Source organism: Lissotriton vulgaris, unplaced genomic scaffold, assembly GCF_964263255.1.
Source record: "Lissotriton vulgaris unplaced genomic scaffold, aLisVul1.2 SCAFFOLD_1877, whole genome shotgun sequence".
Lineage (NCBI taxonomy): Eukaryota > Metazoa > Chordata > Amphibia > Caudata > Salamandridae > Lissotriton > Lissotriton vulgaris.
In genome coordinates, this window is record NW_028241517.1 from 306,941 (window position 1) to 451,119 (window position 144,179).

The following is a 144,179-nucleotide window of genomic DNA, read 5'->3' on the forward strand; positions in this document are numbered from 1 at the left end:
AGGTTTCCTTCCGTTCTGGGGGCCTATGGCCAATAGTAGAAACATACGTCAACTAACACGGGTAGTTGAATCTACTATTACCGAAACTGCTGGTGCCCTTAGCAACTTGACAGCTGAGCTTCAGGCGGATCGACTCATGACGTTGCAGAACCGTATGGTTCTAGATGTAATACTTGCAGACCGAGGTGGGGTATGCAGAATGATCCAATCGAGCTGCTGTGTCTTTATTCCCAATAATGCTCCAACCGTTTATGAGGCGATCTCTAAGCTACACAAGATTTCCGACTCTATTCATGTAGACAAGGGAAACTGGTCCTTCATGGAGTGGTTTTGGACTCTGATATCAGCGTGGGGATGGAAGGTTCTGATGGTCATTGGTGTCATCCTAGTATTCCTGTTCTCGTGTTGCCTGATTATCCAGTGTGGTCCCGCTCTGTGTAGTCTTTGTGCTGCAACCTGCTTTAGAAAACCACCTGCGTTTGGAGAAAAGGCGCGAGAAAGGATGATGATACAACAGCATGTCACTGACCTGATGAGCATAGAACTAGATTCTGACATAGACTGAGTAATTGCCTATGTAAGGGCAAAAGGAGGGGCTGAGGTTCCGTGACGATTTGAACCCGTGTTTTCAACATTGTCGTAAAGACATAATTTTGGTATCAGTGAACCGCAAATGGTCCATTTAGCATATCCTGGTGTTTTCGCTGTGCTACGAGCAAGAGTACTCCCGTTACAAACACATTTCTGATCTACCCATGGCATCCATCTTAGATCATGGCAGCCATTTTGTGTTTCTTGCCCTCACATAGACAATGGACACGCAATGACCTCTGATTTCTTCATTTCGATTAAGGACACGTAAGCTTAGCCGGAGATTCACCTCTCTAGTGACACGTGCACCTTAGATCAGAACACGCTGTGGCTACGTGACTCGACAAAGGCTGCCTCCTCTGCCTAAGGCCAGTCCTGCTATACTGGTTCTCGTGTTCGTTGGCCTGATCATGATTAGGCGGCCGAAGCAGGTAACCTTGCCCATTTACAACCCACAAACATCTCTTATCCTGCTTTTCTATCTCCTACACCTGGCCCTGTTTCTTTCTTTCTGGACCTTTATTAGGGGGAGGTAACGAAATTTACGATGAGGCGGTCCGGCTCTTGAATGAAATGTTGACACGGGATTGTGATGGAATAGTGGGAACCCCTCTTCGTAATGTTTGACACCAGATATTATCGACGATTCCTGTGCAACGCCAAATATTTATTGTTTAGGACACAAAGGTTTGGGAATGTACCAGCATGTAAAGAATTTGCCTGAAGGCCAATATTTAGTATATAAGGAGCAACCCTTCTTGTACAAATCGAACAGGCTCCTGGTTACTGCCCGTGTGTAGTTTCTGTGACTTCTGTGTCCCTGCAGTAATAAACCTTTGGTCTTTGACGCCACCATCGAGAAGCCCGTGTTTCTGTTTATTTGTGCACCGAGACAGGTAGAACTCCGGGGTCTTCGGGTGTTATCCCTGACACCTCTGGACGGAACCAAAAAAAAGTCCAGAACTCCACCCTATTAATGTGCAAGAGGTAGGTTGCAAATTGCGACCTACTACTATTGGCTACATTCATAGGCATGGTGGCCTGCTGCGGTCGGCAGCGCGCCATGCCTGTGAGTGCTTTTAAATAAAGCAATCTTTTTTAAATGCAAACGGAAAGTTAAAAAATTAGATCGCACAGGCATTTTGTGGGAGGAGGCATGGTCCAATGGACCTCTACCTACGTCTGAAACCGTTTTTGTTTACGTTTGGTCCTTGGGGACACCTTCCCGTTTGGGAATGGCTCACAACCTCCTGGCAGGATGTGGTAAAATATTAAGGATTTGCAAGCGGATTTCGGTCAAAAAACATTAACTCGCTCCTGCCAAATACTGATTAGGGGGCCGATTTGCTAACAAGTGACGCAACGCAGCAAAACAACTTACTGACAGGGAGAGGGCAGGCATGTATCATGTGCACTAAGATATGGCCCATTCTTGCTCTGTCCCTGCTCTGGCGTGCTGATTGCCAACACCGGCATTCTTACGCCATGGTACACGTGTGCCAGCACAACGGCCAGCATTGTTTATGTACAGGAAAGGACACCTTGTGTTGACTTGTGGCGCTTTGTGTGGAGAAGCGTAGCTCAATGGTTAGAGCGGCAGACCCTGATGCAGAGGTCTGGCCCGGGTTCAATTCCCGCCTTGGCGGCTCTTGGACTCAATCTCCCCGGACCTGATAATTCTCGCCTCGGCGCCTAGTCTAATCATGGGTCGCACTCTGTGACTCTGGGCAATAGCTTGCTTAATTTCCACAATGGCCCCAGCAGCGCTCGGATGCCTGGCTTCACCTTGGGGGTGCCCAGGAGTGGACATCTCACAGGAAAGCCAGGAAGTTTTCCACAGCGGTATGAATACAGCGCTACGAGACCTCTGGGTAGAAGGCGCTATATACAAAATATAAATACAAACACACATTGTGTGATTTTGTAAATCTGGGCCTCGGTATCTATTCTTATACACAAATTGCGATTCGGCAATGTGCTTCCGAATTGCAGTTTTGGTTTTGAGGATACACAACTGCCATTTTGGGATTGCAAAGGATCCGATTTTACGAATCAGAGCTTTTCCGACTACAAAATGGTTTTGGTCATGACAGCCTAAATGTGACATGCATTGTGGAACGAGACAAAAGATGCTGGCGGTCAGATGCAGAATGTAAAATCTAAGATCTAAATGAGGCATACACTTTAGATTGAGTGAAATAATGCTATGTGCTGAATGTGAACTTTCAAAACGGGTGTGGCATGCATTGCAGAATGCAAACTCTATTGGGAGAATTCTGTGCAACAAATGTGAACTCGAACAAAATATTTGATACAAGGTAGAGAATGAGATGATATGGTGGAATACTTTGTATTTCATTGTATTGCCCAATTTATTGAGATGTAAGAACTAAATATAGCCACAACATGGAATTAGAGAGCCAGTGCTAGGATAGTATTTATTGATCAGAATATATATATATATATATATATATATATATATATATATATATATATATAATATTCCTTCACTTTAGTGAGCAAAGGCGGCTTGCTAGTAAATTAAGAGGCACACTCGGAGTTGAAATACAAAGCTTCAGATGCTTTATTTGGAGCTCAGTTTCCTCTCCCCTCCATATCGACAGACGCGTTTCGCCTTGCGGCTTTTTCAATGTCGATTGTCCCTTTGTGTTACAACCATTTTAAACCCTCCCTTCACTTCCATAGTCATGGAAACAAATGATGGACATTATATCAACCAACTAGACATCAGTTTAGCGGAGGAGAGCAGACCACTCAAATTCGGCAAGATGTTCCTTTTATTTTTTTGTTGCCAAGTCTTAACAGATGACGTGTTTCGGGAGTGAAAAGCCCTTGATCACATAACGGCCACAGCAAACATTTCTCTTTTTTAAATGCTAGTTTGTGCACTCCCACCAGCACCATGTGATTAGGTCAGGTGACCATCAACAGTGAGAAAATACTCAATCCATTCGGCATATACTATCATTTATCGATATACTTTTACATAAGTAGATCAATACGTGAAATTAATATAGCAGCCACATTATAGATCTTTAGCATCACAGTATAAATACAGATATTAAATAAATAAAGCTGCGATATTTACAATCTCTAAAATCCCTATATAAATACAGGTAGTAGCTTTGGTCCTACCCACAAAGCATAGAACATGACACAATGTGTAAATCAAACATATATATTGTCACTGTACTCTATTTAAATACAGAGTTCGATGAGCTGCCTATAAATGTATCAATACAGAAAATCCAATAACACGTATTTATTCATTATAAAGAACATCGAGATGTTCTGTATATGTCTAAACCATGTACAAATTGTAGCAAAGATTAATAAGTTACAGTGCAAAAAAAAGTGCAAATTATCTGTGCAAATGGCTATTGTAAAGTGCAAACCGTATGATAAATAACATCTATTAATCAATATGTTCAACAACAATGAATCCTCATGTATTGGATAAAATATTGTTAAAAATATATAAATAGGGATGCATGTCGTTAAAACGCATGCTTTTTCCACGCATGCCTTTACAACGCAGGTTTTACAACGCAAGTTGTTACAACGACTTGCGTTGAGGGGCGCTGGATAGTGAATAGTTTAATTTACTATTCCAACTCCAGTCCCCGTGGATAGTAGGGAAGGTTTTGGATAGTAAGTTAAACTATTCCCTATCCTACAGCGCCCTACAGCGCAAGTCGTTGTAACGACTTGCGTTGTAATTCCTGCGTTGTAAAGGTACTGCGTGGAAAAAGTTTCGTTGTAAAGGATGTTTCCGTATAAATAGTGTTTTAAAACCTTATCATTCCGGTAAAATCAGTACAAAAAGGAGGTAAAATATATAACAAAAAAACCTCTGATTTGATTATTTACATGTTCTATACTTTTAGAACTATATGGAAACTTTTGCCAATAAGAATTCATCTTAATCTCAAATGTGTATTCTCCTTTTCATTACTATTCATTTGTTATGATATTAGGGAACCTATATATCATGCGGAGAAATACAACATATCCACCAATGCCAGCAATTCAGTAATCTGCATTATTTATTCAGATGTCAGAAATAAAAACCCTAATTCATAGATAAATGCCTGGGAACCTAAATATTTACAAACAATTATGCAATTCTTTCGTATTATTTAACCAATTAGGCTATATATATATATATATATATATATATATATATATATATATATCAACAAAATGCGTCAGGGATTGATATCAGCTGGGGCTACTAGCGTGATTTGGTGCAATAAAGAATTGTATTCATCCTCGCGGAGTGGCGTTTCCTTTGCCCTGGAGCACTTTCTTGAACAAATTAAAGTGGCAGGCTCCCTGCCGCAGGAAATGCATCGTCTGGAAGTTAAAACCAGGTCTGCGAGGCTGTGAAAGGTTGCAGCCGGTCGGCGCGATGGAGTACCAAAACTAAAATCACGTGAACAGCCCAGGAGCCCACTGGAGGGCTAACAATAATGAATAAAACAATGGGGTGTTATAAAAACGGTGTGGCAAAGGAAACGGACCCTACTGGAAGGGAATTAATTTTGGACTACAAATCCCGTCATACAGCTTATTGAGAAGCAGATGCAATGTGGGTAAAGAGATCTTAAAGTGACTTCCGGGACTTTGCCTGTGTTTCCCCTTGTCCCTATGAATAAGTTGCAGGAGCAACGAAACGCGTCAGGGATTGATATCAGCCGGGGCTACTAGCGTGATTTGGTGCAATAAAGAATTGTATTCATCCTCGCGGAGTGGCGTTTCCTTTGCCCTGGAGCACTTTCTTGAACATATATATATTTCCGGAAATGAAATCCGCTGGAACCGAATCAGACGAGCCCACAGATCGATAAAGCAGGTAAAGTTTTAATTTTGGCAGCTATATATACACAGTGCCTCTTCTGCCATATATAAATACACACACACACGCACCGCACTCAAACCCCTCCCCTCCACACCCTCACCCTCCATATTTTTGTGCTTTTATTGTACAAAATGCAGTGGTACAAAAGCCAGTATGCCACAGGGGGGAAAAAACTTTTATTTAAACCTACAAATTTAAACAGTAGAATATTTGGAGTACCAAAAAGACTATTTTGAGGCACTTCTTGACTAGTCAATACTAAAGAGCAAGGAATGGAGTCGAAAACATATACCAATTGAGGCCCGTGCAGCTTAATCATCCTTCTGGTTTTGAAATACATACACACCACTCCAACTTTGCTTGTGATGAAGAACTCTCTTGCGCCCCCTATGCAGCAGAGGTTGCTGTAAATTAAAAGTATTTTTAGGTCTCGCGACCTATCGATGCGCGCAAGCGCATCGAGCGGAGCGAGAATTCATGTGGGCAAAACACAAGTCAAACCAAGGGCTTTCAGCCCCGCGGTTTTCTTGCAGTTCACGTGTACATGCACGCGCATCGCATGCAAGCCCAGCCTCTCGCATTCCCAGGCTCTCTCGCCCCCATCCGGCATCAGGCACTCCTCCCACACCTCACGGACATCTGTTCAGCACGTGCATCGCATGCAAGCCCAGCCTCTCGCATTCCCAGGCTCTCCCGCCCCATCCGGCATCAGGCACTCCTCCCACACCTCACGGACATCTGTTCAGCACGTGCATCGCATGCAAGCCCAGCCTCTCGCATTCCCAGGCTCTCCCGCCCCCATCCGGCATCAGGCTTCTCCTCCCCTAGTAGCACTCCTCCCACACCAGCAACTCCCCCCTCCCACACCAGCACCTCCCCTCTCTCTCCCCGCAAACACAGCCTTGCCCTAGCAGCACTCCTCCCACACCAGCACCTCCCCCCTCCCTCACCAGCACATCCCCTCTATCTCCCCGCAAACTATTGCATCTCCGTGTTCTCTTTTCATGGACTCTCGATTTTATTTCTTGCTCCTGTACATTCCTTTACTCTACTTTTCGTCTGCTGAGTGAACTCTTGCATTTTCTTCCCCTCTGAGGTTGGCGTACTTTGGGTAAAGGCTGCTCCAAGCCCTCTCTCCGCGGGCTGAGAGGTAATTGTTGGCATTCAGTTTTCACTGAGCTCTGCGCTCTGGTTCACAAGCTTTCCGGGTCAGATAACCATGTTAACGGAAGCCGGGGTGATTTGTTTCCAGCGCGAGAGCAAATGTGCAAAGATTTTACATTTCGTTGCTTGAAACATCGCGCCTCGCATCCAATTACAAGATAACACGGATGTTTTAATCTGATACAGTAACTGTCTTGCCTGTCAGGCAGATCATAAAGCGTTTTTTTTTTTGCAAAGTAATTGTGACAATTTAAACAGCTTTGCTGTGAAAAGGCTGACTAGCTAGTAAGTGGATGTAGGTCTTAACACACAAACTAAAATGCCTACCACTAATAATACTATTATTGCTGCTTGACTACAGTGATGCACCGAAATGTTTATAAAAATAAAACGCACCCACATTTAATGAACCAGTGCATAACACTGACCCGGTCTACCTTGGGATGAAGCCTAACCCTATCCCTGAGACAAATGTGCATTAACCTTAAGACCATCAGTAACCTTAAGGCCTAAGCCTAATATCAACAATGGCTTTAAAAATAAATCTAGTTGTGCTTTACTCCTTCCAATCAAGGTGCGGACAAAATGTCGCCAGTGAGTCTTAACAAAGGATTTGTGCAAACTAAAAACGGCAATGGATTAATTGAATGTTGTGCACGATCTTCAGTGGATGAAGGCGAAAGGAGAGCCGCACGTCTACTGTGTGTATGCTAGGTGAAGGAACATGGAACGCACGTGCACCTCAACTTCATGATCAATGAGTGATTGCAGCAGAACACATGAACAGCTCTCTCTGAAAGACTAAATGAAGTCTTGAATCAAAATAATGCTATTCGTACACCTTGACCTGAACTAGCACTGTCGATATACAGTCATGAGGTCAGATTGGCCCTCAAAGGGTGCTGGAAAGCGAGCAGTTGGGAGGCAGACGCCATCTAATCGTGCAAGATATGAATCCAATCTATCCATACTTTTGTTGGTAAAGTAAAATATTTGACCACGCATTTGGGGTAGTTCAATCTCTCCTTTCACCTAGCACCTTCTCCTCACACCCAAAGACCCTTGAAAATCAGTTTTGTTTCTCACCAGCCAAACTGATATTTTTGCCCCAGAAAGTAAAAAATGCATAAATAATCTTTGCCTTTACTTTATACCCTGCTATTGTAATATTTAAATCCTATATGTTTACGACTCTTGTAAAAAATATTTCACAGAAAGCTTAAAGGTGACACCTTTTGTAGCTGCGGTTACAACCCCAGAGTCTGTGTTTGTGATTGACGCTTCAATTTGCATGAGGCGTGCCGATATCTTAGAGATGTTGTCGGATGGTAACATTTCACGACCTTCTCTGTTTGGCAGTTATTTATTTCCTCCATCCCACAAACCGGCAAATAAATGGGAGAAAATATAGTGTTACTCAAGCGGATTTTGGAGCAGTTTTTGGGAAGTGCACGAGGCGTGCACGAGCTTGCCTGAGCTTCTGCTCTTCAAAGGCTCCCATTTGCTCCTGCCTCCCCACTCACTGCTTCACACTTCACTCGCTTCCCTCACGTCTTTCACACCCCTCCTCCCTTATCACTCTTAATTACATCTGTATCCACACATGCTCTGGTTACTCCACCCCTAATTATTCACTTCACTTGCGAGTCAGGCCGTGACTCGCATTCTGGCCGTCTGCCTGTTGCCTCCTCCTCCCTCCCACTCCCTTTTCCTCTCCCAGCAGCTTGTTTTTTAGGGCTCGCCCCATTCTTTCAGCCCCCTCCCGCCTCCCCACACAATATGCCCACCATGTGTATTTATTTATTCATTTCGTTTTTTCTTAAAATGAATAAGTTGCATATTCCACCCAAATATGTTTCAGGGCGCAGAAAAGTGTGATTAAGTACAATGGGTAAAACTCAACCACGCAACGCCACTCACCCACGCAACGCCACTCACACACGCAACGCCACTCACACACGCAACACCACTCACACACGCAACGCCACTCACACACGCAACGCCACTCACCCACGCAACAACTCTCACACATGCAACGCCACTCATCCACGCAACGCTGCTCACTCAAAGCAACACCACTCACACACGCAACGCAACTCACTCACGCAACGCCACTCACACATGCAACGCAACTCACCCACGCAACAACACTCACACATGCAACGCCACTCACCCACGCAACGCCACTCACTCAAAGCAACACCACTCACTCATGCAACGCCACTCACCCACGCAATGCCACTCACCCACGCAACTCACACACGCAACGCCACTCACACACGCAACGCCACTCACACACGCACTGTGCAGTGCACAATAGGTCTCGCAGTAAGAAAGTTGGAGCTATTGGTTTTGTAAATGACAAAGCCCTTTATGTTTTTAAAATGAAAACAAAAATAAAAGGCATTGTTATTTGCAATTGTAATAGCTCCAACTTTCCTACTGCGAGACCTATTGGCAACGCCAGTGCTTGTTTTGTTTGCTTCCACTTCTACAGTGAGCTTGCACCAATGCTCACTCCATGTCCCAAGCAAAATATTCCCCAAAAGCTTCCTAATAGTTGGTTTTTTAATCCAACATTGCACATGTATTCAACTTGCACCTCGCAAGGATCTGCAGAGCAGGTTCTGAAACAGCACAGCAGACCCACAGCGAGCAGTCTCTGACCCACTCTACCGACTGATCTGTATGGACAAAAAGGATATATTTATCGGTATGAGAGGAGAAAAAATAAGACATGAAAATAAAGTGAAGTAAGTAGACATAGGGATACCATTGAATTATTTTTTTTATTATTTACTAGGTCAAGAATGTGGACAGCCTTGGTAGTTCTGTGGAACATGGCTCATCTCTGATTGCAAGTTATTTTTAAACCTTTTTCCCTGCAAAGTGAGTAAGGACTTTTCACTCTTCCTGTCTATTTAGCCCTTTTAATCCACAACAGATGCCTTCCTTCAGTAATGATTGCCACTGAAAATCAAGAGAGATTCCAGTGGAATGTTCCCTGATGGGGGAAGGCGGACATTTTAGGCCAGCGAGCATTGCATGCGCCATTAACTGGAACTGTGGTAATAATGGCCGGTAAAGGCGGAGTGACAGTCCATCTGGCCAATGTCAGAAGGGTCGGGCTGCATTTTAGGCCTTGAGGCTCCGCCCCTGATGGTTCTGGACATCTTCGCTGCCAGAGCCACATTCCTTCTCATTAGAACATTAAATGTGCAAATCTGTTTTTTAGGCTGGGATATGCCCTATTGCGTCTGCAAAACCCACTCACTCAAACAAGTCCATAAAAACCAGATGTATAAACCCTTTTTGAATTATTTCTGGTCGCATTTGTTATTACAGAATATTTCATGATTTCTTTCCACTCACAAAAACCATAACAAGTGAAAAAAGTATCCCTTTATTATATACCAAAGCAGCAGATCTTGGGGTGTCCATTATACGCACTTAGGTTGAGTACCGCAGCTCCATTCTACCCCTTAACACATAGAGAAGAGTCCCAGAGCACCGCCTAACGAGGCGCGAGGCCCAGACACACCCTACTTTTCCAGGTAATGAGGGGTCCTACACCATGCATTCCACTCAGCGGCTAAAGCTCTGTGCCCTCCACAATGTCTTGATCATTTGAACCAGCGCCTGAGGAAGTAAACGCCCAGAACAAAAATCCACTAATCAAATATTTAATTGTACAAAGTATTGATTTAAGGCAAACAGGTTTTGAATAATGATGGAGTATAGCATACGTCGCCCACAACAAAAGTTACTAGTGCAACCAGGTCCTTCGCCCTTGTTGGAATGGAAAATGTTTTAGGTCAATCTCCTTATGCATTGTACGATATAAGTTAGCATTCGCGGCACCATTTTGTATTCAGTCGCCATTTTGTACCATGATCGAAACTAAGCTTCTATCTCAAACTGTCTGCCTCAACAGAAAGCAGCCTCAGTTGTTTTTTTTCATTTCTCAAAGGTTGAGCCTCGCTGTACTAATGAATGCACTGTTCTTGTTAGAGCATATCTTTCCCGCTAGATAGAGGCCTGCTCCCACTTGTCCAGTGATGGGCACAGGCAGAACGACCTTGGCACAGAGATAGTGTGTGCCCGGTCTCAGGAGCAAAACTTATCTTTCTGTGTGTCCTTTGTTCACCAGCTACTAACTGGAAGATTCCAGTCTGGGCCTGTCTTTAGGGGTGCTGGAAATATATAGGTTGTATTATTTACCATGCTGGCGGGGGTCAGTCCCTCTGCAGCAATCTAAGGAGGCTGGTCAGACCGGACTCCGCTCGAGCGCATACTAATAAATACCTTTTGTTTGTATTTTCTACTGTCTGACCGACTCTTCATTTGTATGGAAGGCCGAGAGGTGGTCGGGAGAGACCCGGGTGACCCTAATCGGTTCACTTTCTTCACCCCCTCCACACCAACCAGGAGCAAGGAGGCAAACCGCGCACATACATTTTGAAGATATTGCGTACTAAAAGAGATAAAATGTGAAAGTGTTTATTAAATTATGTCAGTTCGGGAGCCACATAGCCTTTGTAGCAAGATGAAGCCCACCGTCCTAATTCCTTCAGTTGACCTAAGCTAAAGCCTATATTGGCTGCCGCGACAATGCGGAATGAAGAGAAACATTTCTTGGCTCAAGCCCTGCTGTGGATTGGTCAACAATGCGAACGAACAATCAAAGAGAGCCCTGCCATCATCATGAAACAAAACAGCCAAAGAAGAAACTCGCGGATGCGCAGCCATATACTCTTATAGGCGAGCAGCTGGGACATCATCGACCCAAGAGCCTCACGTAGGCTGATGAGAGCCCCTCCCACGCTGGCAAGACTTCAAAGGGAAAAGTTTGATTGACACAAACATCTTGTCAATGTGTACATTGGACAACAGAAGCCTTCCATCACAGCCAGATTTAGATCTTCCCAACAGATCGCCTACCTGAAGGGTTCTGTAAATGCTCCATCAGATAATTTTTATTTATAACTTGATTTGTAAATGTAAGGCTGTTGCGCCAGAATATTGTGTAACTTATTCATTTCTAATGGTACCAAGAGTCCCTCCTTTTCCCGGCAAACCTTGACCACCCACTCAAGGCTCGCTTGATTGAAAACTTGCTAAATTATCCTGCCCCAGCATGCCTGGCAAGGAACCTGATCGAGTGAGGCGAGTCCTCATATAGTTGATCCCCCCCTCCACCCGCATCCCCCAAACTTGATTATTTGTTTTCAGGAAAATATGTAATCTCGCCCCTTCCTCAGCAGGGAATTTCGACAAGCCCAAAAGGCCCACTCATATCTGCTGCACGTTTTGGAGCTAGGAAAGCGGTAATCAATTCTGGCGAAGCGCGGCAGCAAGTTTCCATAGCTCTTTGGGAATTTAATCCTGCTTTCAGCTGCCTTGGGGGGGGGGGGTTATGTCTTCTGAATTCCTGCAACTCAGAGCGAGATAAAGCATCAGCAACAGGATTTAGAATCCCCAGTAAAGTCTTCACTCGAAACAAGCCATGGTCTCAGAGGAGTTACTATATCAACTGTTTCAATAAACTCAAAACATATTTGCAAGATGGCTTTTGCGTGATGATTGCTTCCACCACTGCCATGTTATCTGACCAAAAAATTATACTTGTCTCGAAACTGCGTAGACCATATAGAGACAGCAACAAAAGTGGGAAAGAGTTGACAAATTTGATAATTCTTACAAAACCAGATTCAAACCACAGTTTGGGTTTCAGAGCCATATTGATTTCTGAGTGGTAGAAACAGAAACAACTCAAACTACCCGCAGAGTCTGCCTTCGATCCCATCACTTCCTTGGAGACAGACGGAACAGATCAGGCAGCAGATTTGTTACATTTCTGTAGGGGATGTGGCAGATTTTCAAATAGTATCCGATCTCAGTGGACAATCCGGAGTGACAATGCTTCTGTTTAAGCCCATCATGGACCGTGCAATAGACATCTAACTAAAGCGGTTGCCCACTTGCTAAACGATTGGGCCCACATGAACAAAAAGTCAACAAGGTTGTGGATCACATTGATTACACCTGTGGTGGAAGAAAAAAATAAATTACTGTGGGATTGTGTTGAATTTTCCAAAATATGCACAGGAAGCTTCAGAACCCATTGGCATACATTTAGCAAGTGATAATTACCTGGATGGACTGGAATGAACGGGAAGTTAATTTCTCCATATTTGGTTTTACCAGCAGAGGTCTCTGGCCCGGCCGCCTTAGGTTTAATAGCACTTGGTCCAAGGATGGATGGAGGGCAGAATAAGTGTGGGTCAATGGCCTCTTTGATAGAGGTGCCCCTTGAGGCTGAAAGATTATAAATGTATTGAATCTGGTCAGGTTCATTCAAAGGTACCAATGGAGAACAGACACATTTATCCAAGGGAGGGACCATGAAGGGGCCACCTATCCTGGACAGTGACAATTGTTTTGGATTTTTCCTTGACCTACCTCTGGGCAGGTAAATTGTGCTTACCGATTGTTATATTTCATTTGTGTATCCTTCCCCAAAGCTGGTGTTCTGGATCCTTCTGCAAAACCAGAAAACAATTCCTTTGTAGCTCCAAGATCATGTTAAAGTTAAATCCCTGGTAATAAGCCTTTCATTTCTTCTGGCGACGGGACATCTTCACTTGCTAGACTTGGAAGACTCTCTGATCTTTTCTTTCACTCTCTTTGCACATTTTAACTCGGGTTGTGATGGGAGGCCGCAAAAGGAACAAATATGTTTAGACTAACTTCTGCCTGGTGGTTGGTTGCAGGCCTTTCTGTTAAAGAACAAGCAAGCACCTATCTTTCCCAAGGGTTGGTTGTGGTGAAAAGAATGCTAGTTGTGACTTCAGCTCTGACCCGGAACTAAACAGCTACCTCTGTCTGATCTCACCTATCGGAGGCATCTACTTTTGCACAATTAAAATCCTAGTCATAATCCAGCCACGCAGTACCTCCATAATGGTACTGTGCCTTTAAATTCTCATTTTCATAATACACCAATTCGACTGCTAGTTCTGGTTTCTTGTCTAACAGCACTGCATGAAGAATCACGTGAAACTCAACTACCATCTTAGTTTTTCTCTCCTTTTTGCATTCTTTTACTTCAAGCTCGTTCCTCGACTTCGAGCACCCTTCTTTTGCCCTAGTCAAGCAGAACATTTCCACAAACTTGCCCTTCCAAGTGTTTTCCTTCGTTTCTGTGGAGACATGCACACTTAATTTCCCAGGTTTACACAAAATAGATTCCGATTCCAGCAGGCTTTTGGCGTGGTTGCATCCGCACCTTGTTGTTCAGGTACTTACTTCTAGTCCTGAAGCCTTCCGGTCTGAGGGCCAGATGTGTCTCACTTCAGCACCTCATTACCGCTTTCTGGCCCACACCTTCCTTACTAAAGCAGTTGGCATTGCACTAGGGTAGGACTTGAACCGGTTGTCACTTTTTGGACAGTATCTGGTGGGGATATAGGATTCTGCTGACCAGTACCTAACTGGGCTCATGACAATACTCAGTCACTAGTTGTACTAATGAGTTGTGGGGCGTCTGCCATATGTGTTAATAAAGTGGCCACTCTGCTCAGTGGAGTGGGTGTGTTTATGGTCTATGGTGAACTGCTACTCATGACATGGGTTACTGGGGTGACCCCCGCATATTTCACCAATGAGCGGTCTCTGGCACACGCAGAGTTGAGCTCAGCTGCCCGACTGGCTGAGTTAGTCGACTCTGGTACATCCTTATTGGCCTCAACTCTTCTATTCAGCCACATGCTAGAGCGGATTCATGGATTATTTTGCTAATTTCCTTCAATACTCTTGTAGTGTCAGTTCCTGCATTATGTGGCCAGCACAGAGACGGATCAACCGCCAAACTTACCACGTTTGATCCTCAGAACCCGGAGTCGAAAGAGCAGCAGAACTGCTAACACCGGGAAGGTTCGTACAACTGAGAGATGGACAAGTCAAGTCAAGTCAGAGAATTTGTATAGCGCACTACCTACCCAGAAGGTCTCAAGGCGCTTAGAGAGGGGAGGAGGATTACTTGTCAAATATCCACGTTTTAAGTTGCTTTCTGAATGCTAGGTGGTTCTGGGTGAGGCGCAGGTAAGCGGGGAGTGAGTTCCATATCTTAGCAGCCAGGTATGAGAAGGATCTGCCTCCCATGGTGGTCTTGTTGATGCGAGGTACAGTGGCGAGGGCTTGGCTAGAAGAGCGAAGTTGGCGGGGGGGGTGTAGAAGGACAGACGTGAGTTGAGGCATTCTGGTCCGGTGTCGTAGAGTGATTTGTGTGCGTGGGTTAGCAGTCGGAAAGTGATTCTCTTATTGACGGGTAGCCAGTGGAGGTCTTTCAGGTGACCAGAGATGTGTTCGTTGCGCGGGATGTCTAATATGATCCTGGCTGAGGCGTTTTGGATTCGTTGGAGTTTCTTCTGGAGTTTTGCGGTAGTACCTGCGTAGAGTGTGTTTCCGTAATCCAGTCGGCTCGTGACTAGAGCATGGGTGACTGTTTTCCTTGTTTCGGTGGGGATCCAGCGAAATGTTTTTCTGAGCATGCGAAGAATGTTGAAGCAGGATGAAGATACGGCGCTGACTTGTCTGTTCATTGAGAGTGAAGAATCCAGGATGACGCCTAGGTTCCGTGCGTGGTCTGTCGGGATGGGTGCTTTTCCAAGGGCTTCCGGCCACCAAGAGTCGTCCCATGCAGAGGGGGATGTACCTAAGATGAGGACTTCTGTTTTGTCTGAGTTCAGTTTCAGACGGCTTTGTTTCATCCATTCGGCAACTTCTTTCATTCCTTCGTGTAGGTTAGTTTTGGCGGTGCTGGGGTCATTGGTGAGTGATAGGATCAGTTGAGTGTCATCCGCGTAGGAGATGATGTTGAGGTTGTGTTGGCGGGCGATGGCCGCGAGGGGGCTCATGTACACGTTGAAGAGGGTGGGGCTGAGTGAAGATCCTTGTGGTACGCCGCAGATGACTTCAGTGGCCTCTGACTTGAATGGTGGGAGGCGGACTCTCTGGGTTCTTCCGGTGAGGAACGAGATGATCCATTCCAGTGCTTTGCCTTGTATTCCGATGTTATTGAGGCGTTGTAACAGGGTGCTGTGGCAGACTGTGTCGAAGGCTGCAGAGAGGTCGAGGAGGATGAGGGCGACTGTGTCTCCATTGTCCAATAGAGTTCGAATGTCGTCAGTTGCTGCGATGAGGGCGGTCTCAGTGCTGTGTTTTGCTCGGAAGCCAGATTGTGAGGAGTCGAGGGATTTGTTGGCTTCGAGGAAAGCGGCGAGTTGGTTGTTCACGGCTTTCTCGATGACTTTGGCCGGGAATGGAAGGAGCGAGATGGGGCGGTAGTTTTTGAGTTCGGTGGTGTCCGCTGTGGGTTTTTTCAGAAGGGCGGTGAGTTCAGCGTGTTTCCAGCTTTCCGGGAAGGTGGCGGAGTTGAAGGAGCAGTTGATGACGTCTCGGAGGTGCGGTGCAATGACGGTGTCTGCTTTGTTGAAGATGTGATGAGGACATGGGTCTGTGGGGGATCCTGAGTGGATGGAATTCATCAGGCGGATTGTGTCCTCAGTGGAGATTGGGTTCCAGTCGTTGAGGGTGTTCACGGGGGGAGGATGTTCAGCCAATGGTTGGGTGGGTTGGTCTCTGGGTTGGTTGTCGAAGCTGTTGTGGATGTCTGCAATCTTGTTGTGGAAGAATGAGGCTAGGGAGTCGCAGAGGGCTTGAGAGGGGGTGATGTCGTTGGAGTTGGCCGAGGGGTTGGAAAATTCCTTGACGATGTTGAAGAGTTCCTTGCTGTTGTGGGCGTTGTTGTCAAGTCGATCCTTGAATGCTGTTTTCTTGGCCTTTCGGATTAGTTGGTGGTGAGTGCGGGTGGCGTTTTTGAAGGCGTCCTTGGTGCTAGTGGTTGGGTCTTTTTTCCAGGCCTTTTCAAGGGAGCGGCAGAGTTTCTTGGACTTCTTAAGATCGTCGTTGAACCATGAGGCCTTCTTGCTGCCCGGTTTACTTTGACGTTTTTTCAATGGTGCTAAGGTGTCGGCGGTGTTGGATAGCCATAGGGTGAGGTTGGCGGCGGCTTCGTTTGCGTTAGAGGAGTGGGCTGGGGTGTTTAGAAGGAGCGATGCGGAGACCTGGTCGGTGGTGATCTTGTTCCAGTTTCTTTGCAGAGTTGGTTGGAGGTGGTTGGTGGGTTTCGGCTTGTTGTAGGTGAAGTGAACGCAGCTGTGGTCAGTCCAGAGGAGAGCTGTGGTGTGGCTGAAGGAGACATGATTGCTGGAGGTGAAGATGGGGTCGAGTGTGTGACCTGCGATGTGGGTGGGGGAAGTGACTAGTTGTTTAAGTCCGAGGTTGGCGAGGTTGTCCAGGAGGGTGGTGGTGTTGCGGTCGTTGATCTTTTCGAGGTGAAAGTTGAGGTCTCCCAGAAGGATGTAGTCTTTGGAGGGGAGCGCGTGTGGAGTGATGAGGTCTGTGATGTCTTCACTGAATTTTGCGCGGGGTCCTGGTGGTCTGTAGAGGAGGGTGCCTCTGAGTGTGGTCTTGGGGTCGATGTGGATTTGGAAGTGGAGGTGTTCGGAGTTGGCGAGGTTGGTGTCAGAGCTGGTTGATATGCGGATTGATTTCTTATGGACGATAGCGATGCCTCCTCCTGTGTGGCTGGTACGGTCCTTGCGTGTGATCTTATAGTCTTCAGGGATGGCAATGGTGATGTCTGGGGCGGAGGACGCGTTCATCCATGTTTCCGTTAGGAAGGCGACGTCAGGAGAGATGGTGTCTAGTAGGTTCCAAAGGTCAATGGCGTGCCTGTGGACCGAGCGGGTGTTGAGAAGGATGCATTGTAGGTGGTTGGGGTCGGGAATCTGTGGAATGGTCGTAGCGGAGATGTTGTCGGTGCCGCTGAATTTGCAGGAGTAGCAGGAGAAAGGTCCATGGGTGTGTCCAGGGGCGGCTTGGACGCAGTTGGGGGCGCGACCGGGGTTAAGGGCTAGGAGGGTGGCGGCATCGTAGGTAATGCGGGAGGGCTACGCGGCGCGAGGGGCAGGGGGTCTGGCGCTAGGCGAGGTCCAGGCGCGGACGGGCGTAGACGGGCTTACCTTTGGCGCACCTTCGGCGCGGGTTGGGCGCGGTCGCTGCGCGTGGACGCTGCGCGCGGGAAGAACTGTCATATAAGGAGGGTGGAGGGGGAGGGGCGAGGGCTGCTCAGCTGGGAGGCGGGGCGGGTGTCCTCCGACCACAACAAACAACAAAATGGCAGCGGAGCGCTGGTGGATACGCGCGAGCACAGCCAAAGTTATAAACAAAGCAGATCAAAAGCGGCAATGCAAGTTATTACAAGCACAAAGCGCTAAGTGAGGCAGAATGCTGGAAATGGCAATGAGGCGCTGCACAACGATACCAGGTGTCGTCAGGACGCTGGGGAGCGACCACTCGACGACACCTCAAATTAGTCTTATATACAGCTCTTCGGACTAGGCATTGCGAATCGAAAATTGACACATTTCCTGACCGAAATCCAATGAAGAACAGACATAAAGTTGCTTATAGGAGTATTGATTAGACGACAAACCACAGCCATTTGAGCGGTCTGAAGCTTGGTAGGTAAATTTTCAGGCAGGCTCAGAAGGATAGCATCATCGTGGTCCAAGAGAGAAGATAAAGTAGCCTGGACCACCATCCGTGATCCATCTGGTGGCAGATAGATAGAATCCGATTCACTGTGTAAAGGAGACCAAATGAAGCTGATACCATCTGATTCATAGGCATACGATGAGCAGCAAATACTGGCCCCTAAGCATTTCACTTTAGCCACAGACTAGGGTAGAATACCAACCAGCTGAGGCCCAGATAGAGGGCTCCTCCTATCCAAGTAGGACCTTCTCCGATTCCAATTTCTGAGAACCGCTATCCATCCATAAGGAACAAGACTTGAAAATGCGTACCTTTGTGGGGTATTCCCATCCAGTATGATCCGAAGTTGTTTATTGTCTGCGTTAGTGATGAAGTAGGGAGGGTAAAAATGATCAAGGCTGCCAGAGGAGCAGCAACTATTTTGAAGAAAGTGGGGCACAAAGGCGACTTATCAGGTACACCGATTCACATCCAACAAAAACTTAGACAAGTCTTTAATGTCTTCCTGAAGGGGAGAAGTTTGTGTATTGTGAGCGCCAAATACAAATCTAAAAGGCGGGAGGGAAGGCCAGAAACCTTTCTGTCAAATCAATCAATCAGGAATTATAAAGCGCGGTTAATCACCCGGTAGGGAATCCAGGCGCACAAAGGATTTGAGACAGTCAAAGGCTAGATATTCCTACATAGGTTATGGAGGTTTTAGTGCGAAACCCCTGGGCATGCGTGGTATCACAGGCCACCAAGAGATACAGAGAGATCAAAGCAGAGGTGCCTTCTAGACAGTGCTTAATAAAAATAAAACAAGCATTTACAATGCAATGGTTTTGCCTTTGTTAAAGTTAGAGCTATTGGCATTGCTCTTGACATTTTTATTTATGTTTTTTTTAACATAAATAAATGGCATTGTCATTTACAATGCCACTAGCTTTATCTCGCAAATGACACACACAAACACCCACAGAGAGCCCCCCCATACACACACAGAGCCCCCCCAAACACACACCCACACAAAGCCCCCCACGCCACACAGCCACACAAAGCCCCCCACACACACAGCCACACAAAGCCCCCCAAGTATAAGGTACTTAAAATTAGTAATTTTGTCAAAATGACACGTCATGTGTAAGATTATAATGTGTTATTACGCATGCTCCGTGTGTGCGCCTGGTATTGTTTGGCATTAAGATGTGATACAAAGTGACGCTCGGTTAGTACGTCTTACTTTGTTTTAAGTCCATGTGATTTTTACTGTCCTCCCCGATGCCCCTTCACTGCATTTTGCCCTCTTTGAGAAAGAAAGAGGCCCAGAGAGAGAGAGATAGAGGTCCACCGAGAGCGAGAGAGAGAGAGAGACCCACCGAGAGAGAGAGAGAGAGGGACCCACCGATAGAGAGAGACCCACCGAGAGAGAGAGAGAGAGAGAGAGACCCACCGAGAGAGAGAGAGAGAGAGAGAGAGAGAGAGAGGCCCACCGAGAGAGAGAGAGAGAGAGAGAGGGAGAGAGAGAGACCCACCGAGAGAGAGAGAGAGAGAGAGAGAGAGAGAGAGAGAGAGAGAGAGAGAGACCCACCGAGAGAGAGAGAGACCCACCGAGAGAGAGAGAGAGAGAGAGAGACCCACCGAGAGAGAGAGGGAGAGAGAGAGAGAGAGAGGGAGAGAGAGAGAGAGAGAGAGAGAGACCCAGCGAGAGAGAGAAGCCCACCGAGAGAGAGAGAGAGGCCCACCAAGAGAGAGAAAGGGAGAGAGGCCCACCGAGAGAGAGAGAGAGACCCACCGAGAGAGAGAGAGAGAGAGACCCACCGAGAGAGAGAGAGACCCAGCGAGAGAGAGAGAGGGAGAGAGAGAGAGACCCAGCGAGAGAGAGAGGCCCACCGAGAGAGGCCCACCAAGAGAGATAGAAAGAGAGAGGCCCACCGAGAGAGGAAGGGAGTGAGTGAGTCAGACCACAGGAAAGAGGCCCCCGTATAGCACACACTAGAGTGCACATTACAGGGCGCAGAAGATAGTTGGACTGCACACTCTGGAGCGGCGCAGACGGGGAGCGACGGGAAACAAGGCTTGCAAAACCGCAGGAAGGAGCCCACAACATGAGAGAGTGACGGGGAATAAAAGAAGAAATCTGGAACAACAGAACGAGTTTAGAACAATGGACTAGTGCAGAAGTGACATCAGCAGTGTGTGCGCAACCCGCAGGGAGCGTCCGCCGAGGGCCCGGCCACACTCGAGGCATGACGGCGCAGCTACACAGCGGCCCAGTGTGTGTGTGTGTGTGTGAGGTGGGGTGTGAGGGTCGGGGGGGACTCAGGGACAGAGCGCGTGGACATCTCTGGGCACCCGACGGGCTATGCGCTGCCTAGTGTGTGTGTGTGTGTGTGTGAGGGGGGGGGGGGGGCGCTAGCTACAGCACAGAATGTGTGCATGGACAACTCTGGGCCTGGGTACACGACTTATTACACGCAGTACAGTGTGTGTGTGTGTGTGTGTGTGTGTGTGCGTGTGTGTGGGGGGGGGGGGGGAGGGCGCTAGCTACAGCACAGAATGTGTGCATGGACAACTCTGGCCCTGGGTACACGACTTATTACACGCAGTACAGTGTGTCTGTGTGTTGGGGGGGGGGGGCTCGTGAGCCACAGCAAAGATTGGGTGCAACCGACAACATCGCCGGGGTAAACAATGGGTTATCCACGGCACAGCGTTGGTGTGTGTATGTGGAGCATTATCAATGCGTTGCACAGAAAGAATGTATGGGCAAGAACATTACTGGTGTACACAACTCGTTCGCAGCACAATTAACCACATCCTACTCGGCTGCGTGTGTGCACACAAAACACGAACGCCGTTTTATTAATGGTAATACTAAACTACATGGGTCCTACATTAGCTTTGTAAGTGTAAAACTGCCGTACATATTTGATTTTCAAATACTGCTTTACTAACTCGCTTTCTATTTGTAAGTACATCACAACTATTCAACACGTTCATTTTTTCGATTCCCCGTACACAATTTATATTTAAAACTTCATAAAACTGGCATCTTTCTCATGGTATTTGTCAAACTAATGATGCGACAACAATCTCGTCTTTCTCTCCTACACTGATAACTTTAACAATGAATGTCAGGAAGCGAAAAAAACAAATATGGCGTAGTCGTTGATAGGGCTTGCAATTTATGGTTTTACTTTCCATTAAAACATGCTTTTTCAAGTTTCACTAATAACTCTAGCCCTATTGGGCTAATCTATACAGAATGCAAAAAGTTTTAATTTTTAATTAAAATCAGTTTTGGGAATTTTTATTCACGGACACTGCAACACTTAACTTGAGATAAGGACGTTGCCCAATTTTGGTTTTATGTACATTAGTTTAACTTGCATAGACGTTTTTCCATAAGACAACGATTGTAAACAAATGCATATTTGCAGTAGAATGTCAAGCAATATCTGAGCTGTCCATCTGATTGGGTGCAAAGAGCTAAATATGTTTGTCCATCTAGACCAGAAGCTACGTCCACAATTTATGCGAGGTCGTGCTGAGGACTCTAGGAAAACACACAAGCTCGAGGGCGCAGGTACATGCAAGAGTGTGAAACTGTCCTGTAAAATGTGCCATTCTGTACATTAACTGTCCTTTAAAATGTGCCATTCTGTACATCCACGTGTCGGCCGCCATTGTGAACTATGGTGCTCACTTTTAAACGCGCGTTCCTACATGTGCTATCCAGAAACCATTATGTGGTCCGCCGGCATTTCTTTTATTATTTCGATAAAGAGGCTTCTGGGAGTAATGCCTGGGCCCGGCCCGGGCGTGGGCAGAGGATCCGTGCACTTCTGCTCACTCACAGGACACATCAGATGCCCCGCGGCAGCTGTGCCCATAGCTAGCCCGTTGCGTGGCGTCCTACCCTCCGGTCAAGGCGGGCTGTGCCCTCTAGCAGCGCTCGCGGCCATTCTCTGCCAGGCAGGAATCCGTCCGAGGGTAGCGGCAAAAGCACACAGTATTAAAGGACACTTTTAGTGAAGATGCATGGTGACGTCTCTCTTTAAAAAAATAATATTACCATATATTATATAAGTAGAAACCTCCTGAAAAAACTTTGGTTGATGGGACGTTAACATAATGATTCAAAACCAAAAAGTCCAGCAATGTGGCTGTTGTGTTTAGCTGTGCAAGTTTAACTATGAGTGCATTGCTTGTGAATAGAAGAACATCGCAGATGACATTGAAAATGGCGGCTTTGATAACATAACGGACATTAGATTATCAGTGATTTAAACAAACATACAGCCCATGCCGGGCATGCACAGTGCAGAGCCAACGACGAGAGCTTGTGTGTGCCGCCTACTTCCTTTCATGCACAAGTGTAGAGAATGTACAATCATTGGCCAGAGGCTTGAAGGGCATGGTGACAGGCGATGCCCTGGTGTGTAGTGTTCACTAGCATGGTGCCAGGCCATGCCATCTGTGTCATATACCTCTGTGCATAGTGTTCACTAGCATGGTGACAGACCATGCCCTGCGTGCCATATATACCTCGGTGCGGGCGGGAAAGGCGAGCACGCCCACGAGAGCAGGAAGGCGGGTGCCGGATCAATGCCGGACCAGATTCGGGGGCGTTCCCGAGGGCTTTTGGCTGACGTAGTGTGACGTCGCCAAAAGCCAAAAATTCTCGGAAACGCCCCCGAATCTGCTCCGGGATTGACGGACAGAGCCGTCTCCCAATGGCTAGCCTCCATTTATGGAGCTAGCCAATGGGAGACTGGGGCGGATACCCGACTGCACACACAACTCATAAGGTTTTTTGGCGCATGCACACTACGTGCGCATCGCCAGTCAAAACCTAAAAAGTAATGTGTCCGGGGCACATTCATCGATCAGAAGCAGCTGGCACCACTCACTGCCCCTGTCAGTGCTGCAAATGCCAGTACCAATGGCCTCTAGTCACACTAATAATATCATTAGGCCATATTGCATTCATAAACTGAATTGCTCTGCTGAAAATAGGCAGACAGCGCCCCCATGTGGTGGACTGTCACAAAAAAGTGCCAGAGTTAAGAATTGAGTGCCAATGCCCGAGTACAGGCAAACACTGGCACAAATAAAACCCTCTTATGGATACAAGCCAATTCTGACAAAATCTGGTTTGAACATGCTAGAGAGGATTCATTTCCTCCAATACTCTTGTAGTGTCAGTTCCTGCATTAGGTGGCCGGCACGTTTGATCCTCAGAACCCTGAGTCGAAAGAGCAGCAGAGCAGAACTGCTAGCACCGGGAAGGTTCGTACAACTGAGAGATGGACGACACCTCGAATCAGTCTTCTATACAGCACTTCGGACTAGGCATTGTGATTCCAAAATGAACACATTTCCTGACCGAAATCCAATGAAGAATAGACATAAAGGTGCTTATAGGAGCACGAGGCAGAGTATTGAGGAGACGACAAACCACAGCCATTTGAGCGGTCTGAAGCTTGGTAGGCAAATTTTCAGGATCCAGATTTGGAGCCCTGGGGTACTAGCTCATTGTATCCCTCCTTTTTCGCGAGTATGTAGAGATTTTTTTTTTTTAGTAAAAAAAGATGCATTCGAGTCTAATATTGCCCCAATAACCTCTTCAGCTTGCAATGCATAACTTAGGTGGCAGGCAATTATCTCATAATAATGCCCTCTTGAACATTTATTAATGCTATATGGTATTTGCCATCCCTTGCTCGCATGAGGCTCATATTTTTCCTACATGAGATCTGGTTCAGGCAGGCCAGGATAAGAGACATTGCAGAAACCAGGATCTACGCCCGCAGTCACTGGCCCACTCTCTAGACAGGACTGGTTATAAACAGAAGAACACATTTGGACGCCTCTGACAGGAGACCGAAATAAGACAAACAAGCAGAGGCAGGAAGCTGAGCAAGCGTGGAAAATTGTACAATTACTCTGGGCTTGATTTTCACTGAGTTGCATTGCTTGGCCACAGGAACAGCGCATTCTTGGGTCATGGGCGTGCAGCAGAGTAAGACCCGTTTCCCATCAGAGGCAGATTCTTGTAGAAAACGTTTTTCCTTTAACTTACTCCCACCTCCAACCCCAATGGGAAGCATATTTTCTGTGGCAAAGTCAGAGAGTCTGTTTTCTTCATAACAAAAATCACCCCTTGCGGATAATGCCTGCACCATATTCTGGCTTTAGGTCCTCTGTGCTGGAGAGATCTATAATGCCCCATAGGGACCACACTGCTCCAGGACTTTTGGCGGGAATTTTGCCCCGGTTTGAACTTCCAAGCTCAAAAGAAGACCCTCTAGAAAGCACAGCACTTATGGCACACAGATTGAACAGCACCACCAGTCACATGTAAGTGTACTTATAAAATGTTTGTTTTTTGAGCTTTATTTTTCAAAGCCACGGATGACAAAAAGGCTGGCCGGACATTTTAATATTATATTCCCAGGAAAACTGATCTAAAGTACAAAGCTTTTGCTCTAGGTATAATTTACTTTTCCCCAGGAAGAAGATGTCAAGGTAACACATGCATAAGTTAAACTTTATTAAGAAAGGTGTAGCTACAAGCCCGTGTGGATGTGATTTGCTCATGCGTGCATCATTTACACACACGTACCCTACATCATACTCCGCGCCATTGCCAGGGCTAGGTCACAAGAGCGCTCAGCGAAAGTGGGGCACACAGGCCCAAATGGAACTTAGTTTTCACTACCAAGTGCAATATAAGCCTTACATTTTATAGTACTTGTAAGTTACACCAGAGAAACACATGTGCTGGCGATGCACCAAGTAGTCAACTCTGTTTAAAAGAAGGGAGAGGGAAACACATATGCGATGGAAGATAATTAGAACTGAAAAGAAAAAAAATTCAAACATAAACATCAAAAATATTTTACGACCAGCAGAGACTTTTCAGCAGTGTGTAAAAATGCATACATAGGGTTTGGAAAATTGGCTTAAGTGTTATTTATTAATTGTCTGCTTATTTGGAGGAACAACCTAATAAAGAAAAGTATTTAAAAAAAGTTATTTATTCACTCTTGCTACACGTTTACTTCTATTTCTTCAGAATGGTGTAAGCTATACCGGTTTGAGCGAGAAAGTTCCATTAGTGATCAAGGAAGGCGTAAGGTTCACCAGGGTAAATGCAACACAAAACCTCTGGAACATATAAGTTACCCCTGTTTGCATAAATAGAACCATGAGATGACCTGTCCAGACAGTTACGACCAGGATGACCGACAGACATGCATGCAGACAGCATTCCCTCAGCAATACCAAGGCGAACGTTTTTCCTGATGACACCATTTTCTGGAAGTAATTTACCTGCTGTATATCTTGGAGTGTGCCATGTTTTATTTATATCAGAGTCAACTCAGAGTAGGCCTTAGATTGAACTGCGTTTACAAATATGAAGATGTGGTGTTATACGTTTTTCAATTTAGATTTGTATGACTATAGAATGATCAGTACACTGATGCATTCTTCTGTGCAAAATACAAATAAAAAATAAATTAACTAAAAGGATACATTCAGTGCTGTCACTGTGAACTACAACATAAAAAGATACAAATTAATTGCGTGCACAAAAAGAAATAAGCAAATGTATTAGTAACTCTGCTTCGTGCAACACATTCACGCGTGCGACAAGTTTGTCGCAACACGATAAAGGCATCCATCGGGCCTCACGTACATCACCAAAAGGGTTGCCAGAAAGCCCACGTGATAAACCAACACGTTACTCGAACCATTGTGCTTGGTTGACAAAGTCCTACCTGACCCCTGAAAAGCGCTTTGGTTTTTATAAAGGGTATGAGGAGCTACAAAACACAGTATCGCACATTTCTTGGGAGACTCCCCAAGGGAGAGACTATTAGAAAGGAAGACATATTAATATTAATACTCACCTGTAGTTTTAAAAGGACAGTTTGCATTATTCCACAAAAACGATATTTCAAATACACATTTTTCGGGATTAATTTATTAGAAGTATTTTATAGCGCCAACATGACCAGTAGGGGGGTGCTTTGCAGACCAGCTTCGCACAGGTCAACAGTTTCGCATCTCTTCTGCGTTGCCAAGAGATAGACCCCCCCTCCCCGTTTCCGAGGAGCAAACAAGCCAAACATTGTCTTCTGTCGAGTTTCTGACGTCAATAGCACACAGCAGGCTGACATATGCATAGGCCCCTTAATCTGAAATGAATTAACTGTGCAGGCATTCCCACTCCTCCCTTACTGAATTCAGGAAAGGGAAATCCATTGAGAACAGTCTTCATGTAGAAGTACAAAATAGTGCAGCCTCTGGGATTTTTATTTGACTGTTTAACTGAGTACTCGAGGGACAGAAAACTAATAATTCCAGCAAGGTCGGCCCAGCCTTTCATTACTCCAAGCATTCTCAGATGCCAGCAGCCTGGTACATACTTGGTACAGAATTAGGTTCATGCCAGGAAAGCTCGCTGTTTGCATCTGTTGTCTGCTCCAACTTTACCGGCTCGCAACCCTTGGCTTCAAGCCAAGGAACACGCCCCAGGGAATACAAGATGCAAGTACTTTGCATTGAGAAAGAAGGAAATAAACATCAAAAGGACAAGGAGCCATCATTTAGTAGGATAAACAGACCACAGGCAGGCCAAGCATATGACCAGGGGGACGAGATCTAGGCCAGATTGTTAAAATATCACGAAAAACTCACATTTAATGACTTTAAATAGAAGTCATTTACATATTCGGATTATACTCACTATACTAATTCGCCACTAACACTGTACGGGTTCCAGAGTAGCGTGCTATTCGCCGAAAAAAGCACTTCAACCCCCTCCCATCAGGGGTAGCAAGCGCTATATGAATGCAAACCTTTTCCCTTCTCTATCCCTCCACTATCCTTCTCAATCCAAATAACTGACTAACATATCCTCCACTCAAATTACTTTAATATTTTCACTATACTAATTCACCACTAATCCTTTCTGGGTTCCGAAGTAGCGTGCTACTCACCGAAAAAGCGCTTCAAAACCCTATCAGGGGTAGCAAGCCTATATAAATGCAATAACAATACAAAATACTGTAAATTAGGTCCTCCTTTGAAGAAGAAGAAAAAAAGGCCAAGCCTTTCAGTCTCTAGAGCAAAGGTACTCGCATCCCAGCCTAGGAGCATTTTGTTTTCAGGGGTGCTCTCCAAGACACAACTGCAAGTCATGCAGATTTTTGTGCGGGCATACCCCATGACTGGAAATGTTTGCGGCCAGTATCCCATCTTATACATTCTTCTATTACAAGTTAATCCCACAGAACAGAAAGCAATTGTGTAGACCTCGTTTTACCAGGTTAAATTCCTTCCATAATTCTTGCCTTAGAAGGGAGTCGAGCGGGTACCAGGCTCGGTTGCACTTGTATCCAAAATCGTACCAACTACACCAGCCAGTTTCCGGCAAGGAAAATTGGTTCCGGTGCCAAAGGACTTAGGGAAATTCGGGTACAACAACATCAGGTCAGTCATGACTTGGAAGAGTGGTATTGAACACAAGGTACTCCACAACACCGGACCAGTATACCTTAACAGACGACTCACCTTCTACACCCCAAACCGTCAACTCCGCTCAGCCGACCTCGCACTCACTACCGTCCCCCGCATCCGAAGAGCGACCACTGGCGGCAGATCATTCTCCTACCTCGCTGCAAAAACCTGGAACACCCTCCCATCCACCTGAATCAGACCCAGGACCTACTTACCTTCTGGAGGCTACTCAAGACCTGGCTGTTCGAGCAGTAGTGGCACCCCAAGCTCCTTGACACCCTCACGGGTGAGTAGTGCGCTCTATAAGAACAAGTTACTTACCTTCGGTAACGATATATCTGTAAGAAACATTAGTTAGTGTTAGATTCCTTACCTTAGAATATCCCCAGGCGTCAGTCTGGATCCGGAAACTTTTGCGTAGCAGTACCCCTGCGCGTCGGTAGGCGTCGTCTGCAGGCGTCCCCTGCGGCTCCGCGTCCGTCGTCGGGCACCGTGATGACATCGCTGGAGTATATAGACGCCGCCTCCGCGCGCTGACGTCAGTTCTTTGTACACAGCTTTTCCGCGCCAGAAAACGCAGAGCCATGAGAGAACCAACACTGGTGCCATTTGAAACTAGGGCCCTGAAAGGGATATCCTTAACCCTAGGTATCAGTTCGCAGAACGGGGAGGATGGGTGGGTTCGGTAAGGAATCTAACACTAACTAATGTTTCTTACAGATATATCGTTACCGAAGGTAAGTAACTTGTTCATCTGAAAGAAACACGTTAGTGTTAAATTCCTTACCTTAGAATAGATACCCCAGCAATACCAACCCCGGTGGTGGGTCTGCGAACCAATACATTCCTACACCAGAAAGTCCTGGAGGACAGAACGGCCAAAGAAGCCATCCCTCCGGACTTGACTGTCCAGGCAGTAGTGCCTCGCAAAGGTGTGCAGCGAGGCCCACGTAGCCGCCTGGCAAATGTCCTGCAAAGGGACTCCCCGGCCCAGGGCAGTAGTAGCCGCCGTGGCCCGAGTGGAATGGGCCCTCAGCCCAACAGGAGGCTCCTTCCGAGCCAAAGAGTAGCACGCTTTAATGCACAGAACGACCCACCGAGAGATGGTTCGTTTACACACCGCCCGTCCCTTCTTCGCACCCACATAGCCAACAAACAGTTGGTCATCCACCCGGAACTGGCGTGTGCGATCCATATAAAATGAAAGCGCACGTTTTGGGTCCAGACGATGTAGTTGAGCTTATATGTAGTTGAGCTTATATAGCGCACAGCTACCCGCAGTGGGTGTCCCGGCGCTTGCTTAGGGAACCCGTCCTGATATTCCCCTGTGTGATAGCCCCAGCAGGTATCCACAAGGTGAAAGTCAGGCATCCCGCCGCGAGGGGCCGTTGTGGAGATTAAGCAAGCTATTGCCCAGAGTCACAGAGTGTGAACCCGTGAGTCGAGAAGGCACCGGAGCGAGAATTATCGAGTCTGTGAAATTTTTAGCCCAAGACCCGCCGAGGCGGGGAATTGAACCCTGGTCCAGGACCGATCTCAGCTTCCGGGTCTGCCGCCTCTAACCCCTGAGCCACACTTCTCCACGATGGAGCCGCTCTTCATCCTTTGAGGGATGCGGAGGCGGGAAGAAGGAGGGGAGGGTGATGGACTGCCCGATGTGAAAAGCAGAAACTACTTTGGGCAGGAAAGAAGGCCTAGTCCTGAGAACCACCTTGTCAGGATGAATGGACAGGAAAGGAGGTTGGACAGAAAGAGCCTGGAGCTCACTCACTCTCCTGGCAGAGGTGATGGCAACCAGGAAAGCAGTCTTCAAAGTCAGGAGACGGAGAGGACAAGAATGAAGGGGCTCAAAGGGAGCACACATCAAAAAGGTCAGAACCAGGTTCAAGTCCCACTGAGGCATCACAAACGGAACAGGTGGATACATGTGTGTGATGCCCTTCAAGAATCTCATTACAATTGGGGACTTGAACAAAGAAGGCTGATCAGGAAGCCGTAGAAAGGCTGAAAGGGCCGAAAGGTAGCCCTTGATAGTGCCCAGAGCAGAGCCCTGCTGGGCAAGAGAGAGAAGAAACAGAAGAACCTCAAAAAGAGGATCCACAGCCTTTGCTGTGCACCATGCCACAAATCTGTTCCACCGACAGGCGTATACCGACTTCGTGGAGGGACGTCTGGCTGCCAGAATTACATCACAGACTTCAGGAGGCAAGTCAAATGGCCTCAACTGCCGCCGCTAAATCTCCAAGCATGGAGGTGGAGACTGGACAGGTTCGGGTGGAGGACCGTCCCCTGCTGCTGCGACAGAAGGTCCTCCTGAAGGGGCAGGCGGATCGGGGGACCGACTGACATGCTGAGTAGCTCGGGATACCAGTACCTTCGAGCCCAGTCCGGAGCCACAAGGATAACTTGGGCCCGGTCGCGCCTGATCTTCTTCAGCACTCTGGGCAGAAGTGGTATAGGCGGAAAGGCGTATAACAGACCGCAACTCCACTCGCGCCGAAAGGCGTCGCCGTGCGAGTGCCGTCTTGGAAACTCCAACGCGCAGAACTGATGACATTGCGCGTTCTCTTCTGTGGCGAATAGATCTAACCAAGGCTCTCCCCATTGCAGAAAGAGGCCTTGCGCCACGTCCGAGTTCAGACGCCATTCGTGATCCATCGAGCACCGACGGCTGAGTTCGTCCGCCCTGGCGTTCAGAGAACCTGCCAGGTGTTGAACCGTCAAAGCCACGCCCTGACGTTCCAGCCACTGCCAGAGGCGCAGAGCCTCCTGGCAAAGGGTCCACGACCCCACTCCGCCCTGTTTGTTGCAGTACCACATGGCGGTGGTGTTGACGGTGAACACTTGCACTACACTCCCGTTGACAAAGGGGAGGAATGCCTTCAGTGCTAGACGAATCGCCCGTAGCTCCAACAGGTTGATATGGAGCCGGGACTCCGCCGGAGACCAGATGCCTCTGATCTCTGCCTCTCCCAAGTGGCCACCCCAGCCCTGGAGGGACGCGCCCGTCACGACCACGTGCTCCGGTTGGGGAAGGGAGAGGGATCTGCCACTGACCCAATCGCGGTCCGTAAGCCACCACTGCAGTTGTCTCGCAGTGCCCTCCGAGATCAAGACGTGGTCGGACAAGTTGCCCTGATGCTGGGCCCACTGAAACTTCAGGTCCCACTGCAGAGCCCGCATCTGCCACCGGGCGTGATGCACCAGAAGGATGCAGGAAGCCATCAGTCCCAGCAGCCGCAGCGTCAATCTGACCGAAACCCGGGATAGCGGCTGAAAGATGGGAATCAAAGCCTGAATATCCCGGACCCGCCGTTCCGGAGGATAAACCCGAAACTGCGCCGAGTCCAGAACCGCTCCGATGAAAAGGAGCTTTTGAGAGGGACACAGGTGTGATTTCGGCACATTGATGGAGAACCCCAGGTCGTGCAAGAGGTCTGCCGTCATCTGAAGGTGGTGGACGACTGTCTGGGGCGAGCCCGCCTTCAACAACCAGTCGTCTAGGTAGGGGAAGACTGAAACCCCTAACCTGCGCAGATGGGCTGCGACCACCGCCATCACCTTTGTGAACACCCGTGGGGCGCTGGTGAGGCCGAAGGGTAGCACGATAAACTGAAAGTGCTCCTGGCCTACCGTGAACCGCAGGTAACGCCGGTGGGCCGGCAGGACGGGGATGTGAAAATAGGCATCCTGCAAGTCCAACGCTACCATCCAGTCTTGCGGGTCTAGAGCAGCCAAGACCTGAGCTAACGTCAACATCTTGAACTTCTCCTTCCGGAGGAAGCCGTTGACGTTCCTTAGATCCAAGATAGGACGTAGGCCCCCTTTGTCCTTCTTGGGTACCAGAAAGTAGTGGGAATAGCAACCACGTCCTACTTCTGGCCCAGGAACGCGCTCGATGGCCCCCTTGGCCAAGAGGGCCGTAACTTCCTCCTGCAGAAGCGACAAGTGGTCCCCCGACACACGGTGGTTCTGTGGTGGCATGGCTGGAGGAGTGGTCTCGAAGGGGAGGGAGTAGCCCCTTCGGACGAGTTGCAGCACCCACCTGTCCGACGTAATTGTGCGCCAGTGAGCGTGGTGATGGCGAACCCTGCCACCCACTGGCGTCACATGGGGCCGAAAGCACGGACTAGGAGGATTTGGAGACAGATGCTGCGGGGGGAGGTGTAGCCTGACCCCGCCGTTGACCCCGACCGCGGCCACGGCGGTTTCCACTGCCGCCACCGCGTTCAAAGGATTGTTGCGGCGCGTGGCTGGCAGCACGTGTGGGGACGCCCCTTCCTTGGCCACGAAAGGTGCGAAACGAACCCGTTTGCTGGCGCTGGGTCGAGAGACCCAAGGACTTGGCCGTGACCCTGGAGTCCTTGAAGCGTTCCAGCGCGTGGTCCGCCTTGTCACCAAACAGGCGACAGCCATCGAACGGCATGTCCATCAAGGCATTCTGGACATCTGCCGAAAAGTTGGCGGATCTCAGCCAGGCGTGGCGACAAATCGCCACCGTCGTGGACATCGCTCTGCCTAGCGAGTCGGTCGTATCAAGACCACACCGTATAGAATACTTAGCTGCGTCTCGGCCCTCAGCCACAGCCTTGCCGACTTTTGCCCTCACCTCCATGGGGCATTCTGGCAGCAGTTCCGCAACCGTATCCCACACAGAGTGGGTGTAGCGGCCCAAGAGGCAAGCGGTGTTGCAAGACCGCAGTCCCAGACTCAGGGACGAGAAGACCTTCTTGCCATACTGGTCATACCTCTTGGATTCCCGATCGGGCGGGGCCGACGGGAATGCGGTCTGGGAGGTAGAGGCCTGGATCACCAGACTCTCGGGGGTGGGATGGGTGGACAGGAATTTGGGGTCGTCCGGACAAGGACGGTGGCGTCTGGCCACGTTCCGATCAACAGGCGAACCTGAAGCGGGCCTGGACCACGTGCCCAACAGAACGTCTGACAAGGCTTCGTTAAACGGCAGCAGTGGCTCCTGTGGGCATGACTGCGGTTTGAAGACCTCAGTGAGGATGTTAGGCCTCACGGCCGCGACGGGGAGCTCAAGGTGTAAGGCCTTGGCAGCCCTCATCAGCAACACTGAATATGCAGCTCCCTCCTCCGACGCCACGGAAGGAGGAGAGACAAAACCAGGGTTAGGAGAGTCGTCCAGACCACTGGCATCCCCCAAATCACCTGTCCAGTCCGGGTCATACTGGCACTCTCGTGACAGAGGGTCCTCGGACTCCTCCCAACCTTCTCCGTACTCTTCATCATCTCCATACTCTGAGTCAACGATATAGACCGGCTCCTCGGGGTTCACAGGCCCCATCGGCGTCGAGCCCGGTGTCGAGCGACGTCGGTCCGACTCCGCGTCCGGATTCGGGGAAGGTATGGGGACGACGCCGCCCGGAGCCGGCCGAAGCCGGCACAGGAGAACCGGTGCCGCGCGGGGACGGCGTCGGGGGTAACCCCAATGGAATCGGCGCCGGCCCGGCCGGAGGGCCAGCCGGCGTCGACCCCGAAGGCCCCTGCGGCGCCGGGGTCGGAGCCGTCGGCGGCACCGGGGCCGGAGCACCCGATGGCGTCGAGTCCGGGACACCCGACCCGCTAGGGCCCCCAGACGGTACTGGGCCCAAAGGCGCCGTAGGCCCCGTCGGACAACTGAGCGCCCTCATGGCCATGAGGAACGCCTCAATCTCCTCAGGCGTCGCACCGTGCCCAGGGACCGGAGGGTATGGGGCAGGCCGCGCCGGCGACTCTCGCGGAGCCGCGGGGTTGAGGTCACCCGAACCCCCGGCCGCGTCGCGCGAGCGTCGGGGGTACGATGACGACGCCCGACTGCTTGTGTTTCTTACCTGAAGAGCCTGACGAATGGTGACGACTTCCGGAGCGCTCGGCGCGGCTCCGCGACAGCTCCCTCGAACGCTCCCTGGACCTCCGGCCGGACCGGGACCGCTACCGACGCGGGGCCGACACCCGGAGCTCAAGCAGCTTGCGGGACCGCTCCCGTCTAGCCTTGTTAGTGAGCGCCCGGCAGTCGACGCAGGCGTCCACGTCGTGGTCGGGGCCCAGGCACCGGAGACAGAGTCGGTGATGGTCCGTGACCGACATCGTGCGGTCACAACCGTCACAATTCTTGAAACCGGGCATCCTACCAGGCACCAAAAAGAGATTAGAAGTTATAACAAAGTAGGTCATAAGACCGGAGTACTGCTCTTCGGATCTGCGCTTGCTGGCGCGGAAAAAAGAACTGACGTCAGCGCGCGGAGGCGGCGTCTATATACTCCAGCGACGTCATCACGGCGCACGACGCCGACGACGGACGCAGAGCCACAGGGGACGCCTGCAGACGACGCCTACCGACGCGCAGGGGTACTGCTACGCAAAAGTTTCCGGATCCAGACTGACGCCTGGGGATATTCTAAGGTAAGGAATCTAACACTAACGTGTTTCTTTCAGATATGCTCTGATTGATTGATCGCTCCCAGGGTCTTTCCCTTCCCTTTTTAATTCAATTATTCTCATCCTTACAATGTGGATCCAACCCCATCTTCCCACTAAACAAATGAAGCACCTACTGGAGGTACCCGACCTGTGGAAGCAAGATAACTTGTGGCCGCTAAACTGAGCCACTTCAACAAACTACACAGCAGGCTCACGCAAGGAACCATCTCCGTCCCAACTCCACACCGCTGCTTGACTAGATACATGGAGAAAACTGTACTACACAACACTCTGTTTCAGTGTCTCAAATGGCTCACCACTCCACAAAGCATTCACTTTATTTACTTTTCTTTCTTTGTTACTTCCAATAGTTTCTCTTCCCAATGTGTACGTTTTTTATTTCAATGTGGTATTTTCCTCTTTGGTTTTGCTAGACTTCCGGTCTCATTCTCCCATCTTCAAGACATTTAGTAAGTGGCTTTTAAAAGTGCCACCAGAGGCTTTTGCTGGCCTCCAGCTTGCGTTCACGAGCGCGTGCACAGCTGCCATCTGTGTTTTTATCGCTGTGAATCATGATCCTCTGCTCGCACTCCCCCCCCCTCCTCTTCGTCAGTTTCATTTGTGTCTTCTATGCTGTGAATGCTTCCACCAGGCACACATACTACCAGCCATCAGTGCACGCTTCCACCAGGCGCGCACACACACACACCACCAGCCGTCAATGCACGCTTCCACCAGGCACACACACCCCCAGCCGTTGGTGCACGCTTCCACCAGGCTCACGCACCACCAGCCTTCAGTGCACGCTTTCACCAGGCACACCCACACCACCAGCCGTCGGAGCATGCTTTCACCAGACACACACACCACCAGCCGTCAATGCATGCTTCCACCAGGCACACACACCACCAGCCGTCAATGCATGCTTCCACCAGGCACACACACCACCAGCCGTCAGTGCATGCTTCCACCAGGCACACATCACCAGCCGTCAGTGCACGCTTTCACCGGGCACACACACCACCAGCCGTCAGTGCACACTTTCACCAGGCACACACACCACCAGCCATCAATGCACGCTTCCAACAGGCACACACACCACCAGCCATCAGTGCGTGCTTTCACCAGGCACACACACCACCAACCGTCAGTGCAGCAGGCAGGCTCTTCTCAGAGTTTTTTGGTAAATATGTGTTCAAAGCCTGGGAGGGAGTGGGTTGAGCTTCCTTAAACCATGCTGAGTATGCAGGTGCAGTGTATGAACTCCTGTGTGAGTGAGTCACGCTGCCTGGGGCTCACTCACTCCCCACCTGTATACTGCGCCTGCACCAGGCTTTTTCTCATTTGCAAAGTTCGGCGCATGCGCACAGCTAGGCAGCCCCCACACCCCGGGAATGACTGTTTCCTACAACCAGAATGGAAACAACATTCAGAGCAATGAAAACAAGTTCATTTGATGCAAATAACGGTTAACAGAAACCATGTCCAGCTATTGTAGATCTGGCAACTTAAACAAAACAACAAAAAACAGGCAATGGCATAGCCAATAGGTCTCGCTTTTTGGACTCTATAAGTATTTAGTTATGCAGCAGAATATCCTTAGTGCACCAACATCAACTGTTGCATAGCTAAACACTTATAAGGTCTCAAATGCAAGACCAATTGGCTATGCCAATGCTCGTTTTTCCTTAAGGGGAGGGCACTAAATCTTTCCACCGCCCTTTTCATCCTAACTCCCTCATCTTTTTTCAGTTTTGGCTCTTTTCCTACACTTCTTTGTTTGTTTTGTTAAGTGTTCAATATTTCTACTTTGGGATAGGCCACTTTCAGAATGATTAATCTGAAGTGACACTTCCTCAGTATTGAGGTTACACCCCCACCTGCCTCTTCCCACTGTCCAAGCACCTGGGGTTTTGGACCGGGTCTGATGAACCTAAGTCCTAGTACTGAACCGGGGTGAGATCCCTTTTCATATGTGGCTCCCAGGATTTATTTTCACCACCAAAAACAAGTAAAACCCGCTGGTGCATCAACTTTTTATAAGCAGCCAAAAGACAGAAGAACCAAGCGCTGCCAAGGTGCAAGGTAGCAGGATTGGATAGTTCCACACCCACCCTATCGCAAAGTTTGAGAACATAGCGGAGGACATGTGGGATGTATTTGTGTCGAGGCTTGTCTGCTTGGTTCAGTTGATCTTGGTTGGAATGGGCTTTCCAGTTTTGGAAGTGGCCGATTGTGTCTTTCCTTGTTGAGCATATCTTGGCATTGAAAGGTTTCTTGGTGTTGGCGATGAGGGCTGTGCTAGTTACATACATTGCAGTCATACGTGTTATGACAACGGTAGAGTCCAGCTGGGTTTTGGCACGTGCAACTATCAGCACTGGTGAAGACTTGCACAGGAGTGAGGCTAGCGTGGAGTAGCTAGAGATGCATGCATAGTGTTGAGTGTAACAGGCTGTTAGTGGGTAGAGAGTTGGCGATGTGTTGAGGTTCACGTAGATGCTCACAAAGTGTGCAGGACGGAGCTGGGTTAAGCGGGATGGAGGAACAAGCATGGAAGGAAAGTAATATATCTTGAGTAGAAAGCGAAAATTCAAAAGTAGGCTCGTCTTTGGCACTGTAGTGGCAGTGGTTGACACAGGGAAGTTGGGCTGAAGACCTATATCCGATGAGGTGGGCAGGGCAAGCGCCCAGTACGATTGAATGGACCATCGTTCAATCCTCCATCTATGGTGCTGTTGTCCATTCCATCCACATGGGGTTTGTTCTGGGTAGTTTTGCAATGGAACACAAATGGAGCGGGATTGCATATGCATGCAAGGAGCAGATGGAGAGACATCGCAAGGGTACGGGGAACAAGAGAACCCAGGAGCGGCTACATAAGGTTCATTTGTTGCAAGCCATAGGGCAACAGTGTGTGTACTTTGCAAGAGGTTTATGTCAATTTAGTAAGTATTTTCATGTCTGCCATCACAAATGCACGGTTCAGTCTATTGATTAAACAAAGAAACAATTTTGCTTCTTGGTCCAAAAATCAAAGGCTGGAATAGAACAGAAATCACAAACAGTGACCTTCCTGTGTGTACACACCTTGTGCACTCTCAAAAGCAGACCATTTCCACTTAGGTCATCATTCAAACACATCTCTTAAGGCCAGAGAGGTATATTCCACACAAGAGATGAACATGCATCTGGAGTTTGATATCTTCTGGCCCAAGCAGATCAAAATGTGGCAAATGAGTCAGCTAGACTCGCACTTTTATCAGCAGCCAAGGTGCTGACAGCTGCATTTGACAAGGTATGTACAAACTATTGTAGAAAAATTGAGGGTCGCTGGCCAAGTTGGTTCAGTGTTGAAACAGTCTGGCGTGAAGATGCAATATCCCACAAATAGAACCCTCAGTACCTCTAGTGGGAGGAACGAGAGATTCAGGGGTGCTGAAGTAAGCAAAGCTCAACAGGAAAGCCTGCTTTTTCTGAATACAGCAGCCACTTGTCCATGGAGTTGACTACTTTCGAGGTCCTGGGATAGAGTCCGCCCTTTCCCACATCCTGTGCAGCGCATCAGTCCAGCTTTTCCTGAGAGTTTGCCACCTTCATCTAGAGTGTTGTAGTAGATGCAAAAAGAGAAGCACAAATTAAAAAACCACAAAAATTGACATGAGGGCAAAGGATCATGCAACTGTGCCATGCACACAATTATGGGATCAATAACACTCCACAACAAAGTACTGCTAGCAGCCAAGTCACAACAAAAGAATATGCTATGACATAACACTTTTCACTTGCTACAGCACCTCACTTCTAGTGAGTGAGCATCACCTCTGGCAAAATAAATATTTATTTAATGAGCAGTTGCGCTCTTTTCTTGACCTTCCCAAAGTGGTAGTATTACGTGCTCAGTCAATGAACAAAGCATTTACAGCTAGATGCAAGCCTCTTGCAATTCAGACACAATACTAAACAGTCAACTCACTACCATACCCAAACAAAAATACCCTAGAGCTGCCAACTGAAGCTTCCCTGCTGGTCCTGAAGGTCCTACCCTGAGAACTAGAACCAGTGCAGAAGACCCTTCCACTGTCTTTTAACGGACGCAGGATAGCTTTGATTGCAACATCAAAAAAACACTTGTGGTGCCAACAGGTAGGAAATCCAAACTTGGGATTCCTGATTGACAGACGATAGTCAAGTCAGCACAGACCTCCAGTGCAGTACGCAAACAAAAGTGATTTAAAATTATCATTCTGTTCAAGTTTCTCACATCAACAGTCCCCAGTATGCATTGGCCAGGTTTTAATCGAGGAGCGAGGATTCTGTGCATTTGTAGCAAACGTATTCGAAATCTTTCTAATAGAGTTGAGTCTTCCTCGAATCGCTAAATATCAAATTATAACAACCGCACCATTCAGTTGCCTGTAGGGGAGCAAGACGACAATGCAGTGTGCGAGCTTTGCGGCCACACGAGAAAGCCACTACACCGCCAATAAAAAGAACATCACAACTTTAAAAAATCATCCTTAGGCAGACCTTAAATGGAAGTGTCCACCTGGGTAGAAGGTGCTTAGTGAAAACCCAACCACCAGCAGTCGTGAGTGCCAGGATCTCAAGCAGCGAGCCAATGGGGGAAGTGGTGGAAGCAACAAGGGAATTATCCTGTCCACAGAATACTCTTGAGAAATACGGAGAGCTTTCAAATGACCATCCAAGCCACAAAAGGACAATTCCAACTCTGCAGCAGTGAGGCTTAAAGTTCTCCACGGGGGGAGGTAGCAGCAGTGGAATGGTCCACATATTGTCATCTGTGCATGGAGGGGCAGTAGAAAGGCATGCATACTGTTGCCTGTGCATCACAGAAGGAAACCATCATGAAGTGTGTTGTACACATGGTGGTATTCTGACTTCCACCCAAAAGGGTGCAAAGTCTTCAGCTCAGGTTGGCACGTGCTACTGTCACTATCTGGGCAGAAACAGCCTCCCACAGCTCTAGCAGGAGAGGGGCTGAACCCCAGTTACTTAAGAGGGTGAACTTGCCCATCTTAGTGAATGATACAAAACAACTCTGTGGGGTATTTGTTGTGGTTGTATGAAGGGCTCCGCCGTCACAGTCCGTAGTATCAGAACTTGTCTTTCAGGTGCAAGAGTAGGATAAGGCAACCGTCAACAACAGAAAAGTCTGTATTGCCTGGTTGCGCTCATAACTCTGCCCTGAACTAAACACTTTAAAGAAACATATCCAAGTACAATTTTGGAGCCAATGTTGCTTTTTGGCTCCAAAATCAAAGGCTGTAATCGAACAGAGGTCACAAACTGAGTTGCCTTCCTCAGGCCTAGCTGGCATAGACCCGCAGAATGAAGGAAATCTAATTTATGACAAACAGACAAGGACATGTTTGTGCGCTCTCAAAAGCAGATCATTCCCACCTAGGTTATCATTCAGACACCTCTCTTAAGACCAGAAATGTACATTCCACACCGAGATGAACATGCATCTGGATTTTGATATCTTCTGGCGCAAGCAGATCACAATGTGGGAAATGAGTCGATTCAACTCGCACTTTCATCAGCAGCCAGGGTGAAGACAGCCCCATTGAACAAGATATGTACAAAGACCCCATTCCAACCCCATCATTCAAACTATTGAAGGGAAATGGAGGGTCGCGGGCCAATTTTGTCCAGTGTTGAAACAGCCTGGCGTGAAGATGCAGTATCCAACAAAAAAAACCTTCAGTACATCCAGTGGGGGGATGAGAGATTTGGGGGTGATAAAGTAAACAAAGTTCAGCTGGAAAGCCTGCTTTTTCTGATGACAACAGCCACTTGTCGATGGAGACAACTACTTTTAAGGTCCTGAGCTAGAGTCCAGCCTTTCCCACATGCCTCATGTAGCGCATCAGCCCAGCTTTTACTGTGCGTTTGCTGCCTTCATGTAGAGTGTCGAAGGAGATACAAAAACAACCTTTCATCTGCTACAGTACCTCACCTCTAGGGAGTGAGCATCGCCTCTGTTAAAATAAATTATACTTATTTAATGGGCAGTTGCTACCTTTTATTTGCAGTCTTTTGGCCTTCCTAAAGTGGGGGAATTAAGTGCCAGGCCAATGAACAGAGCGTTTACAACTAGAAGCAAACCTCTTGCAACTTGCAGTTCAGATACAATACTAAACATTCAACTCACTACCATAGCCAAACAAAAATACCCTAGGGCTGCCAACTGAAGCTTCCCTGTTGGTCCTGAGGGTCCTACCCTGAGAACTAGAACCAGTGCAAACGGCCCTGCCATGTTCTCTTGTAAAGGATGCAGGATAGCTTTGATAGCAAAAACCTCTTCTGGCTCAGACAGAAATACAAACTTTGGATTCCTGATTGGCGGACGTTAAGTCAAGTCAGCACAGACCTCCATTGCAGTACACAAACAAAAGAGATTTGAATTCTCATTCTATTAAAAGTTCCTCACAGCAACAGTCCACAGTATGCAGATTCTGTGCATGTGTCGCAAATTTATTTGAAATATTTCTAATAGGGATGAGGCTTCCTCAAATAGCTAAATATCAAATTATACCGACTGCCCCATTCAGGTGCCTGTAGGGGGAACAAGATGACAATGAGGCATGTGACCATTGCAGGCACATGAGGAGGATAGATCTGCCCACTACACTGCCAAAAAGAAGACCATCAGAACTTTCATAAGATGTTCCTAAGCCAGGTCTTAAACAGAAGTGTCCACCAGAGTAAAAGGTGCTGTGTAAAAACAACAAACATCAGCTGTGGTGAATGCTAGTATCTCATGCGGTGAGTGGGATGATGGAAGCAACAAGGGAATTATCATGTCCTTAGAATACTCGAGTAAAAGCGGTGAGCTTTCAAATGACCATCTAAGCCACAGAAGGACAATTCCAACTCTGCAGCAGGAGAGGCTTAAAGTTCTCTTCGGATGCAGGTAGCGGGAGTGGAATGGTCCACAGGTAGCCTGTGCAATGAGGGGCAGCGGAATGTTGCGCGTGTTGTCACCTGTGCATCGCAGAAAGAAAACATCCTGAAGTGTAGAAGCCACTTTAAGGCATCCTGACTACCACCCAAAAAGTTGCAAAGAATCTTCAACTCAGGTTGGCATGTGCTACTGTCACTATCTGGGGTACGGCAGAAACCACCTCACACAGCTCTAGCAGGAGAGGAACCGAAGCCCAGTTTCTAAATCGGATGAGCTTGTTCAACGTTCCCAATGATAAGAAAAAAACAACTCGGGGGGGATTTATCGTGGCTGTGTGAAGAGCTCTGGCGTTACTGTCCATGTTATCGGAACTTGTCTTTCAGGTGCAAGGGTAGGAATAAGCTAAAGTTTTAGTTTATAACAGTCATCAACAGTAAAGTCTAATGCCTGGTTCCCCTCATAACTCTGCTGTGAATTAAACACCATAAAAAACACAAATACCAGAGCACATTTTGCAAAACATATATAAATTCTTATTTTATGCACAAATTAAACAATTACCCTCCCCCCCTCAAAAAAGGAATACAGCCCAATCTCTCCCTATGCTCCATCGCATAGCCCATTCCTACTCGTGCACTCAGGTTATATTGAGCTGTTATGCTTGTACTAGTTGATTCAATGCCCATTAGATTCCCCATGGTAGACTAAAGTTCTGATTTGCTACCTTTGCCTCAAATTGTAAAGCGCTATGATATCCTTCGGGATCAAGTTTGCGCTATATAAAACTTTATAAAGAAATAAAAACAATTATTACCCCCCAAAAAAGGAATACAGCCCAAAAGAATGTCACATGCTTTTTAATTGTCTGTTTCAACAGGTTCTGACCCGTCCACTTTCAAGCGACACTCGACAGGATCCTAAAAGACCAATATGCTTCCAGCAACCTTCACAGAAGTAATTAGATGTACATCTCAAAGTTCTATCTGCTTGAAGCTCAGCCTTCTATGTGAACTAGAATCAAGATAGAAAACAACTATAAAAAGTTTATAAAGCATTTATACAGGTGGAATGTCATTGGTCGATTTAAGCTCCTTTTCCATTGGCTGCCAATGTAAAAACTTTGCCAGATGGAGAACTCTGCGCGGGATGCAGCCATTCAGCCACAGACAACACTGCTTTTTCCATCCGATTAACATTTCCATAATATTTCATATGCGACAGCACAGAAACCCAATAAGGAGGAGTCCACAGTGGCTGCCTGCTTCGATCAGCCATTACCAAGAGCTGCCGTTCTACATTTTATATAAATAAAGAAGTAAAAATGTACATTTTAAAACCCTCCGTAAATGTGAAGGAATTTGAAATTGGAGGCCAAAAATGAAGCCGGTGTCCTCAGATTGGAGCAGAGCAAGCGCATCAATCAGGATATCATGGGGACAATATGTGTTCAATTGAATGCAGCAAAAGCTTAAAAATGTTTATATTTGTTTGTAAATTAGATCGAATATTTCATTATTTCTGTATTCATGTGTTTGTTTGACGAATGCTCATTTCTCAAATTTTGTGTATTGCTTTGGGGTTTGAAATATCAAAATTGCTTACGCCGGGGTACCTCGCTTCCAGTAATGACGCAGCGTGGGTCCCCAGATTCCAATAATGGCTCAGTGCGGATCCCCGGTTTCCAGAAATACTTAAGTGGGGGGTCCACAGACGTCAAAAGGTTAAGAACCACTGATCTAGAGATTTACGTAGAATAAAATGTTTGGGAAACCCAGCTCCCATCCTGAATGGTTAGAAAAACAATTCTGAATTTATGAACTTATCAAAGAATTCTGGGAACCGCCCAATGTAATGAATTTTCATCCCAATGTACTAAACTGGCAGCCTAGTACGGTCACTGCACGAAGGACTGGAAGGTAAGGTTCATCCCGCTCAGTGACCTCACAGGGATCTCCATCACTGACCCTCAACCAACATTCAGCTATTACAAGCTCAGACTGTAGGTCTGACCTCAAAGATCAACCTGGCCATCACCGACTGACACTGCCGTAGCTCGGCCCTCACCTTCCCCCAACGACCGGACCATACTGGACGCATTCAGCAAAACTCTCCATAGTCCTGGTCTGTATTTATGCACGTAGAGGTATGTATATAGTACCAACCTAGCGAAGGGCAACAGGCCACTGCAGGAGGCTGACATGACTCATGGCAGCGATCTTACTGATACATAAGGGGCGACATTAGCAACAGACCCATTCTTACCCTAATGAAAACAAACAAATGCCTACCAAACCAATACAACCATCTCTGAACCTTACATAAAGGGGCATGCTAGCCAGAGATGTAAAGCAGCCTGTGTTTTAGACATACAGCATTCATGGCAGCTCTATAGGGCTCAGGACCTTTCCAGAAAGCCCACAGGCATCTCAAATGCCCTCCTGGTCCATACATACACCGACAAGAACTACCACTTAGTCTGTCTTAAGTATATCACTCATTCTTAGTACATAACTCATCTCAAGCTACGCCCCTCCCCTTCAGCTACCACTCTACCCTGCCACTTCTACACAATTCTTTGATGACACACATCTCAACTGATAGCTTCAATCTTGAAACAAGCACCAGCACAATGTCAAAACTTCAAGCACACACAAAAACAAGCACGCTCATGTGTACTGCCATCAAAGTGCCAAAATCTGTTGTTAGTGTTAGCCTCATCTGTCCTCAAGAAAACCTCAAAAGTAAATATTTCGGACTGATTTCCACTCAACCATAGATTTGGATTCTAACCCAATTTTCCACTGACCGAAAATTCATCCAGATATCAAGGCTTAGCCATGGCACTACTATGCTTTACTATGTTCACTCCGTTCCCCACTCTATGCACCCAAGACACCCACACTCGCTAGGAACGCATTCTGCATTAAAAGAAAAAGAACCTAAGTGACGGGGATATTTCTATTCTCTACCAAAGGGAGAAAAAAAACACAGGACTATGAAGGAAGCTGGTCCGGGTAGATATCTGCTTTGCAAAATGACGTGTACAAGTTAAAACCATTAAAGTGCATGAGTGAATATCAAACAGAAAGCAACAACCAGGGGACTGTGATGCACCGGAGGAGTCTAGACAGGATGGGGAGGCTATACAGCTGTGAGTGGACAGTCTCCCGGGGTTTCGGAATGAAAGGGGCACATAATATAGTAAGTGACTTTATTTTATGGGATTTCATACAGGGAACATTTGTTTAGGTCCAGGTCTAAAAAACAGCATCCAAAGCCTGACAGGAAGGGATGGGCTGAAACTGTAGGAACCAGTCAAGGAATGCAATGACAGCCCAAAGCACTTCCAGAGCTCACAATCCCAGACATCAGATTAGTGTATGGGCAGAGAAATATGAAAATATAAATACAAGTTTGTGCTGGTGACTGACTCCCACACTCCACAGTGCTCATCTGCGATAGCGGTACCGCTTGAAGTGAAACCAGAGCTGGAAGATGCCATTGGAGAACTGGCAGCGGAAGCCGTGCCGGTGAGAGTACTCCCACTCGCGGTTGACTATCTTAAAAGCAATGTCCTCATAGGGCGGACCTGCGTGAAAACGCAATATGGCAAAGTCCTTGTTGTCGTGACAGGCCTCCAGGAAGTACTCTGGCGTAGAACGTTTATTGATCAGGTCCGGGTAAAAGATGTTAAACTTGTAGCCCTGCACAATCTTGGGTGGGGGGTTGTCAAAGTCATAATGAGTTTGGTTGTATTTGTTCCACTCAAAACCGGTGTGCACCCGGTTGAAGAAGCGAGGCTTGCGGGGTCGGTACTTGTCTGCCCAGAGATAGGCCTTGCTGGTCACGGGCACCTCAACGCTGAACTGCGCCTCGTCTTGGCCCATCCCCTCCTTGGCCTTTCGAACAAAGATGTCCTCGGCTGTCTCAACCGCATCACCTAAAGTTTTAAAGCACACAGAGTTAGAGCACGCAAGGCAAGGTGAGATGCTGGCAGATCTGAGAACTTGTTGGCAAACTGAGCTTAGATTGATAAACAGAAGACATTTGAAGAGCTATTAAAGAACAGTCTTGAGAAAGCACGTATTGAATAAATCTTTGGTGTAGAGAAAAATAGATAAGTATGTGACATGGAAACTGAATGTTAATCCTTGTGCTTTTGAATTGAGAATCCAAGACACCCAACAATTCAGATACATACAATTGCCTAACCTAGTCTACAAACAACAAATAGAAATAACATTGGACGACATGCATAGTGTATTATAGCACAACTCTTCCTTTGGCTTTTGATTTGTCTTCCTGCTGTGTTGTTTAATTGGGTTTAAAGTATTATTAGAACATTGGAATGTTGGGAGCTCCATTGCAGACAATGGAGTGCTCCCTGCTTCTGCGGGCCGGTAAAGGCCCGCAGAGCAACATTCCAATGTTCTTCAAAGGCTTCTCGAAGCTCGAGGGGATTTATATCCCTTCGAGCTTGGAGAACCCTTTGTTTCATTTGTTAGAACATTCTGCCCTCTAGTGGCAGAATGTTCTAATAGCCTTATAGCCCTTCGTAGCAGGGCTATACCGGCTATTAAAGTCCCGCTGTCTCGTTAAAGGCCCTCGCCTTCGGCTCGGGCCTTTAAAGATTCAGCGGGCCTTTAATAGCGGTATAGCCCGCTACGGTGGGCTATAAGGCTATATTAAAAGATTGGAATTTTGGGAGCCCCAATTAAAACAATGGAGTGCTCCGGGCTTCTAATGTCTGCGAGAAGCCTGGGGCATCAACATTCCAATGTGTGTTCACAGCTGTTGCTGTGAACTAAGGTCTCACGGAGCCATAGGGGATTTCAACACCCTTGGGCTCCGTGAGGCCTTTGTTTTATTTGTTAGAACATTCTGCCCTCTAGGGGCGGAACGTTCTAATAGCCTTAGCCTTAGAGCCCTCCGTAGCTGGGCTAAACTGGCATTAAAGTCTTGCTTGTCTCTTAAAAGCCTCAGCCGAAATGCTGGAGCAGGCCTTTAATGGCCGATATAGCCGCTACTGCAGGCTATAAGGCTATATTCTTAGCTTCTGTCAGGGGATTTTATTTTGAAGCATTTTGAGATGCCTTAGAAGGTAAAAAACAAAAACTTTGGATGATAACCAGTGAATCACCTATACAGTAAAATTGTACACCTACAAACCATGGAGAACACGGATATGGAAATAGGTGGAAAAATTACCTTCCTAACGTACCCACATTGAAGACTGCGATTAGGCTACAACAGGAAAAACACTGACCTGTGCAGGCCAGAAGCACAAAACACCACCCAACCATCTGTATTCAGTAGAAGACCACAGGCAGACGTATACTTACTTGGACACCCTGGAAGTCTACAATCAAATGAACCATGCACACGTACCACTGTTGTCGATTTGTTGTCAGATCAGAAGTTATCAGTACGGATCGTTCTAAAACACTTTTTAATAGAAATCTCCTGCTATCAAGAGTAGGAAAAAGCATCCCCTGGAGGCCAATCTAGCAGATTGAAAGTAACCAGATGCTTCAATTTGCCATTCTGATCACTTTAGCACCTGACCCTGTACAGCAGGTCAAAGACTGCAGACAAAACCTTACAGGAAAGTATAGTTTCCAGCTCCATCGTTGGATAACGAAGAGTCGTAGCAAGCAGTAAAACTCCCCGGAGAGGGTGGTTGTGGCGAAGAGGTCTTGTGGAATAGTTAAATATTGTTTATGCATCTCTATTGTTATATGATGCAGGGCACCAGAAGTGTCTAAACTTTACACATGGCATGAATAAAATGAAGCAAACAGACATCTGTGGACTGCATCCAAAGATACAAACCTCATTGTCCGCTTGCAATCAGACTTACTCTAAAGGAACTCTGCTTATGTCACTCCGAATTGCATTTCAAAAACCTACCCCTTACTCCAGCACTCGCCTCCAAGAAGTGTAAGTGAAATCCGGCTTCCATCTGTCAGGCCCCCACCCTGGAATGTAGTTGGAATCGTTCTCTGGCAGAGTGCTGCAATATATTCTGAATACAGCCACTTCCAGGTCAATCACAGGGACTAGAAGCTTCAAGGGTGTAGGCATCTTTCATACCTGCCTTTAAAGCCAGGCTACAATTTAGGGTGCCTCGTGGGCCGGTGCTATCCGGTGCTCAGCACCGGCACTTAAATATCAGGGCAGGGTCTATGAATCTTGTTACTGACTGTAAAAATAAATATACCTTTCTTTATTGTACTCTGTCTCTGTGCAGCCACAGCCCGCTCCGCCCCCGCAGCGTGTTTTCATGTAAGTATATCCCGCCGCCGGCCGCCGAGTCACTCTCATCAATCATACTGTCAGTGCAGTGCGTGTGTCACGGTCACCGTCACGCAGTTTGGGTAACCGTTTACTGTGTTGCTAGTTGGGAGTCCGTGCCGCCGCAACTGAGTCACACTCGTCTTTATCATTCATAGGTGAGGTAGCAGCCCTGCTGCCCCTGCCCAGCCAACTCCAAAGCGAAAATATTATTTAATAAAAAATAAATATATATATAAATATATTGTCAGTCCGTGTCGGTGTGAAAACTGGATATTGGATATTGGATAGGTATTTATAGAGCGCTAACGTTCGCTCCCAAGGGAGCATCTTGGCGCTGTAAAACCTAGGACCAGATCACCGGGGGGGTGTTGGGGGACTAGATCGCTGCTTTAGTCCAGTCATCGGAGAGGTTGAAGATCCACGTTTTAAGGAGCTTCCTGAAAGGCTTCTCCTGCGTCTGAAGTCTAAGATGCCTTGGCATGCTGTTCCAGGCTCTGATGGCAAGAAAACTGAGTGTTTTTCCACCCTTAGTCTTCAGGTTGAATTTGGGGGGAGTCATGAGGTTTTCTTGCGACCCGGGGAATAGTGAGGGAAGCGTCTCGACAGGTAGGCTGGGCCGGATTTGTTGAGGGCTCGGAAGGCTACAATGAGAATTTTGAAGAGTATTCTCTTGTGCAAGGGGAGCCAATGTAAGGATTTGAGGGCAGTAGAAATAGAAGATTTTTCGTGGCAGTTTGAAGACAAGCCGAGCAGCAGTGTGCAGGACACTCTGTAGTTTCAGTCGGGTGGATTTTTTGGTCCCTGCCAGGAGGCCATTACAGTAGTCCACTCGGGAGAGTATGAGGGCTACCGCAATGGTCTTTCTGGAGTCGAGCGGGAGAAAGTCAAAGAACTTTCGCATGGACTTAATAATTCCGAAGCATTTACCTGCTACGGTTGCGACGTGGGTATCAAAAGAGAGATCGGAGTCGAAAATGACTCCGAGGTTTCTGGCCGATGAAACTGTCTGCGGTGGGGCGGCAGAGTTGTCGGGCCACCACAGGACTGGACTAAAAGAAGCATTCTTTCCGATAGGCAAGATTTCGGTTTTATTGGAGTTGCAGCGGAGGTGGTTGGCGTCCATCCATTTAAAGACCGCTGTGAGGCAGTGCTTGAGATTAAGTTCGGCCGTGTTTGAATTGTCGTCGAGAGGGATGACAAGCTGAGTATCGTCAGCATAAGACGTGACAGTTATGCCGAACGATTCTATGAGAGTGAGCAGGGGGATGAGATATATATTAAAAAGAAGGGGACTAAGAATGGAGCCCTGGGGAACTCCACAGAAGATCTTTTTCTCTTTCGATTGGAAAGGGCCCAGTGAGACAGTTTGGAACCTGTCACTGAGGAAGGAACTGATCCAGGCAAGGGCCGAGTTGGTTACGCCGATGTCCATAAGCCTGTTAAGCAGAATGGAGTGGGAAATAGTATCGAAGGCCGCCGTGAGGTCAAGAAGGATCAAAATGGCCTTCTTCCTTTGGTCTTGGAGACCTTTGATGGTATCGGTCAGCTCGATCAGGGCGGTCTCGGTAGAATGTTTAGACCGGAAACCTGATTGCTGGGGGTGGAGTAGGTTGTGGGCATCAAGAAAGGACTTGAGCTCCTTGTGGACTAATTGTTCTGTTATTTTGCCCAGCGCAGGTAACAGGGTGATGGGACGAAGGTTGGTTAAATCAGAGGGGGGTTTGTTTGCCTTTTTCATAAGAGGTTTCACCACACCCTTTTTCCAAGAAAGAGGAACGGAGCCAGTTTTGAGGGAGAGGTTGACTATTTCATTGATGATGGGGTTAATGTCATCAATGATGGTGTGGAGGATCTTGGGGGGACAAGGGTCAGAAGGTGAGCCAGATTTGCAAGAGAGAATCGCTTCTCTGGTCTGGGTCAGGGTCACCGGGGTAAAGTGTTTGAGATTGTTAGCGGTCGGACGAGATTGGTCTCGCTCCATGATGGAGTACACCGGAGGGGGGGGGGGGGGGGGGGGGGGGGGGGAAGGTTAGGTGGATAGAGCTGATTTTTTCCTCAAAGTAGTCAGAGATCTTACTACATAGTTCTAGGGAGGGGGGGATTTCTGGTTGGAGTGCTTTTGGTTTGGTGAAGGATTTTACTATGGAAAAGAGGGTTTGTTGTTTTTGCTTGGCCTCTTTGATGGCGTTCACGTAGTAAGTTCTTTTTGCTGATTTAATGGTTGAGAGATAATTTTTTCTCTGTAGGATGTAGTTGTTACGGTCGTCGTTGTCGTAGGATCTACGCCATTTGCGTTCTGCTTTCCTGCAGAGTAGGTGAGCGGCTGTTAGGTCAGGCGTATACCAAGGGGCTTTAGTTTTTTTTTTTTAGGGTGTTGGCTTTTTTATTTGGTGGGCATCGTTTGGAGATTTCTAGAGAGAGCCAGTTGTCGAGAGAGATTGCATCTTGATCGATGTTACCAGAGGAAGAGGGGGCATTGGTAAAGGACAAGGGGTGAGCAGTAAGATTTTTCTGGACAGTTTTCCAGTTAATGGGGTGGATATGTTGGCGAGTAGGTTTTTTGCATTTCAGAGGGGGATCGTTGAGGATATGGAAAGGGATCAGACTGTGATCGGTCCAGATTTGGGGAATGGGAGACAAGGTGGAGATGGACGGGAAATTGGAACAGACACCATCGAGGGTGTGGCCAATGGAGTGTGTAGGCAGCTTGACGCTTTGTTGCAGATTGAAGATGTCCAGCGTCTGTTGAAAGTTTTTGGTGAAGGGGTCAATAGGTGTTTCGAGATGCAAGTTAAAGTCGTCCAAGAGGGTGAAATGAGGATAGCGGAGTAGGAAGTGTCCGAGTGCGTCATTAAGGGCGCCAAGGAATTTCGTGGCATTACCGGGTGGACGGTAGATCAGACCACCTGAGAAAGAGAGGGTTTGACTAAGTTTAATGGAGAAACCTAGTCCCTCTGCATCAGTGAGGGGGTCGAGGCAGAAGGTGTGACAGGTAAAAGAATTCCTCAAGATAAAGGCAACGCCTCCTCCTCTACCTTTCTGTCTGTCCTGTCTGTGAATGGAGTAGCCATGGGGAAGGGCGATGGCTATGTCAGGGTTACTGTCTTCAGTGAGCCATGTCTCGGTGACCATGAGACAGTCCAGGTCATGGTCGATAATGAGATCATGGATATCCTGACTATGTTTGCACATCGACCTGGCGTTTATCAGACCTCCTGAAAAGTGAGGTCGTTTGGAGGATATTGTCTGCTTGGAGACGAAGTTGAGTGACCAACGACATTTGTTGCAACAGGTGGAGCCGAATACTTTAGAAAGATCAAGCTTGCAGGGGCAGTCAGTACTGCCTCGAAGTTTCAGAAGGTCGTTGGGATCATACCTGATGGTTTGAGGATGTTGGGCAGGGGTTCCTGCGCCTGGCGCGGTCTTTGCGCGGACGGGCGCAGACGGGCTTGCCTTCGGCGCGCAAACGGCGCTCCCGCTGCGCTCGTCCGCTGCGCTTCCTGTGAAAGCACATTTCTAGGGGAAGATAGGGGGTGTGGCCTAAAAAGGGGGCGGAGTCAGCGCGCACGCCGCTGGTGATGGCGGCTGCAGGCAAGAACCAGGAGAGCGCGAACAGCTATTAGTATCAGCTGTGCGCTAAGGTGAGAGCGAGCGCTGAGTAGTGCTTAGTGATTTAAAAACAAGGAAATCGTGACACCACAAGCAAGTTTAACTTTTGTTTCATCATCATGGCGCCTGGCGGCCGGCTGCAGAGTTGTTGATAGTTTCTGTTTGCCAGGGGGTGGGCGGGCCAGGTCCTCGGAAGTTGGTGGGGCTGGGCTGGAGGTTCTCATGGGGGTAGGGGCTGTGCGTGCGGTAGCGCGCGCATATTTTTCCCACTTAGTTTGGCTCAGGTTGCCACCAATTACAAGCCACGCGCCACGCCCCAGCCTAACCACTGCGCTGCGCAGTTACTGCGGCAGGCGGCAGCTCCCCACGCCAAGAGTCATCCTAAATTAGCCCGACGACCCAAGCCCGACCAACGACAATGATGAAGCCGAAGGGCAGAGCTGCCCCTGGGCTGTGCAGTGCAACTGTGTCTGATCAGGTGACGTGACGGTCTGGTGGCGGCGTGCCACTGCAGGCAGTACTGTGGGGGGGTCTACTACTACTACTGTACAGGACGGTGTGGGCTGGGCCGAGGGCACTGCAGACGGCGACCTGGTACCAAGCAGGCAGCACGGTACCGCGGAGCTGAACGCCTGAGCAGTTCGGTGTGCAACTAGCTAACCTAACAGTGAGTGTGCCTGACCCCTGGCCTGCCGACTGGCCCCACCACGAATAACGGTAAGAATAGATACAATAAATTAAGTTAAGCAAAGCAAGCACTTACAGTTTTAAGTTAAGCTGCTGCTGACCCAATCAGCTCTTACACACTTCTTTTACTTTCATTCCGGTGGACGTGGGGAGGGGAGGTGGGAGGAGGTGCGACCGTGCTAATACAAGATTCATTTCATGTTAAGGGCAGGGCCAGGCATTCTATTCATACGCTTACACTCCAATTTCAAGCTCTGCAGCAGTAATGGAATTTACTCATGTATTCATTGTAATTCGTAATTTTTTACTAACTAAGCGAAGCCAGCTTAGCTAACTACACTAGGGATGCTATTGCCAATGATTTGCTGTGATGACCGTCCGGACCGACTCCGACCGTCAAAACTACCAACGCTGTATGTTTTTTGGTTAGTGTGATGGGGTCCGCCGGTCTGGTTGTAACTTCTAAGATCACCCGCTGATTAGGCAGAACTAAATGAAAGAACTCGCATGAAAATCTGCAGATGCAGATTGCCTATAAGGCCCCAAGCAAAAGGTCTCTTGGTTTAGCCAGCGTTAGCCTGGTATTCTGTTGATCTAGCTGCCGCTCTAATTCCAGGAAAGGAATTATTTAGGTGTAATTACGGAACAACAACATTTCCGTGACTGATTGCTCTTAAGGTGTCCCTCCAGCAAAAATAAGCAGCTGTTTCAGGTGCGCTTCGGTACCTGCTCTTCCATATTTAAGTCCTCCACTGTTGCACGCCAGCAGCTGCTGCACAAGCCTGGCTCAGCGGCCCGCAATCTGGCGCTGTAGTGCCTACCGACACAGCTGACTCCCGCAGTGCGGTTCCAGCCACCGGGTCCTTAAACGCGCATTTGACCGTTGTAAAAATATCTGCGCCTATCCCCATAATCTTTGTGCTTGACGTCCCAGGAAGAGTCACCCCTGGTTACCGCCACCCTTAGCGCTTTCCTAACGGGACCCTACGAGATACATTCTTCATAATAGACCTACAAGCAGTCATCACTGATTTTTTTTTTAGATTTTCACTGGCTCTGCCTCACCTTGAAAATGTATGGGAGGCGTTTAACATTTACTTTAGGGGATTCGCATTGAGTAAATATATCGGAGTCCTAAAATGCGGACATGGTTAATCCACATAGAAAATGAAATCGCGCAACTGGAGAAAAGCTATGCTCCAACTCACAACCCTCACACACACACTCTAAATTTGGCAACAGTACCCAAGGGTGTAGGGACCTCCTAGACAGAGAGACACGATTTATAGCTAGGGACACTGAATGATGGACTCTCATTTAGACAAGGATTGCAGCACCATATTAGTGCATGCCTAAACCCTTCCATTCACACTCCGTCACTGATAGCAGCAGTTGTACTCTATTTCATGAAGAGAGAATGATCTTCAATTACTCAACCCTCATTATTGCCAATATTTAAAGATTTAATGAAAAAAAGTCTCAGGAAGTCACATAGTCCCATAAGTCCATACACTTCACAGGAGTGCAGCTGAGTAATCACAGTCATAATTGTGAGCTGTTTCTTTGTGAAATAAATGAAGTATAACAGAAGGATTATTGTGAGCAGCTACAAGCGACCATTCAACCAATAATTGTTGTCAATTTGCCAGTTGGTTATGCCTTTCATAGATGACACTGAATCTCATTTGATGAAATCTAACCTTAGTTTGCCCAACAGCAGAAAAGCAAATCATCTATGCTCTAACAGCTGGTGTAGAGATGATGTATAGATCTGGAGGTTGGAGAATGTGACATGCATGGAATGTCGGTTTATGTGTGGCTGTTAAGTCTGGGAGTAAAGCATGTGACTCCAAGATGCGGGCCTAACATGGAATAAAGAATTTACCTCCAGACTTGTGTGTAAATCAGTATTTAAATCTGTATTTGTAAAGCGCGAAGCCGGGAATCCTGGGGTCAGTAAACTAGCGTCGATGGGGCTGCACCAGTCTCCGGGCTTCACCGGAGCGAAGAGCTATTAGAGTGTGTTGGCAGGATAATGAGGCGTGACTGCTTGGAGCGCGCTTAGCTAGTGTCACTGTCAGCCATGCTGACTCGCCAGGCAACACCCTCTTGTTCCTGGGTTTTGCATGTACACTATACCCCCTGTAATTCGTGGAAGAAAATTTATTGACGAACCATGCAGTACACAAAATATCGTGCAGCAATATAATCACAAACTTTTTTTATGTTATCTATATGTGGGATACAAAGACTCATCTGATACCACCAGGGTTAAATGAAACCAAAAATAGGCCAGAGCAACGAAAAATGTGGCCCATCATTTGTTCATCGCAAATGTTTGCAGAATGTTGCTTAACGCTATTGTTTTGGGAAATCTGTGGTATTATAGCAGCATTTGAAAGCTTATGTGGCTGTCAATAAAGGCCAGGTCTCCTGTTTCTGCTGCATCTTTGTAAAATACATGCAGGCTTGATGTCTTGCACAAACTAGAAAGAAATTCTACTCCCGGCCAAATTATGTATTAGACACACATCAGAAATCTAGTACAAAACCAAGAGCAAAATTAGAGCTTTGAATCTCTGGTATTATAATTCGTAATGGCAAACCTGAATTCCAGAAATAGCAATAGAAAATGACAAGCTTGAGAATTAAAGGGCTTGCTTAACACCAAATATCAGAAAGTTACCCGTTTGCTGTTTAGTGAGCTCATTTTTGGCTTCTCTTATGGTGGATGACTTCTCATATGAAAGGCCGAGGTGCAGACTGAATTGTGATGCAAAACCAAGCGTTACATCCAAGGACTCTTGGTTTAGCGTCAGCCTGGTTAATTTTTTTCAAAATGGTTCACGGGGAACCTCCTATCAAAACCTTACGAAGGCTCCCTTTCAGAAATTCAGATCAGGTATTATATTTGACTTTTAGTAGTGCCACTTGAAGATGTGGGTGGAGCCAGTGGAGGGAGTGGATGGGCCAAAAAAGTGGGTGTGGCCTCTGACAAACATTTCAGCACCTGCACTTCATATTTTACAAATTAAGCACTGGCGCAGAGCACCCCCCCCCCCCTGCTCTGAATGAATGAATGAATTGAGTTTTATAAAGCGCACATAGCTGCCCTGAGGCGTCCAAGCGCTAAGATTACCAACTGAGGCTTAGGTTGCTTGAGGGAACGATATCTTGCCCAACTACTAATTGATGAACAGAAGCGTTTTCAGCTGTTTGCGGAAAGAAATGAGGTTGGGGTTGGACCTTAGATGCTGGGGAAGAGCATTCCACAGCTTGGCCACATTATAGGAAAAGGAGCGGCCTCCCAATCTTGATTTCTTTATTTTCGGCACAATGGCCAGATTGGCAGAGGTTGAGCGCAGCTGTCTGGCAGGATGATAAGGTGTAATAAGGGGAAAATGAATTACTGGGCCTGAAGACCAAAAGGCCTGATGTGCAATGCAGAGTGATTTGAAATTAACTCTTTGCCTAACGGGAAGCCAGAGCAGTCTCCTTAGGCCGGACTTTACTGATGATATGCGGGGGATTTGTAAAAGAGTCCGTGCGGCGCAATTCTGTATCAACTGCAGTTTGCACAGAGTGAAGTCAGGAGCTCCCAGATATAAAGCATTCCCGAAATCCAACCGTGATTTGATCAGGCCCAGAACCACGGTCTTTCTTGATTCGAAGGGGAGTAGAGGGAGGATCTTTCTGATGACTCTAAGGATGCCGAAACAGATGGCAGATAGTCTTATTGCCTGCTGGTCAAATGACAGGGACCTATCCAGCCAAACACCAAGGCTCTTAACCCTTTAAGTGCTGCCGTCGGCCACCGGTCGTCGCGAGCACTACCTTGCCAGTGCTGAGCACAACCATTAGCCGACGGGCCAGCACCCGTTATTCGAACGTTCAGCACTGAGCGCTGAACGTTCGGCGCTCTTAAGGAGTTAATGGTATCTTTAGGTGCAGGGTCAGGTCCTAAACTGGGTGGCCAAAGAGTATCGATAGAAGATGGTGCGAGACGACCTAGGAGCATGAGCTCAGTCTGGTCTCCGTTGAGTTTGAGACAAGACTTGGTCATCCAGCTCTTAACCATCTCCAGGCAGCCTGCAAGATCCACACACGCTAAGGGTCCCCCTTCCTGTGCCAGAGATACCACCAGCTGAGTATCGTCCGCGTAGGTAATGATCTTAATACCATACGGATGGACGATCTCAGCTAGTGGCCTCATATAGACGTTAAATAACGTCAGGCTCAATGATGATGCCTGCGGGACTCCACATCCCAGAAGCTTACTGGTGGAGGTGACATTGCCCTCGTATACCTGGAAAGATCTATCATTCAGGTAGGACCTGAACGACTCCAGGGCCTTGTCAGATATTCCGGTGTCCAGGAAACGCTGCAAGAGGATATTGTGGTTAACGGTATCAAATGCAGCGCTCAGATCGAGGAGGATGACTGCCACCGATCCTCCCCGATCTAAGATCCTGCTGGACACCTCTGTTACAGCCAGTAGTGCAGTCTCGGTCCCATGCTTGGGGCGAAGGCCTGTCTGGGAGGGATCAAGCAGCTGGTTTTGTTCGAGAAAGGTTGTTAACAGGCCGTTTATGTATTTCTCCAAGATTTTAGCTGCCCAAGGCAGCAAGGAGATCGGGCGATAGTTGTTAAGATTCTTGGTGTCCAAGTTGCTCTGTGCCCGTCAAATGGGCCCACAGGCTAAAGGAACCAATACAAGTTTATTAGGAATATCCTCAAAGTTTGAGAAACGTGGAACTTGTCAGTAGATTTCTCACAGCTAACAGATCGATGTGACAAATGACCTTCTAAATGATGGAATAGTCCAACCTTTGCTTAATTATGAAAGAAAAAAAAAACATGCTTTTAATGAGTTGTGTGTGTTTTTTCAAATTGTAAAATTCCTATTTCAGCTGTCTATCTTTCATTTTGTGCGGGATTGCACTGGTGTAAATGTACAGAGCTCAGTGACCAATGGGACCAAAAGAGACAGAAATGTACCGGAGTTTAGAAGGAAGGAATGTGGCATTGTATTACTGTTAAAAAAAAAAAAAAAAAAGTATTTTACTTTAACCCTTTCGCTGCGGCGGCTATTCCGCCGCAGCGCTAAAGGGGCGCGGCGGGGCGGCCGCATGCTGGTGACAGAACCGCTCCGTCACCAGCCGCGGTTGAGCTGTGCTGGTGACGGAGCGGTTCCGTCATGACCCGCCCCGCTGAATACAACTGCCGCGCAGGCGCAAAATCAGCGCCGCGCAGGCGCGGCGGCAGGGCCATGACGGAACCGCTCCGTCATCAGCACAGCCCAACCGTAGCTGATGACGGAGCGGTTCCGTCATCAGCAGGGGAGGGGTTAAATGGTTAAATGCCATTTCACTATCACAGGTGCTGCTAATAACATTTTAAAAAAAACACATCTGTGAACGCAAATAGATAAACAGCACATCCGAAAATGACAAACGGAGTGGTTTACACGAACTTAAAATGGAGTCCTACGGTCTCGCAATTCCAAAGAGATAATGAAATGTAAGGCATATTACTTAGTGACAAAATGAATGTAAAGAAAGACAGAGAAAACTGTCCCAGGGAAGAGCGGCAGAGGATGAACTTTAAGTGGCAGGAACTACAGCCAGCTCGCCCCCGGCAGCCAAAGTGGAGTCACACTGACCTGCTGGCGGGACCAGAGAAGCATCTCCAGCCGCAGGGCTCGGCCAGCTACAGGGCTTCCAACGCAAGCCCCCAGAGGAGCCCTCTGCCCAGGGCGTCAGGTCTAGCCGGGCAGAGAGCCATGTACCCGCCACGGCATGCGCCAGGGAACCAGGCTGGAACAGTAGGTTGATTTTCCCACAGCTGGTTCTACTAACAAAAATACTGCGTTTATGAAACACCATGACACAGGGCAGACGCGCTTTGCCTGAGGCTGTTCCTCATTAACCTCCAAGTCAGATGCGAGATCCTGCAGCGACATCTTGTGGCCGATAGGCAGAAGCGCGCCAGCATGTCACGGCTTTCACTCGCCTTCCAGCGGCATCCTTTAAAACTCGGGTGGAAGGCGCACAGCTGGGCTTTACCGTGTGCACGGGGATATATACCAAAACCAGGCTCTGCCAAGATTGCTCCTTTGTTGCACTGTGTTTACAATTTCAAATTGAGAATAGAGTCGAAAAAAAACCCTGCTGCAATCCTCGGATGGTACTCGAGTCCAGAATGTTGGCCGAGCAATCAGGCGCTGGGCTGGAGGGAGACGAGGAGGGGAGCCGCAAGATAACTAATTTCAAGCACCAGAAATTCAAAAACAGTCACTGAAAAACTAAACCTAAAGTCCACCAAAAACACCAGAACTGCCGTCTAGTATCAAACGGAGTCACTGCCTCGCACCAACAACAAATACCAACCCCTGCTCTAAACATTGAACGGTAATAAAAGGCAGAGGGTGGCGGTATGGGATTCACTGAACCATTTATGTAGGAAATTCAAGGTATGCGTGAGGGACATCGAGCTTTCGTCAGCAAACTTTTCCCAAGTTAACAACGTTTGTGAAGCCAGAGTTGTGCGCAGTTCGCAAACGTCGTTTCTCTGCAAAAACAGAGTGGCATGAAAACTCACGCGAGTTCTTGATTTATTTTTTTACCCAATGCAGTTGCAGATGTTTCCCTCGTAACCCGCCCATCGAGAGGATTTGTAGAGCGCAGCAGCTACTCTTGGAGTGCACCCGGCGCTATATGCAAGAACTGACCTGGAGCGTCCTGGAGTTTAGACTGCAGAGCCGAAAACCCAGGCTTCGAGAGGCGCTCGAGACCAAGATGGCCTCTGGAGTGAAGCTGCTGTGCGAGGTTGTGAAGTTTCAACACAACTTTGTGAAGTTTGCGGAGGAAATGCTTTGCAAATCCCCAAGAAAATATTCATGAATATAGAGAAACGTCACAGAATCCATCTGTGTGACGCTCTAATGCAGACATGAGGCCATGTCACATCATCAGCCGGCATCTTAGCTCTGTTTATTGCTGTAGCTAAAAGCCTCCTGCAAACAGAACCCACAATGGATAGGTTTGGGAAAATATTACAAAAGGGATGCCTAAAAAGGCAAAATTACAGTCTCTAGGATACATTAAATAAACATTTCTTGTGACCGACAACTGGTTCTGCAGATTGTCTTGTCAAATCCATGCATCTCATGCTGTGGAACGACAAGCCCTGGGTAACAACCTTTGGTTTCAAACCAGGAGCCTGGACTCATACTTCCGGGTAATCCTGGAACACCCCACCCTACCCCCAGGGCTGCACCCTTGCAGTCCTTGCATACCCCCTCAGCAGAGGTCTGCTTTAGAGCCCTGGAGGTTTAACATGAAACTGGATTATGTAAGCAAAGATTACCAATCACCAGTTTCATGGTCACCCCACTTTTTGCCTGGTATTCAATGCAAATTTGACAGAAGTGCAGTGGGTTCCTGCTATCCAGGTCCCCAGTGCTAGTCCTCTATCCAAAAATTGTACAATTGTTCCCCCAAGTGGCAATACCTTTAGCTTCCCCTGTAGGTCCCTAGTAAATGGTAACCCAGATACCTAGGACAATAAGGGTAAAGAGGGCTAAGGGCTGCAGCATGTATTGTGCCACCCAAGGGGAGCCCTCAGCACACTGCTATTGCAGACTACTTGATTTGGTGCAGAAAAAAGTGAAGCCACGACATGGCTGCCTGCAGACACTGCATGCAGTATAGGCAAGCCACCTCACAGCAGCCTTTAGGCAGGTTGCTTTATACTACATGCGTGGACATATCTGCATGAGCAACTCTGCCCCTGTGATGTCAAAGTGGACTCCTAGATGTTACAAGTGAACAGGGAAGCCATTTCTAGAACATGTGCTGGACACTGGTATGTTTGAGTTCCCCAGCTACATGATGGCTTCAATGAAACCTAGAAGCGTTTGGTACACATCTCGTATTATTAAACCCACACAGATTCCCGCCATGGATTTATTAATACATGCACCCAGAAGGCACCTTAGACGTGCCCCCTGAAAACCTATCGACTACTACTATACTGGCTGACTGGTGCAGATCAGCCTGCCAGCACAGACCAGTTTCTGACCCCCTGGAGGTGAGTGCCCGAGCTCTCGGAGGGCAGAAACAGTGCCTGTTCCGGCCGGCTGGAGGTGCTGTCACCTCCTCCAAGCACGATGGCTTGTAATCAGCATATCAACACAGGAGGCTTCAAAGACCTCTGCCGCCTTTGATATGCAACCCAAGACTTCCACAGACAGGGGAAATACCATCCCCTGTCCATTTGGCACCAGAACAGGCTGGAACATTAGCTAGTCGGGTGGTGTGTTCCCCATCAGGCTAGTTCCACCCCTAAGGTGGGCTACCTGATGTGAAAACTTAGAATTCCACCATCTTGGGTTTGGTGGAGTCAGGTTCTCTGGGTCAAGGTGATGCCCACTTCCCACAGGAAGAGGTCATATAGGGGATGTAGCCACCCTCAAGATAGGTAGCCCATTGCTTACTACTCGTCACTCCCCTTAATGCCCCTAAATTTACTATTTAGGAGGCACCCCTGATGCCAAGAACTTAGATTCAACGGAATAAGAGGACAAAAAGTAAAAAAAACCAATAAAGTTTGTTTAAATAAAAAAAAGAGGACAAAAAAAAAGAGTCACTGGAAAAAAGAGAACAGAAGACTTGCTCTGGACTTTTGGCACCAAACCCTGCCTGCATCAGTCTCGACAATCGTGACTTGCGACTCGTCCTGCAGCTGAGCATCTATCAAGAACCCCAGGAGACTGCCAGCCTTTTGCAAATTGCTAGCAATCTCCTTTTGATTCGAGGAGCTAATCCCCTGCAGTCCGCAGGCACCGAAGACGCAAAGTTCGGTTCACAGAGTTTACGCTCCCTAGACAGCACACAGCAGCAGGTCCCAGGCAGAGGCACCTGTGCTCCTGCAGGTCAGATCTGGCTCCCGCTGACTAAGAGGACACTAAAGATCGACCGGAGATGCACAGGACCCATACCCGGGGTACCGGACCCCTTACAGCAAACTGAGCCTGAGAGTCTCCAACCCGGACTCCCACTACACCAAGATCAAGCAGCCGTCAAGGTACATCAGCACAGCAGAGACCCACCTCCAGAGTGGCCCAGCTGTCCTGATTTTTGCACCCTCCACTGGCGAGGGCGACAACTGCAGGGTAATAGGACGCAAAGGGCCCAGCCAACCTTTCCACTCTGCACTAGAGTGCCTTAGCCCTGGTACGACGACCGGCTGTGCCCCCTTGTGACCCAAGCCCCTCCAAGCTCTCGGTCTTGTCCGCACGTCCCCCTCTGGAGCCTGTTTCTAGGTGCCCCCTCCACCCCCTCTTTCCACCTGGCGTAGCGCGCAAAGCTACCAACCTGACCAACACCTCTGCATCCGGATGCCCCAGGGCAGGTAACGAGTAACTACTGGTGGTACTTTGGACCGTGGCCCACTACAACACCAAGTCCTGAAAGAGACGCCTGGAAACCGATCGCAAATTACTGTATGCAACATATGCTTTTTCTCCCATAAGGAAGCATTGCTGCGTAAAGACGCTTTTAAGTGAACTGCTTACTTACCTGTGAAATTCAATATTTAAAAAAAGATTTAGCTGATAACGAAGTTGTTGGTATCAAATGTATATAAAAATGACTTATTTTTCTAAATTGGTCTCAGATTTATTCTGGAGGGTGTCTCATTTATTATACCTCTGAGCACAACAAATGCTTATAGCACTACCCTATGATAAGTCCAAACTGCTCGCCCACACTACCACAACACAGAGCATTTAGTGTTCTAATTTTTGCCTCTGTAAATCAATAAGGGTTGCCTGGACTCTTTACACAGTGTACCTCGTTTTGGTCCACAATATAAAGATCAAGCTTTCTACAGTGCGGTACTATGGGACATTTCACCCAAAAAGGAGGGATGGGATGATGCACCTTCACACCAGCCTCTCCACCCACTCATCCTCCTTCAACAAGATGTAGATATCCACTCCAACCAGACATACCAGTAAAGAGGTGAGGGTGTAGGAGTCCGGAAACCCAAACAGACTTCACTCAGAGCCTAGAAGAGGGTTCATATGCTGAACCCAGGCCAGTCCTCATGGCTTGGCACTGGTAACATGTAACCAAGAAGTTGTACAAAGTTCCCCTGGGAGTAATACTATTTTTGTAACTGAGTCTCTCTCTCTGAATTGACTTGTGAAATCGACAGTCAGGGAACCAGGCAGGTCCCTTGTCGGAACTAGGAAACCTCACACAACTAATAAGCTGGATGACCTGTTCCATTCAGCCCTATGGTTGTCTTGTCTCATCATCGGCTTCCTGCTCCAACGTCAAGCTGGCGCTGCAATACCTGACGGGTAACATGGGGTGTTACACTTTTGTGGAGATCTTTTGTTCCTTGCCGTAGTTGAGAGCGTGTGAGGGACCTAGAAAAGTGAAGTAGTGAGCAAGGTGTATTAAAAAAGGTTGGTTAGTCCACTAAGTATCTTTTATTCGCGTGGTTAACCGCCTTATTAAAAAGTGAAATGAGGGGTACAGAGAACCAAAGTTAAATTAGTATGGCCTCATTCAACCCTCATATGTGGTCAACATGTTTCATGCCCTAAAGGCAATTCTTCAGGACCGGATTGTGCTCATAAACTGGTCAGGGGCCAGGATGGGCTAAAGTGTATATAGTATACAACCTGGTGGGTCAATAACCAGAGCAGGCTGGTGGTCCTGCGTCAAAGTCAGACCCTAACAACCCATATGTAAGTCCACGCAGCTTGTTCTTGTGGGACCTGTGCTTCGAGGTAATAACCTTGATAGCGCGAGGCCAGAGCCATTCGGAACCTACCCCCACACTCCGGCGTGTAACGACACGCAGAACAGCTGGTAACACCATATTCACTTTAAAACCAATCAGGATCCTCTCCCTGCTGGCCCATTACCTTTCGCATCGAAGGCGCTCCTGGTATGGGATTGTCTGGGATGTCTACAATGGCCAGGGTTGCCAAGTCTTCCACATCACAAAGTGTGCCGCATAGCCAGAGAGAAGTGGAAGCACGTGGGCCAGCACAAGCAGATGCTGCTCCAGTGACCTAGTCTTTTCTGGCAGCCCTCCAGAGAAATCAGGAAACATACTAATCCTTCTAGACAAGAGCCAGAGGTCAGCTATCAAAAACTAATCTCAAGCCTAATCATGCAGGCAAATATAATCCCTAAGAATTCCTAAGAGTGGATTGATGTTTAACATTTGCGAGCCAAGACAGTGATGTAACAGGAATGCCAGAGCAAAACCATCACACTATTTTAGTGCACAGAAAAGAGGGTCAAAACGCAAACCCTTATAAAAACTGCCTTCAGCAAACTCAGCTGGTAACTAATCACGCTACACATACACCATGCTCTAAAACTCCCAATAGTAACATGGTCATGTGTTTTGTCAGCAAAAGAAAACCACAAACCACACATTACTGTAGAAACAGAGGATGAACAGGCTTTGCATAATCACCACCATAAGCCATACCTGTGACCTGGAACTGCTGCCGGAACACCATAAGCCGCTGGAGGTCCTCTTCCATCTCCACCACATGGGCATCGAATGGCAGCTCTGAGGTGGTGAGCAGCTTGGGGCTGTACTTCCCTGCGTCATAGTCATCCAGGCTCTGCTGGATGAGATCCTCCTCCAGGAGCACAGCCTCTCCACCCTCGGTCTTGCCCTCCTCTTCGGCCTCTTCAGTCGATGGACCGGGCTGCTCCGCAGAGGTCTCCTCTGGTTCTGGCCTAAACAACAGAGCGAACGAGTAAGAAGAACACAACATGAGGCCAGATAACTTGCATCCCACAGCAGAAGGACCCGATCCTTAAAAACAAGCAAAAAAGGATTGCCAACTTCAGTGGATAACTCCTCAAATCTAAAAACACTGAAAATAGGGAGGAGCCAGAAGCAGCTTTCATTATAGTCAGTAAACGTGTAACTCTGAAACAAGCATTAGGGCAGTCACTGAGGGTTTTGAGGGAAATCATCATTGACAATGCAAGATAAGGAGGGCCTCTATCAAAAAACAAAGATCAAGGAAACCCAGTTCAACTGGATAGCTGATGGGTTGTACTTCTTGTTGGCAGAAACCAACAATCTGAGTATAAGGGATCATATTTAAACATCTTTAATTTTCAGAGTGTAAAACTTTAAATGCACTTAAACAATTAAACACATTTAAAGGACTCAACTGGGGATTCGCCTACAAGAGTTTGTGCTAGACTCCTCAAGGAAGAGTATATTTGAAAGGATACCCAAAGGGAATAGAGGAAAAACAGCAGCGAGAAAAAACAAGGTAGATGTTAAAATGAGCGGGAAGAATGCGTGTTAAGAGGAAATACAAAATAGAGCAGACATGAACTGCACACACCTTTCATCTGGGGACACTGGCTCCTTCTTGACAATGGGAAAGAGAGGCTCACTCTCGACACCTTGCTCTTGCTTCAGCTTATACAACTTCTGTCGCAATACATCCTGATGCCTCTCTCGAAGCCTGGACAAAATAAAAAAAAGATTCGGAAACAGAAAGCAGAGACCCATAGTTACCAGATACATTATTCATGACAGATTCCACCAGGAATCAAACCACACTTCCAGCGGTCAGGATTCAGCTACTAACCTTAGACCACCCTCATTGTTTTATCCGACAAACGGTATGGTGCCTCCTGAAGTGATTGTTTTCGAGCGAATGGTACTATCAGGAATAGATGCCATGAAAAAAGAGCGTAAATACATTCCCTATAACATTTCCCTTGACGAGCGCAATGCTCTTGATACCCTCAAACAAGATCAGTCTATTATCCTAAAACATGCGGATAAAGGGGGAGGGATAGTCATACAGTCAAGGATTGACTAGGATAGTGAAATAATGACACAGATTTCACAAGAAAAACATTACAAAAGACTGAATGGTGACCCAGCAGCCAATATTGCAGCTAAGATTCTAGAAATTACAACTGAAGGTTTAAACTTGGGATAGGTCAGTAAAAAAGAATTTGAATATCTAAATTCAAAACATCCCAGAACACCTGTACTATATACAATCCCGAAAATTCACAAAAGTAACACAAATCCACCAGGGCGCCCAATTCTGTCAGGGTGTGGTTCAATTTTAGAACCAGTAGGTAAATATATTGATTTTTTCATAAGGGATTTTGTGCCAAAACAGGACTCATATGTACGTGATTCCATGCACTTGATCAATCTTGTAGAAGGTAGACCATATGATGTTAGTAATGAATGGCTAGCCACCCTAGATATAACATCTCTTTATACAAACATACTACAAAGAGAGTGTATGCAAGTCATCAAAGATGTTTTAGACACTAGACCTAGACCTATGCAGGTCCCTAGATCGTTCATCATACAGCTATTAAATGTAGCATTTACTCAGAATTATTTTGTGTCAAATAATATATTTTATCAACAGTGCTCCGGGACAAGTATGGGAGCTATTTTTGCTCCAAACTTGGCAAATATCTATATGGATCATGTGGAACACCAGTACGTTATGAGCCCTAACAACTTATACCGTCCCAACATTCAATGTTGGAGACGGTATATAGATATTTTTATGATTTGGGCAGGTAACATTGAAGATTTTAGGTTATTCGTGACATATCTAAACACAATTCAACCCCATTTGAAATTTACTGCAAACATTGACAAGTTAAATATCCCCTTCCTAGATCTAACCATCCAACAAGATGAAGGTATGTTATATACATCATTACATAGAAAACCAACTGAACGAAATACTCTCCTCACATATCACAGTCACCATCTGAGAGCTCTAAAGGATGGACTGCCCTATGGACAGTTTCTAGGACTGCGTCGCAATTGCTACAAAAAGCAGGACTATATGAGAGAAGCAGAGGTTTTAAAAAACAAACTGTTGAGCAGAGGATACCCCTGAAAATTACTAAAAAACTCAATGAAAAGGGCATGGTTTTGTCCAAGAGATAGCCTACTGAGTCCAAAAGAGAAGAAGAAGCAGGACAAGTTAATTTGTGTAACCACTTTTGGGATACATACCAATAATTCCGTAAATTAATTAACGAGAACTGGAAGATAATTTCTAACATCGAACCTAACATTGGGGCTCCAAGGTTTGCGTACAAGAGAGGCAAAAATATAAAAGATCATCTTATTAGGTCTTCCTTGGAGGAAATCAGAAACAGCACAGGGACACAACAGACATTATGGGAACTTCCGAGTGTAGTTGGCAACTATAAATGCGGCAATTGTGTTGCATGTGCATTTACTACTAACACGAAAACCTTTGAACTAAAAAATGCAAAATATAACTTGGACTTCTTTGCAAACTGTAACACTAAAAATGTAGTGTATTGCATTGTATGTCCTTGTGGATTGCCTTTCATTGGACAGACTCAACAGGCGATTAAGACACGCATAGGGCAGCATCGGAGTAGAATTAGGAACTCTGTTCTGAATGCTCCTTTGGTGCAACATTATGAAGAAAAATCACACACGGCAGACCAACTAACATGGCAAGTCATTGATAAGGCAAAGGTTCCAATAAGAGGAGGGGACTTGTCTCAGATACTCCAAAGATTAGAGTGTCGATGGATAGATCGCCTCAACTCGATAGAGGAGGGATTAAATTCTGCGGAGGAATGGCGTGGTTTCGTCACCTCATTGAATGTTTGACATCTTTATCTGTTATACATCTGCCCTAAACAATGCGCTTTTGTTAGATAATTGAGATAACATCTCTCGTTGGAATGCTTGAGTAATCATATGTATTTGGTTATGCATATGTGTAATGTATGACAAGAACCTTGTAAATGCATTAAGATGTTTTGTACTTCCTGAGTTGATTGTACTGATTGTAGTTGCCCATGTAGAAATGGCTTCTTATTGAGTATTGTCTATGTTTGATGGAATTAATTATTTACGGTCTAACAAATGGCTTTCCCAGTATGTACAAGTATCGACTGCTTGCTTGCTCTCTCACGCTTTCTCTCTCTAATACTATTCTGGCAATGTTCATGGTTAGCGGTCCGAGTAGCTCACAGGACTAACGCTGTCTGACTTTTAACACGACGGAGTTCTCAATACACGGGTTCGAATCTTCCGAGCGCCACTTTTTAGTAATTGCACTACTAGAGAATTTTTTTTTCTTTTCTGTAAGCTCTAATATATTTGGATAGACGAAGAAATCCATGTTGTATATATATAGGGGCAATTATAAAGATAGGGGAACATAAGGCCCTTCGAAAATGTTTCTACATATACGCTTGCACGATAGAACCTTAAATCGAGCGTAGAGTCTATATTAGCTCCTCAGCCATGTCTGCTGCTCACCGCACTGCCGATCAGTAAGCCCTGCCATCGTGCAGACGCCACCATTACTCATGGGATTGTCCGGAGTTTAGAAGTCGCACCAAGGTGAGAATTCGCATGAGGGGACCGGTTTTAACAAGCGGTTGTAAGCATAATTTGAGCCCTCGTATCTGAAACGGGTCTTTTTTGTTAAATTCCAGAGCCAGCATCGTCTGAGCCCCACAGACCTCGGCCACCTTGTGGCGTTGAATATTGATTCATTTATAGCACTATTAAGTGCGCAGAGGTTAGTACCGTAATTTTAAACGATCGGCGATGAGTACTCTATGGCGGAATATAGAGTTGATGTCATGGTTACATTATTTTTGCATTGATAGGTTTTTTGAACCGTGGACAAAGTTTCATAAATTGGTAACAGAGCACTACGAGTACACCAAATTGAGTCATGACAGGGGTGAGTTTGGATTGCCATCTCTATGCACATGTGCATATCTTGCAGTTGACCGTATCCTTAGTTACTGACCCTCCTACAATTGTCCTTTTCTATTATAATTACGTCCCGGCTGGGATCTCTGTAAGTTGCTTTCATTCACCTTCATCACGGTGTCACTGTTTTTGTATACATATTTACCAGCATTGAGCAGGTATTTTAAACCTTTCCTCGAATTTATATATAGTTCCCTATAGATGTGGTGGTCCATAGGTCTAAAAATCTTTATTTAAACCTTATTATTTTTTAGGTGCCCCATATACAGTCAGTCCTGAAGAGACCTTCTATCCATACAAGGTCGAAACGTCGTCGACAACTTGTAAAGAAGCAGACCGTTTTTTAAGTTGGCATTACTTGTCAACTTGAATATTAATCTTGAAACTAACCAATAGGTCGCCTCTTTTCTTTTCTTTCCAAAAAACGAATTCTCAATAGAAACCCTATATCACTCCCTTTTCTTTGTATGAAATTTTGTACATAAGTTGTGTTTTTTGTTCAAAAATATTCACTTGGGACACAAATTCACTGTTTTCAATTTGTATAAGTGTATATATATGTGTATATTGTTTATATGTGTAAAATCAGTATTTAATTTGGCTGGTATTCAAATATATTCTTTCAGTGTATACACCACTTACTTGCCTTTCGTCTGCTTTTAAATCACCCACATTGCCATTGTGCAGTAATATTACCATATTATTGGAGTAATTTTCCACAGGAGCCATTTTTTTTTTGTAGAAATACTTTACCCAGGCTCCCAGTGAGTAGGGTTCCCCTGTTAAATTCCTAACACTTCCAGCGATGGCAGCAGACCAAAATCAACTTGTCCTGGGGACCATATGTACCAGAAATGTACACTGATGCAAGTGAACAAGTATGCTCAGCCAGGCATCTGCACAGAAGCATGGGGCAGACAATACGGTTGCCATAAAATGTAACATTTTTCTGTGAAAAACAAACCAACAGAAGGCCCAGAGTAACGACGCTTGCTTCGCTGAAGGCAGACAACAGAGCAAAGGTGTGGATTGGTAAAGTTGGCTTAAGTCTGCAATTCGCAAACAAAAACTGGAAATACAAGTTAAAGTGTATGTACAGACTCTGTAAACTCCAAGGCCTCAGACATCTGTGAACAATGTTTGTTTTCTCTTAATACACAGATTCACAGATTAGAACAGATCTTTGTCCTTTTTCCCCCATAATTTAAATGTTATTTATTATCACTGCTTTCTAGAGCACAAACCATGGAAGGCGTGCAATACAGTAAGGACAGAAACATGGACTTGGCTCTGGATCCCATTTCAAATATTACCACAGGCACCCAGGGTAAATCCATCACTGTGTGGCTGGCCACCGAACCCGCTTGTGTGCATCACACGAGTGGGTTTGATGAACCACCAAGATCACTGCTGATAACTGCATTTAACATGGATTTCACAAATTACACTCCTGACGATACCCGCGTGGAAAAATAGTTACTTACATGTTACAATATTTCGCCAAAAAAACATCCCCCTTCCCAGATGAATAAAATTGGAGCAGTTCGACTGTCAGGTGTACCATAATCAATCAATCTAAAAAAAAGGTTAAATATATTTTCTCTTGTAACATTGTTCTCCTTCCGAATTTGTGCTTTTTTAAAATGAAACATGAAAGGTGAAAGAAAAAGTATAAAGTCCTGCACTAAGAGTAAATTTCCAGAGACAAACAATACTTTGCAATGTATTGTATCTCAACAGATGACTGACAATTAAAACTAGAAATGTTCCCAGGTTAAATGTAGGTAGGCAGAGAGCGCAGAGAACTCTCACAAGGAGATAAGAGTGGCGACTCCGTCTGGAGACCTACTGATACCGGCCAAGAAAGCCCAAGCAGTCAAACGTTCCAGCTAAACATATTCTGTCAACCCTAGAATCAGAGTCCAAATAATAATGAGCTCAGAAGTGTGACCCGACCATAAGGCTTGTCTGGTACGGACCACTCTACATTGAAAGAGCAACCCTTCACTCGAGAAAGTTTAATGGAGCAGTAAACCACTTTCCTATTTAGCTTCTTATTTTCAAAAGAGGTTTAGAAATGAAAGGATAAAAATAATGTATATGAAATCGAGATAGCACTTACAAACTTGTATATTTGCTGGTCCAATTGACAACAAGGAACTATTTGAAGGTTTAGAACATGGGGAGGATCCCTTGAAATGAAACCGCATTTATGATCAAGTTGATAACAGGAGTGCAACAAGGATGATAAGTAGAAACACCTGCTGGTTAAAGGCGCTCCATGAGAGTGAAACTAGTTTGTCGTTTAGTATCTCCATCTCACCTTGCCCTGGCCATGTAGGCCCGCAGCTGCTGCAGCAGACTCTCCCAGTAGCCGATGTCCAGGTTGGGCCCACCTGCCCGGATCTTGTTCTCGATCCCTTGGTAGATGACCTGAAGCTGGATGTAGCTTTTCCCCTTGAAGACCTGCTGCACGTCCGAGCTCACTGAGGCGTTCACTCCTTCACGCCGCTCTCCTGCCAGGGATCAGAAAATAGATCTGCAAATTCACAAAACATAACTGCACTTACAGCGGAAGCAGATTCTTTGCTTACTACACAGTGGAAGGACACACAAGATCTGCTCCATGAAAAAGTGACCTGCATTAAACAAATCCATGACAGATGCCATACCATGCCTGTCACACTGATATTTTCTCTATGTAAACATATATGGGAGAAAAAGAGGGTTGCCACACTAATATGCATGTTATGAAGATCTAGCGGGTTCTATAAGCTACTTACAGTATCAATTGACGCGTGAAATATAGCCCACAATGTACAGGGCCACTTTGAAGGAGTTCAAGCTGCTGGGGGCATGTGGCAGCACACAAGCACCTACTTGAGTAAGAGAAGCACATTCCTTCAGGATTGAAAGTCACTTTACTCTGTGGGTGGGGGAGCATATTCAATCAAAAGGATAAAAAAAGGACACCTTCTACTGAGGTAGCTTTACTGAAAACATTGCAGCTTTACTGAAAACATTGCAGAAGCTGGAAGCGTAAACCCAGTCTGTCATGGGTCTGGATTTCACAAAAGGAGTGCAAAAACTTGCAACTCGGTTTCCCTTTAATAGTTTGTGTTTCAGACTGCTAAGCTCTGATTTTTCTGGCATTACTGGTTCCAGAATTTCCAGAGAAGGTTTTTTCAGCTATGATATTAGAGAGATGCTACTAAAGCGTGCAGCGCATGGTCATCATGCACAAGAGTGACACAGTCACAGGAGCCAACGGGCTACAATTTCTCAGATAGCAAAACCTCATCGGACAAGATTTGGTTTAATGGGTCAGGATGCGATAGAGGGGGTTTAATAGAGAAGGGTGCCAAGGATCCGTTCTTACAGTGCAATGGTGGAGGCACTCAAAGGCACTAGGCTGCTACAGTGCCTGGGTCCTTAATTGCTAGGTTGACAATAAAAACAGAAGTACAGGTTCTGTGCCTGGTTTGATTTCAGGCTCATTTTCACTGCCTGCTTTTGTATAGCATTCAATTTAATGGAGCGAGAAGTGAAATTTCTATTTCATAGCAAAGCAGTGTCCCCAGTAATGTCCTTGCACTGTAACTACATAACCAGTCACATACTTCACTCTCTACAGATGAAGAGTATGGGCCATCACAGGTCTTGCAGTATTGCCCACAATTCAGAAATCTGTACAAAAGCTTTGAACCTAAATTCCCTTCCCATGCCCCACTCCAAGCCAAATGTGAGCTCACAGCTAGTTCTTACTTGTTACAAAGTGTTTGCTAGAGAGGGCCATTTCTATTTCGGATTTATAAAGCGTCTAAGTAGACTTTGTAGATCAACCCATAGCGATAATCAAAGACAGCATAAGTTACGGCTTCTGAGACAAAAGTGCTTGAAAAAACAAAAGCTGAGGTAATGAGCAATACACTCCAGAGCAAAAGCAATGTCAGAACATACTTTTTTTAATAGAAAACAAATTAAATGAAGAGTCAAAACGTTTTTGCACCAGACACAAATGCAGTGAAAAACATGCTAATGATGGCACACCAAAACAAAGCCTCCAAGGAGCCTTCAACTACCTGCTTCCTGACCACTGTTTTCTTCATGATGTCTTCAGTGAAGACATCACGGACTTCATCACTCCTCACGCGCTCCCCTCCAAAGACTACATCCTTCTGGGAGACCTCAATTTTCACCTTGAAAAGATCAACGACCGCAACACCACCACCCTCTTGGACAATCTTGCCAACCTCGGACTTAAACAACTGGTCACGTCCCCCACCCACATCGCAGGTCACACACTCGACCCCATCTTCACCTCCAGCAATCATGTCTCCTTCAGCCACACTACGGAGCTCCTCTGGACCGACCACAGCTGCGTTCACTTCACCTACAACAAACCAAAACCCACCAACCACCTCCAACCAACTCTGCAAAGAAACTGGAACAAAATCACCACCGACCAGGTCTCCGCATTGCTCCTTCTAAACACCCCAGCCCACTCCTCTAACGCAAACGAAGCCGCCGCCAACCTCACCCTATGGTTATCCAACACCGCCGACACCTTAGCACCACTGAAGAAACGTCAAAACAAACCTGCCAGCAAAAAGGCCTCATGGTTCAACGATGATCTTAAGAAGTCCAAGAAACTCTGCCGCTCCCTCGAAAAGGCCTGGAAAAAAGACCCAACTACCAGCACCAAGGACGCCTTCAAAAACGCCACCCGCACTCACCACCAACTAATCCGAAAGGCCAAGAAAACAGCATTCAAGGATCGACTTGACAACAACACCCACAACAGCAAGGAACTTTTCAACATCGTCAAGGAATTTTCCAATCCCTCGGCCAACTCCAACGACATCACCCCCTCTCAAGCCCTCTGCGACTCCCTAGCCTCATTCTTCCACAACAAGATTGCAGACATCCACAACAGCTTCGACAACCAACCCGGAAACCAACCCACCCTACCTTTTGCTGAACATTCTCCCCCCGTTAACACCCTTAACGACTGGAACCCAATCTCCACTGAGGACACCATCCGCCTGATGAACTCCATCCACTCAGGATCCCCCACAGACCCATGTCCTCACCACATCTTCAACAAAGCAGACTCCGTCATAGCACCGCACCTCCGAGACGTCATCAACAGCTCCCTCAACTCCGCCACCTTCCCGGAAGACTGGAAACACGCTGAACTCACCGCCCTTCTGAAGAAACCCACAGCGGACCCCACCGAACTCAAAAATTACCGCCCCATCTCGCTCCTTCCATTCCCGGCCAAAGTCATCGAGAAAGCTGTCAACAACCAGCTCGCCGCCTTCCTCGAAGCCAACAAATCCCTCGACTCGTCACAATCTGGCTTCCGAGCAAAACACAGCACTGAGACCGCCCTCATCGCAGCAACAGACGACATTCGAACTCTACTGGACAATGGAGACACAGTCGCCCTCATCCTCCTCGACCTCTCTGCAGCATTCGACACAGTCTGCCACAGCACCCTTTTACAACGCCTCAATAACATAGGAATCCAAGGAAAAGCACTTGAATGGATCACCTCGTTCCTCACCGGAAGAACTCAGAAAGTCCGCCTCCCACCATTCAAGTCCGAGGCCACTGAAGTCATCTGTGGCGTACCACAAGGATCCTCACTCAGCCCCACCCTCTTCAACGTATACATGAGCCCCCTCGCGGCCATCGCCCGCCAACACAACCTCAACATCATCTCTTACGCGGATGACACTCAACTTATCCTTTCTCTCACCAATGACCCCAGCACCGCCAAAACTAACCTACACGAAGGAATGAAAGAAGTTGCCGAATGGATGAAACAAAGCCGTCTGAAACTGAACTCAGACAAAACAGAAGTCCTCATCTTAGGTACATCCCCCTCTGCATGGGACGACTCCTGGTGGCCGGAAGCCCTCGGAAAAGCACCCATCCCGACAGACCACGCACGGAACTTAGGCGTCATCCTGGATTCTTCACTCTCAATGAATAGACAAGTCAGCGCCGTATCCTCTTCCTGCTTCAACATTCTTCGCATGCTTAGAAAAACATTTCGCTGGATCCCCACCGAAACAAGGAAAACAGTCACCCATGCTCTGGTCACGAGCCGACTGGACTACGGAAACACCCTCTACGCAGGCACTACCGCTAAACTCCAGAAGAAACTCCAACGAATCCAAAACGCCTCAGCCAGGATCATATTAGACATCCCACGCAACGAACACATCTCTGGTCACCTTAAAGACCTCCACTGGCTACCCGTCAATAAGAGGATCACTTTCCGACTGCTAACCCACGCACACAAATCACTCTACGACATCGGACCAGAATGCCTCAACTCACGACTGTCCTTCTACACCCCCTCCCGCCAACTACGTTCTTCCAGCCAAGCCCTCGCCACTGTACCTCGCATCAACAAGACCACCATGGGAGGCAGATCCTTCTCATACCTGGCTGCTAAAACATGGAACTCACTCCCCGCTTACCTTCGCCTTACCCAGAACCACCTAGCATTCAGAAAGCAACTTAAAACGTGGATATTTGACAAGTAATCCTCCTCCCCTTTCTAAGCGCCTTGGGACCCTCTGGGTATGTAGTGCGCTATATAAATTCTCTGACTTGACTTCTTGTCAATCTGTGCCATTTCAACCTATTTTATTTCTTGGGGTCAGGCGGAGAAACCACTTGTACCACCATTAGGCCTAGTCCCATAGCCACTGACGATGCATTTTAAATATTGGGGTACTGTAACAGACTTCTGATCTTTCATTACCTGGCCCTTTCCCAGAAGCCTCCAGTTTGCGAAGCTTTGAGATTTCATCCTCGGTAATGATGGTCATGTCGCGCCAGAAGTCTACATTTTTACCCTGCTCCAATTCCATGTATACCTGAAAAAAGAACAAACACAGGAATGTTTCAAGGAGACAAACCGGCTTAAGAAGCACACACAATGAGCAATGACGTAGTGAAAATGGAGTACATCGCTTCTGACAGGCAAGGAAACAGCGGGTAGAATGTAAAAGCTGAACAAACACCTAGGGGCAGTTCAAGTCCTTGCAAACACTCACTATATCCGTATACAAACTCACCGATCCCCATGGACAGGGTAATAGAAGGCACAACAGGAACTAAATAAACTAAAAGCACTAATGTGGCTATCACTGAATTAGCATTGGGCCCGAACAAGTAAATCTGGCTTTAAAAAAGTAAAAACCGAGACTCAGGACTTTGGATTTCCATCAAATAAAAAATGAATGTTCGAGGAATGATTCTTTGGAAGATCAGCAAGGGCGTCCATCATCGCATACCCATCAACACGGTTGTATGCCACTTGTTCATCCTGGGCCCCCACACTGAGGCATTTTCCGACTGGTCTTCCTGGGTTTACGGCTCATTACTGACGTATGTGCCCCCTGCAGAAGAAAGGACTGAGCCCCAATAATCCTTAAACCTATTAGAGGTAGATAAGCTAATTGTCATAATCAGAATTAAAGAGCACAGAAAAAAGTGCGAGTTTTTAAAACTCATGTGATCTCGATGGGTCATTAACACCACTTTATAAATTCCTCTATCATTACTACATCTCAGATCTCAACACATGGACAAAGGTTCCTTTTAAGCCCCCCGAGGTTCCATATTATCACTCATCATATGCTGCATTTACTGGGGTGTTGTCTGATAACAAGGAATGTGCTCCTGGGGGCGAAGTCAACAGCAAGCTGATGACAGCTCTGGGTTCGAGCTTGTGCTGAACAAACCAGAGAAAGAGAGAACTACTATGTTTTAGGGTTTGACTAAAGGGTCTCTTACGATGAGGCATAGTGGGATGAAGTTTTAAAATCTTACTAGAAACAGGTCCCTTTGTATATATTAGGGGCAAACGGAACCTATACTAAATTCAGCAAACTTATGCCAGCTCCTACTTTGCTCAAGCTTTTTTTCCTTAGCATATGTTGACTTTTGTAGGCTAAAGAAAAGTATTTTAAAAGTACATGACTAGACAGCGGTGTCCAGCAACCTTTGTTCCAGAACTGCAGGCTTTGGCTTCGCAGTTTGGGCTTTGAGTTTGTCTAGACAATCACTCACCAAGGAAAACTCCTGGTTTATTTCTGCTCCCAGTGAAAGCTACAACATTTACAGAACGTGGCGGTGCTACTCTTTTCTACCGGTCAGCTTAACATTAGCCCTACCTCCAAGATTAGCACTGGCCACCAGCGGTGGCCCCTCCACTATGGCAGAGGAGCGTGCCGCCTCATCACCACCCTCCAATCGATAATAAAACTGGCTTTAAACTTGTTTTATGTTAATCCCCCTGGACCCGTCCCCAGGACTCCGAGTCTTGAGGCGGGTCCAGGGGACAGTACTGCTGGTTGGGTCGGGGGGGGGGGATCAGGGGGGGGGGGATCAGGGGGGGGGGGGGTGGGGGGGGGGGGGGAGTGGTGGGTACTGTTATAGTACGCATGACCGTTTGGCCGGTTGTCTCAGGCCAGCCGAACAGTCACGTGTACTTAAGCCCTCTCCAGTCCCAGCTGCGTGTCAGGATTGGCTGCAGTACAGTCTGGGAGCCTGTGCCCAGAAGAAGACTGGGAGAGCGCAATGCGGCAGGGGTGTTCAGGTAAGTTATTTTCATTTTTTTTATCACCGAACCTCGCCCTCCACTTGTCCCTCCTCCGGCCCGCCCGCCACTTTGGCAGGGAATGGGCCACCACTGCTGGCCACCCAATGTTTCAAAGCATCCACTAAGGTCTACAAATAACTCAATACAATAGAACACCAATTGCCAGCTGTATATTGGCACTGACAACTGTACAAGAGTGTAGGAGACTTAACTGGGAAAATATACTTTGGGAAAAATGAGTGAATAACCAGAAGCCAGAGGAGAAATCTAGATTGTTGTTAGAGTGTATGGAATAGATGTGGTTGGGTGCCACGTATAAAGAAAACAACCTTGGCATATGCATATCACTGAATCCCTAATTTGCCCAGCCGGAGTGTCCGTTAACCTATTTCTGCCATGGTCACATTGGTACAAAACAGCAAGCAATAGCTGCCCAGGCTACAATTGCTTTTTTAAACAATTTGAGAGATAAAAACAGTAATGTGTTGAGTAATTTACAGAATTCTGAATGTTGTGTGAGCTCTCTCTATTAAGTGAGCTACTCACAGAGGGTTGAAATGTAAAGCAGCACATTACTTTTCACCTGAAAGAAGCTCTGAAAAAGTAAAGATTAGAACTACTGCAAGTTTGCGTCTCATTATATTAACCACAGTTTTTGTTTAATGTGTTCTATTTCAATTATATTTTTGAAACACATTCACAGATTCAGTTTAATACGAGAATAGTGAAAGTAAAGACTTTGCCAAAAAAACAGCAATAGTGAGGCACCCCTGCTCTCCAATCCAGACCTGGATGTCCTCCAAAAGGTCTTCAAGGTCAGGGGCTGTCAGTCCATTCAGGAACGTGTAAGGCTCATGCATCTCCACGGCAAGGTCATCATCCTCTGCGCTGATGTACTTGGCCAGCAAGTCTATTGGTTTGGCCCGACCATCCCGGATACGGATTTTGGACCTGACCATAAATAAGAACAAAAAAAATAATATTTACATTGAACTAACCTACCAGAGGCATAGAGGCAGTGCAACTGCACAGTTCAACAAATAGCAGCGTTGATCCGTCTCTTTCTCTGCTGGTACACTCACCTGAGCTTGGCTTGGTGGAGGTGGAAGTTGTCCTCTTGCTCTTCCCAGGTCTTGAAATGTTCTGCCTCTTTCTCCCTCTGAAGCATTTCCAATTCCTGTTCTCGCATAACTTTTTCTCGTTCACGCTCCAAGCGCAACTGCTTAACCTATAAAGTCAATGGGCACAATAAACCAATGATAAACCAGTAGATGCAAAGAGCTTGCTAAATGGACAAGTGGAGGCCTCATGATAAATAAAGGAGGGGGACACGACATGGAAGCCGCGATATAAAGCACTACAGCTAAGATCTGGCTGGTACATGTGTCAGACTCATTCCACATTAAACATCATAGACACCCCACCTGATCACCAGCAGGGAGGATGAAAAAGATGGCCTGAAGCATTTGATAACATTTGACTGTTTATTATTTAAATACTTGAAACTGTTTTGTGGATAATTATCCAGTCAGGTCATCCTTCAAAATGAAATACACTAAGTTTTATTAGGTGATTGCTAAATGGCGACTGGATCAGAAAACTCAGACTTCCATCTTAAGTCTATCACCCCACTCTAATAGTACTACCGCTGCAAAAGGCAAAGGCCACACGAAATGCACAAACATGCGAAAGAAAAGACTGGCCATGCCAGACAGAGCAATACAAGGATAACTTTGCAATGAAGAGGCAAGATTATATCGGTTTCTGGAGACAACGTTACTAAAGATGGCACATTTGACAAGGGATTTATTCAGATCTACAAGGACAGCAAGAAGATGCTAAACCTGCCTCATGTCATAAAATAGGAAAAGAAAATCCCAGCTGTCAGGAGAACCGATAGATGGTGGGCCTTCGTACCTTCTGCAGCTCCAAGCGGTTGTCCTCCTGGATTTGCTTGTTCCTGTCTTTTAGGTCCTTCTCCCCGAGATGTGAAATACCCTTTTTTTCTAGAGCCTGAAAAATCAAATCAAATTGACATGTTTAAGACATAAGGAATCATTCTGGTTAACATTGCCGCACAGGAGAAAAACATCCACATGAAACCATTCTAGAACATACAAGCGTGTCTGGCTTCAGCTTTAACTACTCTGTGAGTTTTAGTCAATGACTAGGTGACCGTAAAAAAATACAAATATCTTTTGAAATTGTGAAACACCCGTGACAGGATTCTCGCCGTCTACCAGGTCCTAGTATGAAGGTGTTTATCTTAAATCACCAGTACTTAAAAAAAACCGAATGGGAATACTCCTGATTAGAAGTGGTAGATGCCATGTAGTTCTGGTATTTTGTTGAACTGAGCAAAACCAGGAAAACACTCAATGGCCCTAATTCTCTTTTGCTACTCTAATCTAGATAATGCTGCAGTTTGCTTCCCTAAGTAAAATAGCCAATGTATTAGCCTTATAGTTCTGAAAAATGAACACTGCTCCAATAGCTGAAAAAGGACCAAACTAGATTTTTAATTTCACGTTCGTGGAGAATAAAGTATGCACATCAAGTGAAATCGGGATATCCGTTAAAAACTGGTACAAAAAGATGGGTTCAGTTGCCCAAAAGATTGCTGGCTCTAGGAAAATGGCCATTTTGTTTTTGATCATCAAGATAATATTTACTTACACAGACAAACTTAGGCATTTGTGGCAGAAGGCAAGATGTATAAATTGAAACCCTAACTTCTGCACGTCTAACGTATCTGAGTGAGCTCTAGCAAGCTCCTGCCAGTATAATTCAACACAGCCACAGCTGTATCTTTGCCAAGAGCTTTCTACCCAAACGAGAATTCACTTTTCAGCCTTTCTTTATTCTGAACAGCTCTGCATTGTGTAGAAAGGGAAACACCAAGCTAAGGAAAGAATGTGACAACAGACTTGACGCCTTTCACACTGGAATCCTCGGCTTGTTTATTACTGCGCTCCACGGTAAGACAGGAGTTTATTCTGCTGGCACATTCCCTTTTTGGCCAGTGCTTCTCTTCCATCCCTCAAGCAGACCCTCCAGGATTTCGCGATTTGCCACGAAATCGGCACTTTTGTAAAAAAAAAAAAAAAAAAGCCGCAATTTTTACAAAAGTGCCTGCGAAATCAAGAACCCCCCCCATTAAAGTCTTCTTCCCTCACTACGGTCCTAAAGTAGGCTAAATATATTATGTAGTATCCAGTGAGACCTAGTAAATGTCTCAACAGGTTTTGGGTTGAAGGGACCTCAATGCAGGGCCTGTGGAGTGACATTGTGAGTTACGGGCTCACATAAGTCTCCTCCTGTCCCTGCAGCAGAGACCAAGGGCCAGCTGTGAGGTGCTGATAGCCTGGGCTGGAGGGCGCATGGCTGGTCGGCGAGTGGCTGTGAGGCCTGGTCAGGGAGGGGAGCTGAAGGTGAGGCCTCCCGCTGCAGTGGCCCCTGCACTTGATCTCCAGAAAGTGGCGCAAACAGAGAGGGTTGCGCATCCTGTGCCTCTGGCCCACAGACCACACATGAGCAAAGCCCCCCACTCCACTCGCGGCATATCAGGTGAGAAGGGGGCATACTGATTGCTGTGGTTAACTAGCCACAGTCTGAGAACAGGGCCAGTTGGCAAGGGCCTGGTGCTGAGACGTAGCAGTGTCGGCCACCTGGACTCTAGAGGACCATGTATCCTGCACCCCAACGAGCCTCCTTTGAGGGATTGGATTTGCTTGCTTGGGCCTGGACTTGCCCAGAAGGGCTGCCTGGGGGCACCCCTAGCAGCGACTGGGCCTACTTTGCCACCTGCCCTCTGCTGCCAGCCTAGAGTGTGAGCTAAAGACCTGGGATGGCATGACTACCCCTCGGCATGGTGATTTCTATGTAGGGCCCCCTGGAGCCTGCTGCATGTGGTGGAGAGTGTGGGGACTGTTTTGCTGGGGCCCCCCAGCCACACACCAATAATACTTCCAATCCAAAACTAGACTAAAAGGCTCATCCTGCTTTTCAAGATCACATCTAAATTTATATAGAAGTATGTGTTATTTTTATGAATCAGTGTAGGTCTTTATTTGGTGTCTGTCTCATTTACTGCCTGTGTATAAATAAATGTTTTCGCACTACCCTCTGATATGCCTGTGTGCCCACACTACTGCAAAAGAAAGCATTTGGAGTGTCATTTGTGTCTCTGTAATTCATTTGTGTGTTGCCTGGACACACTGCACAGTGTATCTCGATATGGTGCACCATACATAGAGGCAGCTTCCTACAATAACCCAAAAAAGGTCTCTGCTTTTTTGAGGGTAAAGGCCAGGCAGCCCAGAGGTTAAAACTGGGAGCATAAAGACAACATGCAAAGGACTGTTGACAACACAGGGACTCACGTGGCAGCTGTAAATAATGTACACCGAGTGAGCCCCTTCTATGCTACAGCCTCGCCAAAGTCACGTTACCAAGCTACTTTGTCTAGCAAAGAGACCACCTGTAAAGACCTTTATATTAAAATCTCTTATCTACCCCAAAGTCAGTTATTTTTCGCACAGTGGGCCTTCTTGGACCTGTTCAACGGGCCATGGCCTGTCCACGAAAGCGGTGTCCAGCCGCCCTCAGACTCTCAGGCGAGAAAAGGGTTAAGGATGTGCCAAACACCGGCCCCACAATGTGTCAAAAGGTGTGATAACTGCTACCAACCTATACTAATGCAAATGGAGAATTGCATTTCCAAGGGATAACAGCGTTCACCTGTGGGCTGCTTCCTCTATTCCATATTCCAGGTTGCCTATTCAAAGTGGAATACTCTGCTAAAACAGTTTCCATTGATTTAAGGCTGAAAATGAATGATTACGAGTAAAATAAAAAGCCGCAAAAATGCAGCTAAATTTCCATATTTGTGCTGCTAAATTTCCGTATTTGTGCCGCTAAATTTGTGAATCCATGCCGCTATATCCTGGGGGTCTGCTCAAGAGAGAGAGGAGTGCCATCAGGCCTTTCATTAGTCTCCTTTCCTTCTGAAACATTCCATCTGAACAGAGAAGCCAGAATGGTCCTAGAACGCACAGAACCAATGAACCGCTCGCCTCTCTGTTGCCCTACGTCTAAGTAGACATCTCTTTCTGTGCCTAGGAGCTCCTCAAACTTAGCTGCCAGAGGTTTCACACCCATTTAATAGAGACACTTCTAAAAGCAAAAAATGTCTGAAGCGCTTCACAGGATGTGTTAAAACGTCTTCACACAATACTTTCTTTTCAAGGCACCCTAAAAATACAAAAACAGTGTCAATTTGCCCATGAGCTTCACACCACCACATTTTATTTTCTGTATTAAGAAGGCAAACAGGACAACCAGTGTGGGCCATGATTTTGAGATACTATAAAATAGAAATAAAGTCCCAAAAAATAACTTTGACACAAGCTGTTGGTGTTTGGCGAACAGTTCTCCTGTCTATAGTGCACTAGTACATTAATTCCTCGGCAAATCACTCTCTTCCCTGGTGGGTGTGTTGAGGAGCTCATTCTCTTGTGTACCTTTACTGCTTGTAAACTCGGTATTCTCCCTCTAGATTTGAGCGCGCAGCATTGCTTTTTGGCACACCAGTAGAACATCTATTCAGGGTAAAGTCGCCTGGCTCAAATCCTCTGTTCACTCACACCCTGCACATTCATTCCCCAGTCCTTCGGCTCAATCACACTCTGGCTCCAGTAAGTCATTCATTCAGAAGTCCTTCGGGCTCATTCACTTGATAGCTCCACTTGCTTATTCATTCCCTTCTCCCTCTCTCATTCAAGCTCTGGTTTTACTCATTCATCAAATCCCGAGCCCATCTGACTTATTCATGCCATAGTCCCCAAGGCTCATTTGTTTGTGGCTCTGCACGGCTCATTTATTCATTGATCAGTTTGGCTCATTTGTTTGTGGCTCTGCACGGCTCATTTATTCATTGATCAGTTTGGCTCATTTGTTTGTGGCTCTGCACGGCTCATCTATTCATTGATAGTTTGGCTCACTTGTTCCTTACTCACTGACTCATTCAGACAAAGGTCCCGCTTGCTCATACGCAGCCTGCTCTCTTCCGACTCATTTGTTCCCTGGTCTCCTCTGGCTTATTGATTCAATGCCCACCTTTGGGTCATTCATTCACTGGTCCCACATTCATTCACTGGCCTGCTAGCTCAGTCGTTGCATGGTCTCAACTGCTCCTTCATTCTTCTGTCCCTTTGGGTAATGCATTTCCTAGGTCTCTTTGGTTCACTCATTCCCTTGTCTATTTTACTCTTCCAGGCCATGCGGTCTTTTACATATTCATTCCCTCGTCTTTTCTGCCTATTTATTCCACTGAGACTCATTGTACAGCCCGGGGGCCACATGCGGCCTGCCAGACCCTCCTTGTGAGCATTCCATTGCTATTTGAACCAGTGAAAGCAGCCACTTTCACGTGCGACTGCCAGTTTAATTATCGAAATATAAACATGCAATTCATTACACACTAGAGGCACTGCGGAAGCGTACAGAAGAGGAAATTGACACATTTCTAAGACAGTTTAGCATATCATGTTAGCATTTTAAAAAGTAAATCATTTATTTCCGGATTACTTTTCTAAGTGAACTTTTCTCAACTTATTATCTCTGGTTTGTAAAACACACAAAGAATAGGAAATAAAATATACGGAAATTCATTCTTTTAGTAGATTTCAGAAGTAAGCATACATTTTCTGTTTTTTATCTTACTTTACATCTATGATTGCTTAACCAACCCCCTCCCCGACCAATGTGGCCGCGGTCAAACTCTAAAACTTTACCTGTGGCCCCTCAGTAAATATTTGTGAGTGCCCCTGGTCCTATTTAATCCCTGTTCCCATTGGTGCATTCATTCCCTGGTCTACTTTGGATATTCATTTCATGTTCTATTTTGTGCATTTATTACTTTATTTTATTTTTCTTATTTGTCGAGCACAAAACTTATCCCCCAAGGGATGTCCCAGTACTAGGTAGACGCCCAACCCATCCTCTGAGCGAGATTCACTAAACCAAGACAGGAACGTCTTAACTAGGAAAGAACCAAGTTTTCAATTTTTTCCTAAACCTAGTATGATTATCAATTAAACAAATGTCCAACGGTAAAGAGTTCCATTGAACTGCAACCAAATAAGACAAGGAGCAGGCTCCTGATGGGGCATTCCTTATTCATTTCATTTTGGCTAAAGTCAAACTATGGGATCTCAGTTCGCAAGCTGGTTTGTGAAATTCCAATCTGGCTAGAGTCCACGTTCTCTCGTCTTTTGCCACACACTCCCTCAGGTCTCATGCGTATTCATGTACTCGTCTCTCTTTCTTCCCGGATTCCACTGGTGCATTCGTTTCAGAGTGAATCTCGAGCAATACTCCCTAGTTACCCCTAGCTTCTCAAAAATAGCTTCTGGCTCTTCACAAACTCTGAATATTCATTCCGTGGCCAGATTCACAAAGACAATCGATCAGTTGATCTGTCATGTGCGCTATGTGAGACATTTATTTTTGAAAAGTGCACCAAGCTCCTGTTTGGCTTCTTGGCACTTTAGGTAGACAGCGGTCTGTGATTTTAAGTTCACCTAACAACTATTTAAGCACATTCATGGGAGCAAGTTCATTTGCATTTGAAAACAGAACTCTGGAGCACGAAGGGTAGGTGGATTAATGTACCCCTCTAACCTAAGAGTTAAACGTGGACTTTCCAGGTTGTGATTTCAATGCTGAACGAGGGCTCCTCAAAGGACATGTGTGTGCACCTCACTGGGGTTGCAGAATCGTTTTTGCAATTCTGGTATGTGCTGTTGGCCCCAGAGCAAAGTTTCAGTACAGCCTGTGCCGTTCTAACTACTTGTTTATGGCCCCGGTTACTGGGACAGAGCTGTCAATCCACCCCCGCCTTTTGACTCTCTCTCTGGTCATTTTTCAAGCGTTTCGGATGGTACTTCTCCATATGATTTTGCACTGTCCCAGAGTTTCCTACCTCTAGGATCCAATGTGAGCATGCCTCTTTATTTCAGGGGTTGCTGTCGGTGGAACTTGTAGTATGTGTTGCAGAACCAACTGACCTAAGGCCATGAGCTGCAAAAAGAAACCCGCTTGGTATTTTTATTTGGTGTACCACCTCATGCCTGCCCGGGTTTATATCTTCATAATCAGGAGTTTAACAGCGAAACGTTCAGCCAATTACACATCTGTTTGGTGCTATGGTGTTAAGTAAGGTGTTCCTGCCCGACCACTACAACTTCAATACCTTCGAGTCCATCTAGTTCCCGTCCCAGTAACAAATCTTTGGCTTCTCATATTTCTTTCTCCTAAAAGGAAGTAGTAGTCAACCCTAGTTGTATATTTAACTTCGCTCTGAAAAACACAAGCCAGACATACTGTCTAGTTTAATGGACTTAAGCTACACAACAAATTACACATCACCACCTTCATACGGATAAAGCTTCACTCACCTTGTTCCAAATGAAGGACCCCAGCAAGTTGTTGTCCCCAAAAGGGTTGTCTGTATTGGTGTAGCCCATGTACTCCTCACCCCAGCCCATTTTCTCCCGCTTCTTCCTTTCCTTAGCCTCCTTTTTGGCTAGGCGTCGGGCCCGCTTATCCTCAGGAGTCTCCATGGCCTTCAGCATCTCCTGTTGACGTTTTTTGTCCTCCTTGAGTCGAAGCCGCTCCTGAAGAGTCAGCTGGATCTCCAAGTCTCCCTTTGGACTCTGAGAGCGAGCCGGCGATATTGAGCTGACAGAGGATACAGAGCAATGAGACCTCTGCCTGCTACTCCTTTCGCGGCTGCCTCTGCCCCTTTTCTTGTCTCTGCGTGGCACACCGGAGTCTGAATCAGATGAGTGGTCCCTGGATTGGGAAAGTCCATGCTGTTGGCTTGGTTTGTTGAAGTCTGCACTTCGGATCGTCTGATCTTTTTGTTTCTTCTGCTCCTCCGAAGAATCCGATCTAAAAAAAAAAACATGAATATAATCTTATATGTAACGATCAAAGAGACACCGGTTAACTAGAGGGATGATGAGCAATCTAAGTAGTGGAAAGGTGGATACCCATGGTTGGTTCGCAAGAAAGTAAAGTGAATCATTCCGATAGAATTAGTCTGGATGTCAGTGTCAGTCACAAAACATTAGGTTTCTTCATATATTTTTTAGGTCTCGCGTGGGTGTGGCAGCGAAGCTACCCCGCCCAGCGAGAGATCTTGTAAACAAAAAGGGAGCCTAAGCCCCGCCCCTCTTTCAATTGGGAAGCGTCAGCTTTCATGGTAAACGCTGGCTTTCCATTAGAAAGGAGGGTTTTCCGTTGCCGCCCTGTCCGCTTTTGGAACGGCCCCTTGGGACATGGTAGCCTGCTTTACGGCCGTTGTGACGAAGTTTCTTATCTGAAGCTTCGTCACGCTGTTTATTGGTCTGTAAGTGCCGGTCTCGGAGAAGTCGCGCTATTAATCACAGTGTTTGTGAATGCCGGAGATTTAATACAGTGCCAGACACACTCAGTGTAACTTGTTTTCCATTTCCAGCAACAAGTCAACAGAACATTCCAGAGTGCTATGTACGCACGCAAGAGAGAAATATTCAGTGATAAATTATGCCGTTCGTCCATTGAGATAAATGGCAGAAAAGGTCAGCGAAGGTGGCCCCAGGAAAACATCCTCAAAGCCTACACATTTAATTACAACTCCCGGTACGGATCGCCTGACTGGTCAAACCTTTCGGAATCCAGAAAGAAAGTAGATCTATACACCCATGCCTTACAGAAAAAAGTAATAAAAAAAAATAAAAATCAGCATATGCCCAGAAGTCATTTAAAACAGAAAAAAAAATTACTGTGATCTTTTTGAGATCGAAATCTCTTGGCTAATGTAATGTGTGTGTGTTTCGGTTTCCTTTCACTACTTGCATAGACACAAGTAGGTGGCCACAGGCCCTTATACTACATGTGCGTTCCTGATCGGAGGCGCTACCTGTTACTGGCTAAATACTGTCACGCACAGGCCCACAACAACAAAGGGGTTAAACAGCTCAAGTGCTCGCCCGGGCCCTGCTGTCGAATGCGTGACAGGGGAGGGTGTAGGTTTCACTTTATTTCACCGTAAAAGAGATCGATCAGGTGTGTAACTGGAACAGATGTCAGAGCACCGGATTGCCGAACCGGTAGTTCTGTCAACACCACATCGGAGCTGTCATAAAGGGTAGATATTGGCCATGGGTTTTTATTGCAAGGCAAGTGCGCGTACCTGGACTAGCTTTTATATCACTAAACCCATATCTACTTTTACAGAGGACACTGTACAAAATATGGAACTTGAAGCAGCTGTACATTTTTTACTTCAGCCCCCGGGCCAGTTTTAGCACTGGTGGCGCCCGGTGCGACAATCTTTTTTGCGAGAGCTACCCCGCCTCCCTCCACCCTACCTCGATCTACATTCCAACCCTTTTTAGGTCTCGCCTTTTCCATTGGAAAGTGGCGAGAATTCAAGTGCTCGATCCACTAGTCAAACCACTGCAGTTTCGACTGCAGTTTCTTCACAGTGCATGTGAAAAGCGGGAGAATCACGTGACCACAAGCCTCTCGTGAACGAGCCCAGCCAGCCCATTTCCCCACAGGCTTCCCCATTGCATCACCACATCAAAGCCAGCCATCTGTTGTTTCCCCAGCGTGGTGCCGCCAGCAGCTTCACTTCAGGCATCCACTCCCCCCGCCCCCTACTTCACACTTCTCACGGTCACCAGGCTGTGTTTCGCATTCCCCCCCCCTCCTCCCCACTATCATTCTGCTATGCAGATCGTTTCTTTTCTCTTAATTCTAAGAATAATAAGCGCAAACTCGACCAACGTAATTGGAGTGCTTTACTTGTCCTAATATGCCGTGTTGTCTGTCCCTCGTGCTTGCCGTTTTTTTCCTCTGGGTATCCTCCCTTGTTATAGTAGTGTAGCCACGTGTCTCTTCTTTAAGCAACTTCCGGGCCAGATCACATACATTTGGCACTGGTGCAAAAATAGCGCACATGCTTGTTTGCACCCCTTAGCTGCTTATGTTATATACATTGGAGCAAACGGACTCTGCAGTCCATATTACATAAAGGCTCCTCCTCGCCTTTCGCCGTTCTGGGTTCTCCATCCCCAACGTAACCTCACCCCTCCTCTTTTCGCCGTTCCATCTTTGCTCTGCCTCCATTTGCCCTTGCTCTGCCCTCTGCCTCTCCTTCCCCTCCAGTCCACTCCACCTCAGTCTCTCCTTTCACGTATCCTAAGCCCACCTCCTCTGTTTTTTTCCTAAAACCCCAGCGTGCGCTCGGCCTCATGCCAGCATTTCTCCTCTCCTAATTATTCACTGCACGGCCGGCCAGCACATCAAAGGCTGCTGCTCTCCGTGCGTCTCGTCACCCGTCCTCCCTTGTAATTATTTACTTCACTTTAGTTTAACAGTTCTTCTTCCTCATCTCTGGTACACGCAGTTGAGTTTCATTGACCTTTTTTAGGTTTTGCCTAGCCAATGCTTACGAAGTAAGCATTCGCTAGAAAAAAACTAATGAGTATAGTATAGGGGTTGGAATCCGCCCCCGTCAACCATTGGTTAGCTCCATAAATGGAGGCTATCCATTGGAAGACTGGCCTGTCCGTCAATGCAGGACCAGATTCGGGGGCGTTCCCGAGAATTTTTGGCTTTTGGCGACGTCACGCTACGTCAGCCAAAAGCCGAGAACGCCCCCGAATCTGGTCCGGCATTGCCGGTGTTCCTGCCTTCCTGCCTATTGGTGGGATGAGCCCCCTCAGTGCCGCCGCGCTAGGATTGGTTCTCGAGCCGCCGCATCATGAGCAAGAACGAAGGAGCTGCCCTCCCATTGGCTGAGGCGGTCGAGCCCCCTCAGTGCCGCCGCGCTAGGATTGGTTCTTGAGCCGTCGCGTCATCGCTGGAGCCGCCCTGCGATTGGCCGCAGCTTCGTTCTGTGTTCTTGATTTTGCCGGCTTAAAATTATAGACCGTGAAGACAGGTTGAGGGTAAATGTGCTTAGAAATAAAGACAGTGAGTATGGTTTCAAAGTAAAGGAAGTTCTGTTGTAAAGTCGGCGATGACGAATTTTAGGTAAAGACAGCCCAACATGCGGCTCGATGGTTAATTGCACATTGACACGCTTCAAGTGCTGGGTCACCCCTCTGCCCCTCTATCACCCGGTGAGATAAGTTGCTGGCGCTCCAGAAAGTCTCTGCATACTCATTTTAGGCTGGTTTACAGACGCCCACGGATTGCTTGTCAGATGGTACAGGGCCGTGTCGTGATTTTAACGTGTAAAAGGAAACTATGAGACAGAAATTGAGACCCCTCGGCAGTATGTAACGTGTCTGCCCCTGAGAGATGTCCGCCCCCCTACCGCTGCCTCGGCTCCCGTTCCCGCACCCCCGGAGACCCACAGCCTGCATTATATGCAGTATGAGTCACGGCAGCTGCAGGACACATGCGAACAACACACTCGACAGACACGTGTCCCAGCAGCGCCTTTAAATTGCATTTTGGCCATGAAGGGCTTTCCTGGGGGGAATGTATGCTTTCATTAAAGCGCTATATGCCACGAGCATGCATGGCGTCCTTGAGCCTCCGCGCAGACATAACGAATCCGGGATGACTGCTCTCGACCTGCTTTTGTCCATGCAGCAACTTCAATTTCATTTTTTTAAATATATTTTATTGCAGCTTTATATTAAACGTGGCCTCGGCTCATAGTTCCCGCCCCCTACTGCTGCCTTGGCTCCCGTTCCCGCACCCCCGGAGACCCACAGCCTGCATTATATGAAGTACGAGTCACGGCAGCTGCAGGACACATGCGAACAACACACTCGACAGACATGTCTCCCCGTGTCCCAGCAGCGCCTTTAAATTGCATTTTGGCCATGAAGGGCTTTCCTGGGGGGAATGTATGCTTTCATTGAAGCGCTATATGCCACGAGCATGCATGGCGTCCTTGAGCCTCCGCGCAGACATAACGAATCCGGGATGACTGCTCTTGACCTGCTTTTGTCTATGCAGCAACTTCAATTTCCTTTTTTAAAATATATTTTATTGCAGCTTTATATTAAACGCGCGTGACATAACCAAGCCGTGATTTGTGGGCAGTGCGCGTGAACGCTTTGTTTAATTTTTAGTTCAGAACCATGTCTTACAGCCGCGCTCAGAGCCCTCTGCGGGCGGGATAGGTGCGTGACGTGTGTGGAGCGCACATACTTATGTGCTGGTTTATGTTTTGTATGTTATTTTGTAAATGTGCAATGTGTAGAGCATCCTTCGAGGCTTTTGCAAGGCGCTCTCTCTCCGTCTCTTCCCAGAGCGCCATCAGACAATGCTGTCATTGCCTGGGCTAGAAAGAAAAAAAACATGAAACACTGGGGAGGAATGGGGTTAACTCTTTATCAGCCGGTGCCTAACGGTGCTCCTTACAACCTGCCATGAAACCATCACTGCAGAGGAGCCAAGCAGGCCTTCTATAGGTCTGGGCCTCTCAGAATCAAAAATAAATGTTTTATTTGTTCAAGTTAGTTTCTACTAGACGAGAGGCAGTGTCCCTCATACCTCTGAACAAAGGATACTTAAAACCAAAAATCAATGTTGGATCACAGGAGAGGATGACTGATGTCTTGTTGGAAGGCACCTGTACTAGCCAATGCATGAGGCACAGAAGCAGCCATTCATTTACAGAAAGAGCGCAGGCTGGGGGAGACGGGAGCCTGCTAAAGAGACCGCCTGGCTCAATTATTTGGTAGGCGTCACTGGGAGCGAGACCGAGCTTTTGTGAAAAGAATTTACAGAAACCACTAAAAGATTGTATATTCATACTTAACAGAACAACGGGGACACTGGTAAACAGCCTGCTGGGAAGGGACAGATGGGATCTCAAGACACACCTACACGTGGTTAGCTCTGGGTCTGCATTTTCCTAAAGATGGGAAGGAAGAGGTGCAAATCTGTTATGCAGACAGACTTTGAGAGGAGCATCTCTCCTAGGGAATGCAGGGCTCAAGGCTGCAGGAAGAGCTACAGCTCTCTTCTGCAGACAGCCTTTGAGAGGTGCGTCCCTCCTCAGGAATGCACGGCTCGCCTCCTGTGAGGAGCCTGTCCGCCGAGGACAGATGGGAAGACCTGCCGAGGCTCCTGTTTGCCATCAGTGACGGGTAGGGTCGGGGTGAAAGGGTTAATGTTAGCACTGAGCAACTGGCAACTCGCTCCGTCACTGGCCTGTCAGTACCGGCCCCTCCCCTTGAGAGCTCAGGGGGCGGGGCTTTCTCCTGGCTGGGGAGTCCATAGACCACGCGTAGGCCAGAGGGAGCACAGGTGTTGTGGTGGTGGCGGCGGCAAGGGTGTGGCTATTGTCAGTACAGCCAGTGCAGTGGCACCAGGCTCGGGTGGTAAAGGACCGGCGCACCACAATTATAGCGGTTTCTTAATACCAAGTGCTAGCCAGGGGCTCAGAGTATTTGTGGCACGTGTAATGCCCAGGGCAGAACGCAGTCCCGTAAGGGGTCCCGATAAGCCCAAAGTCTATGAACTTCTGTGAGATAGGGAGCGTCAGGTGCCCCTGGCCTCCTTCTGCAGCAGGGCATCACTGCATTAGTCCACCGGTTATGCAACAAGGAATTTGCATGGGGTTAAGCCCCAAGACCGATTCAAAACACCCACAATGCGTGTACACCACAGTGTGGCTCCTTGAGTGTGAGTCTGTAGTGTGTGAGGACGACAGAGTAGTAGAGAGGTGTTGCTTTTGGGACAGTGGCATTCGAGAAGCCAGTTTAGAGCGCACTGTTGTTCTAAGGGCGGCGGGGGGGGGGGGGGGTAATTGCAGACATTGGTTTAAATTGAGCAGTCAGTCGGTGATCCCACTCGACTCTGCAATGTGAAAGGGTAGACACAACCAACAGATGCCAGAGACACACGAACATAGAATTAAATAAATAAATACACACAGACACATCGGTGAGAAAGGTTGCTTTTATTTAAAGTTACAATTCGTGCCTCCCTGTTGCCTGCTTGTGCCTCTGTTTTCGTGTCTCCCTGTTGCCTGCTTGTGCCTCCGTTTTCGTGCCGTGACTCTGTTGCCTGCTTGTGCCCCTGTTGCCTGCTTGTGCCTCCGTTTTCGTGCCTGTGAGACTGAGTGCAGGCTGTGAGTGCAGACTGACTGTGCAGACTGACGGACTGTGCGTACCTGTGTATGTGTGCAGCTATGTGTACAAGAGCTAAGTCATGCTGTATATGTGTGTGTGATGCTATATGTGTATTATGCTATGTGTATGTGTGGGTCTGTAGCTGTGTATGTGTGCAGATGTGTCCAGGAGCCGAGTGATGCTGTCTGTGTGTAATGCTATGTATGTGTGATGCTATGTATGTATAATACTGTGTGTGTGTAACTGTGTCTGTCTGTATAACTGTGCATGTCTGTAGCTGTGTGTGTATGTAGCTGTGTATACAAAGCCTGTCAATGTGTGTAGAGGAGGAGCTCTGTGTGTGTGTGTGTGTATAGCTCTGTGTACATATACCTATGTGTGTATAAGTGCAAATGCAATAGGTCTCACATTTCGTAACTATAAAGCGATTTACTAGTAAACGACAAAGCCATTTGTTTATCTGTTTTACAAAAAAAAACATAGGTGAAAATTTTGACATTTACAATGCCAATAGCTCAAATTTTGTCAAAGGCAAAACCATTGCATTGTAAATGCTTGTTCCTCTTAAACATTAGTATAGCGAGAACAATCCCAGTGATTTTCAAAATGTGGGCACTTAATGTTTTGTTCTCGTCAAAATCCCAATGTGTTTTTTGCTTTTACTGATCTAACAGTTGCTTGTTTTAGCTATAAAGCCAATAAAATGGGCTATCGTGGTAATAATTCCTGTTCTTTACATTATGCCACGGTTTTGGATTTGAGGTTTTCTACAGTGTGGTCCGTCGCATCTAGTTGCCAGAACACTTAGTTTACACAGTTGTTTAACAAAAAAGTATAAGCAAAGTATAAAATCAGAGCCACACCAGTTATATTTACATTAAATTAATATTCTAGAACCCAGTTTATTGAACTTGGTGTATACCTTCATGTTTCAGTGAAGGAGGAAAGTGTTTTTTAAAGGTCTCGTGCTTTTCTTCCAATAGTTAATTAGTTTTTGTTTGATCTTGGGTTATATAATCAAGAACATTTCAGGAGTTAGATTATCCCTTTCAATGAAGGCAGCACACGCAACGCCACTCACACACGCAACGCCACTCACACACGCAACGCCACTCACACATGCAACGCCACTCACACACGCAACGCAACTCATCCACGCTACCCCACTCACACATGCAACGCCACTCACACATGCAACGTTACTCACACATGCAACGCCACTCACACATGCAACGCAACTCACTCAAAGCAACGCAACTCATCCACTCAACGCAACTCATCCACGCAACGCCACTCACCCATGCAACGCCACTCACCCATGCAACGCCACTCACACATGCAACGCCACTCACACATGCAACGCCACTCACACATGCAACGCCACTCACCCACGCAACGCCACTCACCCACGCAACGCCACTCACCCACGCAACGCACATACACTCACACCCAAGCAGTGCCACTTTTACCCACACAGCACCACTCACACCCACGCAAGCCCACTCTCACACACGCAACGCCACACTCACACACGCAACGCCACACTCACCCATGCAACGCCACTCACCCACGCAACGCCACTCACCCACGCAACGCCACTCACCCACGCAACGCCACTCACCCACGCAACGCCACTCACCCACGCAACGCCACTCACCCACGCAACGCCACTCACCCACGCAACAACAATCACACATGCAACGCCACTCACCCACGCAACGCCACTCACTCAAAGGCACTCACACCCACGCAGTGCCACTTCCACCCACACTGTGCAGTGCACAATAGGTCTCGCAGTAGGAAAGTTGGAGCTACTGGTTTTGTAAATGACAAAGCCCTTTATGTTTTTAAAATGAAAACAAAAATAAAAGGCATTGCTATTTGCAATTGTAATAGCTCCAACTTTCCTACTGCGAGACTAATTTCATTCTAAATGATTACCATGATAACCACCTACGTTTTGTCATGTAACTAAACAAACAAGCACTGGCGTTGCCAATAGGTCTCGCATTAGGAAAGTTTGAGCTATTGGCATTGTAAATGACAAAGCTATTAATTTCGCTATTTTCAAAACCAACACATAAATAAAAAAATTGTCATTTACAATACCAATAGCTCAAACTTTCCTAATGCGAGACCTATTGGCAACGCCAGTGCTTGTTACTTTTCCCCCTCTACTTTTTATGCCCCATAGGACTTGTGCCTATGCTATGCTATGTAAATCATGTAACTGTGTAATCACTGTTTTTTCCCTATGTTATGCTATCCTATCCTGCAGTAACTGATGTAATTTATGTAACACGCTGATTCTCATGTAAAGTGCTCTGATACCTCCGGGTCTAGCCAGCGTTATATAAAACTCTTCAAATGAAAATAAAATAAATCTCCTTCATTGATTCCCTCACTAACACCCTCTAATAGTTTTCTCATTCCTCCATAGCACCTCTCCCACAAGCATTTCATTTGCTTTATCGCGCTACTCATACCAGTGTAGGGAGCACTTTGCATCACTTACACATTATACAGAAACAATAAAACAGACCAGTGTATATCAGTCGATAGGAAATGTTACACAACACAATGAGAATGGTAAGGTGCAGGAATCGCGTGTCATCCATACTAGTAGCCAGTATACTTTAAGAGTGCTTGGTCTGAAGAAGCACAAATTTACGATTTAAAAAAGTACGGCAGTGGTTGGGTTGACTTTACTAATAAGAAAGGACTTCTACTCAGCAAACCTTTTTAGCAACATTAGGAAAATGAAAGAGTAGGGAAAAAGCAATGTTCCAAGCCAATACCTCGCATGCATCTCTTTGATGACGATTCATAGGTCACTGTGCTATATATTGAGAATGTTACTCATTAACTGTAAGTAACAAAAGGTTCTCGGTTGCAAAAGCAGTACCCCAGTGAGCTATCCACAAAAAATACAGTTCTGTGATCTGCATGGTAAAAGTTATTTGCAGCAGGCACATTAACCTTCAGCACTATTTCATGATGAGTCAAAACTGCTACTAGAGGAAACTCACTCTCTCTAGCAGACATAATAATCACCAGTTATCTTGACATTTTTATTGCTGCCTGAAAACTGTTGGACACACAAGGAACAATTTAGCAGGTGCGTTTACACATGTAAGTTATTTATATTGTTTCCAAATACAGCACCTCCGAGGTTAGAGCCAGTTGCGGGTGCACCGGTCGCATCACCCAAGAGCCGCCGTCCCCGTTCAGCAGTGACAGTCAATTTAGAGGATTGCGTAGAATGATGCCATTTTATTGACTTATAAGCCGCTGATGTGCAACAAGAAGCCATTTCATAGCGCTAAGCCTTTAAAAGTTTCAATTTTAGGACTTCTCCAGGGTCAAAAGTTATGGATCATAGACAAGACCAGGGAATTCCTATCATGTATGTTCAACTCCAAGGTGAAGAGGAGTCCTGTATTCAGAAGAAGAGGTGCTTCTTTTGGCATCTAGAAGCAAAGAGCCTCCTTTTTAGGTCTCGGCCTACGTAGGCTGCGCTTACGCAGTCTCGCTGGCGAGATTTTATGTTTCTAGAGTATGGGGCTTAAACCCGCCCCTCTTCGCCATTGGCTCGCTTCCTAAACGGAGGCCAGCCATTGGAGAAGAGGTTTCTCTTTCCATTTAAGCCCCGTCTTTTTCGGATTGAGGGGTGTGTTTTTTAGTTTCTTTCTCTCCTCTTCCCATTGGCTGGAATTTTACATTCCAGCCAATGGGAAGAGGAGAGAAAGAAAAACATGCCCCCCCAGTCTGAAAATGATGGGGCGTTTCTCCAAGGCATTGCTGCTGGACCTCGAAGAAACATGGTGGTGTTACCCCTAAGACTGTTTGGTTCGTTGCTTGCACCGCATGCAGATTTTCGAAGCCTTAGAGTCCCTTAAATTCTGCGTTCCAATTGTGCAGCGCTTCCTCACTGTCGACTACCACGGCTGACACTTCCAAGAGAACTCTGCTTTACCATGCAGTTGGAGGGCCTGCCCTGCGGCGGTGATCACTGTGCCACCAGCACTTCCCAACCACAGCGCTCCCGTGGCACGGCGCACTCCGGCGATGACTTCACGGCCTCCGGTACTCCAGATACCCTTCCCTCTCTGGCCGCCATGCTGCCTCTGCTTGGGCCAGCGGGGCCACCGTACACGACCAGGCTCCCACTCACTCCCCGTGGAGCCCTATGAAGAGCTTGTGCTGCAGGATCCACGCCATGGCCGAGGCCCGGAGACCCCGCTAGGCCCCCCCGGAGCGTGGAGGGTCGGCTCCCTCCACGCTCTGTCCCACTTGCTCCCCAAAGTTCCCTCTAACTGCCTTCTCACTTGCATCTGTAGCTGCCCCAACCCTACGGTCTGCCCGCACCCGCCAGTGCCTGCCCTCATCTACCCCAGTGAGTGTCAGCTCTCTCCACTCTGTGCTCGATCACTCTCTGCCCCATCTGCTCCCCAAAGTTTCCTCTAACTGCCCCTTCTCGCATCCATACCTGCCCCAACCCCCAGCCTGCCCTGGACCCCGCCGGGGCTTGCCCTCATATACCCAGAGTGCCAGCTCCCGCCACTCTGAGGTTCTTTAATTTTGAATCCATTTTACATTCAACTCCATTTTGTGTTGCCTTTACACAGGCTGCATGATTCACGAAGTGTCTCTGCCCTTTGGACTGCAATGTGTTGAAAACCCCCTCCGTCCTGGTCTTGAAACCCATCTCAGACACCAGCCGGCCTAAACTAATTCTTGTCTGGACCACCTGATCCCTGTATCAACTATCTGTTAGCCTTTAGCATTCTTCTTGTGCCGTATCTATCTTTTGGCCTTCGCTATTCTCTCCCTGTGTTTTCCTATTTCACAACCTTTCCTTTGAAGCACACAGACATGTTCTGCCATTACTGATTGACCTATATATGCTGTAATTGATTGACTTATCGGGTTGGGCAAAAGCACGACTCAAGGGGGATGTTCTGGTTACATGATGCTTTGTTTTGAATGTTTTCCTATTGGCTAATATTTGGCAGATCTTGCATGTCCATGTTAGGCATTTTGCATGTTAGCAAAAGCTAGGACTGCCCCTTACTTTTATGCTGAGTTTATAACCCTAAGCATATATAAGGCCTCTGTTTTCTGTACTCCTCAGACTGCCTCATTCAGTTGCTAAGGCTTCTGTGTGACGTAGTCTCACTTGTTTAAGTTTAATAAAGATGTCTTTTCATATTTCAGCTTCTGTGCCAACTTCTTTGTTATCAAGTATTAGTGAGACCCCTGAGAATGAAGATTTGAGTTTCTTCAATTGGCGCGACCAACGTGGGCTTCATCAGAGGAGTGACTATCTGTGGGAGTGATCTTGTCAGGAGACTGAAATCTACTGAGGAGGACAGAACAGGATTCTACTAAGAAGGTACTCTGTGCACAGGGATTCTGGAGATTCTTTGTCTCTGCAGCCCAGTATATTTCTGATCTTCCTGATTTTGATCCTCCACATGATGTCACTCCTGACTGAGAATATTTTTGGCGTAAGTATTCTAAAAAAGACCATTCGGTCATTCAGAACGTGGCAGTTAGAAATTGGACAACCTTTTGATTGGTAAGAGTAAGGTAGTTTAGTAACGCTTACTGTAGCTTTGGAATTTGTGTTGGCCAACTTTAGATATGTTTTGGATTTTGGATATGCAAATTGCAATTTTGTTGAACGGTGCACGTACGAAAAGTACCTTAAGCACTACTTTGATTATAATATTTGCATATTCTGCAAATATTTCTGGCATGCCTGTTTTCAAGCGCGCATCGAAGAATGTGTTGCTTTTTTGAAAGGTACCATAGTGTAATGTGAAGTAAATTAGCTGGCTCCCCTAGAGGGAATATCTAAATAGGTTTAGATTTAAAAACATATTTCTTCCTTGGTGATTTTGTATCCCCAGGGAATTAAAATATGGCATAATACAAAACAAGGATCCTTTGTTCTGCGCAATTTTATGAATGAAGATATGCAGAGCGATTTTTGGTGTTCTGCCATCCAAAGCTAGTGAATTGAGTGTTTTGGCTTCTTGGATATGCAGCAGTCTGTTTTTACAGTCTTTTGGAACACTATTCAGAAGCGTTTCTTGTAAATATGACTTACAACTAGTATTTGCAAATGGTTTGGTTCAAGTACAGTCTGTGCGCTGTCCTTTGTTTCTGTCCTTAGTATTGATTTGTGGGTTAAATATGTATTTAAATGTCTATGTGGTTTTCCCATTAGAGCAAACTTCTGTAAGTGAATAGCGATGGCGCTATTCACGAAATGCATGGCTAAAGCGCACCGTATTGTGTGTCCTGAGTGTTTTGACCCCTTTCTGTTTATGTCTGAAATGAGCTCAAATGTGTGTTTGTGGTTTTTTTATGTTTTCAGTCTATAAAGCAAAATGTCTAAATGCTTAAAAAAAATATTTAAACATTCACATTCACTAGGAATAAAAAGGCCCCCAAAAACGAATGGTGTGTTTTGTAGAAAACCAAACTTATAGCATTTTTTACTTACATACATTGTATCAGAAATTTCCAGCCAAACACTTCAGCTGAAGTAAATTTTTGCTGAACTCAGACGCATATTATAGAACATGCATTGATGTGTCTTCGTTTGAAAAAGACTGCCACCATGCTCATGTTACAATGCTGAGAGACAAGCTAAATAAACAGGAGTATTTACTCAGCCAGGACTTTGCCCTCAGTTAAACACGGGTGAATCTTTGCATTTCAGAATGTTGTTTTCAAAAGGTTCCAAAACTAAGGTTCATTATCTTGTATTACAGGAAGGCATTTCAATTAAGGGTTTCCTCTCTTTAAGCATTTTTGTAAGCATTCTTGGGTCTGTTGCTAAATAAAAATTGTCCTTTTTAGAAAGAAAAAATGTGGCCCCAAATTTTGTCATGTTTCAAGTTAGGCTTCTGGGCTTAGGCTTATAAATGAATGCGTCAAAAATGATAGACCAGAGATGCAGCTTGCTTTTATATGTGGAATTATCAAAAATGATTGGGTTTATGAAAAATAATTATTAATTATGAAAAATAATTATTAAAAATAAGTGCTACAGAATTCGTTTTTTACTATTCATGAAGCTTAATGCTCATACTGTGACCTCCTAGCATTATAATTTAATTTAAGTTGTGCTGTCCTGTATATTGAGGACATTAGCATATGGAATTTTACTTAGCGCAGGCGTAAAAAAAACTCATTTTTCTAAGGATTTACATGAGATATGTCTAATGTCCAATCTCTGCAATTTGTAAAGAACATTCTAAGGATGATTAATATGTAACACAATTATAGGATATTTATTTTTAAGTGCCCCTAATATCAAAGTGGAATTTGGGTAAAATATACCATTTAAAACAGCATTCTTGCCATTTATAATAGCTTTAAAGTGCTTTAGGCTTCAGTAAATGCATACATTTAGGTATAATACAAATTTGCAGGTAGTCCCCATGTGGGGTTTGCTTTTAAATGGCCCAGTGAGATCCATTTAAGGTTGATGAAATGAGTACCATTCCAACAAGCATTTGTTCTAAAAACTGGTATGTGTGTTATTAGGTTCTGTGAATTATGCACAGTAAATGTTGTTTAATAATCTGGGAATGGAGATTATTTTTTAGCGCCTAAAAAGGAGAAATTATTTTTTCAAAATAGAGTGAATTATTGCAGGTTAGGAGGAATTAGGAAGGCCTTTTGTCTTTGACAGCCTCACAGTGTGCAGAAGCTGGGGGCTAGGAGAGCTGCAGAGGCTGGCTCAAGTCGCGCTGAGGCGCTATCTTTGGTTTCCCTGTAAACAATGGAAGGAGGCTGTCATGTTGACATCTGTGACCTTTTAAATTAGGGCCTGGTCTCTGTGAAGTGCAGAATGACCTTGCAAAACGGACCTCTAAAAGGGGTGGTTTCTGGTTTCTCCATAAGAACATCATTAAAATTAAAGAACTTAATTCCAAAGGGAAAATATGAAAAAAGGGTTTCTTTGAAAGTCCCAACATCATGCTAAATGCTCTGCAGAACTGATACATTTGTATCTCTGCTCTAATAAAAATAATGTCTGCTAGTTGCTTTTATTTGACAGAAAACGAAGTATTACATTGAAATGAATGAATGAATGAAATGAAATGAATGAGTTTTATATAGCGCACGACTTACCCTGGGGCATCTCAGCGCTTGCTTAGGGAACCCGTCCTGGTATTCCCCTGTGAGATGCCCTGGCAGGGTATCCACAAGGTGAAAGCCAGGCATCCCGCCGCGAGGGGCCGTTGTGGAGATTAAGCAAGCTATTGCCCAGAGTCGCAGAGTGTGAACCCGTGAGTCGAGAAGGCACCGGAGCGAGAATTAACGAGTCCATGGAATTTTTGAGCCCAAGACCCGCCGAGGCGGGGAATTGAACCCTGGTCCCGGGCCGAACTCAAGCTCCAGGTCTGCCGCCTCTGACCCCCGAGCCACACTTCTCCACACTTAACATGGAGTGTCAGTAAACATTAAGTCTTAGACAGAAAATAAGACGAAGCCCTTTACTAAAATTTTGAAGGCTACGTGCCTAAGTGAGAACAATTTGCCAATTAAGAATTATTTTTCACGGTGGAAATTGTGGTGCCAAATTAACATGGAGTGTCAGTAAATCAGTTTTACTTTTAGAAAGTTAAAATAAATTAAGGTGGTTTAATGTTGCAAGCTGACTGACAAGATGGTAACAGTTAAGTAATGGAAATTTATTTTTGTGTTTGTTAATGTGTATCATATTTTGTCTTCTGATTAGACGTTATAATTGATATTTGCTTGTTATGAGAAATGTTTCTCTTTTGTGTGTTGTGTATTCTTTTGCTTCTGCCCACAGATCATTCATGGATTGTTCTGGGTGATTTTAAGGCTGACAAGACACGCGAGTTTGGTTGGTTGAAACGAGATGTGTTTTTGCGTAACTTCTTTGGAAAGAAATGTTCATGTGTTTTTTACGTTTGTGTATTTGGTCCTATCATGAATTGTTCTTGCTGGTCCTGTGTGTCAGAAGCGACACAGTAAGTTGTATTTGACAGCCGATTTCCACTGCCTGGTGATCTGCTGTCAAAAGGAGGGTAAGTATTTTAAACCTGACAAATTAAGCAGGCCCGAATATTGGGTTTTGGGCTGTAGGTTCATAGTGCATAAAGTACATGACATGGTGTTGTGCGTCACTGCTCATTCACATATGCTATTGTTTTGTCTATGCTTTTTGTGCTCGATATACAGCAAGTATATCTAATGGCTTGACATGTGCGTTTTTTTTATTCTATGCATGTTTTTGTTTTATGTTGTTGCTTCTGATACTATTACAAGTCCCCCTGTGTTGTGAAGGGATCTTCATGACGATGCATATCGCTGCACAACAGTTGGGTTGATTTGCTAAATTTCACAGATATGATATTTTCATACTGTGCACGACACAGACAACACTTCACCAGTGTGTCAATTTGGCTATAAATAGTATTCAAGAAAAATAAAAGATATACAGGATCAAAGTGTGTCACCTGCCGTTAGTCACGTTACTGCCCCCTTCCCTTAAGGAACAGGCAGCCCTAGATTTATGTATCCTGATTGGACGAAAGGATAAATTATAGATCTGTGACTCTTGTACATGGTGACCTAATTTCTATATTACATTAGTCAGTTTTGTTCTGCTTCCTAAGTAGTGTATGGCTTTGTACCATAAAGTAAACAAGGTTTCATTTTTCCCTGAAGAAGGAACTGGAACATTAGCTGAGGTTACAGTATATGGTTTAGCGGCCAGCGGTAGAACTAACATTTGTGAACTATTTTGATTTTTGTGTATCACCCATACTCTTGGTATTGTGTCACATGCTTGACTATCACCCAAGTAATTTCTTGTTCTTCCTATAGATTTTTCTTTGGTCGCTTCTCCCCTGACCGATGTCGCATCGTGCCTAGTTATTGGGGATTTTAGCTGTGTCCTAGTTCCATTTCCCTTTTCCATATTCCTTTCACCAGTCAGCCCATTTATTATTATTGGTGTATTGTTCAGGTTCACACTTCCAGACTGCAGTAATGTACCAGGAACCCCTATATTATGTATAATTCCTTTTGTATGACCAGACTGGTTTTTAAGAATTTTCTGTAGGCCTACTTCGAGGTTTTCCAGTCTTACTGTCAGGGTAGTGATGGACTGGTTAACTGACTCAATACTATAGTAAGACAAGTTTTCCACCTCAATAGGAGATACCGTACGTTTATTTTTTTTGAACATGACAAATTTTCATTGACTATTTTAATTTGGTTTTTTACCCTTTTGTTCCTGCTTCTTTAATTTTTGGTGGGATCAGATGTGTTCTAAATCATGGAAATACCAGGACTCTCTAGTTCTTGTCTTTTGTTTCCACATTTGATCATTAGCTTGTGTGTTGCATAGTGCACCTGAAGCACAGTTATTAAAAGGGAGGTATCTACATGTCCCTGATAATCTGAGTTATGCGATTTTTCTTTTGAGATGTTCTAGATTAGGAATTTAGGAATACCTAGACTTCATCATGTCGCTATCTACCCTAAGATGGTGGAGGATATTCTCTCACACGGAAACCCAATTGAAGAGGCTAGAGGCACAGTTTTGCCTACTGCCTTTGTCTTTGTATTGCCTTTGAGAAATTACAGTGTATTCTAGATCAGAATTGTCCCATGGCGTATGGCCACTCCTTTGAAGATTGCAGGCCATCTGCTTGCAGTCCCCTTGTTATACAATGAAGTGTTTAAAGCATCGCACTTGCTCCATCAGACGGCATTGAACATCACAGAACCAGAATTTCAGTGCAAAAGAGCGAAAGAGAAGGATTCCTGTTGTTTTGAGGCTTCAGTTTTCCACCTGTCATGTGCTGGTAACCTCTGACAGTGTGCAGTCCCTTGAGCCCCTTGGCCTGAGTTTTGGCCACACACACACCCCCTTTTCCTTTGCTCCAACGGAAGTGCAGTGCACCGGAGGATCCAAGATTGGCAAAAGGCACTATATTCTGGTGCCCATGAAAGAGCAGCTTGAGCGTCCTCTGACACTGAATAATGATTGTTGGAGCCTGAGAATGTAGACCCGGGTCTGCACGAGATGATCTGTGCCCATGACCAATGAAGAGCACAATATCTGTAGTGTCTGCCGCAGAGGAGAGACACTGGTGCACTGCATTGAGACATTGAGACTTTCAAGTGAGCTGTGAGGGTTTGCCAGGAGGGCACTCCAACGGATACTGAGAAGCACTATTTTCATGGAATGCCTGAATTGAGAGGCCCAATGTGAAAACAATGGGAGCAGATTTGATAGACAATAGAAGCCTGCCAGAGAGGCATGGAACGGACTCTGGGCATGGTTGTGGTTTCACAAGTGGTTTCCGTGTGATTGCATAAAATGGGTGTTAGGAGACTGATTCTTATTGTTTTGCTGGCATTGTTTTAAAGTAGTACTCTGTTTAGTAAAAGCAGAATAAAGTCCATTCTCTGTGGAAGAGTATCCCCTTTTCACCTCAGAGCATTGATAAGTATCGCCACTGTTTCACCTGAATATATAATAAATTACTGAAATGCATAGGAGCCCTAAAAATCTTACTAGATAATTTTTGCTTGGGGTTGTGGAAAATGATAATTGGTTTGTAATAGTTTTCATTACTTTCTCCTGTTGTCTATATGTTAATTATGACCCAATGCCCTGTCCTCTTTGTATTCCTGCTCATACCTTTAATGAAATGTTTAAAATGGAAAATGCTCGCCTAGCAATTAAATAGGATTTGCCTGTGTAATGGCAAAAGGAGGGTCTGAGGTTCTTTAATTTTGACTCCATTTTACATTCAACTCCATTTTGTGTTGCCTTTACACAGGCTGCATGATTGACGAAGTGTCTCTGCCCTTTGGACTGCAATGTGTTGAAAACCCCCTCCGTCCTTGTCTTGAAATCCATCTCAGACACCAGCCGGCCTAAACTAATTCTTGTCTAGGCCACCTAATCCCTGTATCAACTACCTGTTAGCCTTTAGCATTCTTCTTGTGCCGTATCTTATCTTTTGGCCTTCGCTATTCTCTCCCTGCGTTTTCCTATTTCACAACCTTTCCTTTGAAGCACACAGACATGTTCTGCCATTACTGATTGACCTATATGTGCTGTAATTGATTGACTTATCGGGTTGGGCAAAAGCACGCCTCAAGGGGGATGTTCTGGTTACATGATGCTTTGTTTTGAATGTTTTCCTATTGGCTAATATTTGGCAGATCTTGCATGTCCATGTTAGGCATTTTGTATGTTTGCAAAAGCTAGGACTGACCCATACTTTTGTGCTGAGTTTGTGACCCTAAGCATATATAAGGCCTCTGTTTTCTGTACTCCTCAGACTGCCTCATTCAGTTGCTAAGGCTTCTGTGTGACGTAGTCTCACTTATTTGAGTTTAATAAAGATGTCTTTTCATATTTCAGCTTCTGTGCCCAACTTCTTTGTTATCAAGTATTAGTGAGACGCCTGAGAATGAAGATTTGAGTTTCTTCAACTCTCTGCCCCTTCTCTTCCTTAAGTTCCCTCTAACTGCCCCTGCTCTTACATCCGTACCTGTCCCAACTCCCGCTCTGCCCTAGACCCCGCCATTGCCTGCCCTCGTCTACCCCAGAGTGTCAGTTTTCTCTATTCTGTGCCCGATCACTTTCTGCCCCAACTGTTCCTTAAGTTCCCCCTAACTGCCTCTTCGCTTCTATCTGTACCTACCCCAAACACCGCTCTGCCCTTGACCCCGCCAGTGCCTGCCCTCATCTACCCCAATGAGTGTCAGTTCTTTCCACTCTGTGCTCCATCACTTTCTGCCCCATCTGTGCCCCTTCTCTTGCATCGCACCTGCCCCAACCCTACTGTCTGCCTTTGTCTCGCCAGTGCCTGCCCTCATGTACCCCAGTGTCAGTCTCTCCACTCTCTGCCCCATTTGTTCCTCTAACTGCCCCTTCTCTTGCATCTGCACCTGCCCCGGCCTGCCCTTGACCTCGCCAATGCCAACCCTCATCCGCTCCATTAAGCGTCATTTCTTTACACTCTGTCCCCACTGCCCCATATCTGTTCCTCTAACTGCCCTTCTCTTGCCTCTCCATCTGCCCTCACACGCACCATCAATCTGACATATTTACGCCCCTATCCTGCTTCCCTCTGACACTCGAATACTTCCTTTATCTGCCCCTTTTCTGATCCTTTCTCATCCCCCCCAATGGTTTCTTAGTCTCTGACATACTTGCTCCTGCCTAGTTTACGCTCCAGCTGCCCCAGCTCCCTTCCCTAATCCTCCCTGCTGCCTCTCAGCTCCTCATCACCCTGATCACGACTTAAAAATTAAAAACATGACCCACCCCTCTTCAATCTATCTTTCGAGTGTTTATTTTTCATTCTTACTTTTTTCCCCTCGATTTCTTTTATTTCTGTCCGCACCCGTGGTTCCTGTCCTTGTTGCTGTTCATCCTTATCTCGCTCAATTTTTACTTTCTCACTCTTATTCTTCACTGTTCATCCCCTCCTCATATCTTCTTCTGTGTAACCCATCTCGTTTGTTTTCTCTTCACTTCCTCTCTTCTCCGTCATTTCATCTCTTGTCCTTCCACTTTTACAGTTTATTTATTTTTTCTTTGCCCTTTTCTTCTTTCTCCCAAGTTCCCTTCTTTATTGTCGTCTCGATTTACACCATTCATTTTCTTCTCTCCATTTCCTTCCATCTTTGTTCTTTTCCTTTCCTCTTTAATCAATTCTGTTGTCTTTTCCACCATTATCCGGTCTTTCCATTTTTCCTTCCTTCTCCCCTTCCTTCCTCTCCATTTCCCCTTGCACCTGCCTCAGCTCCATTGTTTCGTTTTAAAATATTTATTTCTTTTTCTTTTTCTTTCACTTTCTCGTTCACTACTTCCTATCTCTTTTCTTTCTTCCGGTCACGTTCACTCCCTGTAGTCTCCCCTCAGCTCTTTCCTTCCATCTATTTTCTACCTTCTTTCATTCTTTCTCAGTTCCTTCTTTCCTCTGCTGTAAACTTCGACATCTTTTATATGTCTGCCCCATCTGTTCCTCAAAGTTCTAACTGCCCCTGTATCTGCCCCATGGATTCAGACACGCCATCCGTTCTCCTCATTAAGTTTGAGTAACTCTTGAACTCCTGAAGGTGCTGTATTGTAAACATTGGTGCTTTCCCGGGTGCATTGTGGGTAAATAAATCTTGAGGGACCAATACAGTCACCCCACCTGATGTATTTCGAAGATGCCTCCTGACTGAGATCTGCCATGCTGCTGGGGTTCACTGGACGCAGAGACGCCTGGGGAAACTCTGGGCAGCTTCCTTCTGTTTTTAGGACTTTTATCCATCTGGGTTTTGACAGCGCAGTTGCAAGTGGCCTTTTGTTAACAATATACATACAGGTGGCTTCAGGTCCACCCCTTTCAGCGATTGGCTTTCTTAAAACCAATCTTTTTCAGTCATTGGCTTGAGATTTACCCAATCAGCTTCAGCGGTACAGACCTCTCACCTAATATTGTTGGCTAGGAGTATATCCTTCCGCCTCTCCTTGAACGCTTACATTGCAGGTGGGACTACTTTACAACTCTCTCGTGCCTGCTAATTCCCGCCTGTGTATCTCGCTCCAATGTGCTAACATTCCATGCCTTAGTACATTAAACACGCGCCTTGGCTTTGCCATGGCTTGTTTTCCATAATACTATCCGCACTTGGCACGCCCTGGTCCTGAAGTCTGGGTGGAGCACGGCAGGTGGGAACTTGCAAAGGGCCCGGTATGGGTGTCCCCTTTACGCAGCGGGCGCTGAACTCTTTCTTACGCCCACACATTTTTTTCATATGCTTACACCACCACATCCACCACCACCACATTCACCACCACCACATCTATGTGTGTGTGTGTGGCCCTCTGTGTGTGCGTGTGGTTGCAAATGCAATATGTCTGGCATTTGCGAGAGATTAAGCTATTGCCATTGTAAATGACAATGCCATTTATTTATCTGTTTTCAAAACCAACACATAAATAAAAAGTTTGTCATTTACAATGCCAATAGCTCTAACTTTTGCAAAGGCGAGACTGTTGCATTGTAAATGCTTGTTCATTTCTCTTAATTGACGACAAATCTGTTGGCTTCTCAGGTCTGGTGTTAGCATCTTCCAGAGCTGTGCACCTGGGATTCTGATGTTCGTCCTTAGTGTTAGACTTCAGATTGTATCTTAAAGGTCATCTTAGACTTAGACTTTGAGAAAAAAAGGGGACAGCTGCTGGAAAAAAGCATTGGCAAAGTCAATAGGTTTCACCTACGTGAAATGTACTGGCTTTGTCAAAGTTTTTTTACATGTCAAACATGGCTTAAAGTTACTAAATAAAAAAGCACAATGACGTGGCCAGCCCAGTATTGATCAGGTCATGGTTCCCACCCTCCGCGGAAGCCATGTTGCACAGCAGCGCAGCCTGCGCTGCTGTGCAATATGTCTAAAAGAGCACTGGTGGTGGAAGGGGGTCAAACAAAATGAAGGAGGATGGTCAGGAACACATCGGAGAGCGGAGGGAAGAGCCAGGAGGTGGGTGAAACAAAGTGCAAGTTGAAACAAGAAAGTGTGGGAGGAGCATTGGGAAGAAATAAAAACAGAGGGGGCCAGGGGACTTGGTTAAAACAGTGGGGGGGGGGTTTAAAAAACAGCAGCTGAGAGCAGGAAGAGGGCCGGTGGCTTAAAAACAACAGAGCTGGTGGAGGGCAGGGTGTGGGTTAAAAACAACTGAGTGCGGCAGTGAAGCAGAGGACTGCAAACACTTTTTAATAGTGCTTGTTGGAAAGAAAACAAGCATTTGCAATGCAATAAGTCTCGCAGTTAAGCAATTGGCGTAGTAAATAATGCCTTGTATTTAAGTTTTTAAAAAGAAAACAAAAATAAAAGGCATTGTTATTTACAATGTCAATAGCTTAAACTCACATAACTGCGAGACCTATTGCATTGCAAATGCTTGCTATATACATGTCCCCCAAGAGTACAATCTTTTCCACTGCTTTACCAGCAGGACAGCAAGCATTCAATTCTATTTCTGGACCGGAGGCTCCGATTATGCTCCTCTTTCTTTTACTACTTCAAAACAGCAGCCAATCACAACGTTTTTTGAAACACTACATTTCCCATGCCTCCATACAGTCACCTGACCAACCATAGAGACCCAGCCCTATAGAACTCCTCACATCCCATGCACTTCCTCTTTCTTTGCTGCTTCGCAGCCAGTGAAGTACTCTCTTCATTAGGTCTTTATGAAAGTTTGCGCTATTGTCTGTTGATTAATGGCTTTACTTTCTTGCATTTTTTGGCGCTTCGGACGCTCTTTATGTGTTATTGCCAACTGTTAAGGTATTTTTTTTATACCGTGGTCCTGCCGCACCAATCACGTTTCACTTTTATTTTTTCTACGCCTTGGAAGCGCGCTGCCTACTAACGGGGCATTTGATATCCGGGACTAGTTTTAAGTGAAGCAGGAGAAGGGAGCTAGGACACGTGTCTGCATGCGGCACGGTCCACTTTCTCTTTACACACTGGGCGGCCCTGCTCATGCGCGGAGGCCATTTGTTTGCCTTCCACAAACCGGGGGCTTCAACTGAACATGCGAAGACGCGTTAAACTTCTTCACTGTCCCGGCCCTCGTGTACAGCTCCCAATTTACGCCCTGTTGCCTCTGCTACAGTACAGGGTTGGAAAATGTACATAGGTTCTGCCTAGAGTTCATTGTGCAGACACCCCCTCCACTCTTTATTGACTTCATTACTTTAAATACTTTGCCTATTCTTCCCCGATTGCGCCTTATTGAGCCTTGTTTATGCCTCTAATGCTCGTTGGTCTTTTGCCCTCCTGGGACATCTTGGCTGTGCAGAAAACTTATTTTTGGCTGAATATTACGAAGAGGGCATTATTATGAGGACCCTGCTGGACCTCTGGGGGAAGACGCAGTGGATGCTTTGGATGTTGGGGAGCAGCTTTTAGTCAACAAAGCCCTGGTAAGGGCCACTGAGCCCTTGAACCACCAGCTCTGTGGGTAAGCAAAGCAGCAGGGTTGGCTGCCTACCCGTCCCTTACGTTCCAAGACCAGTGGTAAGGTCTCTAGAGGTCCGCACGCTGCTGTCTTTGAGAGGTTGGCCAACTATCCCACTGCAGATCAGGACTATAGCGCTGCATCCTCTGTTGAAGCACCCGGTCCATTTCAGGATGATAATTTCGGCTCTTCCTCGGACCAAATCTCAGACCACGAAGATGCGTCTGGCCATAACAAACACAAGGAGCGTCACGTAAATCCCACTCCTCAGGCCACGCAGTTTATATTTGAGCCCACTTGAAATTGTCCAGCCAAAATGTACTCCATGGCTCCCTCTGCAAGAAGCGGCGGTCTACGTTCAAACACATATCTGTTAGGCTTTTGATAAAGATGTGCGAGCTCGGCTATGGTCCAAATGGCCTAGCCCTGATCTTCCGGGCAAGGTCTCAGACACCCTCGAGGTTGATCCTACCCTGGTCAAGTACCAAAAAAGTATTCTAAAGATCCAAAAAAAGGGATCCATAGATCCTGGCCGTCCGGTCAGGATAAGCTGCTGGACTTGTCCGGTCCTTTAACAAAGATCCCGGAGCTGAGCTGCCGAGCCAAGGAGTCAGACATTTCCATCGACCCAGTTGAGTTGATAGGTTGGGCGTAACAAGCTATTTGTTGAGTAGGCAGCGTAAACTGTGCCATTTCCAGCAAGAGGTGCAGGTCCATCCTCCTTAAGCTCGAACCAAAGCTCACCGAACTTGCATCATCGGAATCAGGCCAGTGGCACAGGGTCTGCCGTTTGGCCAACCTTTCCTAAAAGAGCTTTTCAAATGCGTGGCAACAATTAGCAGTTTGGATAAGGCACAAGGGCCCCACCGCAAGGTATTTAGCAGGACTGGAAGTTTTAGAGGGTGCATGTTCGGCCGTGGAAACAAACAAGGCCCACACAGAGGTTATTACTATCAGAACCGAGGTGGCTACCAAGACCCAAACAACCCCACCCTCTACTCCTCTCGTCCCCGCTCCAACAAGAATCGATTCCTGAAAGGGCGCTATGGAGACTCTCAAGGCTGCTCCCAGAACTCTGGTATCGCAGGTAGAACTAATTCCGTTTTTAGATGTGATTCAGTCTTTCCTACACGTTTGGCAGACACTTACTAAAGATGCTTGGGTTCTGGAGACTGTTCAGGGCTACAAACAAACTCTACAGTTCCCTGAGACAATCCATTTCCCCTCCAATTATGTATTTCTCCAAACGAGAGCGAGATTCATCTCCTCCGAAGTGGATACCCTTCTTCAAAAGGGTTCCATAGCCTCTGCCTCTCACCCACCCGATTTCTCAGCTGCATCTTCCTGGCTGAAAAGAAGGATGGCTGTTCTCATCTAATGTTGAATCTCAAGGAATTCAATGGCTGGGTTGTCTACCGCCATTTCAAGATGGAGAGCATCCATCTTTTGTGGAATATTCTTCAGGAAGGGGATTGGATGGCTGGTCTAGATTTGAAGAAAGCATACATTTCCATTCAAATGTGTCCACCCCACAGAAGCTTTCTGCAGTTCCTTTGGCAAGACCTTTGTTACGAGAACAAAGTCCTCCCCTTCGGACTCTCATCAGCCCCTTGGTGCTTTCTAAAGCTCCTAAGGCCAGTGGTAGAAGCTCAGAGCTCTCTGGGAGGAGCGTCTAATTATTTATTTAGGCAACAACATGCTCATGGCCCAATGCCCTCAGTTGGTTATCACTCCCTTGAAATGGACAATCATCCTTCTCCAAAATCTGGGTTTTATAGTGAATCTCAAATAACAACTAGAGAGAAAGGGCATGAGCAGGCACTCCTGTACCCCAGTCAATATATTAACAACAACTAAAAAAGATAAGATCTTCATTTCCTTCTGTAAATCACACAGGGACATTGGTTCCCCTTAGGAATATTTTTCTTTAAGGGGTTTCTTTGTTCTTGAGGGGGATAGTAAGAGGTATATATGAAGAAAAAGACACTAAAAAGATTTTTTGTTTAATTATTCGTTTACACTTAGTCACTCCTTAGTTGTTGTTAATATTTTATAGTGAATCCTCAGAAGTCTGTTCTTACTCCATTCTAATGCATAAAATTTCTGGGATTTCAAGTAGATCCCCCCTCCTTTGCCAACCGATTCTCTCTCCCCAAAAAGTCCCGAATATCAAGAGAGAGTAGAGGTAGATTCAGAGCAGGCGGACCGTGTCCTTGGTGTTGTTTGCTCGAGTAGTGGGTTTGTTGGCCTCATCGATACAAGACATTTTCCCAGGTCCCCAGCATTATTGGCGCTTCAGAGATTGAAGATTCGACATCTGCAGAAAGGCCTCAGCTATGCCGAACAGGTCAGATGTTGTGGAGGTTAAATCACATGGAAGCATGGAATGATAGGGCGATATTTGTCTCAACTCCAGAGATTGAGATCGAGTCTGATGCCAGTCGCTAGGGTTGGGAAGCGCATTGCGGCACAATTTCAACAAGAGGTCATTGGTCTCAGGAGGAGCGGTCCCTCCATATCAATTGCTTGGAGCGCCTAGCAATATACTTTGTGATCCGCAGCCTCTCTCCAGCGAGGTTGGGTTGTTGCATACTGCTTCAAATGGACAATATTTTGGCGGTACGCTACGGGAAGAATCTGGGCGGGACGAAATCCTGCATTCTATTGGAGATTGCCATGGATTTTTGTCTGCAGCATTGGATCTCTGTAGTGGCGGAATACCTTCCGGGACAGAGCAATACTGCTGCGGAATGGCAGTCCAGGCATCTTCGGGATTTCAGCAACTGGAGACTCGATCAGAGAGTGTTCCATGCGCTGAATCGCATGTGGGGTCCTTGTGTGATAGACCCGATTGTGCCTCGGCTCAATTGCCAACTCTCAATCTTCTTCAGTTGGCCTCCAGATCCGGAAGCCCAAGCCACAGACTCTTTTCTTCTGGACTGGACTCCGAATCTGTTTAACCCCTTCGATGCTGGTGACGGAACCATTCCATCATCAGTCACGGTTGAGCTGTGCTGATGACGGAATGGTTCCGTCACGACCGCACCCTGTTCTGGAATGTCCAGCACCGGGGAAGAATCTGCGCCGCACGGATGCGGTTAATGCCTTTACCCAGTTCTTGATGATCCCCAGGGTGTTGGCTCAGCTGCGCCATCAACGAGCAGAACTTGTGCTAGCGACACTTTTTTGGAGAGGACGGCCATTATTTCCAGTTCTCCTGGAGCTCACCTGTGCTTGTCTGATTCGGATTCCGTTGTAATCTCCTTCCGCCGCGCCCCCCCCCCCACTCCTCTGCTGTTGATCTTGTCACAATACCTCTCTCTAGTAGCTTGAAGAGTTTTAGGAGCAGATGGAGTGTCCCAAGACTTAGCAGGGGGCTAATGACCTATCAGTCTGGCCTGGTCTTCCAGCACTCACCAACGAAATTCTTCCATTTGGAAGCGTTGGAGTGGCTAGTGCCGTGAAAAGGGGTGCAGATCCAGCTGAAGTAGATTGTTGTTAGGTAGTGACTTTTTTGTCATCCCTGGCATCTGTTGGTATTGCATACAGATCTGTTAACAATTTTAGGTCCGCCATTTTTGCGGGTTATTTATTGGTTGATGGTAAACCGGTAGGCGAACACCCCATTGTCTGTAAGTTACAGAGAGGCATCCGCAGGGTCCCTCTTCCTCTTCTTAAGTATTCTGTTTTGTGGGATGTGTCTGTGGTCGTGCGGTGTTTGAAACCTGGTCTCACAATAAATATATGTCCTGAAAGCAATTGTTGCCCAAACTAACTACGCTATTGTGTCTCATATCTTGTAAGAGGGTGTCAGACGTCCGAGAAACGGATCTTGCAGGATGAGTTTTTTCCTCCGACGGGGTTACAAATGTAATTCATCATCGGTTTCTTATCCTGCTTTTCCAGAGAACCCCAAACTTCATGTGGTGCAGCGTTTGAAAGCATACGAGGTAAGTACTGCTGAATTTCGTACTGATATGAGAGGCCAATTGCTTTCGAGAAATCCTTTCGCTCAGTGGCCTCTGACACTCTTGAGAGATGGGTGCATTGGCTTATGAGTGAAGCTGGGATTCACATTTCCATGTTGGTTGCCCACTCAACGTGTGGCGCACTGGCCTCTAAATCATTTACTTTGAGTTCTAGTTTGTCTGGCATTCTGAAAGCGGCAGATTGATCAGTGGAATCAACGTTCCAGTCATTCTATTGTAAACCTATTGTGGTTGTTGCTTCTGTTGTGGTGACGCAGCTTTAAACAAGCATAATCGGAACCTCTAGCCTGACATAGAATTAAAATTTTCCAACATTATAGACAAGAATTTCTCATTCTATTAAGGACACAGCGAGCTTTATCCCTACCACGATGTATTTATATATCTGTGATTATGTATTACAGTTGATATGTAATCTGATTATTCCTTGTTCCCTCCCTCTTCACTGAATTCTGGTTATGAGATGTCTGTGGTTCGGTAAGTTTTACGGCTTAATATATTGATTACTTACTAGGAACGAGTAACAAATGAAAGTCAGATTATCCAACGTTCCAAGGGAAATGGAGATCCCCTGGTTGGTGAGGAGCTAGTTTACGGCAGAGATGCTCATTGCCCATTGCTGAAAACCATTGCTGAAAACCTTGCACTGGCTTCCAGTGCGTGAACGCATCTCCTTTAAATCATTATGTATCGTCCACAAAACCCTTCAAGGTAAAGGTCCCCAAGCCCTGAGCAGCCTGATACGCCCATACAAACCCTCACGAGCCCTGAGATCTGACCTTGAAAATCTGGTCATAGTCCCCAGAGTCAGAAAAGCTCGCTCGGGAGGCCGTCGCTTCTCGGTAAATGCAGCAAAGACCTGGAACGCCCTCCCTAGACACATCCGCATGGAACCGTCCCTTAGCAAATTCCGCAAATGTCTTAAATTTTTTCTTTTTCCCAAAGCCTCTTCAAAAATTCCCTTGTCCCTCCTCAGAGCCTCTTAATTTCGCATGGTGGCGCTGGGACGCTTACGGGCAGCCATGCGCTTTACAAATCCAATTTCATTTCATTCATTTCATTGAAGAATCATTGGAAGGAGTCCAGATTCCGACCCCTGTTGGGGCTCAAGTACTGTTAGCTGATGCCTTGTTGCAGATGCCTGAACGTTGGTTGTATCCGGCACTGCTAGGTTTTCAGACTGCCTTTGTTTCATTGAACTGAGCACAGAAAGAAAGTTCATGGGATATTGAGGAGTTATATAGGGATGTTGAGGAGTTATATAGGGCTGGGTCTCTATGGTTGGTCAGGTGGCTGTATGGAGTCATGGGAAATGTAGTGTTTCAAAAAAGTTTGTGATTGGCTTTTGTTTTGAAGCAGTAAAAGGAAGAGAAGCATAATCCTCACCCCATGACCTTAACAGAATTGAAAAACTGTCAGGAATGTTGCAAATTTTTGAATTGTTAGTTTACCAACTTGCCAGCCTTCAATTTTTGCAGGGGGTTTCATAGGTATCTTCATACCTTCTATAGCCGCACACCACATTCCATACCGGAATCCTAACTATATTTTACTTAACAAGTTCGACCCACCCTTCCTCAAACTGTTATACTATCAACATGGATTACATGAAGCTGGCTATTCAGCAGTTTTCTGCACCAATGGGAACATTCCAAACAGAAAACTGAAAAGTGACTTTGCTCTAGGAAATACTTTAAAAAAAACAAAAAAAATTAAGCAGAGAGAGTCGATGCTCACGCCAGTAGTAAAGGTTGATCGTAACCTCCTGGCAAGCTTCAACCTAAAAAGCTGGGTGGATGTAGGGAGGGCATCGAACAAAGTAGGGACAGAACAAAAAGGAGTGTGAAGGCAGGGGAGAAGCACATCAGAGAGATAATAACAAGAACTCTGGGGCGGGTACCAAAGGGGAAAAACATGCAAGGAAGAAAGGAAAACATGTACGCTCATTAAGCGCTTGACAAAAAAGGAAAATAGTTCCCCAAAAGTGAGGATTCGAAGAATACAAGTCAGCCAATCCAAAGAATAGCAAAAGACCATGCTTCGGCGAGGAACAAAAAGAAGAGGAAGTAAGAGGAACAATTGTCACCAAGTATGAAGCAAGCAAATTGTACGATAAAGCCAACCAATGGAAGCATTTGACAGACTCTAAACCCACTGTAAGTTCTTGTTATGGCCCACAAAAGATCTTCTGCCACCAGGGGTGGGCACAATGCCAGTCACTGCCTTACCAGCTATGGAAGTGCTGTGAAGGGAATAGGGCTTAGGAGTCCAGTTCTTACTTGAGCATCTACTTCCACCTTGTAGCAAATAACACTAAAAAGTTTCTGAAACGGAAGTCTATGTCCATGAAAGATTTTAAAAAGCATAATGGTCATCAGCCAGGCAGAGCCTGCTCCAAGGCGCTGGAAACTCTGTGGGTGTTTTTTTTTTTTTAAAGAGCATCTTCTCTGTGTGATAAGGGCTCTTAAATGAAAGTCTGTGTTAAATGAGCCAATACCATGTGACAGAAGACAAAAAAAAGTGTGTTGACATATCTGGAACTCAGTTTATCATCATAAAAAAACGTATTGCTAGTATCAATCAACACCAGAAATACACGACTGACATTGCAGCTCACCAACCAAAACAGACTTGGGACTATGCCACAATCCTCAAACTAAGGTCAAGAAGGTACCTAAACTCACAAGTGATAAAAGGTCATACTGATGGCAGATAACGTTTTGTAGCATTAATCTTTTCTGGATTCACATGCTGTGCATTATTCTGTCATCTAATGGTTGGGTTGAAATTCAGCAAAACTACTCCCACTGGTTAGTAACCATTTGGTTCATTAAAAAAAAAAACATTTTACCACTTGACATCGGAACTTTATAATCAACACAATCCTAGGACTGTCAGATATAATAGAAAAGTGGACATTTTAACCTATTGGATGGGGGAGCAGGGTCAAGAGGAAACGGATTTCATGCTCACCTGCCACTGTGTTCCCTCTTTCGCTGGCGCCGTTCTTTCCCCTGGGAGTTATCCCTCTTCCTTCGTGGATGGGAGTTCTGCGGCGAGTCCCGGACACGCTTCCTCTTCTCTTTCGATGCCTGTCTGTCCCTTGAACCAGAGGACCTGCTGCGTCTCCTGCGCTTGGCTCCGCTCCCCACAGACCGGGCCTGCCTGTCCTCAGCAGGGCTACCATGTCTGGAGGCCGAGCTGTTCTCTTTGCGGGGCCTGTGCTTCCTTCTCTCCCCTGAGGCACTGGATCCAGAAGAGCTCGACGACCTGCCTGTCCTCCTCGGACGCTTTTTCTCTCTACCGCTTGACGGGGAGGCACCGCGGACACACTTCATCCTACCTCTGGAGCCACTGCGACTCCTCCCTCCGGGGAGTCCTGGTCGCCTGTCCCTGGTACCAGTTCGTGCCTTAACACGGCCCTCCGGACTGCTGGATCCCGAGCGGCTTCTCCTGCGGGGCTGCTTCTTCCCATTGTCGTTGGAACTTGAGCGGCTCTTTCTGCAGGGCTTCTGCCTCCCCCGTTCCCTGGAGCTACTCCTGGCCCGGGGCTTCTGCTTCCCACGGTCACCAGAGCTGCTGGACCCAGACCGGCTCCTCCTGCCCAGGGCCTTCTGCTTCCCTCGGTCCCCAGGGTTGCTGGGCAGCGGCGGGCTCCTCCTGCCCAGGGCCTTCTTGCCCCGGTCACTGGAGCTGCTAGACCCAGACGGGCTCCTGGGCCCAAATGGGCTCCTCCTGCCAAGGGCCTTCTTGCCCCTGTCACTGGAGCTGCTGGACCCAGACCGCCTCCTCCTGCCCAGGGCCTTCGGCTTCCCTCGATCCCCAGGGCTGCTGGGCCTTAATGGGCTCCTCCTGCCCAGGGCCTTCGGCTTCCCTCGATCCCCAGGGCTGCTGGGCCTTAATGGGCTCCTCCTGCCCAGGGCCTTCTTGCCCCTGTCACTGGAGCTGCTGGACCCAGACCGGCTCCTCCTGCAGGGCTTCTGCTTTCCTATGTCCCCAGGGCTGCTGGACCCAGACAGGCTCCTCCTGCCCAGGGCCTTCTGCTTCCCTCTGTTCCCAGGGCTGCTGGGCTTAAATGGGCTCCTCCTGCCCCGGGCCTTCTTGCCCCTGTCACTTGAGCTGCTGGACCCAGACCGGCTCCTCCTGCCCAGGGCCTTCTGCTTCCCTCGGCCCCCAGGGCTGCTGGGCTTAAATGGGCTCCTCCTGCCCCGGGCCTTTTTGCCCCTGTCACTGGAGCTGCTGGACCCAGACCGGCTCCTCCTGCCCAGGGCATTCTGCTTCCCTCGGCCCCCAGGGCTGCTGGACCCAGGCCGGCTCCTCTTACCCAGGGCCTTCTTGCCCCTGTCACTAGAGCTGCTGGACACAGGAGGGCTCCTCCTACCCAGGGCCTTCTTGCCCCGGTCACTGGACCCAGACCGGCTCCTCCTGCCCAGGGCCTTCTTGCCCCTGTCACTGGAGGTAGACCGGCTCCTCCTGCCCAGGGCCTTCTGCTTCCCTCGGCCCCCAGGGCTGCTGGACCCAGGCCGGCTCCTCCTGCCCGGGGCCTTCTTGCCCCTGTCACTGGAGCTGCTGGACCCAGCGCGGCCCGGCTTTCCTTTCTTTCCCCTGTCTTCGGCTGAGGATGGGCGGCTGCTCCTGTGGGCCTTTCCCCGCTCCCTCCTCTCCCCCGGGCGCTCTCTGTCTTTCAGGCGGGTCGTAGGGGGGCTCCTCCTGCGCGCCTTCTCGCTGTCACTGGAGCTGCTGGGCCTGGGCCGTCCCTCCGCTGGGATACCCGACCCGAAGCGGCTCAGCTCCCTCCCTCGGCCTCTTTCCGGCTCTGCACGCCGCCTCTCCCTCCTCCAGCCCCGGTCACTGCCGCTTTCAGAGTCCGAGGACTGCGGCCTGCGTCGCCGTCTGCTCTCAGCGCCCGAGTCTGACTCCGAGTCCCGCTTCCTCTTCCTGCGCTTCCCGGCCCGCTCCCGGGAGCCCATAGCAGGAGCCGCCGGGCCACTAGTTCATGGATGGGTCTTTCTCCATCAGGCGTCGCCGCGGACACCTAAACATGCGACGAGAGCCAGGAAAGACCCCGCGTGGACAGGGAAGGGCATTGACACAAACGAAGGCCTACAGTATTTAGCTGCTTGAAGGGTCGGCCATATTGCAATGGTTTAACCATATTTATGTAAATTTAGTTTTTCTCCTTAAAAGTGATAACTGATGTTTGATAATGCAAAAGAATAAAGAAAAATCTCCTTGCAAAATTATAAGTGTCTTACTGTCGTGATCTAACCTGTACAGATTTTTTTCTGCAAAATATGCTAGACAAAGGGCAAAAAAAGGGCCTTGTGCTCAATTATCCAGGATGTGCTTGACATGACAGCTTGCAAGGGTGCTGTTTCTACTGAAACATGCCCAGCTTGTGCGCCCCACAGTATCTCACCGAATACCAGTAATATTACACAAGGTCACATTCGTTTTATTTTTCACAGGGAGAAGAAGATTTGTGCAGAATCAGTGTCCACATGGAGCCTCTTCAATGAGTGAGGCCAGATGGTTAAAATGGGGAATCCCATTAAAAAGAATGGAAGAAAAAGCTTTTTGGAGAGTAAAGCAAGTTTTCTATGAATAAAGTCACCTTAACTTAATGGGGTCATGTTGGTTGATAGTGTTACATAGTGGGCTCAAGGCCCAAATACTTGTGAATGATGGACACGGACACCATGGAATAGTACTGGTAACTGGCCCAGGGCACATGTATTCAGCCCCTTTTATAGCTGGGTCACCTGTCCGGTGATGGATGGGTGTGAAAGCCATCCCTCAAGGAGTGGCTGGTGGAAACACTACATGTACAAACTTTAGACTGTATCCTGCAAGACACTACATCCCTCCCAAACTTTATTGAAAAGAAACAATTACAACCTGTGGGAAGGAACAAAACAACAAACCACCACTAAGTCTCTTCAGGTTGTCCGCAGGACAGAATGAGTGGACAGGTGCAGCTGGGAACGCCCGGCTTAACAGAATGCATCCGTAGTTTAACCAGGGGATGTCAGCAAAGAATGCAGTGTGAACAGTCCGGATCTATGGATCACCTGTCTGTGGGGCAACAGTCTACCACGGCACAGTTGCTCTGTTCCACCTGGTCTCACAGTGTTGGAGTCTATTTACACAGTTCAATTTGAGGGTGCATCAGGAGGTGGAGTCCACTGTGGAGAGCTCCTTGAAGGCACTCAGGCTCCAATGGATGGAAAATCTGCAAAGACAGAGGACAACATTGATGAATGGGACTCTTCCTTGAAGGCCATGATGCTTCCAAGTACTTGCTGGTATAGCAGCTTCAGACTTCCCTCTCATGCCAGGACTCCCCTCTCAGATACATTTTCATCAGGCTCTTTTTGCCGGGCTGTCACAGGACTGTGCGGGCCTCTTTTAGGCTGAACAAAGGCATCGCTGAGGAACTGCCAACAAGACCACAACAAAGTCGCACTTGCAGCCGCAAGTCTCAGGGTCTGTGCGCTCCAGCAGTCGGGACTCAGGTGGACAGGCCTTCATCAGATAGTCTTTGGGTGACCAGTTTCTGTCCGTGCCCTCAGTGCTTCCTAGTGCCTGTCCTGGAGCTGCTGCAGATGCATCTCTCGTGTCGGGATTCCCCTCTCACTGGAATTCCCTTGAGGCCCTTGCCCCTGGCTTGTGACAGGACTGCCTGGGCTGTGCAGCGTCTCACTGAGGCTGTACAAAGGGGTTGCTGAGGAACTCCCCAACAGGGCCATGGCCAAGCCTCATGCAACCCCAAAGGTGGATGGTCTAATGGCAGCGTATGCTTTTTCCGGCAGGTCCCAGGTTCATGGGAATTCACAGATTTCTGGGTGGCCAGACTCCAACAGTACCAGGAATGCCTTGTTGGTCTCTGGATGTTTTATGTGTTTGGATCCACTCTGGTGGTGCGATGCCCCTTAGATGGTTCTGGTGATGCACCTGATAATAATGACGATTACCATTGTACACATGGGCTATAGGTAGCAATGTTTTACTGGGAATGAGGAGTACTGGAGGAACTTTGTATCCACTTGAAGTTCTTCTTCGGTCTGTGCAATTGCTTGCCGAAATGCCATCTATACCAAGCAGCTGGTGACAGGTGACTTGATGGTTGTACTGTTAAGCATTGGGCCTGGACGCGGTTCGTGCTTGCTGGAGACTTATGGTTGGTCCATCCTCAGAGTTGTCTCCAGGGATGTCTCTGCACCCCAGTGGCTGGCTTGTGTTGATTCATGCCCTCTCTGGTAGTGGCATGAGTCCTCAGACTCATCACTCGTCATCCTATTCTCTTATGCACCTGTGGTGGTCGTTCACACTGTGGCATCGTGCCACTCTCTGTGCCTCTTTAACTCCTTCACGATGTGGCATCATGCCATACTAATTCCTACTTCCAACCAGGTTCCTCACCATGGTGTGGAGCTATGCCACGTGTTTCATGTTCATGCCACATGGGTCGCATCCGGTTCTTAAGACTTGGCTCTTGTCCTGTCGGTAGGACATACTTCGCCTCATTGTGGACCTCTTGCAGGCCCCATCCCTTCTTCAGGGATCTTTCTAGGTGCACCGCTCTGTAGATGGAGGAATATATACAACAAACAATATCCCAACTGGTGTTATTTTCGGACAAGTATACAGGATATCTATACAGTATTATCCATCAAAGAACAAGGAAACTCAATATGATTTTCATATGTGCTCAAGGCATCATTTTATCAACATTTTTACGTAGAATAGGACAATTATAGTTACAGTTAGTATCAGCACTGTAATTAATAAATAGCAAGTGACAGCCCAAAGATGTACAAGGTGCACAAGTGCGAAAAGTGGGTGGCACTACGTTGACGCAAGTGACAGTGAAAGCAGCGTGAACGGCGCAAAATGTGTAGTGAAAAAATTATATACAGTGATTAAAAACAGTGGTTTCTCAAACAATTCATTTTTGTTTTACAATTTGGCAATTTTTCAGTACCACTAAGTGAGGGGCGCCTAATGTTTTGCTGGGGAGTCGACGGCGTTTCGATCCATAGGAGTAAGGATCATCATCAGGACTGAGGGGCTGTAAGCAGTGCGTAGGGAAAATTTAATTGGAAGCAAGGCTGGGTACACGAACAGAGAGGTCTCGAGGTCCGTCTCGATGCTAGGTGGCTGTCATGCCCGGAATGCCATATAGGAGCATTGGAACAAAAGTGGAGGTCAAGGATGTCCGGATTCGTTTGGTGTGATAGGGGTTGAGAATGAATCTCAGGATGAGAGACAACACCAGTCAATTAATTCTGTACTCGAGGAATTCCGGAAGACACGTAGAACGCTGTCCGGGAGTTATCGGTTCAACGGTCGGATCACGGGGTGGGGGGCGGCAAAAGGCGAATGAATCTGTCCTCTGGAATGGCGAGTGAAGCGCTGTCCGGGAAGCTAGCAGAATGCGATCCAAGCGTTGCTATAGCCACTAGATGGAGGGTCACCTTTCTTCCCTCTTCTTCTCTCGAGAGGGTAGTGCTTGCGCCTTGAGCCTGCATCGCCGTGGCACTTGCTTTTGCCTCCATTCAGTCATGCTTGGCAGAGGTTGGTCACTTCATATGACAAAGTTCAACGCCGGGTGAAGGGTAGCCATTTGGTGCGGAGGCGGCCAGCTGACCCGGCCTCTTCCGTTCATCATTGCTCCTTCCTTTGCGCTCCCTCTCCTGGCTCCTTTCCCGGTGCAGGCTTCAGCGCACCTCTGACTCCGCACTCTTGGTCATTCTTTATAAGCGCACTCTTCCTGTGCTTTTTGTGTCCGTTCTTCTGGTTTGCGGTGGCGTATACATTCACCACTAGGGACATGTCGCTCAATTTCTTCTTGCAATTGCCTCAGACAGCCACTAAGGGGTGCGCGCACAGTGCACATTTTTCATGAGGCTTGCTGCCTTTTGGATGGGTTGCTTGGGGCTTTCAGTCTCTTGGAACTGTGCTGAGGTTTTCACACTGGACTTTTCATGGCTGCGTGTGGCTTCACAGCCTTGGTTTTTGCTGTACTCCTGGCAGCCCTCTTGGCAGGGGCTCTGAGCAGGGGTTAGCAGTCTCTTCCCTTAAAGCTGTGGCCTTTTTCTGGGGGTGTTCACAGTGCAATGGGCAGACACTAGGTGACGCTGCAACTACCAGCGTCGGATTGGTAACGGGGGCATTTGGGCAATGCCCGAGGGGCCGGGGTCTGAGTTCCACCTGAGGGCTGCTTTTGAGCAGCTTGGGGGCTGATTTGGGCGGCGTCTCTTTATTGTTCGATGCCGCAAGCGGCCCAGTGGCCTTTCTGGAGGGAGATGGGCGCTCATTACCTCCCGTAGAGCAGCAACAGGTAGAGGTGTCACCCCTTTTCTCTCGCTGGGACTCCCATTAATGTAGGCATACTGAGCGGGGGCAGGGGCCCTGTGCAGAAGTGGCCTCACTTGTTTTCAGGTGTGTTTCACTAATGTAAACTGATGCGTGCATCTCCCCCACCCCTTAATGTAAAATCACGCTGAAGCAGTGATTTGAGGGAAGGCATTATGCAAATGTGGGCCGATTATTTTATGCATGCCCGGGCCGATTTTTAATCCCAATCCAACCCTGGCAACCACTTATACTTTCCGGCAATAGCAGTCCACATGATGCAGCGGCATTGACAATGGGGTTACAGAAGGCTCTGTTAAATTCTTGCTGGGCAGCTTGTACTCTCTCAAAGTTGTTTTGCCCTTAGGGTGCCACCTCGGATCCAACACACCACGTAGAGCACTTCAGGCCAGGTTGATGGCGCTACCGGCGCATGGACACATGCTTTACATTAGCATAACTGTGTGGGGTCTGATTTGTGCAGACTTCCTCACACATCACTATCAAGATGCAGCGACCACTGAGTGGTGCTAGAGTTACTTCAACAGAGCATTCGTGATGCTGCGGGCATCGGGGTGCACTGGAATGCTCTGTAATAGTGCGGCTGCCGCATGTTAATCAGGGTGTGCCTGATGCTACCTAAACCTACACCTTTTAAAATTTTTGCCATGAGGCTATTCAGCCTCTTCCTTGACAACTCCATGCCATTTTGGGAGTGCGCACCAGCCCATACCCTTCTAGGAATTATTTCGGACCCGGGCACCGTGCAGAGCAAATAGGGGTTAAGGACGGTGATAGTTCACCATGGCGAAGATAGCTGCACTGGATGTAGGGCACAGTGCAGAGTGGATGGTGTAAGGACACAGGCTCGCCAGACAAAATAATGGTGTGTGAAGGATTGCTTGTAAGTTGGAAATGCCTAATAAACTGCGGCCTCAATTCTTCCATAAAACATAAACTTGTGTGGTATGAAGTTATTGGGATTCGGGTGGTGCGACCATGTGGGGGATGCCTCTGCTGTGCCACTTGGTTCAGCCCCCCACTCCCCAGGGGGAGGGGGACAGTGGCTGGACCGGGGGTCTCAGTGGAGGCCTCCCCCGGGAAGAAGAGCCCGAGCACCAATAGAGGATTGGCTGGAGATAAGGAAGGAGAAAGAGCGGGCCCACCAGAGAATGGGGCTGGGCCAGCTCAGCTTTAAATCTATGGTTAGGAATGTGGCAGGGGATAGGGGTATTTAAAGGTGGGCACCGGGCACAAGGCCCTCTTCCTCCGGGGAATTGTGTCTGGAGAAGTCCCACCCACCCACCCGCGGAGGAACAAGATTTCAGGGAGGGGCTGGACAAGGTGGTTAGATTTGTCGCAGAGGCATAGTGGACTTACAAGAGGTCCTTTGGTCAGAGGAAGGAACAGCAGGCGGTACACGGGTATTTAAGGGCTGACCTGTGGGTGGGTGGGTCCTAAGATTCGTCATAGGACAAGACTCAAGCCTGAAACCACATTCATCTTCGACCACCTAGACACTTGGACTTTGCCTGGAACAGAGACTGTACCAAGGAAGACTCCTGCTGCTCCAGGTTCTGCAAGTCTTCTTCGTCGTGTGTGTCCGGTGCTTCTTCCAGGATCTTCAACAGACCTGTGGGCATAAAGGACAACCAAAGTACGGGTGTCCTTGAAGGAGTCACTCCCCTGCATCTGCAGGCACTGCAACAAAGCTGACCAGTCTGCTGCTCCCGACATCCCACGGACATCGAAAGGCTCAGCAACACAGGTGGCGGTTCTGCAAATCCCTCAGAGCCTGACCCATCCTCTCTGCAATTTTGATTCCAGTATCCCTTGTCAGAACCGCTAAGACCAAACCCCTGTGCACCACGTCGACATGCAGTTGCCCAGTTTTGTTGGCGCTGCACTCCAGAGATCTTCGGGCTGCAAGAAGCTTCAGTCTCCAGCATCTCTTCCTGCCAAGTACAGCGTCCTCGCCGCATCCTCTGCACAGTGGGTCTTCCTTCTTGGGGAGCAGCTCGAGGTCTGCCTGCAACTCCTATGCCTTAGACCTGTGGGTCCTCCTGAGGGTCTTCTCCTGATTCAGTGGGCTCCCATGTTTGCTTGGGGCATGCTCAGATTCTCCTGCTTGTGGCGAGACCCTTGGACTTTGCTGTTCCCAAAGTTGCTTCTTCTTCCCTCTCCACATCTGTTGCAGTTGCCAAGGCGTGTTGGTGTTCCCGACGGGCAACTACCCCCTGGTTCTCAACTTCAGACGTGGGACAGCTCGTGCATGGCTAGTAGTTTAGGAAGTAGGGGACCCCTATATATCAATACACTAGCTATACAGAGGGAGGAAATACTTCTTGAAAAGGTCTATAACTAGTGAAAAAACAAACTGAATAGATGAATACTACTATTGTATGAGCCCACTAACTAATACTAAATCACCAGATGCTTAGATGTGTTCTGATTTATTTTATTTTTCACATATATATATATATATATATATATATATTTTTTTTATACACTTTTTAAAAACATTTTAGGGAAGATAAATAAACATTTCATGGATAGATTTCAATGTATTTGATGATCAATTGATGTTTCAAATAGTGTTGATAGACAGATCTAAAAATTACATAACAAACACATGGACGAGCATACAACAAAGAGTGATGGAGGCAACGTGGTAGGTAGCACACAGGCAAAGCGGTGGGTGACACACTACGCGCGTTTCGGCTTTGGAAGCCTTCATCAGGTGACCCGTCTTTGGCAATGCGGAAGTAGCTCAAGATGAGAGGGAGTTCAAACTTAAAAACATGTAAATCGTCAGAGACTCATGTTCCAATGTCAGAAGGTAGTCACACACTGATATAAAGAGGACGTAATCTACAGTCCTCGTGAGGATGACGAGGATATATACGGGAATTCTTCTAGGGTGGTAAACGGTGCTTGAAGTATTTTGATGTTAAGGATAATAATTCGGATGAAGGTATCAAAGTGGACTCTCAATCTTAAAAATGGGATTCCTTTATGGAAGCCGAGGGCCAGTAAGATGTATTCACACACGGGATCTATAGCCCGTCTGTTGTAAAGCAGGATATGGCCCTCATGTTCACTAGTGCTCTGCAGAAACTCGCCAAAAGCTCGTGCATGGCTCCTGGTCTTCCTCTGCATTGCCAAGTCCTCACAGCTGTGACAAGGTCACCGTCAACACTTCGGAACCGTCCAACATGGGTGTGCATTGCTCTTCCGTGCCTCCTGGTCACCTCCAAATGGCATAGACTCTTTTCTCTCTGTTTACAGGTCCTACTCTTCAAGAACCCACCCTTGGATTCCACTAGACTCGTGCATAGTCTTCTCCAGCGGCATCGTTCCTGAAGTCCTCCATTGTGGTCTGCGGTTTCCGATGTCACTTTGCACCGATGCCCCGGCTTCCCTGGTGAAAGCATCCTTGATCCTGTGGGATCCGCGGGTAGAGTGACTCCAACTTTTTGTCTTCCACTGGATTTCTTCAGTGTCCATTGGAAAGGGTCCTTCTTAAAAACTGCAACTCCAACTTCACCATTGACTGCTATTGGATAGGCTGCTGTGTTTCCACTCTGCATACAGCCTCTGTGGGATTCCCGGGTACTTATCTTGGGTGGTTCCTTGTCCCCAGCTCCTCAGAGCCTCCTGGTCCAAGTCCCGACTTCGGTCACAGTTCGCATTCCAGTTTTTTAATATATGGTTTGGTCTCTCCCTGGAGACCACTGTATTTTGTGCTACTTACCTTATTGCAATTGAAGTATTATTGTGTATTTGTGATTATATCTCCGGGTAGGAAATATACCAATGTGCTAGTGAGTTTTGTGTAATAAATAGTCTATATATACACCGTGGTGTTCTTTTTCATTAACCTACACTACATGATTAACCTGATAAAACAAGCTGTTTAACACTCATTCCAGATTAGGCTGAAGGCTGCTCTCTGCAGCTACCACTTTGAGATCTTTCAAAAGGTTGTCAAAGACCACTAAAACCACAACAAGGGTTGTCTGGATTAGTGCAAGGTGCATCACTTAAGTAAGTGTGCACCATATACTAAGCCAGACTCCTACCTCATCTATGACAACCAGCAGATAGTGTCCACCCGGAATCAGCCCAAAGTTATCAATGGTAATCTCTTTTCAAATGCCTAGCAGCGATGGCCACGTTTGTAGAGGTACTGTTGTGCTCCTTTTGATCAAATTCTGCCAAACATGCACACGCTTGTTCCAGCAGCAACAAGCATATTGTCCCTTCGTTTTGTAGGCATGGTTGGCTACTGTGTTAAGACACATTTAATTCTTTGCATCATTCAGTGCTCCTCTGGGACATCTTACGAAGAAGACAGCCATACTTTTTGGTTCAATAGCTGCTAAAAAGCATTTGACGACATCAAGTTTCACAGTGCTGAGGCAAGCTGCATGTCTGTCTTTGACCCCACTGTGCAAACAGATTTCAGAGTCTCTTCACACATAGGACAAGTTACAGATCTTCGGTAATGCCTTATTTGGTAGACATAATCTAGCGCCAGATTCCTTATTTTAGAATTTCCCAGGCTGGATCCAAAAGGTGTTTGCTCAAGCAATACTCATGGGCACCGGAAGGTGGCGTTGGTCGGCTCTGCTTGATATTGTCAGCGTCACCTACATAGGAGTCACCTCAGCGTGCGGCCATCCATTACTTTTCACAATGCTACACACCAGGAGCACTGACCCATGAAGTGCACGGAAATTGGTGTGGTTAGAACCACTAGGGCCCTGAAAGGGAACATCCCTGATCCTAAAAAACCTGTCCGCAGTACAGAGAGGATGGGTAGGTCGGTAAGGAATCTGCAGCTAGATTATGTCTCTAGCAGATAAGGGGTTACTGAAGGTAATCAATTTGTTCATCTGATAGAGACATCTAGCCACAGATTTCTTACAGTAGAATAGATTTCCAAGCAATACAATCTCCAGAGGGATTGAGGACAAGTTTAGACCAGGAGTCCTGCAGGACATAGTGGCAAAAAAGCCCTTCCCGTCTGACTGGACTGTCCAGGCAGTAGTGCTAGGTAAATGTGTACAGGGATGCCCAGGTTGCTACCTGACAAATGTCAAGGACTGGAATTCCACGTTGCAATCCTGTGGTAGTAGCTTTAGCTCTCTTGGAAGGAGCCCTTCAAGGGGTGACTTTTTGGCCAGAGCGTAGCAAAATTTGATCCAGAGGATGACCCATTGAGAGACAGTCTTCTTCTGCACAGCACAACCTTTCTTTGATCCAAGGCACCCCACAGAGCATTGGTCATCCACCCGGAACTCCTTTGTGCAGTCATGGTCGAACGACAACGCTCGGTTTGGATCGAGACGGTGGAGTCGCTCCTCTACTTTAGAGGGATAAGGAGGAGCGTATAAAGTGGGCAAGGTGACTGATTGCCTCAAATGGAATTATAACTTTCGGTAAGAAAGAGGTCCTAATGCAAAGCACCAACTTATCAGGGAAGATGGTCAGGTAAGGAGGCTTGGATGATAGAGCCTACAATTCGCTCACTCTCCTGGCAGAAGTTATAGCCACTAGAAAGGCTGTTTTGATTATAAGCAGTCAGAGGAGGCAGTATTGGAAGAAATGCGTACAGGAAGCCTGAGCGCCACTCGAGATGAAAAGCGTTGCAGAGCGAGTGCTGCCTTGGAAATTCCAAACTGCTGACATTGTAGGTTCTCAGTGGAGGTGAACAGGTCTAACCAAGGCTCTCCACACTGCTGACAGAGACCTTGCACCACCTCTGGACGGAGACGCCATTTATGATCCGAATAGGCATCGACGACTGGGTTCATCCACGCTGGTGTTCAGAGAACATGACAGGTGTTAACCCACCAAGGAAATGCCCTGCTGTTCCAGCTACATTCAGGGACGCAGATTCTCTTGACAAAGGGTCCATGACCCCACCCGACCGGTTTGTTGCAGCACCATATGGTGGTGGTGTTGTCTGTTAACACTTGAACCATCTTTCTCTTTATTGAAGGAATAAAGGCTTTCAATGCTAAGTGAATCTCTCAGAGGGCCAGCAAGGTGATGTGAAGTCCGGATTCTGCCAGAGACCAGAGTCCTCTGAGCTCCACCTCTCCCAGGTGGCCACCCCATCCCAGGAGTGACGCATCTGTCACTACCTTGTGTTCTGGTTGGGGAAGGGAGAGGGGTCTGCCTCTAACATAATTGTGGTCTGTTAGCTACTGGTGCAGGTCCTGTGCAGTTCTCTCTGAGATCTGGAACATGTCAGAGAGATTGCCCTTATCCTGCGCTCATTGGAACTTCCGGCCCCACTGCAGAGCCCGCATATGCCATTAGGCAAGTGTCACTAGCAGGATGCAGGAGTCTCAGCAGCCTCAGAGTCCTTCTCATTGAAATCCAGGATTGAGGCTGAAACATCGGTATCAGAACTTGAAAATCCTGGACTCGCTGCTCGGGAGGCTAGGCCCAAAACTGCACAGTGTCCATAACAAGTCAGCTGAAAGGAAGCATCTGAGAGGGAGTCATGTGTGACTTCGGCACGTTGATAGTAAACCCCAGCAAGTGCAGAAGGTTTGTCATAATCTGGAGGTGGGAGATAGTGCTTTGAACAGCCAGTCATCGAGATAGGGGGAGCCTGCCACCCCTGATCCGTGCAGATGAGCTGCGACCAACACCATGACCTTGCTGAACAGCAGAGGGGTGCAGGTAAGGCGAAAGGGGCCTACTGTAAACCGCAAGTAGCGCTAATGGGCAGGTAGGACGGGAATGTGAAAATAGGCATCCTGCAAGTCCAACGCTACCATCCAGTCTCCTGGGTCTAGGGCGGGCAAAACCTGAGCTAGAGTGAGCATTTTGAACTTTTCCTTTTTGAGGAAGTAGTTAAGGGCTCGCAGATCTAGGATAGGACGAAGGCCCTTGTCCTTTTTCGGGACCAGAAAGTAGCAGGAATAGCAACTATAACCTACTTCTGGCGCCAGAACCCTCTTTATGACTCCCTTGGGCAAAAGCTCAGGTGGTCCTCCATCAGCCGGTCATAAGTCAGAGGCATGGATGGAGGGGTAGTCTTGAAGGGAAGGGAATAGCCCCTTTGGACTATCTGAAGCACTCACATGTTTCAGGTAATGGTTTGCCAGTGGTTGTGATGGCTGATCCTGCAATCAATTGGCCACCCATGATCCTGAAGTGCTGGACTAGGAATGTTTAAAGGCTGCAGGGGGAGGAGTGGACTGACCGGACTGCTGGCCACCGGACCCACGGGTATCGAAAGGATCCGCACCCACGGCTGCACAGAGGTTGCTGAACTTGCACGGTCTTGTGGCTGGGACATGGCTGGCACAGCTGGAAGCTCCCTCCGTGGCCACAAAAGGCAGATGAGGGACGGGTGGCCACTGAGAAGCCCAAGAACTTGGCCTTAGCCTGTGAATCCTTAAAGCACTCCAGGGCCATGTCTGCCTCGTATCTGATGAGAGGGGTGTCATCAAAGGGCATGTCCATTGGGGAAGCCTAGACAACCCCCAAAATTCTCAGCTAGGCATGGCGTCGTACAGCCACGGTCGAGCCCATAACAAATGGTGAACTTTGCCGCATCTCTCCCGTCTGATACCGCTTGGGAGAGAAGGGCCTCCTCTGAGACCTGTGACAGCACTTGGGCAATGGTTTCCCATAAGAAGTGGGAGTAATGGCCTAATAGGCATGCAGTGTTCATTGATCGCAATGCAAGGCTGGCGGAAGAACGTTTTTCTTGCTCCAACAATATAGCCTCTTACATTCCCTGTCCAGGGGTGTGCCTTGTGAGAGAGAGTCTTTGACCACCAAGCTCTCAGGGCAGGGTGGTTGGTAAGGAATTTTAGGTCATCCAGTGCAGTGTCTTATTCACAGGAGCCCCTGATCTGGGCTTGGACCTGGCTCCCAAAAAGACATCAGTCAAGGCCTCATTAAAAGGCAGGAGGGTTTCTGAGGTCATCGGATGCAGGAACTCTGTAAAGTCTTGATTTCCACCAAATGGGCGTGAAGGTCCATGGCCTCAGCTGCCCTTCTCACCACCATAGCATATGAAGCACCCTCCTATGTAGCCATGGTAGGGGGAGAAAGCAGGCCAGAATCTGGAGAGGTAGCATGTCCACTGGCCTCATCCAATTCCATGTCATGCTCAGGCTGGTCTTGTAAAGGATCCAGCGACCCCTCACAATCTTCCTCTATTTCTAGTCCTTCAAAATAAGGCTGAGGAACCGACCTAGGACTCAAGGGTGCTGTGAGCGCCAGAATCTGCATCAGTAGGCACCGATTCAGCTCCGGGCAGTCGAGGATAAGAATACGGCTGGGACTCCTGACAAGGGGGCTGGCATCGTTTAATGTCGTAGTGGCACAACAGGTGCCGGTCTGGATCCACGCCAGATTCATTGGGGGTGGGGGTGAAATCAGCATCAGGCCGGAGCAAGCGCCACGGAACCCGATGGAGCCCCTTCTGAGCCTCCAGGGCCCAAAGACAAGCCAGGAGGGTCGGGTTGCCCAAATATGAGGCACATAGCATCATAAAAATCGTTAAGCTGGGCAGGGGCTTCTCTTTCCCCTGGAAAGGCAGGGAAGTGCAAAGCCAATCCAGGCATAGGTTCAGCAGAATTAGTCCTAGAGCATTGACACTCCTCCGTCATGTCGGTTGACGGACGAGGAGAAGTTGAAGCATGCTTCGCCTTCTTGTGTTATCTCATGCCTCTTACCTGACCAACCTGAATAGATGATTCCAAGTGGGAGGACGAGGACTTAGGACTCACAAAGCGATGCTCGGATCAAGAACGAGACCTCCAGGGCAAATGGCATTGTGTCGAGTGCCAGGCCGCAAGCAGCTTTAGGGACGGCTCCCTCAAAGCTTTTGGAGCCATTGACTGGCAGTCAGAGGACAACTTAAGAGTTGTGGTTGTGCTACAGGCACCAATGACAAATCAGATGTGGATCTGTCGCAACATGACCCGGTGGCACGCGCTGCACAGTTTGAATCCAGTAGTCTTCTTTGACATGTTGTAAAAACCTATGACTAAAACATGTTCAGCAAAATGTCGAAAAAAGCCTGTCAAAAAGTGACTAAGGGTAGCTCTCTTCATGCGGAAAGAAAATAACTAATGTCAGCGCACCGAGGTGGCATTTATGTAAATGACGGGGTGTCCCTTCCGGCACAGACGTCACTTTGAGCCGACCGACTCCACCTTCCGGGACGCAAGGGTATTTCTCGAGCAAAAAACCTTTCTGGATCCAGTCTGGCGCCTGGGAAATTCTAAAGTAAGGAATCTGTGGTAAGATGTGTCGATCAGATTGATCTAATTCAGTCTTTCTGTGAACATGCGAGGCTAGTTATGCGGGACTCCGTGTTCTCACCAAATTTTGATGATTTACAAACAATTTCTGTGATGATGAACTTACCAAAATACATGACTGCAAAAATAAATGCAATTTGATTTTGAATATTTAAACTTTATTATTCATTGTGTTCAGTATTTGTGGTGAATGTCTGTATGGAGTAAATACAGAACATTTGTGGAATAATTGTGACAAACTCGGACCACTCTTTGCTGTACTTATCTATTGACCCAGGTCTACGAGTTTTCAGGGCCCACCCCGTTAAAACTCAATACTCACCTTTTCTATGGCATGTAGAGCGACGTTTTAATCATCCTCCTATTGGGGTAATAAATAAGGGAGCGGGCTTCAATTTTAATTTGCCCAGTGTCAGATTTATCATCCTAGAATTTAAAGCCAAGGTCCCTGATACCAAGCCCGCAAGTGCTTCTCAAACCTTTGAATTCTTCATCTTCGTTGCACACTGCTACCAAAAAAAAGTAGAGTTTTTTGACCCAGAAGTTCTGTCTGCACTCAAGGTTTCTAGATTTAGAAAGTCAAATTTGGGGGCATACATAGCACAGTGCAATTAATAGACATGGTGTAAACTTCCACTGACGGGATTTCCTGATTCATAAGGAATAAAATCCTCTGTTGCTCATTGGATAAATATATGCCTTAGAGTACACAGACCATCAGATTTACAGGTCCCCATGCCATGGGAGTGGTGTCTTTTAATGAATTGCATCATAGGCAGGTAAAAGCTGCTTCATCACCAGTTTAAAATTCTGAAAAAACCTGAAAGAATTATGGTACAAAGTGTGGGCAACAGTTAGAGGCATGTGTCTGTTTGCCCTCTTCATTCTTCAGCTTGGGTCTGCCAAGCCAGTCTGCAAACCTTTATCAGAGTACATCGGAACTGACAGAGCAAAGGATGCGAAAGGAAAACAATACTCGTGGAAACTCCAGTTTGAAAGGAGATACGTAGACTGATGTGGCACAAGCAGAGAAGCTCTAGGTTTCTGTGGGAACTGAGGTGAACTGCGCACTCGAGCGATGCAACTGGGGCTCAGGCTTTTCTATCCTGAGCAGGTAGCACCTTTTAAAACAAGCATTTGCAATGCAATAGGTCTCGCATTATTAAAGTTAGAGCTATTGGCATTGTAAATGGCAATGCCTTTTATTTATGTTTTTGCTTTTAAAACATAAATAAAAGGCATTGTCATTTACAATGCTAATAGCTTAAACTTTTGCAAAAGTGAGACCTATTGCATTGCAAATGCTTGTTTAAAGGACGCCCCAGACACTTCTTCCCCAACCTACCAACCTTCAGCGATAGGACAAAACTGCAAGCTTATCTTAGCAAGTCCATACCTGAATACAGCGTGCTTCGAAGAGCAGCACATGCGCTGCTCAGGATCGACCTAAAAAGTCTCTGGCAGGAGAACGGTGACTGGGCAGGAGAGGGGTGACTGGGCAGGAGAGGGGCGACTGGGCAGGAGAGGGGTGACTGGGCAGGAGAGGCGTGACTGGGCACGAGAGGGGTGACTGGGCAGGAAAGGGGTGACTGGGCAGGAGAGGGGTGATTGGGCAGGAGAGGGGTGACTGGACAGGAGAGGGGTGACTGGACAGGAGAGGCGTGACTGGGCACGAGAGGGGTGACTGGGCAGGAAAGGGGTGACTGGGCAGGAGAGGGGTGATTGGGCAGTAGAGGGGTGATTGGGCAGTAGAGGGGTGACTGGGTAGGAGAGCAGTGAATGGGCAGGAGAGCGTTGATGGGCAGGAGAGCGTTGATGGGCAGGAGAGCGGTGAATGAGCAGGAGAGGATTTACTGTTTTGTGAGGGGTGCTGGGCAGGAGAGGGGTGTTGGGCAGGAGAGGGGTGTTGGGCAGGAGAGGGGTGTTGGGCAGGAGAGGGGTGTTGGGCAGGAGAGGGGTGTTGGGCAGGAGAGGGGTCTTGGGCAGTAGAGCGGTGAATGGGCAGGAGAGGGGCGACTGGGCAGGAGAGGGGTGACTGGGCAGGAGAGGCGTGACTGGGCACGAGAGGGGTGACTGGGCAGGAAAGGGGTGACTGGGCAGGAGAGGGGTGATTGGGCAGGAGAGGGGTGACTGGACAGGAGAGGGGTGACTGGACAGGAGAGGCGTGACTGGGCACGAGAGGGGTGACTGGGCAGGAAAGGGGTGACTGGGCAGGAGAGGGGTGATTGGGCAGTAGAGGGGTGATTGGGCAGTAGAGGGGTGACTGGGTAGGAGAGCAGTGAATGGGCAGGAGAGCGTTGATGGGCAGGAGAGCGTTGATGGGCAGGAGAGCGGTGAATGAGCAGGAGAGGATTTACTGTTTTGTGAGGGGTGCTGGGCAGGAGAGGGGTGTTGGGCAGGAGAGGGGTGTTGGGCAGGAGAGGGGTGTTGGGCAGGAGAGGGGTGTTGGGCAGGAGAGGGGTCTTGGGCAGTAGAGCGGTGAATGGGCAGGAGAGCGGTGAATGGGCAGGAAAGCGGTGAATGGGCAGGAGAGGGGTGAATGGGCAGGAGAGGGGTGAATGGGGGAGAGGGGTGTACCTAAATGCGAATAAAAAGTTAAAAAAAAATCTCCAGACCTGAGGGTCAGCATGATCTTTTACAATTCTGTTGGTCAGTGGAAACTGAGGACGCCCAAGGATGATGGTGGTGAGGGCAATCATGGATCTCAGGGTGAGTGGGGCTGAGGGACCTAGGAGTGAGCAGCAGATTAAGGGATTTAAGGGTGGGATGGAGATTAAAAACCTGAACATCATGAGACCCGAGGGCGAGTTTCAGTGTAATAATGGCATTTTCAATCTTTACCAAGGGTACTCGCCTTACAAGCTTTAAAACACCCAACTTATTGCAAACGTCTCCCAAAATTGGTCCCCTCATAGACGGAATGTTTTTCACAAATTCCCCATCTGCAAATATGGACCACGTTTTTTGATGTGGACGAGAGGGTGCGAGTCTAATTTTGGTCCTAATCTGACATTGAATATCTTTCACTACCACCGGGAACTGCACTTGCACACCTAGCATTAGTGTCTCAGAAGATCACCATACCTGTACTACAAGCAGGGTCAGTCTTTTGTATGTGCAAGCTGGGCCCACGCCCAGGGCATAGACCCCTAGAGGGGTGCAGAAGCCACCTGCAGCACTCTTTTCTGAGGTGGCTCTAAACAAAAGTGCATTTAAACACTCTTTCTGGAGGCTGCTGGTGCTCATGTCTACATTTTGACAACTTTTGTCTCATGGCTCAACATTCTCTTCTCCCCTCGCCTTCCTCCTACCCCTCCTATATTTTTCAACACACAGTCTGTTAAAGAGGATGGATGGGCGGGGTGCCACGTTTGGTTTTGCTCAGGGCGCTCTCTGAGCAAAGGCGAGCCCTGGCACCAGGTGCCTTCTTCTGGGGAGGGTGGCACTACACCTATGCTCCAAGTATTTTCTATCAGCATTAGGTAGGGTGACCAGAATTTTAAAGCCAAAAATCGGGACATTGCCGAAAAATAGAAGATCTACAATTTTAATCAACCCAGTTACCCAGCGTACAGAATGACAGTGCTCCTTAGATAATTACAGAAGAGGCAGTAAGAACATACATAAAATGCCGATGTTAAAGCCAATAGCGTGTCTTTTATTTAAATTACTTTCTTATTACAGCCGCTAACTATCCCTTCTCTGCAAAACATAAAAAGATACCTCCAGCCGTTTTCAGACAACCCTCTCTAAAAACCGGGACAAACTTAATTTCCTGAAATGTGCCCGGACAGCTGCAGAAACATCGGGACTGTCCGGGCAAAACGGGGACTTCTGGTCACCCTAGAATTAGGGCACTACATATGCCTTGTGAGATGGAACACTGTGCCTGTGCCACCCACGCTGGTCTTCACTTCAGGGGGACACAGTACTTGAGCCCAATAACTGATCTCTGCTGGAGGAAAACATCTTCTGTCGTACAAGAGATGGTCTCTGGGGTGGCAGACACTGTATTTTACGCCATAAATGGATTTGTGAGGGAGAGGACACACTCCAATAGTTGGACTAGGGGCGAGGTGGATGCAGGATGGCTCTATCACTGTACTCGTGCTGTAAGAGTGAAGGTGACGGGCCGTGCACCAGTACTCCTGGTGCGAAGGAGCTGTCCCTGTAACCTGGGTGCTAGTTCTTACTGGGAATAGGGGCACTGCGCACATGCCAAAGGTAATTTTTAAAGAGGTGTTCCGGGGGGTGGGGGGTTGTTGCACTGCGTTGCAAGCGTCGGTCTCGGATGTAGGGAGGGCCCTATGGAAGATACTGTAGGAGTGTTCTAGGCATCGGTCTCCGGAGGGAGGGGTGGGCATAGTACCTGTGCTGTAGCTGTAGGGGGTGATATCCGTGGGGTGCAGTATCACTGTTGCAGGTCTCTGGGGGTTACTGCACGGGTGCTCCAAGCGCTGTCCTCCCTTGCTCCGAGCTGCCCACAGACTGCCCTCGGCGATTCCCCCTCTGTCCCTCCCCGGCATCAGTGACTCAGAGACAGGCACAAAAGGGAAGTTCAAGTTCTATGTTATGTGATCTCGCGGGCCACGTGACTCCATCCACCTTTCTAGCTGCGCTTTTCTCCGTCCAGATTTCAACTTGGTAAACAAGTTTTGTATGGGCCAGGTGCGAGGAGGCGCAGAGCTGCTTTGGCTGGAGCGTCTGGTCACTGCGCATGTGCGTTTGAGCCAGTTCCTTTGGGCGGGACTTCCGTCTTCGGAAGTCTCGCGCACGCGCCCACAGAATGCCTGAGAGCGGGGCTCCCATGCCCGAGGGAGAGCCCCGGCTACCGAAGTCCCGAATGGCGGTAAGTGGGGCTTAGTTCTAGGGGGGAGGAGGGTGCGCTTGTGCGTGTGTGTGTGTGTGTAGGTGCGCGATGGCGGCGGCGGCGGGGGGTCTTTGTATGTGTGCGTTTGTGTAGGTGCGCTGGTGTGTGTGTGGGGGGTCTCTGTGTGTGCGTGTAGGTGCGCTAGTGTGTGTGTAGGTGCAGCGGCGACGGGGGGGTGTGCGTGTGCCTGCGTGTGGCTGTGTATGCGTGTGGCTGTGTATGTGCGCATGCGTGAGTGTGGGTGCGCGTGCACGCAGTGAAATCCAGCCGAACAGAAGCGCGTGGCACTTTCTTGTCCTTCATTCCCCCGAGTCAGATAGCTATAAGTCTCCACCTGGACGCATCCTTCGGATGCTAATTCCAGGCTCGACCTAAAGAGTGGGAAGAGCATCTGTGAATTGGATTTGGATAACAGTGCTCACCCCCAATAAGCCACTCTTTAACAAAAATAAACATTAAATATTTTAAACATGCCTATTAAATACTTTTCTGTCTAAAAGAAACAATTATTGCCACGATCATTGCCCCTGGCGAACAGGTGAGACGTAACACACTTATCCCCTCAGCTGAAATAGCTAACGAAAGTGTACGCTAAATTCCTATGTATAATCTCACTATGTTTCTCTCCTCTGTCCGATGACTATACCTTGGTTTGCTGTAGAGTGCAAAAAGACACAAAAAAAACATTATTTGTTATAAAGTTACTCACAAATGAAAAGGTACCAACTCAACAAAATGCCAGTGTCTCTACACACATGGCACGTGCAGTGCATCTTTGTCTTGGTCGTTGATGATTTATTCTTTTCATCCGACTTCAATTATACATTTCAATAATTCTGTGAAATTTGATACAAAATAAAAAGATAAATATACCTGTTTTACTGATTAGCTTTCAGTGTCAACAGCTAATTACTGCTGTCAGTAGGTCTACAAGATCCATAATTTCTCATAGCAGCTAGCTTAAGTCTTGGCAATGGATTGTATTTGCATATGTATAGTACCCCGAGAAATAAAGTGCATTTTGATGGATGGGCAACATTGGCTGTGCTTAGTTGGAAAAGTGTGGATTTATGTGGCCCACATAACAAATGTTTTGGGCAGTGTCTGATGCCTACACGTGTACCCTTATTTCGTGGGTAGCAGCACTTCAGCTTTAAGTGGAGGGGGTGAGAAAGAGAAACTTGCACATCCTCATATCCATCATCGGGCATAAAGCGGTTCAGCATTACATGACATTGCACATTACCATCCGCAGTGCAACCGGTCACATAAACACATGTGAACAAGCATTTGCAAAGCAGTAGGTCTCACATTTGTGAGAGTTTAAGCTGTTGGCACTGTAAATAGCAATGCCTTTAATTTAAATGTTGTGCTAATTAACACATAAATAATACAATGCCAATAGCTCAAACTCTTGTAAATGCGAGACATAGTCAAAGACGTGGCTGCCATTGTCCCTGGCTGCTCCGAAAGTGAAAGTGCTTAATGTTGCAGGAAAACATGCTGTGCCTGCAGTAGGAGAGACTCAAAGAAAACAGTGCTTATAGACTAACAAGCATTTGCAATGCAATAGGTCTCGCATTATTTAAGTTTGAGCTATTAGTACTGTAAATGGCAATGTTTTTATTTATGCGCTATTTTAATTTTCTTTGCATAAAAAGGTACATATAAAATATGTGTTGTAGAGAAGTCATTTATGCAGTATTTAAATTTTCTTTGCATAAAAAAAGTACATATACAATATTTCTTGTAGAAAAGTTAAACATTTTAATGATGTGTCCAAATAATTTTTATATGTACATTCGATTTGCAAACGGATGGGGTGGGGGGGGGGGGGGGGGGGGGGTTTGAAAACTGAAGGAGGGCCTCGGGCAGTTTATCTCCTCATTCCCCCGTGTCCGATAGCTATAAGTCTCCGACCCTGGACGCATCCTCCGGATGCGAATTCCAGGGCGAGACCTAAAAAGGCCCCAGGGACCCCATCCCTCGGGACTGGCTCTCTTACTGTGTCCTGGTAACCATCCCTGGGACACAGTAGTTTCCGAAACATGCGTTTGCTTCCATGTGACGGGAGCATTTTTCAATCTCCACCCAAACGGAAGAAAGCAGTAAGTTTGAGATTTTAAAATGCCCCCGAATGCTGGGGGCAGATTTGTGTTCCGTTTCCCTGCCTGCTTCAAAACAAACCCACATTTGCTTGTGCGTGGCGGGAGCAACATAATTACCTGCTCCCTCCGGGCAGGAGCAATACGGGCTGCCAGACCATGCAGGGAGCCGGCTGAGGCCGCGGGGTTCCCCCTGCAGCCCCCAACATGTTTGTGGGTGACCGTAGTGGGCACCGGGGCACTCACCTATATTGAAGCCAGGCTCTGGGTGATAGGGTCATAATGGGCTTGGGGGGGCTCTCTCAATTAAAATAAGATACGGCCTCGGGGATGGGAATACCGGGGCCTACTGAGGCCATGCAGCCTCCCTCGTGATGAGTCGTCTGTCACCCATGGAACTGGGAAACCTGACAAGACTAATTGTTTCGAGTATTTTCAGACCTCTCAAATTTCAAGGAAAAATCGTGAATAGCGCATGCCGTCTAGGTGTTTGATTTACTTTATGGGACTTGTATTCCTGCTTATCGCCTTATTAAATCTGGACACCTCCCACAATGCAGAGCCTCAATATCTGGACTGACAGGCTTTTACTCAGAACGGACCTATATAAGGGCTCTGCATTTTGGATCGAGGCATCAACAATGGTTTATGCGTACTACGGTTTATGCAATAAGCATGAAGCTCGCGCACAGTGAGCTTGGTTGCTTTTATTTGAGGGAAAAAAGCTGAATGAAGCCTTTGCCTCACTGTGTTGAACAGGTGGCAGCTGAGCCGTCGTGCCCCTGCCAGAGACACCATGGCAGTGCGTTCTTGCTTCCCTGGAGAGCCGTGGCTCAGGAGCACCCGCCGGCGGGAGGACGCTGCCGGCTTTGGTACTGGCGCCGCGGCTTCCCTGCCCCTAGTTACGACCGAGGAGTCTGTCAGAAATGGACAGGAAGAGCGGAGTTCACTCACAGAGGGAGTGAGTAAGCGCCGCCGCTCAGCTGTTTCCGTTGCTGGGGGTGGGTTTTATTGGAAGCCGACGAGCAGAATTCAAGGAACGCGCCTTTCTCCCTGTCTGGTCTCCGCTCCGTATCAGATAATTGCGTGGCATGGGGCGCCAGATGTAAATGTCCACCGTCGGTCCGTGTTGTATGGTGATTTGTAGGGACATACAATGAACCAGGGAATTTTTCTTGGAGTGCTGATTTCAGTTTATTGTTTTCATTGATCTCTCTTGGGCTCAAAAATTCCACGGACTCGATAATTCTCGCTCCGGTGCCTTCTCGACTCACGGGTTCACACTCTGCGACTCTGGGCAATAGCTTGCTTAATCTGCCGGGGTTATCTCACAGGGGAATACCAGGACGGGTTCCCTAAGCAGGCGCCGGGAAACCCTTTGTGGGTAGCTGTGCGCTATATAAGCTCAAATACATACATACATACATACTGAGGACCAACAATTGTTAGGTTGTATTCGTAAGTAGCTTATCCAGGCCAGGTTTTTTCTTTGCCTCCTGATTGGAGTCCCTGCTTGGGTCATTAATTCAAGACTGCATGTACCATAATGCACAGAACACAACTCGACTGGATAAGATTCAGAATTTACCAGGGGAGACGTTCTGAAGCAAATGTGCTGATGCATGCTGTCTCTTGTACTGGGCCAAAGATGCCGGGCTGAATACAGATTTACATTTACATTACATAGCTATTTAACATGTTCTCAATTGAGATAAAAGTACATATATATTTGATGCTATAATTCACATTTCAGGAAAAATGCAGCCCAAGTTAATTAGTATTAAAACTTCTTACTTTCACTTTAAGGCATAGCTGGGAAGTGGCTGCAGGTCATGCGTGACGCCGCCTTCCCGTGGCGTGATCGCTTTTCAGCCATCACTTTACACGCAGGGATTTATAATGGAAATATATGATGCTAAACCACTGCAAAGCTGCTCTTGCCGAAAAGGCCACATGCCATGGAGGAGCTTGTCAGTTATGCACTCTTAAAATAAAAAAAAGAAACAAATACATCCTCTTTAGGCGAAAATGGAATGTATAAAGATGAGCAATCCGAGGCGAATCATATCTGCAAAGGTCTCTTAAGACCATCCGTGCCCAAAGTTGGAAGGGGCCAATGTGTCTAGCTGTCTAATGACATTTGACACGTTAGACAAATTGATATATGTACAAAACGATTCATGTTGGGCCTCGCATGATAGTGCAGAGAGAGATGCTATTTAAGATGTACGCTACTGGCCAATTTGGAAGAAAACGTTGCCAGTCACCCTGCGTGTTATGTAAGAAGGATGCAATAAAAAAAATAGCACAGCGATGACGTACTAGCGTGTTTCACTGAGAGATGTACGCCATTCACGAAACTCGAGCACTTCTCTAAATATTTCACTTCGGCAATGTACTAAAAGGGTTAAGGCGGCACCGCTTTACAGAGGCCGCACGTGAAGGTCTTTATTTTCCTAGGAAAGACATTCCGTTTGGTGGTTTCTGTAATGTTTTGTATTGTTTTCTGTGATAAGGTAAAGAAAATTTGATTACGACGCGTCAAGCCGTTTTACCCGAATTAAACCAAAATGCTGAAATGTCCAAGGCACGAAATACATGCCCGAGATTGGTGTGAAAATGAATATAGTAGGGAGAAAAATCGCAGACGCTAAAAAAAATGGTGTGATATATTTACAGTCCCATCCGGTGCTGCAGTCCGCCGCCGGCCTGCGACCAGGAAGTCAGGCAGGCCGGGCGGGACAACCGGAAACAGGAAGTAGGAGGGCGGGAGCCTACCCCGCCTCCCACGGAAGAGCCGCGATTGTTTGGAGCACCGGAGCAGGCAGGAGCCTACCCTGCGCCCCGGTGCCGAAGAAGGGAGGAAGAGTCCTGCTGCCGGTGAGAGCCGCTGCACCAAGGAAGCCGGTGAGTGGGGCTTCGCCTTGTTGCTGGGCTGCGAGGGCGGGGGGCATGTGTGTGCGCGCGCGCGGCGGCGGGCTGTGTATGTGTGTGAGCGTGCATGTGTGTATGTGTCTTGGAGTCTGTGTGTATGCGTGTGTGTGTGTGTGTGTGACTGTGGGGGGGGGTTGCCTGGCTGGGTGCCTGCGTGTCTGTGTAAGTGTAAATGCGTGTGTGCGTTTGTGTGCATGCATGCGCGTTAGGCTGACTTGCTGGGAGTATGGGAGGGAAGTGCACGGCGCGGCGCAGGACGGAACGTGCGCGTTAGCGCACCCAAATCTGCTCGTGACAGTTTCTTGTCCTCCATTCCCCCGTGTCCGATAGCTATAAGTCTCCGACCATGGACGCATCCATCGGATGCGAATTCCAGGGCGAGACCTAAAAAAGAGGAACTGTGTAACAACCTAAGTAAATGGGTCAGTACTCAGGGGAGGTTACAAATGATGACAAGGCGGTACTAAAGAGGAACTAACTAGCCTATTAACGAATCAGAAACTAGCTTTTACAAAGGACAATGACACAAGCCAGTGACAAATATAGGAGAGTGGGCGGGGCTTCTACTCCATACTCCAATACAGCATGCCGCAGAGCAGCGCATGTACTGCCCAGGCTCGACCTAAAATCCAGCAAGCTGTGGTGGATGAGGAGCCAGAGGTCTCATATACTTGAACAGAATTTCCAAAACGCATACTCCAGAGAGATTCAGGTAAAAGAAGAAGGTCACAAGTCATGCTTGAAATGTTTACCAACAGCAGTGGAGGCTGAACGCATGGGCTTAAAAATCGGCCATAAGCGTGGCGGGTGCGGGAGGGGCAGATAAATAAGCACTGTCACCATCAAGTTACACGATTAAGGTACAAGTTGTGAATTAGCCCATATTCGGTGTAATCCTGTTTATCTCCAAAAATTGTATTAAAGTGAGTGCACAATTCATAGGTGTACACTTCTGCAATTTGTGACTGCATGCATTACAGAAACACATAGCACAAAGGAGCGGTTTGAAAATGGGGAATTACAGCACGTTTAGTGCATTATTATTCTTTTCCAGTGCAAAAGGGTGGCAATTACACTCCTAAATCTGAAAAGTGTGTGCAATCTCATATTAACAGGTGCGTAATTTGCACCTGATTTTTGCAGCTGGATTATTATTTGGCTTCAAGAATAGAAAATCAAAGACAAAGTGAGTTCTAGCCACTGGTCTTATGTCAACAACAACTATTAAAAGGACGAAACAGGGAAAAGCTAACTTCAAGAATCTGAAGGAGAGGTGATGTTGGGAGCTGCTAACTTGGGCGTCTATGGAAGCACATACATATCTGAGGAAGTTGATAAAACACAGAAGCAAACAAGTCTCCTGATGGCTGGTCCACTTGAGAGTGGACAAGGGTGGATGTAAGCATCAGTTTAAAAAGGCTAGAAAAGTTTCCAGCGCTTTTGTGATGCTTGGTCTAGTTCAGTGGTGGATCGCTCAAACGTGACATCTGATAAATGCTCCATGAAGTGCTTCTAACGGAGCTTTGGGTTCAAACAAAATCTGCAAGCAGGACGTCACGGAGATGGTCCCTCCTTCACAGACCTTTGGTCTTACTATATCTTATGGAAGTTAATCACATTTTTTAATTTTTTTATTTGATGGAAGATTAATCCATCAGAGCCAGATTGATTCATCTTATGAATATCTTTCACTTTGGCACCCACTCCACTGGAATGCCAGCAACATATTAGTAGAACAAACCACTACCGGTGTGGAGCGAGGCAAAGGATAAAAAAAAAATGAAAATTTAATTTTTGGTGCTTGGAATTCCTCTGCTAGGCATTTTCCTGGAACAATTCCACTGGTTGCTGCTTTTTTTCATTCACACGGGGTGCTTCCACTCGACGTGATCCACTTCCAGTACACGAGGAAAACGTTTCTGCAACAGAATTCACTTGCTACATTTCCCTCCTCATGGCCTGGAGCACAAAGTTATAAAGTGACTAAAATGCCTGGCTTGTTTGTATGCGTCTTTGGTGCTCAATGTAACTTTATTGGCAATTGTAATATCCAGACACCAATATACACTGTAAAACTTGCTACAACGTGACAGTATTCTTGACTTAAAGGGAGGGGGCCCTAAGCCATCATGAACAGGAACATAAAGACGGTGGGTTATGAAGGCTCAGTAATAGCAGCTCCCACAAACTAGTTTTAGGGTGCACAATTCTTTGGGCAGGCCCCAGTGTACCGCCACAGCAGTAGGCAGTTTCTACCCATAGCCGTGCCTTCTCAGGTGTAGAGTGAGCTTCACAAAGAGCTGTTGAACCCAGCTACCTCCTCCTGAATTTAGGTTAGCACAGATCGCCACTTCTCCGGGGTTAACAAAGAGGGCTCCGGAATGCCCATATACGTTGTATTTACATTTGCCAACCCTGCAAGGATAGTTTAAATAGTCAGTTCTGAAAATCGGCCATGGACTTAGCACTTCTAGACCTACGTTGGATATTCGAGGCCCCTCTCTCCACCCAGTGTCTGACGTCATCCTCCTGCACCCCCAGCGCATGCCAAGGGAAGAGGAGTGGAGATTACCGGAGGTACAGCCCTGTGGTTCATTAGAGCCTCTCACTAAACAAGATGACTTGACCTTCAGCGCATCTTGTCAAAAAGTTAAGAGGACCTTTTAGTGTTGTTGACGTTTGATATTTAGTGTCACTTGTGCTTTTCTGATTTGCCGTATGGACTTAATTTACTTTTAAAATGCACACATTTCTCTATTTCGCCTCTAGGATGTAGCCCTATTGTATTATTCTCTCTTCAGAGGTGCATTGCTTCTTTGCATCTCTACTTATTTTTGGTGCCTGCTCCTGCGTTTCCTTTTCACTCTGGACTCTGTGGGTAGCCGAGTGGAAATGTGTATGCAGTTTTCTCTACCCCAACATCTGCTTCAAGGTTGCCACTGTCATTCTGTGCCTCTAGTTTTTTTTCATTTGACCACGCAATGCATCCTGGGAGTTATAACAAGCTTGGATTGCTCCCAAGCAAAACAACTGGTCAAACGCACCTTGGGCCTTGTTACAGGTAGTGACCAGGGGCACTTTGGTATTACACAAGGGGCTGTTGAATGGCCACAGACACTTATGCGGGCTTCAATGAAATAAGGATCTCACCAGTGAAAGTTTTATGTCCAATTGATCAAAAGGAGGTGTGCCCTAATTTACAGCGGCAAGCACAGTGTCAGGCAGCTCACTGACCGCGCACCACATA

The 144,179-nt window shown here is 47.1% G+C and overlaps 1 protein-coding gene across 1 annotated transcript; it reads right to left on the minus strand.

Annotated features, from left to right (window-relative positions):
* Positions 1-44,326: 44,326 nt before the first annotated feature.
* LOC147671273 (uncharacterized) lies at positions 44,327-117,388 on the minus strand. The gene is made up of 10 exons (XM_086948108.1): positions 115,338-117,388; positions 84,633-85,128; positions 78,091-78,186; positions 77,256-77,401; positions 76,962-77,124; positions 74,329-74,443; positions 69,871-70,063; positions 64,126-64,248; positions 63,243-63,499; positions 44,327-45,069 (listed from the first exon to the last, which is right to left on the minus strand). Exons 1-10 carry the CDS (start codon positions 117,332-117,334, stop codon positions 44,579-44,581), a joined length of 4,077 nt encoding a protein of 1,358 aa, XP_086804234.1. The 5' UTR covers positions 117,335-117,388; the 3' UTR covers positions 44,327-44,578.
* Positions 117,389-144,179: the final 26,791 nt, after the last annotated feature.

Coding starts and splice junctions, on each gene's coding strand:
- LOC147671273 (XM_086948108.1), bottom strand. CDS start 117,334: ATGGGCTCCCGGGAGCGGGCCGGGAAGCGCAGGAAGAGGAAGCGGGAC. Junction 78,187..84,632: donor GGTCCTTCATTTGGAACAAG/GTGAGTGAAGCT, acceptor TTGATTTTTCAG/GCTCTAGAAAAAAAGGGTAT. Junction 77,125..77,255: donor CTCCACCAAGCCAAGCTCAG/GTGAGTGTACCA, acceptor ATTTATGGTCAG/GTCCAAAATCCGTATCCGGG.